Here is a 144,179-nt window from a genome sequence, read left to right as displayed (position 1 = left end):
AAAACTTGGAATTATGTGAATTTTCCGATTGACTTTTGATAATCTGACGCAAAATTGACGTAACTCATATATGGCGATTTTGATGATTTTCGAAGCCCAGCTGCATGTGTTTCCGGTCAAGAGGGGGTTGATTTTATTATTTTAAATTAAAGATAAAGTCACACAAATTGTAAGCAAAGTTTAATGAATTTCAACAAAAACTTGGAATTATGTGAATTTTCCGATTGACCTTTGATAATCTGACGCAAAATTGACGAAACTCATATAAAGCGATTTTGGTGATTTTCGAAGCCCAGCAGCATGTGTTTCCGGTCAGGAGGGGGTTGATTTTATTATTTTAAATTAAAGATATAGTCATACAAAATGTGAGCAAAGTTTGATGAATTTCAACAAAAACTTGGAATTGTGTGAATTTTCCGATTGAATTTTGATAATCTGACGCAAAATTGACATGACTCATATATGGCGATTTTGGTGATTTTCGAAGCCCAGCAGCATGTGTTTCCGGTCAAGAGGGGGTTGATTTTATTATTTTAAATTAAAGATAAAGTCATACAAATTGTAAGCAAAGTTTAATGAATTTCAACAAAAACTTGGAATTATGTGAATTTTCCGATTGACTTTTGATAATCTGACGCAAAATTGACGTAACTCATATATGGCGATTTTGGTGATTTTCGAAGCCCAGCAGCATGTGTTTCCGGTCAAGAGGGGGTTGATTTTACTATTTTAAATTAAAGATAAAGTCATACAAATTGTAAGCAAAGTTTAATGAATTTCAACGAAAACTTGGAATTATGTGAATTTTCCGATTGACCTTTGATAATCTGACGCAAAATTGACGAAACTCATATAAAGCGATTTTGGTGATTTTCGAAGCCCAGCAGCATGTGTTTCCGGTCAAGAGGGGGTTGATTTTATTATTTTAAATTAAAGATATAGTCATACAAATTGTAAGCAAAGTTTAATGAATTTCAACAAAAACTTGGAATTATGTGAATTTTCCGATTGACTTTTGATAATCTGACGCAAAATTGACGTATTGACGTAACTCATATATGGCAATTTTGGTGATTTTCAAAACCCAGCAGCATGTGTTTCCGGTCAAGAGGGGGTTGATTTTATTATTTTAAATTAAAGATATATTTATAAAGATTATAAGCAAAGTTTAATGAATTTCAACAAAGACTTATAAATTTTTGAATTTTGACAATCTGCAGTAAAATTGACGTAACTCATATATGCCAATTTTGGTGATTTCCAAAGCCCAAGAGCATGTGTTTCCGGTCAAGAAGGGGTTGATTTTATTATTTTAAATTAAAGATATAGTCATACAAATTGTAAGCAAAGTTTAATGAATTTCAACAAAAACTTGGAATTATGTGAATTTTCCGATTGACTTTTGATAATCTGACGCAAAATTGACGTAACTCATATATGGCGATTTTGGTGATTTTCGAAGCCCAGCAGCATGTGTTTCCGGTCAAGAGGGGGTTGATTTTATTATTTTAAATTAAAGATAAAGTCATACAAATTGTAAGCAAAGTTTAATGAATTTCAACAAAAACTTGGAATTATGTGAATTTTCCGATTGACTTTTGATAATCTGACGCAAAATTGACGTAACTCATATATGGCGATTTTGGTGATTTTCGAAGCCCAGCAGCATGTGTTTCCGGTCAAGAGGGGGTTGATTTTATTGTTTTAAATTAAAGATAAAGTCATACAAATTGTAAGCAAAGTTTAATGAATTTCAACAAAAACTTGGAATTATGTGAATTTTCCGATTGACTTTTGATAATCTGACGCAAAATTGACGTAACTCATATATGGCGATTTTGATGATTTTCGAAGCCCAGCTGCATGTGTTTCCGGTCAAGAGGGGGTTGATTTTATTATTTTAAATTAAAGATAAAGTCATACAAATTGTAAGCAAAGTTTAATGAATTTCAACAAAAACTTGGAATTATGTGAATTTTCCGATTGACTTTTGATAATCTGACGCAAAATTGACGTAACTCATATATGGCGATTTTGGTGATTTTCGAAGCCCAGCAGCATGTGTTTCCGGTCAAGAGGGGGTTGATTTTATTGTTTTAAATTAAAGATAAAGTCATACAAATTGTAAGCAAAGTTTAATGAATTTCAACAAAAACTTGGAATTATGTGAATTTTCCGATTGACTTTTGATAATCTGACGCAAAATTGACGTAACTCATATATGGCGATTTTGGTGATTTTCGAAGCCCAGCAGCATGTGTTTCCGGTCAAGAGGGGGTTGATTTTACTATTTTAAATTAAAGATAAAGTCATACAAATTGTAAGCAAAGTTTAATGAATTTCAACAAAAACTTGGAATTATGTGAATTTTCCGATTGACCTTTGATAATCTGACGCAAAATTGACGAAACTCATATAAAGCGATTTTGGTGATTTTCGAAGCCCAGCAGCATGTGTTTCCGGTCAAGAGGGGGTTGATTTTATTATTTTAAATTAAAGATATAGTCATACAAATTGTAAGCAAAGTTTAATGAATTTCAACAAAAACTTGGAATTATGTGAATTTTCCGATTGAATTTTGATAATCTGACGCAAAATTGACGTAACTCATATATGGCGATTTTGATGATTTTCGAAGCCCAGCTGCATGTGTTTCCGGTCAAGAGGGGGTTGATTTTATTATTTTAAATTAAAGATAAAGTCACACAAATTGTAAGCAAAGTTTAATGAATTTCAACAAAAACTTGGAATTATGTGAATTTTCCGATTGACCTTTGATAATCTGACGCAAAATTGACGAAACTCATATAAAGCGATTTTGGTGATTTTCGAAGCCCAGCAGCATGTGTTTCCGGTCAGGAGGGGGTTGATTTTATTATTTTAAATTAAAGATATAGTCATACAAATTGTGAGCAAAGTTTGATGAATTTCAACAAAAACTTGGAATTGTGTGAATTTTCCGATTGAATTTTGATAATCTGACGCAAAATTGACATGACTCATATATGGCGATTTTGGTGATTTTCGAAGCCCAGCAGCATGTGTTTCCGGTCAAGAGGGGGTTGATTTTATTATTTTAAATTAAAGATAAAGTCATACAAATTGTAAGCAAAGTTTAATGAATTTCAACAAAAACTTGAATTATGTGAATTTTCCGATTGACTTTTGATAATCTGACGCAAAATTGACGTAACTCATATATGGCGATTTTGTTGATTTTCGAAGCCCAGCTGCATGTGTTTCCGGTCAAGAGGGGGTCGATTTTATTATTTTAAATTAAAGATAAAGTCATACAAATTGTAAGCAAAGTTTAATGAATTTCAACAAAAACTTGGAATTATGTGAATTTTCCGATTGACTTTTGATAATCTGACGCAAAATTGACGTAACTCATATATGGCGATTTTGGTGATTTTCGAAGCCCAGCAGCATGTGTTTCCGGTCAAGAGGGGGTTGATTTTATTGTTTTAAATTAAAGATAAAGTCATACAAATTGTAAGCAAAGTTTAATGAATTTCAACAAAAACTTGGAATTATGTGAATTTTCCGATTGACTTTTGATAATCTGACGCAAAATTGACGTAACTCATATATGGCGATTTTGGTGATTTTCGAAGCCCAGCAGCATGTGTTTCCGGTCAAGAGGGGGTTGATTTTACTATTTTAAATTAAAGATAAAGTCATACAAATTGTAAGCAAAGTTTAATGAATTTCAACAAAAACTTGGAATTATGTGAATTTTCCGATTGACCTTTGATAATCTGACGCAAAATTGACGAAACTCATATAAAGCGATTTTGGTGATTTTCGAAGCCCAGCAGCATGTGTTTCCGGTCAAGAGGGGGTTGATTTTATTATTTTAAATTAAAGATATAGTCATACAAATTGTAAGCAAAGTTTAATGAATTTCAACAAAAACTTGGAATTATGTGAATTTTCCGATTGACTTTTGATAATCTGACGCAAAATTGACGTAACTCATATATGGCAATTTTGGTGATTTTCAAAACCCAGCAGCATGTGTTTCCGGTCAAGAGGGGGTTGATTTTATTATTTTAAATTAATGATATATTTATAAAGATTATAAGGAAAGTTTAATGAATTTCAACAAAGACTTATAAATTTTTGAATTTTGACAATCTGCAGTAAAATTGACGTAACTCATATATGCCAATTTTAGTGATTTTCAAAGCCCAAGAGCATGTGTTTCCGGTCAAGAAGGGGTTGATTTTATTATTTTAAATTAAAGATATAGTCATACAAATTGTAAGCAAAGTTTAATGAATTTCAACAAAAACTTGGAATTATGTGAATTTTCCGATTGACTTTTGATAATCTGACGCAAAATTGACGTAACTCATATATGGCGATTTTGATGATTTTCGAAGCCCAGCTGCATGTGTTTCCGGTCAAGAGGGGGTTGATTTTATTATTTTAAATTAAAGATAAAGTCATACAAATTGTAAGCAAAGTTTAATGAATTTCAACAAAAACTTGGAATTATGTGAATTTTCCGATTGACTTTTGATAATCTGACGCAAAATTGACGTAACTCATATATGGCGATTTTGGTGATTTTCGAAGCCCAGCAGCATGTGTTTCCGGTCAAGAGGGGGTTGATTTTATTGTTTTAAATTAAAGATAAAGTCATAGAAATTGTAAGCAAAGTTTAATGAATTTCAACAAAAACTCGGAATTATGTGAATTTTCAGATTGACTTTTGATAATCTGACGCAAAATTGACGTAACTTATATATGGCGATTTTGGTGATTTTCAAAACCCAGCAGCATGTGTTTCCGGTCAAGAGGGGGTTGATTTTATTATTTTAAATTAAAGATGTATTTATAAAGAATATAAGCAAAGTTTAATGAATTTCAACAAAAACTTATAACTTTTAGAATTTTCCGATTGAATTTTGATTATCTGACGCAAAATTGACGTAACTCGTATATGGCGATTTTCGGTCAAATCAATGATGTTCATTCTAATTTCAATGTCGAATATACATCCCAAACTCTCCTCCCCACGACGTCCATTCAATTGACTACTAATCATCCGTTAAGAGCCAAAACTTTCGCTTTAGAACACTTTTTCATATTCATTTTTCCTAGACACTTGAACCCTCTAAAAATATTTTTTTACTTTACTATTGCAAAAGTTTTGATGATTATTTTTAAGTGATTTGAAGAGTTGGCACTTACAAACTCATTTCCTTTTTTTTAAATATCTATTTTCTGAAAAAAAAAATACATACCGCTTACAGGTAATGATAGTCTATCATGACTTTTCTGGGACTAATTTTTGAATATTGCAATTACCGTATTTATTCGCGTATACCGCGCATAATTATGCAAAAAAAACAAGGATGTGCCATGTGCGTAATACATGCGTAATATACAGGGTGTTAAATAAGTTACGCAAAATTAAGGTAAAATTTCTCGCCATGACAGCATCAAAAAAGTAACTGTTAAAAAGCGTCAGTTCCTAAATGTTCAGATGGCATTCCACCGTAATTCAAACCTGTTATAAGATGTCAGTGTTAAATGTTTCAAGTAGCATTTCAACCTCTTTTTATTTGAGTTACTTTTTAGTACATCGTATATTAAGTAAAGTAGAAAAATATTTATACCAATTTTTAATCAAAATTAATACACCGTGTTTAGGGAGTGCACGTTATATTTGAATAAATTTGGTAAGCTAAAACTCCCGGGAAGGCATGATGACAACTAGTGATTCACATCTAATTTCTGAAAACTGTGTACGGCTGTGAACGAAAGAAGTCCTTGGACCGCAGGACAAATCACTTCGCCTACGTCATAATTGAGGTATTGTTCAGAAAATCGATTCTCGGGGCAACATTTTCCACGCTTGCGTTGCTCGGTTCGCTGTAACTGCTGCGTCATAATCAACGGCGTGGTTCAAACATACTTCTTAAACTGTAGCAGAAAAAATATCGATCGCATTTCTTTTCGACATCTGAAGGTCGCTTTGATTTGCACGCATTGGTGTTAAGTGTTCGTTTTTTTGATCGAGTTTATTACGTCCAATTCTCTTCCTAAGAAGTGAGAAAGGTTTCCTAAAGCTTTCATATTTTTCCGACATTTGAAAGTCGTTTTGATTTGCACGCGTTGGTGTTACGTGTTCGTTTTTTTGATCGAGTTTGTTACGTCCAATTCTCTTCTTATAAGTGAGGAAGGTTTCCTAAAACTTTCATATCTTTCCGACATTTGAAAGTCGTTTTGATTTGCACGCATTGGTGTCAAGTGTTCGTTTTTTTGATTGAGTTTATTACGTCCAATTCTCTTCCTAAGAAGTGAGGAAGGTTTCCTAGAGCTTTCATATCTTTCCGACATTTGAAAGTCGTTTTGATTTGCACGCATTGGTGTCAAGTGTTCGTTTATTTAATCGAGTTTATTACGTCCAATTCTCTTCCTAAGAAGTGAGGGAAGGTTTCCTAAGCGTTTGATATCAAATAGTATGCATTTTTCTTTGGAAAATTCGAAAAAACTACTGGAATCTGAAGGGGAAAAACGTGGCGAAACGACAGAAGTTATGAATTCTAATTTTAAAACTAATAGCGAAAAAACTATCAAATGTTCAGGGAATTCTAAATGGATAAAAAAGATATGTACGGCTATTGCCAAATATTTAATACAAAATAATCTTAAAGATTTTGCGGATTTTGACCATCAAGCCAGCTTTCTTCGTATGAATAAATTTTGGGAAAAGAGATCTAACAAGACAAGACAGTTGCTTTTAATTAATTTTTTCAAGGAACATGGAAACGAAATACGCAATGCATGCTTGCCCATTCACTCTCAAAAGATCATGCCCTGCCATGATTCATTGAAGCGCTCAGACAAGAGAGCAGTAGCGCTGCAAGAAATTTCTTCAAAGCACCTTGATCGGAGTGAAAAAAATGTTCTCAGAATTATTCGCGACATTGATTCGATGGAACCAGTGGATTGCGCTCCATTTGTCCCTCCCGCTGAGGCCATTGAAAATAGTAACATTCTTGAGATACCGCCTCAAACTACAGGTGATATATTTAACGTATCCGATTATGAAGGCCAAGTTTTTTGTGATTGCGAGAGTGAGTGGAAAGGAGATGAAATAATGGTAGAATGCGACCAATGTAAAAGGTGGTTTCACCCTGCATGCGTCATCCAAAGTGAGTATTTGAAATATGTGAATGATAAAGAATGGGAAAAGATTTTACTCGTATGCTCGAATACGAAAGTTGCTTTTCATAGTCCAAATTCAAGCGGGTACATTTTTGTACACGACAAAAGTGTGTTACCAATACCTCAACATTCTACACATAGTGACAACAAAAAAACTCAAACTCCGTACCACTCTAAACAAGACACTCAAACTGAACAAAAAATGGATTGCAGCGAGACAGATTTTTTTCCTGCTGATCATGTGACTGAAAATTCGGATGAATTACCTTATTCCAACAAAATTTGCAATCTTTCAGATTTGGATATTCGCAAAGAAGTACAGAGCAATGTTGCTGAAACACATGATACATGTGAAGAAACACAGATCTATAGCACATGTGTGCAAGTAGATCTGTGTAGCGTATTTTTAATATCTCCAACGATCTGGAATCATATCATGTGTGATCGTACGGAGCATAGACTTAGCTCTGATGGTATCTATGTGGCTAAGAATTTTGTTATTGCGGAAGTGCAAAAATTGTATAAATGTTGTGTACCAACTTTGCGATATCACTATTTATATGCCCCAGAAAGTGTCGCTGAACCTTTGACTGAAATCTTGAAACCAATAGGGTACCTAAAGCTGCAGTGTGCTCATCAAAAATGCTGCAAATGCTCCGTTGATATTGCTATTATGTTCTACAAAACAATTGGTAGGTTGGAGGGTCGCATAAAAATCACCGGCTTTCGCAAACATAATATTGGCTGCAAGCGAAGCATTTATGTACGGGGTGAGGTTAGGAAAAAACTAAGAGATGAAATGAAATTTATTCCACCTTCTGTTCATTATAATATTGCTTACGATAAACTGACACAGGAAGAGAGGGAATTTGGTTCGCACTCGTACGCCCCTTCAAGTGACGTGTTGCGGAAAATAAAAAATGAGAAAAAAGACTTTAGGCAGACAAAATTTTCTATCGTGAATCTGAAAAATATGATGGAAAAATATGAGGGAGATAATTACATAAGATTCATTGGTGCAGAGCCACCCAGCATAATAATTATGAGCAAAACACAGTTGAAATATTACTCCGCCCGCTCTCAGGAGGACATTATTTATTTGGATGCTACTGGAGGTATCATTAGGCGCAATCCTTCCAGTAGTGATTTTCAAATTTACACTTTGCTTGCGAGAAACCCCCATCGGGGATACCTCTCACTACCAGTTGCGTCTTTTGTGACATCGAGACATAGGGCGCTTGACATTAGTGCGTTTCTTGATCAAGTCCAAGCCTTTCAAGTCGCAGAATTGGGCCATTGTAGAAAGCCATTAAGAATTATGATTGATGGGTCCATGGCTATTTGGAATGGTGTCCTAAAATCGTTTTGCGGGGAGACTCGAGTTGAATATTACAACAGATGTTTTCGAATCATTATTGGCAAACCAAAACATTCAGACTTGGATCATTCAATTGTTCAAAATTGTTATAGCCATGCTATGCGAGCCGCTCTTATCATGTGCTCTAAACATTTCACTCATGTCACAGATAGTATGGTGTGGATGTCCAAATTTTTCAATTGCACAATGCTCGATGAGCTTGATGATTTAGTTGCAAATTTCTTTGTAGTGACGAACTGTCGTAAAAATTCAACATATGTAAAAAATGCGCTCTTAAATTTAGTTTTAGGAAAAGGTTCTAATATCAATTTGAGTGAAATTTCATCACACGGGGTTGAAAAATCCAGTGATGAATTTCTCATTGCAAACGAAAAAATGGACTTGAAACAAGAAATAGAATCTCCCTTTTATGCCAGATATGCTACAATGTTGAACGAATTTTTTGAGTCTCCAACCTATTTAACACACAAGTTCATTGGTACTGCTGATGAAATAAACCCTTTTTATAATGAAAACTTTTGCCAGGTGGTTGTCAAGTACGTACTGAGCAGGGTTGTTGCCACTTCTGCTCTTATGATTGGCGACCTTTCTCGACATCAAACAGAATCCTCTAATGCTAAACAGAAAGAATTGTTTGCTAATTTCAGCAAGATGTATTCCAATTTGTCTAAGTGCCCTGTTCAAAATATCGCTTCGGATAACAGAACACAGGGTGCTATTGAACAGCATTTTGGATACATGAAGCGAACCTTTTTCAATAACACCCGTGCTTCTGGACTTGATGATTTCACTTATCGATATATAGAACAACTGAAAATTATTGAAAAACAATTTGGTGACTTGGTCAAACATCGTGGTTATCTTTTGAGAAAACGTAAAAATATACTTAAAGACACTATCAAAAAGAGCCCAATGGTTGAATCCAAGTTCAAAAAAAGAGGAAAATGTCGTGGGAAGGGCGCCTACAATGAGCATCTTTTAGCGAAATTTGTTAAAAAGTACAACAATATACCACAGCAAAAAACATCTGACAAAATTGATACTGCGTATAATAACTGCAATATATCTAAATTAACTTGGTGCGCTCCCTACGTTTGGAATCTTGACAATACCGAAATGCAAAAAATAATGTCGTTTTCAGAAAATATCTGGACAAACAAATTAGAGACCCTATCACACATTGCATTCAAGATAAAATATGGCCCTATTTTTTGGATGGATGTATGCTCTGTATGCCCAATTGAGAACGAAGTAGTTGTTTCAGCTTTAAAAAAACATGCCAATGAAATCGATTATGAACCTGGCCAGCTAACCGAGAATGCTGTTAGCGCTTACATCTATTGCACTGTTACCCGCCATAACGCTTCATTGAATAGGGTCATTTTTGCATGTACCGATACCATATTTGTTAGACAGGTACTAAATGGTTATCAATTTAAAAATCCTAAAAATACTCTGCAACGAATATTGCATTATGAAAAAAACATGTCTTCTATTGAATATGTTTTATTTCCTGTGCTTTATAATTCACATTTTGTTCTAATGGCTTTATCAATCAAAACCCATAATATTACCGTTATCGATTCATTGGGAGAAGTGAACAAAATACTCAAAGAAAGGATAGAGAAACACTTCATTCCGTTTTTAGAAAAAAACATCACAGCTGAAAAAAAAATCAAATACAATGAAAGGTGTTTGATTCGTCAAAATGACAATAGCAGTTGTGGGTTGTACATGCATTGCTACTGATGTTTGGTGCTCGTTGAGTGAACCACCTGCTTTTAATTCAGAATTGATATTCAAATACCGTCACTTCATAACTTATGAACTGCTCAATTTGGGCGAATTTGGAGATGGCGATAAAACAGATCCAGAAGTTGTTATTAAAAGTTACGCCATGCATACAAAAATGATCAATAATTGGAATAATTGTTGGTTCAATTCCGCCCTCCAGTCTTTTGCTTCTATTCTATCAAAATTACATGTAGAAGTAGAAGGTTGTTCCGCTAAAAACTGGTTGAATGAGAGTATATGTGGTATTTTGAAAATTTTAAAAGACGGGAATAATCTAGAAAAGGATAAATTGCATTCGGTTCTAATGGGGGTATGTGAGGAGTTTAGATGGAATCTTGGCGAGCATCATGATGTTGTCGAATTTGCAATACTTTTAATACAAAGAGGTGTATTGGAGTATATTGGAATAACCACGAATTGCATATTTTCTTGGACCAATGTGTGTGATTCATGTGGTCACAATACTTCGCAAACAATGACTGATGTTAACTATTTTCAAATTTCACTTAATAATGATTTCAATGTTTCACCCCAAGTCTGTATAGATCGTCAACTAAGCTGTGATAAAGTCTGTAACAATTGTGGTCAACGAGCTCAATGTAATAGCAAACTTATATTGACTCCTCTATTGTTGACTTTTGCTGTAGCCAGATGTGCAGAGGACGGAAAAGTAACGCAACCGGTTGAGTTACAAGATAAAATCACGATGTATGATGATTCTGCCTCTTCATATAACGAATATGAATTACACAGCTGTGTTATCCATTTGGGTTCAAGAGTAGACCGTGGTCATTTTGTTACGTACTCTTTTATACCACAAAGTTCTCAAGTTGCTGTATTTGATGATATCAATATTTCTATCATGCCTTACGTGGACTGTATTGAATTGATAAAACAGAATTGTGTTCTCCTATTTTATGTCAAAGTTGGTCATAAAAAAATAGATCAGATAGATCATTCCCCAGTTCACGACACTATCAAGACTGTCAAACGAAAATGGTACAGGGTTCCCCCATCTTTGTCGCAAAACAACCGTGTTTCTGTGGTAAAACATAAAATACAAAAGATTGATCCAATTTATGAGTCTGATGAAAGTTGGTCTTCTATCAAAAATTCTACTTTAGATTTGATTTGCTCAGAGCTCGAAAAAACTGTGAATCTTCCATTCGAAAGAGCCAGAATTGAGTACTCCGGGTTTCGACATTCAATGTTTTTACAGGGTTATAATAGACTATTAGCATCAATCAACAGAAAATTAGATATGGTTTTTGGTGAGGGTATCTTTCTCATAAATATGGAAAAATACTTACATTCTAAGTACTGTGAAATTGCAATTAATACAAATTATAGTCTGGGATTTAGAAAAATACCCACTCCCCCAAAAATGTTAGTTTACAAATCTAATTGTTTTAAAAGAGGAAGTGATTTAGTGTCACTTTTTGAATCAGGTAAACAGCATATAAAAAATTACATAAAGCAGGTTCTGGTTCATGAGGCACTGATTTATTATCGCATGTCTAAAACCAATGACACATATCACGATGTGGGTCAAAACTTGGGTGTTTGTGATACTTTCGACAATTTTTTTAAAAATTATAAACAATGACATTATTTGTTCTCTTTTCGCTATGTTCCTCTTCTCAATTGACATTATTATGCACGGTAATCACTTGCGATTTACGAAGTTTTGCATCTGTTCTGGTGTCCGGTATGTTGGTATAGTTTGAATTTTTAAGATTTGAGACATTACAATCTTATATGCCATTGCCACCACGATTTAACCGCTATGCCTACGACCATTTCGATAAAAAAAATTGTGGCTTAAAACTCGTGAAGGGGGATACTTGTGAGATAGGAAAAGTGCCGTCCGTGTGAAAAATTTTGTCCTCATTAAGGATTTGAAATTCACTGTACAATTCAAACTACGGTTCTAGTTGCTATTATTCCTGTTTTTGCCTGATACAGGGTGCAAGTCATCATAATTAATCATGTATTTTATTATCTATTATTACTCAGAAGCGAAAGTTTCAAATTTCAATCATGTCACACTTGACATGTGTTTTATTTATAATTGTTTTACTACGTATTTCTATTTTGTTAGATTTTGATAAAATTAAAAATATAGAAATTGTCTAATACATCGGTTATGGTCCTCACTGATTCAAGTGACACATATATTATTATCGATTATCTTGTAATTTTCATGTCTTGCTATCGCTGATAGACACAGCAACACTGAATATTCAAACAGATTTGTCATTTCTGATTTCTTACTGATTTATAATTTATACTGCTACCTGTCAGTATATTTTGGGAAATTGGCTGTGGAGTTTCGAGTTTAGCTTGTTTTTGTTGATGTGAGATAGTTTGAGCACGAGTAATGTTTTCAAACTCTCGAGTGTCTCGACGTTGTAATTTCAAAAAGTCAATGGCGAGCTTGAAACGCATACCCAATAGACAAACAAGGCCTGCATACACATTAGTATTTTTTTTTTTTTGAATACGAGTCAAACTGAAGCTGGTATTAGTGAGTCCAGTACAAAAGAGAGCCCATCCTTAATATATTGTAAATTCGTTATTTGTCATTTATCAAAATGTGTTAGGATGCGCCAAGGTATACGCAACTTTTCTGCACATCCGACTATAAATGTTATTATAATTTCGTTCAATGAATTCATTTTTAGTAATTTTACCAAAGCTCAATTTTTTTCTAACTGTTATAGGCCAACTCGATTACAAACTTGATCGCTACGAACTGTACTTAGTGTGTATTTTGCAATGTAATCGTCTTGTATTTTCTTATTATTCGTCTTATATGTTTTACTTATTATTTTTCAAACGATAAAATTAAAAAATTTCACTAAAAAAAGTAAAAAATTGAAAACCATAAAAAAAATTTGTGTTGTTTCTTTGTAAATATTTTTATTGATTCATTTTTGGTTTTAAAAAATCTCAAGTTTGATTTGTTTCATGTAGAATTTGATACAGAATCAATTTCAAGTATTCAATGGAACAATAACCAGTTAATTCATTCAGTGATTCGATTTCGTATTATTACAGCTTTCAAAATAATACTTTCCAATCCAATTTGATCGTTTCACAGCTCAAACATCAGAGCCAATTTTCAATTTAGTTCACTACGACCTACGTATCTAATCCGATATTTTTTTTTTTTTTTTTGCTTAAATTCCTTCGTAAGATGTGATTGCCATTTTTTTTCAATATTTCATATCCATCCTATTTTTTACCATGAGGAGAATTTTAGGAAACCCGCTGAAATTCATTCGATTGGCTTATAGATTTAAAGATAATATTTTCAATTCAAAATAATACTAAAAATTACAACATTTTGATAACATTAATTCTTCTTCGCTTACAATCTTTAACAACATATACGTATTTTGAATAAACTCAGCCCCCTCTTGATTGGACAACATGCTGCTGGTGAAAATGATAAAAATCGTCATTTGTGAGTTACTTCAATTTTGCGTCAAATTATCAAAATTCAATCGAAATTCAAATCAAAATTCAATTCAAAATAATAATCAAAATTACAACATTTTGATAACATTAATTCTTCTTCGCTTACAATCTTTAACAACATATACGTATTTTGAATAAACTCAGCCCCCTCTTGATTGGACAACATGCTGCTGGTGAAAATGACAAAAATCGTCATTTGTGAGTTACTTCAATTTTGCGCCAAATTATCAAAATTCAATCGAAATTCAAAATTCAAATCAAAATTCAATTCAAAATAATAATCAAAATTACAACATTTTGATAACATTAATTCTTCTTCGCTTACAATCTTTAACAACATATACGTATTTTGAATAAACTCAGCCCCCTCTTGATTGGACAACATGCTGCTGGTGAAAATGACAAAAATCGTCATTTGTGAGTTACTTCAATTTTGCGTCAAATTATCCAAATTCAATCGAAAAGTTTTAAAATTATATGAAGTTTTGTTGAAATTCATTAAACTTTGCTTACTATTTGTATGACTATATCTCTAATTTAAAATATCAAAATCAACCCCCTCTTGACCGGAAACACATGCTGCTGGGTTTTGAAAATCACCAAAATCGCCATATATGAGTTATGTAAATTTTGCGTCAGATTATCAAAAGTCAATCAAAAAATTCACATAATTCCAAGTTTTTGTTGAAATTCATTAAACTTTGCTTACAATTTGTATGAATTTATCTTTAATTTAAAATAATAAAATCAACCCCCTCTTGACCGGAAACACATGCTGCTGGGTTTTGAAAATCACCAAAATCGCCATATATGAGTTACGTCAATTTTACGTCAGATTTTCAAAAGTCAATCGGAAAATTCACATAATTCAAAGTTTTTGTTGAAATTCATTAAACTTTGCTTACAATTTGTATGACTATATCTTTAAGTTAAAATAATAAAATCAACCCCCTCTTGACCGGAACCACATGCTGCTGGGTTTTGAAAATCACCAAAATCGCCATATATGAGTTATGTAAATTTTGCGTCAGATTATCAAAAGTCAATCGAAATATTCACATAATTCCAATTTTTTGTTGAAATTCATTACACTTTGCTTACAATTTGTATGACTATATCTTTAAGTTAAAATAATAAAATCAACCCCCTCTTGACCGGAACCACATGCTGCTGGGTTTTGAAAATCACCAAAATCGCCATATATGAGTTATGTAAATTTTGCGTCAGATTATTAAAAGTCAATCGAAAAATTCACATAATTCCAAGTTTTTGTTGAAATTCATTAAACTTTGCTTACAATTTGTATGACTTTATCTTTAATTTAAAATAATAAAATCAACCCCCTCTTGACCGGAAACACATGCTGCTGGGTTTTGAAAATCGCCATATATGAGTTATGTAAATTTTGCGTCAGATTATCAAAAGTCAATCGAAATATTCACATAATTCCAATTTTTTGTTGAAATTCATTACACTTTGCTTACAATTTGTATGACTATATCTTTAAGTTAAAATAATAAAATCAACTCCCTCTTGACCGGAACCACATGCTGCTGGGTTTTGAAAATCGCCATATATGAGTTATGTAAATTTTGCGTCAGATTATTAAAAGTCAATCGAAAAATTCACATAATTCCAAGTTTTTGTTGAAATTCATTAAACTTTGCTTATAATCTATATGACTATATCTTTAATTTAAAATAATAAAATCAACCCCCTCTTGACCGGAAACACATGCTGCTGGGCTTTAAAAATCACCAAAATCGCCATATATGAGTTACGTCAATTTTGCGTCAGATTATCAAAAGTCAATCGAAAAATTCACATAATTCCAAGTTTTTGTTGAAATTCATTAAACTTTGCTTATAATCTATATGACTATATCTTTAATTTAAAATAATAAAATCAACCCCCTCTTGACCGGAAACAAATGCTGCTGGGTTTTAAATATCACCAAAATCGCCTTATATGAGTTACGTCAATTTTGCGTCAGATTATCAAAATGCAATCGAAAAATTCACATAATTCCAAGTTTTTGTTGAAATTCATTAAACTTTGCTTACAATTTGTATGAATTTATCTTTAATTTAAAATAATAAAATCAACCCCCTCTTGACCGGAAACACATGCTGCTGGGTTTTGAAAATCGCCATATATGAGTTACGTCAATTTTGCGTCAGATTATCAAAAGTCAATCGAAATATTCACATAATTCCAATTTTTTGTTGAAATTCATTACACTTTGCTTACAATTTGTATGACTATATCTTTAAGTTAAAATAATAAAATCAACCCCCTCTTGACCGGAACCACATGCTGCTGGGTTTTGAAAATCACCAAAATCGCCATATATGAGTTATGTAAATTTTGCGTCAGATTATCAAAAGTCAATCGAAATATTCACATAATTCCAATTTTTTGTTGAAATTCATTACACTTTGCTTACAATTTGTATGACTATATCTTTAAGTTAAAATAATAAAATCAACCCCCTCTTGACCGGAACCACATGCTGCTGGGTTTTGAAAATCACCAAAATCGCCATATATGAGTTATGTAAATTTTGCGTCAGATTATTAAAAGTCAATCGAAAAATTCACATAATTCCAAGTTTTTGTTGAAATTCATTAAACTTTGCTTATCATCTATATGACTATATCTTTAATTTAAAATAATAAAATCAACCCCCTCTTGACCGGAAACACATGCTGCTGGGCTTTAAAAATCACCAAAATCGCCATATATGAGTTACGTCAATTTTGCGTCAGATTATCAAAAGTCAATCGAAAAATTCACATAATTCCAAGTTTTTGTTGAAATTCATTAAACTTTGCTTTTAATCTATATGACTATATCTTTAATTTAAAATAATAAAATCAACCCCCTCTTGACCGGAAACAAATGCTGCTGGGTTTTAAATATCACCAAAATCGCCTTATATGAGTTACGTCAATTTTGCGTCAGATTATCAAAATGCAATCGAAAAATTCACATAATTCCAAGTTTTTGTTGAAATTCATTAAACTTTGCTTACAATTTGTATGACTTTATCTTTAATTTAAAATAATAAAATCAACCCCCTCTTGACCGGAAACACATGCTGCTGGGTTTTGAAAATCACCAAAATCGCCATATATGAGTTACGTCAGATTTTCAAAAGTCAATCGGAAAATTCACATAATTCAAAGTTTTTGTTGAAATTCATTAAACTTTGCTTACAATTTGTATGACTATATCTTTAAGTTAAAATAATAAAATCAATCCCCTCTTGACCGGAACCACGTGCTGCTGGGTTTTGAAAATCACCAAAATCGCCATATATGAGTTATGTAAATTTTGCGTCAGATTATCAAAAGTCAATCGGAATATTCACATAATTCCAATTTTTTGTTGAAATTCATTACACTTTGCTTACAATTTGTATGACTATATCTTTAAGTTAAAATAATAAAATCAACCCCCTCTTGACCGGAACCACATGCTGCTGGGTTTTGAAAATCACCAAAATCGCCATATATGAGTTATGTAAATTTTGCGTCAGATTATCAAAAGTCAATCGGAAAATTCACATAATTCCAAGTTTTTGTTGAAATTCATTAAACTTTGCTTACAATTTGTATGACTTTATCTTTAATTTAAAATAATAAAATCAACCCCCTCTTGACCGGAAACACATGCTGCTGGGTTTTGAAAATCACCAAAATCGCCATATATGAGTTACGTCAATTTTACGTCAGATTATCAAAAGTCAATCGGAAAATTCACATAATTCAAAGTTTTTGTTGAAATTCATTAAACTTTGCTTACAATCTGTATGCCTATATCTTTAAGTTAAAATAATAAAATCAACCCCCTCTTGACCGGAACCACATGCTGCTGGGTTTTGAAAATCGCCATATATGAGTTATGTAAATTTTGCGTCAGATTATCAAAAGTCAATCGAAAAATTCACATAATTCCAAGTTTTTGTTGAAATTCATTAAACTTTGCTTACAATTTGTATGACTTTATCTTTAATTTAAAATAATAAAATCAACCCCCTCTTGACCGGAAACACGTGCTGCTGGGTTTTGAAAATCACTAAAATCGCCATATATGAGTTATGTAAATTTTGCGTCAGATTATCAAAAGTCAATCGGAAAATTCACATAATTCCAAGTTTTTGTTGAAATTCATTAAACTTTGCTTACAATTTGTTTGACTATATCTTTAATTCAAAATAAGAAAATCAACCCCCTCTTGACCGGAAACACATGCTGCTGGGCTTTGAAAATCACTAAAATCGCCATATATGAGTTATGTCAATTTTGCGGCAGATTATCAAAAGTCAATCGGAAAATTCACATAATTCCAAGTTTTTGTTGGAATTCATTAAACTTTGCTTACAATTTGTATGACTTTATCTTTAATTTAAAATAATAAAATCAATCCCCTCTTGACCGGAAACACATGCTGCTGGGCTTTGAAAATCACCAAAATCGCCATATATGAGTTACGTCAATTTTGCGTCAGATTATCGAAATTCAATCGAAAAATTCAAAAATTTATAAGTTTTTGTTAAAATTCATTAAACTTTGCTTATAATCTATATGACTATATCTTTAATTTAAAATAATAAAATCAACCCCCTCTTGACCGGAACCACATGCTGCTGGGCTTTGAAAAACACCAAAATCGCCATAAATATTGACATAATTTTGAGTTTCTGATAGAAATTCATTTGCTTCTGCTTACAATTTTTATGATTATATTTTTCATTCGAAATTTTAAAACCGTCCCTCCTCCGTTTTCTTTGCTTTCTTCAATCCGGCATTTCCTTTTTCATGCTTGTTTACCATATTTTAACAAGACAAATCATTGGGAACATTAAATTTTACGCGTGGGTATTTTCTGCGATTCTGTCAGTCTTAATTTCGTTTTTTGCTGCTAGCTTCCCAGAGGTGCCAGAAACCTTGAGCATGCGTTTCTAGGTTTTTCGTTGTGACTAAATTCTGAAATTCATTCTGCCTTTTTCTGTTTTTATACTTTACTGTGTGTAGTTGCGGTGTTAGGTTATTGGATTATGTTTTTTAACTTTTTGCATAAGGCTGTAACTGTAAGGAGTGGCGCGACCTATTTTTATTTTTTATGTACTGGTACCCGTACCCGGTACCGGGGAAAAGGAAAGTGATAATACGGCTTAACCATATGGCGAACCACAGCCTCTGGTCCGGTTACCGTTTTATGTCGGGTATGGAATTAGTTAGTTACCGTATCTCTTGCACATAACTATCCCTGCATGGGATTTGAACCTGCGAACCCACGCAGAGTGATAATAGGTGCGGTGACACATAGCACGATGAGCCACACTGCCAGTCTGCCCATGTGCGGTACCGTAACTGATAACGAAATTAGGGATTATGCTCTGCTGTTAGAATGAGTCTGTACTGTAAGGTACTAGCGGTAGCTCGTTTCATAGGGAAGCTGGCTAATGAGAGATATTGCAACTACTAAAAGGTTTTAATGTGAAGTTTGGTTCTGTGGTAGGCAGTTGTGGAGTAGATCTATTAATTATTGGGGTCTCGTGTAGTTTCGTACCTAACGAACTTCTAGTAGGCGTAGCATAAAAATTTTTTGACATACTAATCCTAACCCTCACCTGACTACGCCATCACAATCACGTCATAGAGCTTGCCAAATACTCATACGATCGCCCGAAATGGCATCGGCTGACTAACGTCGGCGATCTTTGCAACGAGAGAAATGGCTGTTCGATTTCTCGTCTGCGCGTTTTGGATGACAGTTCGCATAATTTGAAGGGCTCTATTATGTCACTGTTACGTCGTAGTGACGTAATTTTCGGATGGTGTGATCAGGTGGGGGTTAGCATTGACACGTGAAAAAATTGTTATGCTACGCTTACTACAGTACTAGAAGTACGTTAGGTACGAAACTACACGAGACCCAATTATTGTTTCATTTTTCCAGGTCTCTTTGGCGATTTTTCTGTGTTAAATATCAATCAATGGATTATACAAGAGACCCATGTCCATGGCGCATCTTGGATGATTGCGGAGGTGCCTTCTCACTCGGATTCGTTGGCGGAGGATTATTTTCTATGGTTGGGGGCGCTCGAAATGCACCACAGGGATTTACAAACAGACTTATCGGTGCAATGACAAATGCCCGAATTAAAGCACCACGAACTGCAGGAGGGTTTGCAGTTTGGGGACTCACATTTTCACTATGTGACTGTTCATTAGTTGCTCTTCGTAAAAAGGAAGATCCTTGGAACTCTATCATAAGTGGTGCTGGGACTGGTTTTATATTAGCCATCAGGCAGGGTATGGGACCGGCAGTTGGATCCGCAGCTATCGGTGGTGTCTTACTTGCACTTATTGAAGGTGTAGGAATCGCTCTCAACAGATTTCAAGCCGACATGTACAAACCTACTGCTCCACAATTAGAAGATCCTGCCGCATTACCAGATCTACAGTATAGCTCCTGACAGCAAATGACAAATTAGGATCAATCCAATTTTTATTCTTGACCATACCATTGTTTTTTTTCTGAGTCCTTATTTATAAATATTTCAAGATGTCGCCTTTACTTGGGTGAATACTTAGTAAAGTTATTTTAAATTCCATGCTGTTGAAAACGTGTTTGTATTAAAAGCAAATTCATTATTCCAATCTGGCTCTTCTATGTTACATCCACTGCAGTTCAAGGTGTAAGTGTCACTATGCTATTGTGACAACTTTTTTCATTTGATTCAAACCCATAAAAATAAAGCAATGCTCAATCCTGCTTCCCGGCGATAACATTACCAGGGCTTTTCCTATTAATTCTCTATGGTGATTCTAGTTCCACAGAGTTCATCCAAGCCTGATGTGATAGCTGTTATTGAATATCATATCAAAGTTGATCACGATAACTTTTTATATCAGCATTAGGCAGTTAGGGTTCTCTTAACCGAAAATCATATAACACATCACATAACAATTGAGGCTTTTTCAGCATGTAGTGTAAAACAGCTGGAAACTTTGTCTGGTAACCTTGAAGCAGGAGAAGATCATTTAGTCTTCTCATAATTACCTACACTTGTCAGAGGTGCTTTGTTTGGAGAAGTGTATGTACCACTATGGAGGTAACTAACATTGTTTGCCTACTTCACATCAAGTAGTATAAAGGGACTGAAACCTATGGGCCTAACCGGGTACATATACTACGGGAGTACCCTATGTTTAGTCACATAATCTAAAGATAGTAGGTACTGGGTAGGATGTTCAAAAAGAATCAAGTATCAAGAAGAGTTTCTTTTGAAAAAATTGTGGCGTTTGAAACTCCATGCCAGACAAAAAGGCTTTCTCGATCTTTGGATAAACCTGTTTATCTCGCTATTCCACACCGCTGAAGCCAATTTCCATAATTTACCCAGACTATAATTTTGATATGACTCAATTAAGAATATATTTCTTTATTTTATCTTATATTTTAATCAACTTTAGCTATCTCTGATAATAAGACCCACCTAACAAACATCAAATGTGAGAAAATATTTGCATTGGGTGTTTTTAGGGGCATGGTGATACTGATAAAATAGGCTTCTGTAACAAATTGATTCAAATTCCATAAACAAATCTGTAAATCTGTCATTGAATCTTCATAGGAGTTAAATGGGGATAACATTAATGGCTCGCCATATTGCACAATTGGTATTGTATGCCAAGCAATTACTATATGGTTTTGGTCATCTGCATAATCACTTGCAAAAATGCTCAATTCTGGAAACTCCTAGTTATATGCGACGCCAGTAATTTAATTTTCAGTGAATTCATGGAATTTTGGGAGTAGCAACAGAGAACCACAACCATGTTCAACTGTAGCATTAATGTCATATTATTTATTTTTCAACCTTTTGTGAATGAAACAATAAATTGGGACAAAATTGCAAATTATGGTCAAAAAGAGCCGACTGTATTTAAATGATTTTCTTTAAAAAACGTATGTCGATTTCGCTTCTTACTATCATTTGAAAAGAATGATGTTATGGCAGGTGTGTTTGATTTCTTGTCACCCTCCTCTTCTTCTTCATCTGGCCATTCCACAGCTACTGCCTCGTCTTCGAGTATGTTTTTAGCAGTTGACCAGCTGAATCTAACAAAATCAGGAAATCCAAACACCGGATCAATGCTTTGTCTCAACCAAGCTTTTGTGCTGGGATCAGATGGGTAACCAGAGCCATAATTTTCTGCAACTTGAATCTTATCCGAAAACTTCCAATTTTTCACAGTTTTATCGCGACACACTTTTGCACAAATACTAGCAGCACTAACGATAGGGTAGGTTGCATCAGCTTTCGACTCTACAGTTATGTCGATGGAAGGGAATCTCTCTTTCAGCTTTGCCGTATATGTGACAGGAGAGCCAACTGTATCAACATAAACTTCTTTAAGCTCTATCCCGAGGTTTTGTACAGACTTTATTAAATCGATTGCAGTATCATGAGAAATTGAATTGAGGTTGTACTTGGTTCGACTCAGCATAGAAGTTGAAATATAGTTTGGAGATAAAATATTCATGATCCAGCCTACGAAGTCATCTGTGCAATTGTCCAGTTTCTGGAATAATTCATCTCGTTGCTCTTCTTTCAATGCTTTTGAATCGTCACATCCAAGGTTGGCAAGTTTTTCTTTGCAAGATAGCGGACAAAAGCATGTGGCATAAACCATAGGTCCCAATACTGGACCACGTCCAGCTTCATCAATTCCCAGGAAACATGGTTCACCTTTCAGCATTTCAGGAATTTTAGAAAATAATTTGCAGTTTTTGGTTTGATCAGCAGCATATTCTGATACATCCATCTTGCCTAAGATGTTTTAATTCCTTCTTGTGTGTGTTTTTGTAGTTAAGTGAGAGTAGGATGATATCTACAGTTTCATTATAAAATATAGTTATAGTTATGAAAGTAGAACTTTCAGTGACAAATTCAGCATTCAAACAATGAATTTTAGACAAAAAAATATATGACTTTTGGTGGTTTTAATACATAATACATTTTATAGAAATTAGATGAAATTGCAAAAGCATTTGAGTAAAAATTAATAACAGCTGGGCCATAATAAGTGTCACCAGTTGAGTTGATGCATTTCAAATCCCTTCTTGTATATCGAGAAGTTCTTTGCAAAAGTAGAGCGTTCCCTCACAATTTTGGGGAAAAAATTTCACCTGAATTTTCTCTTTGTCTGTTGACAAAGGATTGAGTTGAGGATTGATTGAACAGAGAGGTGGGCCCGATGACATCATGGTTACCTCTTTATCACTCAAGTGTAGTTGAATGAGGTAGGCAGTGCCACAATGAAAAGATATGATAGGATTTACATATTTATCCCGGGGGAGAGGAAAGGCGATAAGAAGTCATATATTAATCATATGGTGAGCTACTGCCTCTCGTCCGGTTACTGGTCCAGGTCGAACCTGCGATCCCACGAAGGGCCAGAGATGCGCCACACCGCCGAGCCCTCCCCGAAATAGTGGCTTTTTAGATATTCGTAGCTGCTTGTACAGGGCCTTGTTCAAAGCAAAATGTAGAAACAAGCACGGTATAAAAAACCCTATCATAACACAGGAATAATCAAATTGTAAATTATTATGCCCTTGTACTGAGATTACTGCCAACAGTCACGCTCCCATGATGCCTCTTTGCTATATGAATTTGTATGGGACCTAGTCTGACCATACCTACCCCAGATATTAGTTCATATTTTCGTCATAAAACTATATTGGGTTCAGAGACATATCTTTGTGCGAAGACTTATATTCTATTATCTATGATGATTACCATATTATAACTGCATAGCCCTTATTTTAGTCTTTACTATTTCATAACAATTTATTTTTGAAAACTGGTGTTAAAAATGTTTTTGCTTTAAATAATAACTGAATAGTATTTAGTAGTAATAATACTCATTCAGATTGGCAGTGTTTTGTATAAAGTGGAGTAAAACCATGGCAATTCTTGACCTTCTTTGAGGCACAAATACCAGAATATTATGTTTTTTCCAAGCTTCATACAGTCATAGCTAATATAAATTTTTATATGTAGACTTTATAGGTTTTATTTCTTGTTTATCCAATATAGCTGTTTGTTAGCCATGTGAATTTTTGTTCATACAGATAACTGGATAACAAAATTTATTCTATATAGACTAGGCAAGACAAGTTTTTATGGTTTCAAGGATTGAAGGGTGCAACAGTTGTGCCGATATACGGACTTATAACTTTGCTGCGTCACTGGTGACAAGGTTTTTAATTATTTTTTTCTCAAAATTCGTTTGAATTAAGGGAGCAGTATTATCTTACTACCCTCAGAAAAATTGTTCCAGTTATCATACTAACGATTACACATCTCTTTATAACGCTAGCTGTATGATAGAGTAGACTACAGCACAAAGGATCACCAAATCATTAATGTTTAAACGAACCATGGCTTTCAGGCGTATAACTTTCAGACTTTGCTATATTGAAAAAGGACGTACCAGGTACACAAAAACATACTCATGTGGCCAAGTGAACGACTCTGCAAGTCACGGGTTTTCAAACACGCAATTCTCTGCACAAATCGTCCAAGCAATATAAGCAAAAACATCCAGTAAAAATCAATCCGCCATAAGAAAATCCGTCGCAGAAAAGTTGAGGCAAGCAAGAAGCAACCACTAAGCAGCAGAGATGAGCGGAGTCAGAATTTTCAGACTCCGACTCCGTCCTGATCCGAAATCAAAATTCGAACTCGGAGTCCGACTCCGAACAAAGAAAACTATGACTCCTGTTTCGCTCCTGTTGACAAATCTAATATTGACCAAATTTAGTGTTCACTACAGCAGCAACATCAAAAACTGGCTGCGCTGATGTATTTTATGATGTTTTTCCATCCTGACATCTGAAACATTTGAGAATATCTGAAAATATTCATTATTATGTTTCCCAAACTCACATTTAAACATTGCTAAAACTAAAACCACTGACTATGGGGGGGGACTATGGGGGATCAACTGGGGGGACTGACTATAGATAGATAGATAGTTAGATAGATAGTTTATTTCGAAAACTCCATAACAAACCTGAATTTAAAATGGAGAATTCTGGAGGGCAAGCAAAACCTACAAAAAAGTTTAAAACATGAAGTATCTCATGTGCCTGCCCACCAGCACGCACACAAAAACACAAGCCCAATTAAATGAGGCTTGGGCCAAACTTAAAAAACAAAATACACGATAGTAATAAACTTTCGGGCTGTTGTACTCTCTTTCAACAATTACGTTGACAATGACCAATACCTACAACCTCATGCAAAGATAATGTGGGGAGTGGAATGTAATAAATTTGCGACGATAGTCATACTCATGAAGCCATGAAAGCTTTAAGAGAAACCAAGCCATGAAAAACTACACTGATTGCTAAATTGGGCATTGCGGAAAAGGTGATAAGTGTTTAATATACAAACAAACGCAAAACCATGGCGGCAAATTCGGTGTGCGGACACTCATAAAAGCAATTATTAGGATTATAGTGTTCACTACAGCAGCATCTAAACATTGCAAAGTCACACTAGCGCACACTCATTACTATGTTCAATGACATAACAAAATTCAGGGATCGTATAAAAAATTAGTTATAGTCATAGAATAATATTTTGCTTGAGGCTTGCTCACCCCATTAATTCAGTGTTCACTACAATCACATTTAAATATTGCAAAGTCTGCATAGAACTGATGCTTCATAGCCACAATTACATTCAAGTATTCAACATTATTCTTCGCCAAGAGCATGTTCCATCTGTTGATTATACAGTGAGTGTTCTACATAACAGTGAACAGTATAGGATGCATTTCCTTGGTAATGCACACCAAATTCACGACACATACCGGTACAGGCATGTCTGCATGTGAGTTCCGGTACCGGTATTCGCTACAACCCGACAACCGCATCCAAACACAGAACACCAGAACTCTGTTTAAAATTATAAAACACCCAGTTCAGGCTTGTACCGATACAGAAGTGGTAAACACAGATTCATAAATGGTACCGTAAAAGCGCCTAACTTCGGACAAAATTACTATACTTTCGTCAATAACTCGGCCATTTATTGTCCAAACGGTGCCAAAATTGCTCGGTAAAACATTCGTGCGGTAATTTACATTCCCTGCAAATTTCGGTTCAATTGGACTATTTTTACTATTGAAATAATCGATATTTCTTGCCATCTGACCGTTATCCTTCACTGCCCTAACTTCGGACAGTCATTTTCTTCACTGCGTAACCGCGACGCACAGAGAGAAAGAGGCTTCCGATGCGGATGACGTAATCACGTCGTTGCGTGAAGATAAGACGCTCGATCGTCGTCGTAACGTAACATTGACGTCACGACGAAAATGCATTATTTGAAACTTCCGTCGTCCTATGTTTACATCTTTCGTTCGTTATTTTCGATACTTCCGATGAGTATAATAACACGTTAGTCATTTTAATCAGGAAATGCATACGTAAATATATCTGATGCGGCCCGTTTCAATCCACAATTAAGTATTTTAACGGGCTTCTATGGAAGTCTTTGAAGTATTAAATATTCTCGACAGATAGCTTTTTTTATTCTGCGCGGTTATCTTTATAAATGATAATTTATATCAAACACAAGGTAAATCCGATTGTAAAGTTTAATTTAAAATTCAACTTAATCTTGTGAACATGTAGGTCCCGTTTATTTGTTGGAGATTTAATTTCGAGTGAATAAAATTCACCCAGGCCGTATTCAATGACTGTCATTTCGACTACTAATCATAAAATAATGGCTAAGTCAGTGCACTGTGCCATATGGACGTTGGAATTATCATAGTTTTATATATTCGATTTTTAACGTCATCGATTAAGTGTGACATTTATTTTCATTAATGTAATTTTGGCATATATTCATACATGACCGAACAAAATACAAAAATATTACGTTGGAACGCCGTCTTTATCTTAACGGAAATTGTCATATTGGCTCCGTTGTGTCTGGCGTCAAAATTCATTTCCGCGACGCAGTGTGACGTCGTTTCGGAAGTGAGCGAAAAATAATCTACGTGAGGTTGACGTAATTTTTGACGCTGCGTGAAATCTTAATATTCTTACGGAATTTATAATTTAGAATTTTAGGTTTTATTTAAATCTCGTACGACATCTTGCGATCACTCAAATAAATTATATACATTGTTGTCGCCCTCTACCGAATGATGGTATTTTGACGACGATAGCTTCAGTAGGAGCGACGCTCTGCGCCGTTGAATGCCGGGCAGTCAATTTTAGGCAAAATTTACGTTTTTTTACCAAAAAAATAATTATGCAACATTAAAAAAGATGAGAATAGATGTAGATATAACAGCGCAACCTATAATACAGTAATAATTGAAATTAGCAATATACGGCGCGTTTTAGCCAAGATATGGCCGTTCAAAAATTTTGTCCGAAGTTAGGGACTGTCCGAAGTTAGGCGCTTTTACGGTACCGGTAGCATCCTGAAGAAGCACGAATATGTATTAATATTTATGTACGGTACGGTACCGGTACAGATAATTCAAGTCCGTTCAAATTATGCCTGCACCGGTACGTACAGACGTACGGTACTTCTATCGGTCACGGTATATTATAGATTTAGTTGGGACTCCTGATTGACTCCGGGCAACCAAGAATGTTCCCACTCCTGATCCGATCCTGTTTGTTGAAAACCGTGCCGGAGTCCTGTTTTTCGGAGTCCTGAATCCTGTTTGTGCTCAACACTACTAAGCAGTCAAATCATCAAAAACTATTGGCGGGCAAATTCGTCATGCGTAACGGGGAAAGTTCTCATTTAGAAAAACTTTGTGCTTTCAGGTGTCCGGATTTCAGACGTTGCGGTAGTTATGCTTTTGCTGTGTCGCCTGTGCTTCGGTCATTCTGTCCTAGTAGACTGCTATACCTGTATCTTTTCATAGCAAATACGTTACTGTGATATTTATGTAATTGCAGCCAAGCGTGTCCAAGCTAAAGAAAGGCTTACTATATTTGAATATATCAGTTTGCTGGTTTGTGATACACACTACAGCACTACGGTACACGTCCAGACAACTAGACGTCGTTTGACAAAGATGGTGCCCGGTACGGTACAATACATTTCGTAATCATAGGACCTACGGGTATTGCATACGGTAACCTAACTTGCTTTTTTTCTGTTCCCTTCTTTCTGCTTCTGAATCCATGATACGTTCAGACTGTCAGGTGTTGCTTTACACTCTTCAGCACTTACTAACTTGAGCAAAACAAAAAAGTTGGACTTTAGATTTACTTTTTGCTGCATTAAGGGCTTTACTACTGTACTACAATTTTCTATAATTGTACATCACAGTAAAAGACTATATACAGATATATTGTCCTTTTATGTATACAATCTGACAATTCATGGAAAAGTAAGGAAAGAATGTATTTTGAAATTCTGATATGTGAAAAATGCCTAGTGACGGGTGTTAAATAAAATTCTTTCCCTAATGCTGTAATGAGTCTTATGAGTGTAATTCAGCAATTTCTGCAACCTTTACTAATCACAGCTGAGTGATGGTTCTTTTTCACTGTATTTTTTTATCATGGTATATTTCTGTTTAATCAAGTTGCAATCATTGTTTCCTCATAAGATAATTAGAGGAACCTAAACGTAAATATGGTGTTATCAGAAGATCTTCAGAAAAAGTATGGCTTCTTGCTACAGCCAATAAAGGATATTACTAAGAATTGGGAAATAGATTTAACACATGTTTTGGAAGAATATATGGAAGAATTAGAAAAAATGACTTTTGAATTTGACAATGGAAAAACTGTGCTTAATTTTGCGGAAGCATCCTTGCTCATTCAAGGTACAGCCTGTGTATGGAGTAAAAAAGTTGAATACTTATATGTTCTTGTAAAACAGACGCTAGAAATGATCACAAACAGACAGAAAGAGGTTCCCGATGAAAATCCCAACAATTCTTCTAGTGATAAAACTATTGATCCCAATTTTGACGATGATGAAGAAAAATTGCTAAATCTGAATGATGTTGCAATAACTTCGAAAAGAGAATTCACTTCGAATTATGACCCAATTACACCTATTCCTATAACCCCTACAGCAATGCTTGAAAATGATAATGATGAAAGAGGAAGATTGATATTGTCTGAAAACAAGAATGACTCCGTTTGTTACACAAATGATTTTTGGGAGAATCGATTTATCCCATTTGAAAAAAGAATGAGTGTTCTTGATAGAGATTCAGGTGGGTTTTTGGATGAAATTATTGTTCCATCATTAGAAGAATTAGAAATTGCTCCGATGAACATTTTTTCTCGGTCTGAAGAACCTGTGGAGACAAATTCTGTCCGAGAAGAAATGGATAATTTTGGTGGAATGGACGAGTCCATGGATGCAGGAGCTGCTGCTGATGACATGGATGATGCTCCTCCATTCGTTGAAAATTTAGAACAAGAAAAAACTGTTATAGAAAGAATGCAGTTAAGAGAAAGGTTTCTTGCCAAGCCTGTACCCATACATGAAACCCCAGTTTTTCCCACCATCCTTGATCCACATGAGCATTGTAGAATACCTTGCTTTGCGGTCAAAAAATATGAAAAAATCAGGTCCCATTGTATTCCAGCTTCTATTCGCCAATCTAAAACCACTAGAAAAAGAAAGATTAACAGCCCGACTGTGGATAAAGTTGAAGAAATATCACTTTTCATAATGAACAAAGGTTACAAGAAAAGGAGAGACATTAAGTATCATGACAAATGTCTTGAGAAATTCATAGCTGCAGAAACTAAAGAAAGAGCTTTACTTTGGAAAAATATAAAACTATTAGCTATGACAAGTGATGTTGACCATTCACTTGGAATGCCTGGAAAAGATGTAGGCCCTGATGCGGTGTTTGGCGAAGAAGAACAACTTGAACCAATGAATCATGACTCGACAATACATTCGGATCATTTTTCACCTGACCTAGATGACCTTATTGGTGATGTGGTAGATAATCAAGGCAAGGGGAATCATACTGCACATGAAACTGTAAGCAGTCCCACTTCTTATGAAGACCTCGTTCGCCACCATGTTGAAATGTTCTATTCTGCTGCTAGGCGTTTCAAAGAAGAAACTGCGTTGTCACAAAGAGTAAAGTTATGGGATGAATCTATTACTCCACGTCTTGCAGAACAAAATTCAAGACCGGAATTTGACATCCATAAGTATGGAGGAATGATGCTGAAAAAATTTGAAAAGCCACAAGATACTAAATTATTTGAAGATGCTATTGAATCGCCAAATTCATGGTACATTTGTAGACTATTTGCAGCTACATTGCAGCTTGTTAATGACAACAATTTTCTTATAAGTAAAGATTCTGATTTCCAAAAGTCTGTTAACACAATGAAATTAACGCTGTTGAGTCATCATAGACTCTGTGAACGTTTTGATGATTATTCTTCGAAATCCTAAATTTTGATGAAAAACGTCTAGTCGTCTTATATTTTCGGTTTTAAAAAGTTTTATTAGGTAAATCACGCCCTAAAAAGTTTATTGTTTATGATCATTGCTATTCTGTTTTTTCTTTATTTCAGCCTCACAAATTAGGCATTTTTGTTGATATTGGGAGTTATCTCAACTTTTGTGTTATTTCCAAGGGGTGGTTATCATTTTCACATTCACATATTTATTTTACTTCTTTTTTTTCACTTTTTATGGGCCATATCGAATCCAAGCCTCTTTTGATAGTCTCTTTGTATTTTTGCATTCAAACACATGTTGGGAAACATTGACACAAATTTGATTTGGTGCTTTGATTTAAGAAATTTTGTTAGTTAGTAAATTGTTGTAAAATAATATGCATCTGTTATATAGAATTTCTTTCTTCGATAAGGACGATAACCCACTAACACTTTCTCATTAAAAGCATTTCTCAAATAGATGGTCATTAGTCATTATCAATAGCTGACTCCGCCATAGTATAAAATCAATATAATAGAGAGAGAGAGAGAGTTTATTTGTTAGTTACACGCACAGAGGATGGAAATCCAAATGAGGTGAACCACCACAGGTGATTCAAGAAGTCTTAAATGAAATGTCATCTTGCACGTTCTTAGCCAACGCTTAATAATTTCATGGTTTATTTAGCAATGCAAGACAAGGGACAATGATGATGTTAATTTGGGTCATTGGGTATGCAGTACAATTTTACAAATAGCAACATCGTCATTATTTAACAAGCAGCATTGAGCGTAGTGTGAATGTTTCCCTGGTTGCAATGGGATACATTTAAAATCCGAAAAGAGCATGTATGTATGTATGTTTATTCGTCTCGTAAAAGCAATATAAAAGAGTAAGTAATTATAAATACTGAAGACCGGATGTATGCACAAGACCATATTGGCCTAAAACACAAATGTGCGGCATACACCCCTTTTGATATATATAAATTATAATAGGGTAAATCAAATATGTACAATATGGTCCTTTATACAGGCAGTTGTGCAAGGAGGGTGGGTGGGTGTGGAGTGTACAAAACTGTTTGTACAAAGGAGTTTGTTAGACAAAACAACATCTATAAATAGAGACACAACACAACATGAAACACACTGCATATGAATATAGTAATAAAAAAAAATTAAGAATTTGGATGAATGTACAACACCATTGAGTTATGATACCACATACTATAAAACGCGGGAATGGTCAAGTTTAAAGGGTGTGTACATATATGGTATGCACCACATTTTACCATGTCATGGATTTTCCAATGTAAATTAAAATAATAAAATTATATGGTATCCTGGGATGAGCAGAAGACCGGATTATATTTGCAGTAAAAAGAAACTAGGTAGATCACTGAAGATTTTGGACTCCTTAAGCGCCAAAGTATATCATGCAAAAACTATGGAAATAGATTAATATAGAACATTACCGTACTAATTTCTCGTTCATTGATTACAAGTAACGCAATGAAATTCGCAAGAAAGATTTAATTTCGCAAATAATGTCAATTATTGCACTATTGAATCGAGACTTCGATCTTTCCATGTTAAATTTGCTTTGCGAGCAGTACCTACAAATGACCTATTATTTAGGATAAATAAGACATCAAGTCCGAAATGTACATTTTGTGAAAGGAGTGTTGAAACCGTGTTACATTTATTTTATTTCTGTGAATTTGTGCAACAATTATGGGAAATAGTTAATGCATGGCTAACTGTTGAATATGGTTTAAATCCTAATCTGACATATAGAGAAATTTTAATGGGGGTAGAGCAAAACCAAGGTATAAACTGTGTTTTATTGAGTGCAAGATATTATATCTATAAATGTAAACTACGTAATGAGAGGCCTCAATTTGATCAATTTTTACTGTGAAAAAATGATTGCAACTAGAAAATGTAAACTGTCGAACCACATTAGGAAGTGGAAAGTTATCATGAACTCATTTTTTTAAAGAGCAATTGTGTTTATGTGTTATATCGTGTGGATAAAAAGTGATGTTTTTATTAATAAAAAAAAAAAAAAAAATAATGTCGACGCTATAAAACATTGAAGTTTTGAGGGTCAGTAAACAAGACCGGTTCGGTCACCGAGGCTCCTGACCAATGCTGTGTATAAGAAATCTGTCAGATAAAGCAATAAAACTAAACAAAACGTTTTTCAAGTGAGGTCGTACAAAGCTCTCAAAGTGCTCCGTACGAAGCCCCAGGGCTCCGTGAGAGAAACCTAATGCTCCGCGGGCTACTGTCCAAAGACGCAATAACGGCATTAATAAAATGTGACAACAGTAGCGTCGAAATATCGCAAAGCGGTAATTCAAATATGACATTATCTACAAGCAGGAGCGAGCCAGGATTTTAAAAGAGAGGTGGTGGGTGTTCAAAATTGGAATCGGAAATTCTCGCGCAACATTCTTCGCGATTAGGCCACTCGTTAAAAAAGACTTTTTCAGCAGATAACGAGTTTTCTGTTGCGTAAAATATTCAATCTATAGCCGACGCGAGCACGATAATTTAATTGTGTTCATCGCTACTCGTTTTTACGTCTATATTACGATTACTAATAAAATGAAAGATTACTATTCTAAAATAACATAAAAAACGTTCTCAACTGCCAAGTACCAATTATAAATAGATGGAAATCGTATTTTTACGATCTTGGGATTCGTCAAATTGGATTTGATCTTTCAGCACTGAAGATTATTTTTAAGCAAGATAAAATCTCAAGGTCGGCGTTAAAACCTCCATGAGTACAACTCACAATTGCGCAATCCCTGACCGATGGGGGCATGTTTAAAATGCCGTGTTTTTTGGCTTAATTGTGTTCAATGTAACCTGCGATTGCGTCGACTTACGACAACATAAAATCATCACTGCTCAGAATCACCGCGGCATCCGCGGACATGGAATGAGAATCAAAGTTGCCGCATAACCTGGATGACGCTGTTGTCGTAAGATATTAGAAGTAATGTAAAGCATAATCATGACTGATTGTATGGCAGATTACAGCAATTTAGCGAACTCGACAAATTTGAGTCGTTCCTATAACGCTGACTCCCTATCGCATGTCTGTCACTCAGATTCTTTCAAAGATATATATCACCGTTTGAAAAATCACAAAATACGGATGATTAAAATTTATTTTATTGCAATAAAAAATTGATTGAAATACTTTACATTAATTATCTTATATATCGTCACATATCGAGAAAAAGTCGCATGCGGCTAAGTCGGTGCCCAATTAACTATGTTTCGATTTCTGTTAATACCGTATAATTTCCAAAGAAAACCTAAAATAACACCAAATTTTGTTATTAACATTGTCTTAAAAAGCTTTTTCAATAGACCTTTCCCCGAGCATCGACTTCCTTGTTTACTTCGTGACATTGGCCAATCTGGAAGATGCAAAAAGTGACGTAACAATGCTCCCTTTTCGCATCCGCTCAGACACATTTCTCACTCTGACAGATTTTCAAGCGTGGTCGTAAACATTACCTCGTTTTCGCGTTCTTGAACTCTATTCGTTAGTTTTCAGTTGTGTTTCGGAAGCTCAAATATAAATCAGGTAATTCAATCTGTCTTCTTAGGGGTTTTACTTTAATTGCAGTAATAAAAAATTAGGGTTCCATTACATTTGAACCCACGTACATTTGAACCCATGACAATTGCACCTGTATGCTATTGCACCAATGAAATTTTTTTTGTTTCACGAATAGTTAAACCCATACTACCCTAACCCATGGGTTTTAGCACCGGCATATAGGTTGAACCCGTGGATATACGCATGGGTTCAAATGTACGTGGGTTCAAATGTACGGTCACCAAAAATTAGTGTAGAAATGGTTCCATTGCATTTGAACCCACGTACATTTGAACCCATGACAATTGCACCTGTATGCTATTGCACCTATGAAATTTTTTTTGTTTTTCGGATAGTTGAACCCATACTAACCCTAACCCATGGGTTTTAGCACCCACATATAGATTAAACCCGTGGATATACACATGGGTTCAAATGTACGTGGGTTCAAATGTATGGTCGGTCACCTGTAGAAATAGCTATGATAGACTAGGCTAAAAAAATTTACCGGTACTTTTAAAAAAACAGATTGTTGTATGCGATGAATCATAATGATAATTTGAAACACATACCTCATTTTACAGTCGCCAACTCGCAAAAGCACTCTTAAGTTAGCCCCGAAAATTCTGCAATGGTAAAGTATAGGAAGAATTTTTCCGGTGTCAAAGGTCGGAAAAATGTCCATTTGTCACGAGTCCGCTAAAACAAAACTTATGGTGTTATCTGTTTTAAGTTTTAGTTTTAATATTTTATAATGCCGCTTTTCATTCAAGAAATTTGGGTTGCGTATACACCCCTTTATTAATTATTCTTAGCATATCGTCGCCGATGATATATAATATACTAACTTGTTTTTCACACTGAACCAACGACTAGATACCGCACTGAACTCATAATTCCACACCAGAACAAAAAGCAATTATCGTCTTCCTCGTGGAACAATTTATGCATATGCCGATGAAAATTTGTGATTGAAGGAGAATAAACACCGACGTGCAAATGTTTACGGACTAAAAAACATATCAAACCGACGAAAATAATCGGCGATTTTATCAAGATGCAATCGCGCACGTTATTAGCGATTTTTCAGTCTTCAAAAATATCAGAAGGGAGGTTCGACCCCGAATTTATTAATATGTTTGTTCAGTGTCAAATTTACAGCCTTAATATATATAATTTATCTGTGAAATTTAGATTTATTCATGGCTGGTATTAACCCTATTAAAAGGTTAGTCATTGAAATTGAGTAAAATAATTTTAACCAACTAAGGAATATTAATTGCCTAATTGGTAAGTAACAATTTTAAAATTTATTGTGGGGCTCCGTGAATAATAGTCATCCTCTTCAGGGGCTCCGTAACACCAAAAGTTTGAGAACCCCTGGTCTAACAATGTATGTAATATGAAAAATCACGCGGCATGCAACTACAGAGAGCTTTTGCTCATTAAACGATCCACTTTGCATAAAATGAGTCCGCGCATTTGTAAACAACTGGTCAACGTTGACTGGTAACCGGGCGAGAGACCGTGGTACGCCTTATGATTAAGCCAGAGCCATTACATAATGTCCCTGATTAAGCCGTCTCGCGGGATATCCTTCTCCGCCAGGATAAAATAATGATCCCTATTCAAAAGATAAACACTAAACACACTAAAATTTAGCTGGTGGGTGAGTGGGCGTGTGTCGCTCCTAAACTTAACACTGTAATAACCTATTTTGTATATAAATTACTCGGTATGTTAGTCGTTGATATTACTATAACATTATGTGCTCTGTATATGGACGTTTTGCTCGCTCACCCAAACTAGCCAATTTCTATGTGTGCCTATTCATTGCGCGATGTGGGAGATGTAGCTGCTTTCAGACTCCTGCCACTGCCTGGGTAATCGTCGCCGTTCATCTACGCTTGTGACCTGTTAAGTGCAAGCAGCTGACTTGACGATATTTTCTATTTGACTTGTGAAGGTATTTCGGAATTTGTTTTATTATGATTTTTAAGTTAGGTTGTTGTGGTACCGGTATTGGTAACAAGAGTATGCAGTACGGTTGTACGACAGGCCAGAAGCAGTCTGATGGGGACGATTTTAAGTTGGCTTTTAATAAATGATTTCTGTTGTTTATTTTCAATGCTGAGTATTTTTATTTACACAACGTAAAATGTTCATATGCTTATTTCAATTTCTCGACACTAAATACAGAAGTATGAATGTTAATATCAATCAATCTTATTTTGGTCACTCTGAAAGAAACAAAACTACAACAAACGGACAAACAAAATGCAGAGGACCTGGAGGACGGGTATAACTTAATAAAAAAGTTAAAAGCGTACAAGTAGTCTACGTGCCCGTCCACCAAAAACAGTCAAAAGAACACAATAAAATAAAGACACATGCAAAATCGGGCAATACGGTACCTTTTGAATCAATTTTAAAATGTGAGACACTGATCAAAAGAAGATCATGGAAACACTTTATACAAACTAGAATTAAAAAATTAACAAAAAAAATTGTGGCTGCGGTTCTTATGTGGTGATTACAGAAGATATTGATTGTTCAGTGAAATTTTATCACATAACAAATGTAAATCACGAGAAAATGAACTATGTACAGATGTATGTGAGAAAGTGGCATGCATAGACTTGAGGGCTTGCTGATTGCATTCTTGTATGGCTGTTTTTGATGAAAATGATATATGAAATGATAACCTCCAGTCAAACGCTATGCTGTAAAGTGTAACTAAATAAAATACGATTAAAAGGACGTTTCTAGAATTGATAGGATGGAATGCATGACTGTGGTATGTGTATCATAACAGTGCTTTTCTTACAAAAATATGAAATAAAAAACACCATCAGCTAACTTAAGAGCGAATAGGTGAAAGCATCAAACAGTCTGAACGATTTTTACTCTTAATTTATCATATTTTTATATTAATTACCGTAATATAGCCTAGTAGTCTACATATCATAATGTTGACGAGATCTCTCACTGACGCATTTATACTCATGCGCAATAATGCGCTACAAAATCGTCATATGTTTTGGCAACGACAAGATGTTGAGTACGATGCAGATGAAAATGACGAAGTCTCTTTGATATCTAATCGAAAAGGACAAAATTCAATGCAGTTGAAAAGTCTTCCACCAAGATGGTTATCGACAGTCGAAGAAATCAAAGAAGGAATCAGCCAAATCAAATTAAAAATGGAAGAATTATCAGCTCACCATCACAAACATCTTAATCGTCCAACGTTAGATGATGATGTTGAAGAAGAACAAACTATTGAAATCTTGACTCAAGAAATAACACATTTATTTTACAGCTGCAATCAGAGCGTTAAAATTCTGTCTAACCTTTCAAAAAAAGCTTCCAAGCATGAGAAATTGATGTCAAAAAATGTTGTTTCGGCTATGGCTTCTTCATTACAAAATGTATCAAATGATTTTCGACACAGTCAATCTTCTTATTTGAAAAAGTTGAAAGCAAGAGAAGATAGGTCGAGACATTTTTTTGACTCTGATAATGCGATTATGGTCGAACACAGTGAAATGGATATCGATGATGAAACATTTGAACGAGGGTTTTCTACAACGCAATCTGCTCTTGTTGAAACGAATAGTCGTATCATTGAAGAACGTGAAGAAGAAATTCAAAAGGTCGTTCAAAGTATCTCAGATTTGGCGGAAATATTTAGAGATTTGAGTAACATTGTAGTGGAGCAAGGAACTGTTCTTGACAGAATTGATTATAATGTTGAAAACTCTGTTATGAAAACGGACGAAGGAGTAAAACAATTACAAAAAGCGGAGAAATACCAAAAGAAAAACAAAAAACTTTATGTTATCTTTGTACTATCAATTATAACGGCAATAATGCTAATTATCTTAATTATAAAAAAGGGTTGATTTTTTATTCATATCTATTTTAAATATGTGATGTATTCTACTATTTAGTTAACTAGTTGTGTGATGTAAGCAAATGTGCAATGACTTTGATAGATGTGTGTGTGTGTGAGTTATTCTAACTCTGCACTTGATGTATCATAAGGTAGTACTTATCATACCATATTAAATGCTGGTATTATTCATCCATGGTGTTGGTCTTTTATCACTCATTTTCATCAAATTTCATTTGCCCACTGATCCTAAAATCTGAATACTATTTTGTAATTATAAAATGATTTAACTCGGCTTCACTTCACCCTGGTTGAAATAAATCGGGTAAGCATTACTGAAGTGTAAATCAGCCTCTGCTTATGTGGAGCCTTGTTTGGAGCGGAATTCTTAAAAATCACATAAAAATGTGATGTCCTTTTCATTTTTTCAAATGACTCTACAGATTCAGATTGTAGCGTGTCTCCCATATTGTTTGTATTTGCACATGCTTATTTGGTCTGTATCACTACTGGCTGATAGCATGTCAGCTGCTGTGCTTTTAAAACATAGTAAAAAGTGAATTTCAGGGCCAGGAAATTCTTCAAATCGTGCATTGCTCTGAACCTAAATAATCATGAACAAGTGGTAACATAATATCAAGAATAAACATGAAACTGCCACCATGGGTTATGTACTGATGTTATGATTTTCTGTACGGAAATAGAGCTGTTTATAATGATTATACAGACTTTCTATGGTTTTATATTCACTTATGCAGATCCACCTAGAGACAAGGGTCTATCGCGTTTGTATGTACTAAAATCATTCCAGTTTGGCATATTCTATACATTTTATTCGGTGGATATGGATCATTGGATCAGAAAGCAGAAACCTAAAATGGCAAGAAATCTTATTTACCATGATAATACGCGGAATTTCATCAACCGATCAAACGTCTGGCTAAATAACACTGTATGACCTGACTATAGTTTTTTGTTTTATATTAACATTGTTAATGCACTGCTAGTTTTTTTTATGTGCCAGGAATTCCAGTAAAATTTACAACTTAGTTCTAAATATTATTGTACATTTATTTTTTAAATAACTATATTTCTTGCTAATTTTACCCACTTTATCAGTTGTGTTATATTAATTTAAAGTTGTAGAGCCGTGATGTCTTGAGGAGGTCTATTTAACTTCATTATGACTTCACCTCAACCTAACCCTAGAATAGAAAATTTGAAAACAGCAGAATTTGTACTTTTACTTCAGGTTGAGAAAATTCTGGTCAGTCCTGCTTCAATGATTCCCACTGGGAACAGAGTCAGAATTGCACTGAAGTTTTGATTTATTTGTGTCATTAGTATAATGCTTATTAGTTCACTCATCTTTGGTGGGCAAAATGGGCTTTAGTTTAAAATTATTTTTGCTTCAAGGTTACTAATTTATTGTTTAACTCTGACCTGCTAGTCAATAGGTATAATTTACATTGCTTTAGTTCTACTTCATGTTTGTGTCGTGTCTTATTTTTATACTTGAAAAATTAAATTTTTAATGGTTCCTAAGTAATTCAAGAGCTTTGCTGGTCGCTGCACACTAACATACAGTAAATATATTTTTTGTAACGTTTTGTCGGACCAAGGTCAGACATAATTCAACTACAACAAAATGAGAAATTGCATACTCGTCCAAACAATGAGTGTTATGCCATGTGTTATATATTTGAAGCCATTGAATATGGGTATTGGTAAATACCAAAAGAGATGAATAGAACATGAAAATTACAAGGTGGAATAGTACTATAGTAGCTTGGATTCTGAAAACTGACTGAAGTCCCAAGTCCCATTTGTATGCATAGAAAATGTATAAGATCTGTCGAAAAATGAGTCTTGATATTTGTCTTTTTTTCTTTTTGCCAACTTGAAAAATTGGGTATGAGGATATTTTCCATCGTGTAATTCTTATTTTCTGTCCTTCGTTTTCCCATATTTTGGGCACAAAGTTATTTTATATGTGTATTTTCATCATTTAGACTCATTGTCAGTGGTTTTAGTAAATATAATGACATGAATCTGTAGGATTGGGATTATAAAATAACGGGCAGCAATATGTGTGGAAGACACCTGTAGCAGTGGCGAATGGCAAGTCGTGGTGGGATTTATTCTGATAAGAGAAAGAAGGAGGTGATACCACAATATTTTGTGAAAGAAGCTCGACATCATCCAGACGGTTTCACAGTTTATAAAGTCATTCGTAGGGTAAGATTTCAATGAACAAAAATAGCATAAAGCCTGTTCAAGAATTGTAGGCGATGAGTATTCACTATTTGGTAAATTATGTTCGAAAATATATGGTTTATTGATCGTAAACGCATAAATTGGCCCCCAAAACAACAATACTTCTGTCATTTGGGACATATTCTAGAGACAACATAACTCTTGTGCAAAGTGTCCTGGATTATTGAAACTCTTCAGCACAGACATAAATAAACAGGAGTTTCAAGGTTCTGTTTTTGGGTACCTGTACTTGATTTTTTCTGATAAAGATCATGCTATATTTGTTTACTTCAATACTAACTCGTTGAACAAAAACCTTGTGACTCTGTCATATATGCACACGATAGAAATAGCAAAAACACAAATTGCATATAGCGAGAAGATCATTGCAAATTCTCTTACAACAATCTAATCTCAATCTTACTTAGAACAGTTTCAAAAATTTTGATCACAAAAGTTTTTGAATGCTTTGTGTATAGGCATTACATCGCCTTCATGTTATACTTTTCCCATTTACCAATAGGAAACCAATGTTTGAATTAATTTTGTTGAACTGGTGACCCATCGCAAATCCTTTATCAAACTTCATGTTTATGTGAGCTTTGTATTGTCACTGAATAGAAAACTGGTGTAATTGTTAAACTATAGTATCCTGTGACTGACCTATCTTTTTATGTCAAATTGTAAACAGCGACAATGTCCTGTGCTTCAGAGATTTATATAGATTTAATTTTGCAGGTGCCTGATCCTACTTCGTTCGACTGTTTTAAAGAGGTGTGTATGTTTTCTTTATGCATTTTTTCCATCGTTATGTTGTGCTATCTGGGCACCAGGTGTGAGTTTTAGTGTTGGACTGCAAAGTGTTGAAAGCAATTCGTGATGAGAAATTCTTCTATAGAAATAGTTTTAACTTAAAGGTGCTCTAACTATGGTTTTGCTATCAAAAGTGGAGATGTCAGAATTAGGTTGAATACATTTAATCGTTTTTTAAAAAAACAGCTTTTAGACTTGGGATTTTTACACGACATATTCATATGCCCTTCAGTCCAAATAAGTCCCTTTAAAAGAAGCTACTTCTGTTAGGAAGAACCAGAATGATTCGGGGGTTGGCATTTTCTACCCAATTTGTTACACCCTGGGTGAGGTGATGGGCATGGAATTTGAACTCGAGTAAAATGGTAAAGTAAAGTAAACACTTCAACACAAATAATTTGAGGATCTTTTTGCATAGATGTTTGCAAATGCATTGTTTCTTTATAATAGTAAGTCAAGTTTCTATTAGCAAATATATTTTGAGCAAATTGCCCCCTTTTCATAGTTTGTCATATAATGAAATTTCATTGGTGATGTAAATTGAAATAATTGTTTCTAATTTTCAGAGTTTTGTTTGGAAACGATACAGCGACTTCAAAGATCTGTATAAATGTCTCGTTTTATTGCACAAAAAACTTTTTCTTAATGGAAAACCACCAGAGTTTGCAAAACCGAAGTTGTTTGGTGAGTTTAGCATTCATTTATAAATATAGTTCATTTGAGAGACGATTTTTTTCAAAATCCAATCCTCTTTGCCTATTTTGGGTCTCTTTAGTTCTCCCTCACTATGGGTCTTTCCTCATTTGTTTGTTTTTTGAAGGTGTTACTCGCAGCTCCCACTCCGGCTTGACATAGTTTAAAAAAGTATACAAAATGCTGAATAAGCAGTTGTTGGTAAAATCACAAAACAAAAGAATTATCGGTACTCATTGATTGGGAAACACTAGGTTAAACTGTACTGTAGCACTGTAACTGTACCACTTGCACTCATCCCTGAGATTCTTATAATTATTATACTAATTGTAATTGTTGCAATCCAGATTTTAAGTTTGTACACATTTGAACTACAGGTCGCTTTGAAGAGAGTGTTGTCCGAGAAAGACAGAAAAGTGCAGAGGATGTGTTGAATTTTGCAACCCAGCATCCACCTTTATGCAGATCAGTTGCTTTTAAAGAGTTTTTCCAGGTATCTATGCACTAAGTTAGAATCAATTGATGATGAAGTGCGAGCGGATTGCTGGACTCTTTATTGTTGTAGGGTGGTTCATATAACCAGTGGGTGGCTATTGCCTTCTCCATCATCAGGTTCATGCATCTAAATCAACTGGTTGATGATTGTCATACTTGACATGGACTGGTAACCAGACGAGTGGTTCGCCATATGAATAAGATGCCTTATTGGATTCCCTCTCCCCTGGGATAAATAAAAAAATCCTATCAAATTGTGTATTCAAAAATGAAACACAATACCATTTTTTTTGTAGTACCTTCAGCCCATCGACTCAACTTCTGAAATTCGTTATCTCAAACAATCTCCATTGAAACCAAGTAAAGAAAAGAAAGAAGTGGATGACAGTGACAGTATGATGACAATTTTATTGCTTTATGCTTTTCCTATTGTTGTCTATTTTATATTAAAAGCCTCGCCATCCTGAAGATGCATAATATGTGCCTAAAGGTATCTTACTGTGGAGGTACTATCAGTCTATTGACTTATGTTAAGTAATTGCAAGGTTGGTGATTACATTGTTGAAGTATGTGCTCGGTATTTTGTGATGGCCAATTATTCATAACTAACAATTTTTTATATGAAGTTTTCTATGCCGTTTGCTCTGAATGAGGCACTAATATCTAGTAATATGTGCGGAGTCCAGTAGCTTTCCAATTCAGCATTGCCAACCATATTGGATGAGCTGGGGGACACGGGATTTGAACCCAAGTGTAACATTCTAATGCTAAGTCTTATGCTTCAAGTATAGGTTATTTTGATATTTTCCTTAGGCTGGAAACTTTTAAATCGTATCAGACAATAGGTATTGTCCAATATTATTCTATTATGCCTTTAATATGTACAATTATTTGGAATCACTGCATATGGCCACTTATACATTAGATATAATGTGCCATTATAATATATATAATATATCACATAATATTATTATAATATAAAAGTTGATACTGATATCACTTTATATGTGAATTGCGGTAGATGATAATATCTAACAAATATAATTCACAGCTTTTTTTTAACAATTTTTTGTTATAATTTAGCCATCTTTGGTCATCTAACTAGAGTAATGTTATTTTAAATGGAACAAAAAATTTTCTTCACTTAACTTGTGTTTTCAAAACTGTATATACATATTTTCAATGAATGTTTTACTTTAATTAAGTATTCGATATTTTAAATTATGGAAAGTATTATATACATGGTGAGGGTGACCCACAAAAATAAAATTCTGGTCATTTGGAACTACCAGAGAACATAACTTTTGTGCAAACCTTTTAGATTACTGAGACGTTCGGATACAATCATACACTATCAGAAGTGAAGTGAAATTTCTAAGATATGTTTATTTGCATGCATGTATAAATAATCCCTTGTTATATTTCTCCTATTATTCCATACTATTGATTTTTCAATATTAGAAATCAGCAGAATCGGTTGCTTTTAATCCCTCTATTTTGATCAACTGGTGAGGCCATACTAATTCAATAACCATTTTAGATTTGCTGCAGTCAGATCAGACAACAAAATCACAATTGTCTCATAGAGATTTGGAATTATTTGATCCATTTCTTACAACCAAAGGTAGGTTTCTATTCCTCATATATATTTGTAACAAATCAATAAAGTCAAAGTTTGCATTTTATTATTTTTTGTCTTTATTATTATTTATATGTTTCCAGTTCTATAAAAAATGCCATTGCTTTGTATCACATGCTCACAGCACAAGTTTTAATACATTTTGAGTAATTTCTATTCTAATATCTTTCACTAATATAAAAACCTTATTTTCTTCGTCATTTTGTCCGTATTTTTGTCGCATAGCCTACTTCTGCATGATTGTTTAGAAGGGATCTGACCTGACAGATATAAGGTCGGATAGCATTTTTGTTGTGTATAATATCATTAAATTTCTATATCAAAAATCAGTGACCTGACGCTTAGTACTTGATATGAACTAAACACAGTTTGAGTACTTTCAATAGTCTTCACACCAGCTCTTGTATGAGTGCTAATATCTGAAGAGGTACATTTGTTTCATTCCTATTATAAAAGATCAATGATGATTTATAGATAGAAGTGCTTTGTGGTGTGTCCCATTTTAGTGATGAGTAAGTAGCAGTGGAAATTTAGACTGGTTTGTTGTTAGCACAGAGGACAGAAATCAATATCAGACATTGTTTGTTGTCGTAGTTGTTGCATGGGTTAGAAATAGTCGAATAGCTAATTTGAGAATACCGTGTATGCTAAGTTTGTGATTGAGGAAATTTGGTAATTTTGAAATGATAGTGTTTCAGATATTAAACTTTATATTGTAGTATTAGAACTCTCATTCATGTTAAAATAATATCAGAATAATTATTGTGTATTTGTATACAGAGCATATCATGTCAAAAAATTTCATTTGAAACAAAATTTGTTAAGTATTGGTTTGAAACAGTATTACATGCCTCATGAGTTTGTATTATAATACAAACTATCATTTTTATTTTGGAACTTTTGCTATGCAAATGAGTTTACGTTTAATTAATGTTAATGACCAACATTTGGTAAAATTATTATTTCCATATTCCGAATGTTAGAAAACTGTATATTTTGCAAGCAAATGGAGACTCTATTCTATAAAGTTAAATGGCATTTGTATGTTATTCAATATTTAATGAAATATCCCATTTTTCATGGAAATATTCAGTCATATTCTTGAAATAATAAGTTTGTTAATACTAAAATATTGAAAAAAATAAAAAAATATGTTTAAATTTTGAAAATTCAACTCTATGAAATTTACATCAGATGTTCAGACCAATAACACTTATTTCACTTCTGAATTCTGATTACTGTAGAAAACCAGTTGGAACAGTTTAAATTTTACTGCATTATAAAAATCAATCTCGATTTGTAATAATTTCCCCATTGAAAATTATCCCATTAGAATATATTCGATATTTCAATTTTCATATTAAAAATTTTTATTTAGAAATGGTTTAGTGGGATTTTGCCATCATTTTGCTATACATTCCAAAATGCTCTGAATTCCTATGGGTGTAATAACGATTGTACACTGACAATTATGAAATAATGTTAATTAGTAAACAACACAGTCATTTCCATACTCAAGTGCTTTATTAAGTAATCACATCTACTTAACTAATTGTGATTTTCTGCTTGGCTGACAATCATATTACGGTATTTAGTGTCTCATCAGCCTTTATGTAACTACAGGGTGCCATAAAAAGAAAGAACTCATAAATTCCCTAGTTACTACTGCGAAAATGAGGAAAATTTATTTAACTATTCAACTTGTGTATGATTGTACCAAAAAGTTTCAGTAATCTGACGCTCTGCACAATAGTTATTTTCTCTCTAGAATATGTTCCAAAATACCTGGTTTCTATTTTTTGCAGTCTCCCTGTATATTGATAACTGATCAGGGATGGCCAAAACCAAATTCTAAATGCTATTATAAGTCTGTTCTGAAATTATTATTATTATGAATTATTTTTAGAATATGAAATATTAATTATATTCTAAATAGGGTTTTATTGGACAGGGAAATTTGCAAAAATAATTATAAATTTATTAAAATTTAATTTGCCAATGCAGTATAATTATCAGTAGGTAAACATTGTTTTGATTGGTTTTCTATTTTTTACAGTATCAGAAATAAAAATGAAGTCGATGTTTAAATATTTATCATGATTACCTAATTTTCAAATAAAAAATAGTCCTAATTCTTTTTAAAAACATATATTTGTCATGTTGAATATCATTAAATATTGGATTTGTCTTGGACATCCTTAACCTGGTCCTCAGATATTTCTTTAATTTCTATATCTAATTTATAAGCAGATTTCAATCAACTTGCTAGAAAAACAGCTGCGCTTCTCTCATTTCAAATATTATACAGTCTCGTTTATATTCTCAATATCCATTGTGTATTGATGTCCCACCAGTCACTAAAATGCTTGAAAAATTAGTTAGCTTGTGTAGTATTATTATGTTTCTACAGATAATTTCATAAATAAAAGGAGTTGTTGTTATAACAAAGTTATTGGAACGTTGAAGATCACAATCAGCAAATTTTTATACTTAGATTTGCTAGATAAAATTCAATCGAGACTATTTTTTGTTTTTCTTGCTCTTGGCTCTTACGCTAACTATTCTAGATGAATATTTTCAAACAATTTTGAAATGTCAAATGTCAGTTTAAGGCAATATTTTTATGAAGTCTAATTAAATATATGCTTCATGTAGGATATGTAGGTATACACGAATGATTTATGGAGCTTTCTTGCTTCAGGGCAGAATATATTAGGAAGGTATTTGATGGGGATGGTCTTCTATTTAGATAATAGCTTGATATATTTTGGTGTGCTTTATTAATTCATTGAAAAAATTGTGTCAAAATGCTAGAATGAAGTGAATTTTTTATGTAAAATTCCTAAGGGCTCATTTAACCTCTTCAAAAGGCAAAATAAATTTTGAGACATTTAAAAGTGACGTCTTGTGGATTTGAAAATTTTGTAATGAAAGAAGTTTTCTGCCTTTGTCAGTTGGAGATGTAAAGTAATTTGGTCGAAACATATGAACCCATTTTTCATCATTTTACTGCAAAAAAAAACAGTAAGATTATATAAAATTTCAGAATGATGAACCATTTGAATCTGTACATTCCCACTCGTAAATATGCAAGGGAAATGAATGGAGTTATTGTGAATGCATGGAAGTGGTTTGACAATGCATACTTTTTGAAATGACCATTCTTTCTGTACTTGTTTTGATGATCTTCAAATTATTTTAGAGTTTATTGAATGTACTTCAACTGATCAAGACCAGAATTGGATAGAACAAATAAAGAAGGCTTTCCCATCATCAAGTAATACAAATCCTGATTCGCCTGATCTTTCATACAAACGTAGGGAGCTGGATCCAGAAGACGAATCTGAATTACTTGAAGCTCTTAAAGTTTCTGTTTCTCAGGGTGAATTGGAGAATTATCATCACCAAAGGTAATGTGGTTGTAAGAACTTACTAAACTTAGGCCATTTCATTTAAAGTTGAATGTATCTACCGTAACTTTTTTATCGGTGCTTATTTCATGTCTTTCGCACCTAACAACTAGCCCCTGTTCCCTGTTCGTATAACAATTTTTGGCGTTGTCCTTTTTTTGTTTTAACATATTTTACTCTTATTTTAGCCAAAATACTCACGATAAAAAGTTGACTTGTAATGATCAACTTGGACCGCATTCATCATCAATGCAACCAAAGATGGATTTGGAAGGTTTATATCCAAATACGAATTCTCGTGAACAGCACAGGTATATTTTGATTCTATACAAGTTCATTGCTAAATGTTGGTTTGTCTATCAATTGCTGCATAGCCCCGTAATTCCTTCTCCCCTGCAATTACTATATTTTGTTACTGAAAAAATTGTTTTGAACAGGACCTTGTTTGGAGCGCGAAGATTGTTAGCCAAAAAAACTTGACCTTCATTAATTTTAGTTGTGGGATGATAGTAATTTGTTATTGTTGTAGGTTTCAGTGATGTTACTTTAGCAAATGCAACATGCTCAATGCTTTTCTTTGAACTTGTTATTTTAATAATAAAAGTAGAAATTCCGTAACTTTTTAAATTTTGGATGCATTTACTTTCTCTAATGCAAACTAGTAAGTGACAAAAAGAAATATAAATATCAAATCGTAATAAGGAAAATATTTGTAATATTTGCACATTTAATCATCAGTATATGTGTGTTCGTTTTTGTTCGCATGTACTATCATAAAACAGCTGAATAGCCAGTTGCACTTCTTTTTCACTGCTAATTTTAACTGATAAAATTATCCTATGTACATTTCAAAACGTAGTCAGATAAGAAGTAATTTTGAGTGGAGGATTCACATTCACTTCTTCGTGAATCTAGTATATTTGCAATGTTGCCAAAAGTTACTTAGCGCAAATATTTTATTTGTTGGACAAGAGTTTCACATTCAGAGTCTAGAAACTGATATTATTTATCAGATAGATATACTTTGGCTCCTTTGACCTTTGAACTAATATTTTGACAGGAAGTCATCGAAAGCAAGTGCGTATTTAGAAGCTGTCATTAGAAGAAACAGACTTGCGTCAGAGTCTGAAAGCGGTATTGCTCAGAGCACTGGAAATCAGAATGTTACAGAAAACAGAAACAGTAGCTCTGCTTTAAATCAACCAGCTAGAAATGGACTTACCGGTAGTCCTATTGATAAATCAGCCTTTGGATTACCAACAAGAAATAGTTTGCTCGATCTTCCAAAAATGTTTAAAGAAGAAGGCAGTGATGATGAAAGCAGGTGACATTGATATAATATTATTGCAACATAGTATAAAGGACCCTGGGATGACCATGATCGAATATTCCAGTATTCAAAGTATTCCAAATACATTCTAGAAATTTTTTTAAAACTGGAATTCCAAATATATTTTAGAAATTTGAGAAAGCATGACTATTATTCATGTATTAAAATCCAAGTTGAATCACCATTTCAATTTAACTGGTGTTAAACTAATTAGTCCTGTTACAATCAAAATTTTGTCATGAAGTTGGTTCTCAATATATCTTAATAAATAGGTAAGCCTTATTTTAATAAGTTTTTTTACTTGGTTTAATTCGCCCTATTTACCCACCATTAATTCACAAACCAATTGCAATTTGCTACGGGACTTTATGAACGTTAATATATTTTGATACATGAATGGTAATTTTATATTAGTATTGGTAAAATAATTTCATATTCATAGAGGAGCTTATCTTCAACAAGCCGCTCAACAAATCTCATTTGCTCGTGCTGCTGAGGTTAAATTAAATTACGAAGAATCATTCGGACATTATAAAGCTGCAATTAATACATTGTTACAAGGAGTACAAGGTGAATAATTATTTATATGTAATATGTCATTCTCTTCGTAATTAACGAACAAATCGATTCCAGATTTTCAGATGATAAATTTTCAAAGATAGTAACAGTTTTCATAAGGTTATTGATGACTTTATTTTTGATTATTAAATAAATATTCCCATTTTACTTTAGGATTGCTGTTTATTTTTTTTATCTTTATTATGAGAACCAATTCTCACCCTAGGTTTGCTGTATTTATGACATACGGTTCAATTCTTTAATGTCTGACTGAAATGTTTCTTACATTGCAATCGTCATAATTAGTCCTTAATCTTTGTGTCCACATATTTAAGCTTGGGTGTCTTTTTTTTATTACTTATCGATTTTAATCGGTAAGTATGTTGATAGGTATTTGTCTGTCTGTCTGTTAGATGCACGCGATATCTCACGAAAGCGAGATTGAATCTGCTCCAGATTATTCATGTGCTTTCATCATATGTCGGACCAGAAGCCTATTGATTTTGGATGAATTATGTCGTATAATTAGCGAGTTATTAATTAATTAGTGATGGGACACAAGCAGTGGCGCAACCAGTGGGGGGGGGGGGGGGGTACGGGAGTCGTGTCCCCCCGTTTGAAATTTGTTTTTTTTATTATTGTTCTACGTTCAAACAACGACGTTCTACGATCATAACAATCCGGTGAAAACTACTTTTTTCCGGTGATTTATCACCTCGACGTAATTTAACACCGCCCGTCTTCAATCATACCTTTTTGCTGTTAGTTACGTAATAATCGCTATTCCCGCGTATATGTTTGTATTCGAAAATGAGATATGTTATCTCAAAAAAATAGAAATCGCATAATGCTATCTCTCTCTCTCTTGTGACGAATACTCTCGTGCTTCATCATCTTGACGCAATGTAACGCCGCCCGTCTTCGTGTTATAATAATGCAGTAGAAACTCTGAAAATCTGGATACGAAAATTATTTTTGGAAAAATATTGCTTCAATTACCCTAAGATTCTCTACATATGAAAGGCCAAAAACCGAAAACGCCATAAACATCCTATCGCCCCCGTCCACGTTCTGATTTAAAAACATGTCACAATTATTTCATTTTTTATAGCAATCGAAAGCAGCCATGTGTGGCACGGCAATAACTAACAGTCGTCATGAAAGGGATTCAATAAACTCTGACTTGAAGTGCTTATAAGACGTCGAGGACGTTTTTGGTTGAAAATTTTTTACATTTGTTATCGTATATTTCGATTTTGTCAAGATATGTTGTGCGCCTCGGCAATAAACTTAAAAGCAAATCCTGTCCTAAGTAATTGTTTTCATCCTCAGTTTCGATAGTTATCGAACTTAACGGGAAATTTTTTAATTTTTTGCAATCTATAAAATAGCTTCTAAATATTATTTGGTTTCTATCGGAGATTTTATCGTTATCCCGACTAGGGCCCGACCGATACTGCCTTTTTGAACCCATACCGATACTGCTAGTTTTCCAAAACTAGGCCGATAAGCCGATAACGATGTTTCTTCACATATATTTGTGGCAGCATTTCTGTTCTGAAATACTTCTCAGTCTTTAGGGCGTAGCGAGGTTCAATGGTTTCTATTAGCCTGCGGAATCCATCATCTTGCACTATTGCAAATGGCCTGTTGTCAGTGGCTATCATCTCCATTATTATTTTATCAAGTGATTTCGTTCTTGCGTCATTTCCATGCCATTTATTAAATTTATCCATTATGTGTTCCCATGAACGTTGCCGATTAAACTGGGAAGCTTCAGCTGGCCTTTTTCGCGTTAACTGCGTCTGCGAAATCTCATCATACTTGCTCTTGTGTTTCGATCTGAGATGACTCCACAAATTACTGGTGTTTTTCTTTTTGGAATCGGCGGAACCTTGACTTAACAATGATGAGCATATTTTACAAAGTACACCATCACTGTGGCATACAAAGTATTCCCATACTTTGCTCTTACCGCTAGAACCAGCCATCTATAACATACCAATACAAGAAGTTAAATAATACCTTCAACGACTAAAGCGCAAGGGAAATCAAGCGCCGTGTAAACTACGCGAAAATTCTCTATCTAGCGTATATTATTTGACACAAATAAGCCGTTCACGTGTTCTATTGCTTCGATTTGTAAGCCACCACGCTGCAAACTTGCTTGCAAAGTGTGAAATCCCGTGTCGCAATCGTCCGTGAAACCGCTTTTGATAAGAGAGAAATAGAAATAGTGAAGAAAAAGAGTTTCACGCAGAACCGCTCTCGAATTAAACAAGCGATAAAACTGCTTTCCCGGCGCAATTTTGACACTTTGGCAGTCACGTGATTAGCCGATAACTATCGGTAAAATTAGCCGATACCGATAGTTCAAAATTTGTGAAAAACAAGGCCGATATATCGGTCGGGCCCTAATCCCGACGTCGTTGATAACAATATCGTTCATTTTAGGTTGGAGGTATTGGTTTATAATCAAAAAATTATAACACATAACATGAAAAATTGAAATCAACGCTGACTCAAAAGGTAAAACACGTTTTTCCATCTTTATTCTCCATTATTGGCGGACGGAAATTTGGGAATCGGGTTTAACTAATTTGATTATGATGACGATGGTAAACAAAAGTACACAAACATGCCATACCGTTCTTAGTTTTTAGTCGTTATTTCTCTGTCCTTTCTTCTTTCTATGTGCATATTAAGACCATAAAACGTGTCTTATTATTGAACTCTGCGCTGATTTGAATATTTCATGTCGACTGTTATGTATTTTTGTTTGTAAATGAATACCGCTAACTTTAACTGAACGATGTTGTCATCAACACCGGATGCCGACGAAATCCGCGATAGATATTAAATACTATTTAAGAGCTATTTTATACCCGCTTTTAAGTTACAAGAAATGAAAAAATTTTCTGTTATGTTCGGTCACTATCGAAACTGAGGATGAAGACAATTAATTAAGACACAATTTGCCGAGAACGCCTAAACCATCTCAACTACAGGAAGTTAAAATACACGATAAGAAAATATTTTCAATCAAAAACGTCCTCGAAGTCTTATAAGTTCTTCAAGTCGGCGTTTATCGAAATTCTTTCATGTCCGCTCTAATATATATCGCCGAACCACACATGTACGACGACGCTAGGATATGTGCGCCATATTCGGGATTATTATAAACACGAAAAAACAGTATTTAAAGTTTGCGATTTTTGAATTTAAATTCGATTTGGACATCCCTGCATTAAATTAGTCAGTTTTTAGTTGTGTTTCCAAAAATTAGTTGTAAATCAATTAGGCTATTTTAATTGTCATTATGTCTTCCGGTGGGCTTAACAGCTTTAATTAACAGCTTTTCGTTAGCAATTCGCTGGATTGTAATGAACAGCGTTTTGCTACCCACGAGGTGCAAGACATAACGAAGCGCCGTTAATGAACGAGTGCAAGGTAAGCGAAAGGCTGGGATTTAATCGATGGCGTTTCCCTTTTAACCACGAGCAATTTATCGTGGTCAGCGGGGCGACACCTACTGGCGTTGCGACTTACGGCGTGGTTGCACTGTGTACATTCCGGTCGGACCCCCCCCCCCCCCCCATTGAAAACGGCCTGGTTGCGCCACTGGACACAAGGGGTGTCACTATAGAGTGGAAGCGCTGTTTTAGGGGATTCCCTAACTTTCGATCGATAAGTCTCTGACCGATATTCTTGTTAAGTTATTGGTTAAATTTATTTTATATTTTTAGGCTATATATAGTCTAGGATTTTCTAAAAGATAGAATGCCTATATTAGAACATTAGAAACTGAGAAAAGAAAAGATAACTCAAAATTTTCAATGCAAAGTGGAACATTAATGAGATCAAAATATTTAAAAGACATGCTTGTACTGGGCGTTGTAAGGAGCAAAAGTCGTGGATAATTATCATAAACAAAAGACAAACATTTTTTTATGCTTTCAGGTGATACCAATGAATCTCGAATTCAAGCAGTTCGTAGAAAAACTGCAAATTATCTCAAACGTGCTGAAGATATACATTCAAACTATCTTAAAACAACCATTGATAATAATGATCTATGGAAGGTAAGTACTGTGATATTATGAGAAATACAGGGTAACAGGCTAACAGCCCCAAAAATAGAACCCCAATCATTTGGAACATATTTTACAGAGAACCTAACTTTTGTGCGAAGCGTCCTAGATTACTTGGGTATAATCAAGTTGATTGGATTTTTTTCATTCCTGTAGAAATAATTGAGAAATTTATGGACTCAGGTTTTTGGGGTCACCCTTCACTCTCTATATCAACATTGTTTTTATGTGTTCAATTTAGGGTGTTCCACCTTTCAAGTACCGTTACCTGTGGATTTTTTTTTTTTTTTATAAATTTGTGCATTTCTTACGTAAGTTGGGTGCCCCCATTTCTGTTCAAGAAGAATTGAAAATTCTAATCGATTTGGTATTAGTTATATCTGACAATCTTTATTCTTGATTTAATAAGAATTATTTAGAATAGTTTTATTTGAAATGTAACTTTGTCATGACAGTCTTATGGTTTTTAAAGGATATAAAAATGAGGAAGCAATCAAATCATTGTTTGTGTCAACATTTTGCTTTTCCATATCTAAAATCATTGACTATTCACTCACTTCTATTGGGTTCCTTTTTAAAATGGCCGAATAAAGAATATATTCCAAAATCCAAATCCAAAAATATATTTTGAATAGTAGATTGCTTGGTTTCCCTGGGTGCATCCATGTTAGATATTCATGGTGTTCATGAAGTCCTGTATCTGTTACAATCAAAATTTTGTTAAGAAGATGGTTCTTAATATATCTTAACCAGGTTTATTTTATTTGAATCTGTGTTTATTTAAGTGTTTTTTTACTTCATTTAATACACTTTCCATGTCCACCATCAGTTACACGAGAAACATCAAATTTCTTATACCTAATTTAATACAGGACTTTATGAACACTCTATATATCCTGCTTTTCCTTTCAAAGTAATTTAACTTTACAGCCTGATGCGACTGATCCAAACTCATCATCACCTCGTCCTGGTATCATATATCCCATCGATGTACAAAGAACGAGAAGAGATACATCGTCACCTGTGCCGTCCATACCTAGTCCGAGACATAATTCAAAAGATTTGTCATGTTATAAAGTTCTAGGAACTGTTGGGAAAGTATTGCTCGTGTTGGATACAAGAAACAATGAATCTTATGCTATGAAAGTGGGTTGAGATATTCATTTTTCAACCAAACTCTATGAAAAGTAGACTTTGTTGTGGATATTGTCTTGAATAAATTACCTTATTTTACGGACCATAGGCACACTTTACATTTTTTTCTCAAAAATCGATCGTGCGCCTTATAACCCAATGCGGCTAATGTATGGTCAGATAGTGGTTTATGCTTCATTGCCTACACTCAAAACCAGTACCGATATTGCTTTCAAAAACCATTGCATCTTATAGCCAGATGTATGAATAAAAATCCATTTCATGCAATTTATTGACAGTACTTTCTTATGGTCCATAACATACGATATTCACTGTAACATTTGCAAAACCAGTTTACTGCTTATCCATCTCAAAGCCTACTGATCTATTGCCATGTTTTGGAAGATGGTTGGAAAAGTGGCTCAATTTGAAAATCTTTTGTGATAAAAATACTGGACTCTCGTTGTTCTGAATCATTGGAGAGAACATCAGGCTATTTTTTAGCCATATGTATTTCATTGCAGATTCTTACAAAATCTTGTCAAAATCGATTACGAAAAGGCGTGATTCCAACAAATGTACCATTCATGGTCAGATTGCATCGATATTACAGCACAGAACATGCGGTTTGCTTGGTGATAGAGCATGCTTCAGGTATCAGAATCTAATCGATAATTTTTATCACACTTTCACTCGGAATAAGACTCAGTAGCCATTGATATGTAAAGACCTATTTTTGAAAGGCATTTTTTTGGTTCAGCATTGACTAATTACAACACAGCGCACAGGTATGGTGCTTGAATCTTCGATGCCAACATCCTATTGTTCTAGGCATCAAATAATTTATTTTGCAAATGTCTTCATTAACATGTTAAGTGTATGCCTACTTTAACATCTTCTTCTTTTCAGGTGGTCGACTTTGGGATCAACTTGCCCCTTATTTTGAACTTGCAAGAACGAAGAACGGAATACAAAAAGCAGAAAATTCGCAAACAAAAGTTAAACAACTAAAGGATTTTAAAAGGTAACAATTCCCCGAAATTCGTATGGAAAGTTTTTATAGGGCTCTTGCTCTTTTGCTTTGAACAATGTTGCAACAGCCACTAAACTGTATGGTGGTACTTGTTGGAAAGTGTCGGTATCTTTGTTATTTGGGCTTTGGGTTACGTTGTCTGCCATCGGAAGATTCACACTGACAAAAAATAATCAGCAATTATAACAAAATCAACAGAAAAAAACTGAATTGTTACCGAAACTTATCTTTCAGAAGGCAGTAAATGGATGTAAATAATATTCTTTTATTTTTATACTCACTCACATTGTCGCAAAAACTGCGGGATGAGCTACATATCATTCAAATAATATCATTTTAAAATAATCTTCCATTTTATTGCATTGTCATTCAAATTTATCATGTCTCCAGGGAACTTTCATCCACACCTAAAAAGGTTGGCAGTTACAAAGATTCAGAACCAAAATCTTCCATCAAAAAGCAAATTGACAATCAGGATTCAGATAAAGGTGAAAGCGAGGAAGAGCAATGCTCATCATCGTTCCTAGATCTATGTATGGAATATCAGACTGAAGATCCCAGTAAGATAACGGTTTCTCAACAGAATATGGAAGCAAAAAGAAAACAGGAAAATGAAATTACTAATGAATCTCATCCAAGCAGTATATCAGATGCTATTGAATCTCCCGATGCTGATTCATGTAAGTCCAGTTATTTTATTTTTATTCTTTGGGATAAATTTAGAAACTGGCAAATATTTATGATATTTATAATACTGGTCGTTCATGGAGTTTGAAAAATTTTAAATTGCAAAGGAAATTTATCGATACCATATAATTAGGGCTGGGCAAAATATTCGAATAACGAATAGCGAATCGAATATTAAATTATTCGAATGGCATTTTACTATTCGAATATCGGGTACCACGTGATTGATCTGCTTCGCCTCGCTTAGACACAGAACGTCTATGAAACGATTGTGGATTGCGCGAGAATTCACCTACAACGCTCGCTAACAGACAAAAGAGACAAATTTGAAAAATCGTCTTTGCGTTGTGGTGTTATTTGTTTTCTTTGCGTTTCAATCGTTCATTTCAATTCCCTATTTTGCAAAACACGGTACTGACACCGTTCCCTAAATTTAGAAACGTCAAATCAGATGAGGTATTTAAAATAAATATCCCAGAATTTAAACTCCGTATGATTGGCGGCACGTGATCAGCCGTTTCATGCATGAACCAAACATAAATTTGTTTAACGAAAATTAAAAGTTGAAATAACTTTCGCATGAAACCATACATAGTATAACACGCTATGACAAGCTATAACCAGTAAAGAAATGGCAGGACATAATTCTTTTACTGTACTTTAAATTAATTCTTTAGTGATCCCTTTCATTCTTGACCAAGTAATGTTTTGGAAATGTAAACATTTCACTCGGATGGCGGGTGGAGTGTAGAAATCATAACGTAAAATTAATCGTGAATTTCGATGTAACAACGCGCACTGTCTCGTTTACGAATTGTTGTATCATCAAAAATGATCGCATTCGTTATATTCTGAGCATTTTTGCACTGATGAATAGGGTGTGACCTTATCAAAATCGTCAAGAGAAGTAAAAGTGAATTTGCAAATTCCGCAAATTTGCACGGTGACAAAAACAATCAGCGATTATGACGAAATTAACCAGTAAAAAAGGCTTTGTAGCCGATTTTTCAATGTCTTTATTAATTTCCAAAGGGAGTATCGACCGACGTTCTGGACCTCTCGTTGTGTATGAAAAATATCCGTTATTCGACTATTCGGTATTCGTTAAAAATATTCGAATTATTCGATTCGAAAAAAATATTCGATTTTGCCCACCCCTACATATAATATGGTTTGTTGATTGCTTCAGTAGAAAAATTAAACTAATTGAACACTTTTTAATATAAAACAAACCTGGTTAATATATATTGAAAACTGACTTCGTAACAAAACTGAAGTTATAATGGGACTTTATGAACACCCTGTATTACTGGGTTGCAGTGATGTACAAAACAATTATTCTATTTCCTCTACTATATGCATGCATCTGGAAGGCTTAACAGGTTACTAACCAACTGGTCTAAATAAATAGATTTCTCAGATATATTCTTATACTTTATTCTCCCTGGTGTAAATGTAGAATACTACCTTCTATTGTCGTCTTCTTTGTTTTGAATATTTAATACTTCATCAGCATTGACATAGAAGCTAAAAGGCTAAGGCTAAGAAGGTTCAGAACCAATTTAGTTAAGCATAACCTGTTTCGTAATAAAGTTTAGGTGAGGTGTTGGCCATGTACATTCGAGTATTGAACAGTCAATTTTAAAATCTAAGAATCCTATATACTGCATAGACAGGTCAATATATGTGTTACAACCATTGAGTTTCTCACATTTCGAGTCGGTGTTTCATTGTTCACTTCACGAGTTTTTTCTTATTGCTCGAACTATTTTATAGACGAGCTTTCTTTAAAGTATGTCTCCTTTAGTTGCAGACAGACTACCCCTCTCGACTCAGAGCACTAGTTCATCTGAGCCAATACCTGTTCAAAGAACGTGGTCGTATTTAAGTTGGGACGAGGGCTCAACTGCGCCCCCTAACGATGAAAATGAACCACCAGCAGTGTTTGAAAACTCGTCGCAAGAAAATTTTGGAGAAACAGAATTACGATTCGATAGGTAAATATTTTTATCAGGCATTTCTCACAGACACGCAGCCACAAAATACTATATCATGAGTAAAATGGTGGGCATGGAATCTGCAATATTCGAACCAACAAACATAGTTGGTTCAATACTCTTACTACTGGGCAGGCCATTATTTGGAATATCCTGCATTTGAAGAGTGTCAGAAATCTTAAATATTATATTTAGGAATGTTCCGAAATTGTTGTAAAATATTGCAGACTTTAATATAATATAGTTAGTGGAAGTGTTCAGAATATCTTCATCTTTTTTTTTTCAATATAAACCGTAGTATGGCTTTTGCATGTCTCCACCATAAACAATGTTCCACTGATTATGTCAAGAGCTGGTATTATTGGAAGGACTGGTATCTTTCCAGTACGATATTATCTACCCTATTTATTACACCTTATGTGAAATGGTGGCCGTGGATTTAAACCTGATATTTTTAACCTACCGGTAACTCTCTGACTCATAGACTATCACACCACAATGAAGTATAGTGCTAACTTATGTGAATTTCACTAAATTCTGTCAAGTTTATACAATTGTCGCTTGGCATCGCCTATCCAATTTTATGACACCCTGTGTGGGATGGTGACCATGGGATTTGAATTTCTATATCATGTGATGCTGACATAGCCCAACTCTCTATTCACTAGAGCTAAGTCATCGTATCCCACTAATATAATTATAAGTTATATGACTTCCCCCCTTATTTGCTTGTCAGATCTACATATTTGATTGTTAATTTGTATCATCTACTCAATTTTGTCACACCCTGAGCAAAAGGATGGTTGGATTTGAATTCTAGGTTTATAACTCCCAATCGTAACATAGTTAGGTTCGACTATCTATCTACTGAGTCATATTAAAGTACGGTCGATAGTAAAAAATTATATGGTTCATTGTCAATTTTCTTATTTTGCCACAGAGGAACGAATTTCAAGAAGATTTCTTCTCAAGGGGATATAAAACTGTTCACAATAGATCAGGATGAATATGACGGTATTGAAGCACCTGATGTTCTGGAAGATGATATCTACGATTCACGTTCTAACGACGGATCTGATTCTGCAGAAGAATTGGATGACAAAAATAATTTTCTTCATGAGTTATTGAGTGAACAAGATCTGTCAGCTGTGTCTTTGCTTGGGTTTGTGATATTATAATAAATATCTTTATATTTGACTTCAAAATGACCATAATTTAAGCTAGGTAAATAAAATTCACATACAAATATTTTCTAGTTTTGTGTATTGACTTGATATATAGACTATCTTATTTAATACCACCCTTTTGTATTTTTTTTTATATTAATAAAACCAGTTATTAGAGATAATATCAGTGAGTGTTCTAGTGAATTCTAGTCATTCTGCTAATGCAAATGTAGCCTACTTCTGTACCGTTTTTGTCTGGTATTCGCCAGATGTTATAAAATACTTTTTTAGGGTTATTTGCTCAAAGCAAGATCATGTGCAGTATCTCATATATTTGATCTATACCAAGAGCTACTGAGACTATGATGCAGTGATTCGTTCCCAACTTTTTTCATTAAATCCACTCCCCTCGCCTATTTTGAAACCTATTATTCCTGTGTTACTATGCTTAAAACATTTCATTTATTCAATCGTTAATGATTCCTAGCTAGTGTTATTTGCAAGTCACGCTCCCGCTTTTGTAGAGTTTAAGTAGTTTATAATTTGTGCATAAATAAGCGTTATCGTAATAATACAGGACTAAAGAATATAGTAATACTACAGGACTAAAGAATATAGTAATACTACAGCGAATGCACATAATAATTATATCATAGAATTGTAGGTACTCTTATAGTGTGTGTAGTGTGTACCAGGTTAGGGTTGGGCCATAATTTTATTCCAATTTTCCCCTATTTTACTTCTATTGCGAGGTCTGGGATTGTCTTTGTTAGCCAAGTGAATATATCTCATGCCCATAGGTTTCAGTCCTCTTACAACTTGATGTAGGCAAACAAAATTAATGACTGTGGTAGGAAATACTGTTTGATGTGAGACCTAAAACAGTTTATATCAATACAATCAGGGTAACAGCTATGAAGTAGTGACTTAGGGTAATGGATGTGGAATTCTCTGCCACCTCATAGCTGTTTTCCTGTATGAAAGTGCCAATGACTTGAATAGATTATTTGTTGATTTGTAAGTTTTTAAACAGGTATCATTTCACATCAATTAAGAATTGCTTTATTTTTTTTTTAGTGACAAAACGCTTCCCTCAAATCTCAGTGACGACCAGGATACTGAAGCTAGACGTTCGAGCTTAACATTGTCCAGAGTGTTGGATATTTCAAAAAATTCACCATTTCTTTCTATGAACAGTAGTTTCGAAGAAGACAGAAGAAAAAGCGAAGAAGAAAAAGATTCACAAAACCAAGGTTCTGTTTTAACTAGGGTTATAGATGAAAATGGTGTATCTTCGATAGATGCTAAAACCTTGTTCCGGACGCATTCTCGAACGAGATCCACAGCGTCAGCGAATGAAAGTAAATTAGTAGAAAATAAGGAAGATAATAAACAAGGTGTTGTTTTGGAAGAGGATGAACGTGATATAATTGATGATGATGATGATGATATCAATAAAATACATTCAATATTTGTAGAGATGGATATAGCAAAGAAACAAAGCATGTCATACAGGTGATTTTCACTCATGTCTTTACTGTACTAATTTCTGAGCTTCTGACATTTCAATGTTTGAGTCAAACCCGTGAATTACTTGAGAGCTTAAGCGGAAATTGAATTTATCCGAAACGTAAGCCAAAATTTCACTCCTCTGCCATTATAATCATCAACTGAAACAGACTGACATTCTGTTATTACAGAGCTGGAGCTGAAAGCTACAAAAAGAGTTAAATTTGCTATTAGCCTAGGGTTAGAAATCAAAGTTTTCATATGGTAACTCTTTGGTTATTTGAATGGCCTGGATTTGGATGAACCGTGAACAATCTGCAGTAATAGCACCCATTTAACTGAAAAATCTCCTAAATATCCAAATGATTTAGCTATGGTTTTTGAGTCTTACTTGATTTGAGCAGGACTGGCGAAGCTGCTTTTAAAATCACAATTGCCCCTGCTACACAGCCATTGGAGTATTTTGATTATAACCGCCACCATGTAACATCAGCCCAAATGCGAGTTTTTCAGCCAATGCCTTGATCCAGATTGAAATTGTTTTGATCTCTCAAAAATTTTGAGATAATTATTATTTTCTTTAGGATCCCAGAATCAACAGTCTGCAGGTGGAGTGCGGAAATAATAATTGCTGTTGGTACATTGCATTCTATTGCTATTTTATGTCGAGATTTAAATCCCAACAATATATTGCTCACTGCTGATGGTAAATATTAAATTTAATATTTATTTGTATTCAACACTTTGTTTTCGAGTTCAAAGCGTGTAGCAAATTGTTTTTGAGCAGGATATTCTGAAAAAAGGAAAGTCAGTTTTTTTTTATATGAATTATATCTTGTTTTGTCTGAGAAGTGAGACTAATCTAATGGAACCAACGAATATCTTTTCTATTTCTTGGAAAAAAGTTGTCTTATCCTTGTTTTTAATGATATTGCGCTCTCTTTACATCATGTTGACAATTGTCCACTGTTTCAAATCATGGTAAATGTTGATAAACATGATAATCAGAGATCAAAATAGTTTCATCATTAAATGTATTAATACTTTGTATCAGAAATTTAAATTTTTACGAGGGTCTTTTTAACTTTAAAGATAATCTAAGAAATTCCAAGTCTTAGTGTGTTGACAATCTGTTCACTTTAACAATGCTTAACAAATGCTTTAAAACTATTTTACCTGGTGTTCAAAATCCACCTCAAAAATGTTTTTTTTTCAAATGTTTTTTTACTCAAAGTTGAATATTTCAGGTCGCATCAGACTCTCATATTTTGGAAAATGGAGACAAGTAGAACGAAAACCATGTGATAAACTCGCTGTCAAACAAATGTACGTAGCTCCTGAAATGAGTAGAGTGGGAGAGAGAAAAACAGAAGCCTGTGATTGGTGGAGTGTCGGTGCAATTATATATGAACTTTTAACTGGAACTGTGAGTATTTTAACAGTTATTATAATTCTGAAAGATTATATTTTTCATCTGTTATATTTTTCACGAACAAGATCTTATATAAGCAGTCAGTGATATCTTATGATTCGTGAGGAACTCCTTCAATTTGATTCATAATGGTTGGAGTGGAGGACATGGGATTTGAACCCGAGAGGTGTTACTAGGTCTAAGGCTTTAACCGTTAACTTGGATATGAAAATTTGCGATTTGCAAGCTTCCTTTAATTGTTTGTTGAGATTGTCAAATGAGGTCAATCCTAATTGAGTTTCTGTCTGAAATTTTGACTTCGGTTAACGCTATAAAAAGTCTGAAATTCCAACGCTGGAGAATTTCCAGTCTTCACTCCATATAGTTTGAAAATGTGAATCTGGCTTCAGGATCTGAATCTAGACTCCGGCCCTGAACTCAATGCATCATCTTAGAAGTCAAATGAACAATATTATTGTGATGTACTCAAAACTATAAATCTTTTTATTTTTCAGCCTTTGTATATTGCTCATCCGTCTGGAATCAACAGTCATACAGTACTGTCATTACCTGATCATTTATCACCAGAAGCAAAATCATTACTGAATGGATTGCTTGAATATTATCCAACTCAAAGACTTGGTTATGGTATAAAGGGACTTGATGATCTCATGGATCACCCATTTTTTAAAGACATAGAATGGGATTTTTTAATTGAAGATTTTACTTCTGGTAGTTGACATGAATGTAATTTTTAAATCATTCAATTTTTGTTTTCATGCTTACTAATTAATATTTTAGCTGACAAAACCGATATTACCATAATGTTGGTGTTTTTCATATATTACTGTATTTTACAGGCCATACCGATATGGACCATAAATGCTTGGATTGGGTTTTTATTCATACATAGGGGTGAATCGAACTATAAGGTGTGGCGGTTTTTAAAGCAATACTGTGCAACCATACAGCTTTTGAGTGTAGGCCAGTGGTTCTCGGTCTTTTTTACTGTCAGAGCCAAATTTCAAACCGTAAAGTTGTAAGGAGCCGCATAAAAACAAATTAAAATAGCAGCAAAACAAAACTCAAGTATGTATTTTAAAATAACAACAACAAAACTCAAGGTAAAAACCAATTTAATGCTAAACGTAACATCGGCTTTTAATTTTGAACTCTGAAAAAGCGAGGTGCAATCGTGATGGATGCATTCTCTAGCAATGTATATATAAAACAAAACCTAGCTTCATATTTTCATAATTCTATATATTTCAATTTGAAAATACTTCTCTTTTCAATCAAATTGAAACGCCTGATTATTTTTATAAAAAGTGCGAGATTTTTTGACCATTTGGCTGACATTTTGTCTTGACAAACAAACAGATGAATAATTTGTTCAAAAATACCTGAAACGTAGGCTAAACCTAGTGGGAAAAAACACTATGACATCATAATGATAATTTGCACTCAAATCGGGAACAGCTACAATGACATCAATTCAACTACCGCACTTCAGTCTTCCAATTTCAAGTCATTGATTAATTTTCACTGAAAATTATTCATTTTTCAAAAGATATTGAGGGCCGCAGGAAGAATAGTTGAGAACCATTGGTGTAGGCAATAAATAGGCAAATCCATACATCAGGCGTATTGGCTTATAAGGCGCAGAATCGATTTTCGAAAAAAAAAGGTTTGCAAGTGCACATAATGATCTGTAAAATACCGTACAAAACATTCATTTACTTCTTCCTTAAAGGCAAACAATCAAATCTTTTATTAATAATCTGATTCATTCTTAATAATTTGTCTTAGTCATCAGGTACACACGTTTGTTTACCACGTGAGGCTTATGGAGGGAGTATCATCTAGATTTATTCAAACACCATTATATTTTTAAGGATGACTACTTCTGTAGGATTTTGATAAAACTTGTTATAAGCCATGACTACTTCTGTAGGATTTTGATAAAACTTGTTATAAGCCTGTTATTGGTAGAACCTATTGTACTTGATGCACTTCTTTATTTTATCATTTCTTGTTATTGAACTATTTATTGCATTTGTATCCAAGGGTATCACTGGTATAGGGTATGGAGTATCCCCATCAGAAAATGTTACTACGGGGATATTGCATATGCCTTCAATTACATGTAGAAATAGGTAGGTAATACAAGTAAGAAAAGTAAATTTGAATAGCTAATCTCGACAAATTAATGTGTTTATTGAATGGAGACTTCGTATACAATAATGACCAATTGTAGACATTAATTTTTTTTACCTTTATCTTCCATGCTAGTGCTATGCTTAATAACAACATTTTTGCTGAATATAAACTATATTCAAATTTTTCAATTTTGTTGAAACCGATTTTAAAAAAATGATTACGTACATGTTATGGGTGATCAAATCTATGTTATATTGTAACTTATATAGCAAATAATTTCAATAGCAAGGTAATTTTATGGGATTCAGATATATACTTTTAAATTACAACAATTAATTTGCCCTAATTATTGCGTGTTTTTGACTTTAGTAATGTGCGAACAAAATCATATTTGTTAGAAACGGGTTAATCACTGTCTAACAGCAGTGCAAATGTGTACCGACGATTTCAGGCAATGCTTCATAGCTTACTGCTAGAAATAGTTCGTGAAAATTTTCGTGTTTCAAAAGGGTTTAACAAATTTTGTATCTTTTCTGTTACCATAGGCATGTGCTATCGAAGAATTTTAATCCTTGGCTTGAATCGTGAACTACATCAATTTTTACTCTAATAAATTCTATTGTCTAAGCTTAATTCTTGTTTTGGGAATTAGAATTGGCCGTTTACAAGATAGATATCTGTTCAAGTAAATTGAGAATTAGAACAGGATTTGAAATATGAACAATATTTGGCGCTCCCGAAGTATGGCGCACAACCTGAACCCTAACCTGGTACAATCACTATGTTCGGGTTGTGCGCCATCTTGGTGCACATACTTCTGGAGGTCCCAATAGTTTATGTAGGGACTCTGGTTAAATACTTAGTCCAACAGAAAAGGTAAATAAGCTTGCAATCATTTGCAGCGATCCCTTCCGGGAAAGCGATATTTTGAAACTTTCCAAAAAAGGTCATCCTTGATATTGAGATTAAATAGCAGAACTGAAGTTTTCGAAATGACCAAACTGGTTATCGATGCAGACTCTAAACTAGGATGACCATACGTCCTCCTTTTTCGTTAAAAATTTTACGTCCTCCGAGGACGCTTTAAAAAATCAAAATGTCCCCTTTTTTCACGGGATTGAATATTTAAAATTTATTTTTGCGTGCGCAACACCTTTACTCTTATTTACTAATAATTGTAGCTCAGTTTTCCGAACAAGTCGAATGTAGGAAGTAAGTGTATATAAATTAATAAAAATTAAGACGTGTTTAATTTCACTAAGCGATACATTTGTGGCAAAGAATATTTCACTGTAGAGCTTTGCTAAATTACCATCCGTTTTGGACGACCTCAAAATTAAGATTAAGTCATAAGGTAAGATAAGTCTATTTCGGCAAAAATCCGTGAACAAACGCTTTTATCTGCATTTGAATGCAGTTTGATGTTTGGGAAACGAATGACTTGAGCTACCAACATTTTTGAGGTATCATATCATCTTCCGGATCTCTACTATGAAATTTTTATACATCAAAAAACGATTGCTCCGGGTACCATCGTGACACTACAATGAATATTCCCATACACAGGGTATTGGTATCTAAGGTTACACCACAATGATCATTTCCTACAACCTTGTACAAAATTAGCTTCCCCTTTGTAAAGTTCTGGTTGCGCTCCTAGATTCAATACGATGGGGTTCTACATACTCGTTTATGACGTAACATCGTATTGTTCTGCAATTACGTTTTACGTCATTTTATCTCGTATTTTGCAATTTAGTAAAGTTTCGATTTTGGCGGAAAATTACGTCCGTATACCCAGTCAAATATTTCGAAAAAAACAAGAACCACTTTTACCCAGGAACTGAAGCAAAAGTATTAGAAAAGGTCGAACTGATAGCGAGCGGAGTGCATTTCTTGCAGCTTCGGTACGTACGTTTCTGTAGCAAATGAGGGCAAGCTTAGATCTCAGTTGCATGTTGACAAGACAAAAAGGAATTATATTATTGTCTTCACTTAGTCCATTGCACTTCTATATTTAATCTTATAGAATTTAGTATATATATATATATATAATGTATATCTCAAGCACAGGTGGTTCTACCAAAAGATGTGTCCTCCATTTGGGGGTTTGGGAGTATGGTCATTCTACTCTAAACGCCTATTTGCACAATATTATGCTAATAAAGTTAGTAGATGTATGATATTTAGAACTACCTTCATATGATAAGCTGATCGATAGATGTCAGTGTTCACGCAAGAATTCCTACACAAGTCGGGCCGCCGTGTCCTGCCGCCTGATAATTTCAATCAAAACCATTCCGACGACTTCCCTATACTGCACTGATGGAGAAAAGTTTGTTTTACGAACACATACCGGTACTTACTTGGCACGCTCAGGCCCCGATTAGGGTGAAACGAGGCATTACGCCACATCAGTAAAGTTTAAAATAGGAACAAACACACGAAGAAATACCGAAATCAAACAGAACCTGCCACGCTGTTTAACACGGATTATGCGTAATTTTTGTTATTATTAATTAATAGTAATAATAATAAATAGTGCTTGTAAATTTCCTAACTTCCTTTGACATGGGAATGCGAAAATCAAGCGGCGAATCGTGACCTATCCAGATAGAAACAACAGGCGACCTTATCTTTTCCGATACATCGCTTGGGATGGTGTGGGAAGCCTACGATAGCGAACACCATTTACAGAATCCGAAGTTGGGGGTGAGGGGGCGGGGGTGTACACCCCATAAAAGGTAAAGCACTTTTTATTGAATGTGTGAACATGAATGTGGAAGTGTTTCGTGGCGACAAACCAGGCCAATATTCGGAACTCCTGAAGTATGCGCGCCAAGATGGCGCACAACCTGAACTCGGGTTGTGTATCAGGTTGAGGTTCAGGTTGTGCGACATCTTGGCCCGCATATTTCAGGAGGACCCAATATTCTCATTGTTGAATAAGTACGTGTTTTTATATATTTTGATCGCCGAAGGTGTTGAATAATCTAGGCTCCTGAACGTTCATTTTGTCCATTCATCATTGTTTAACCGAATATTTTTTTGTTACACTCTCTCATGAAACCTCGTTGTTTGACGTCACCATATGGCGCGAAAAAACACGTGGTGTCTCGATACCAGGGGAATCCCGAAGGAGCGTTGTTATTATTATGATAGAATTGCCTTTTTCTTGATTCTTGGAATTCCGACTGACAAAATTTAGATTACGGTCAGTTTCCCGACTGACCAACGACGGCGTGTGGCTGCGTCAGTTTGGCAAAACTTTGTTTATAATAACATTGTGGAATAACAGTTAATTTAGTTCAAGTTAACTTGAATGTTGGTTCAACTGCGTTCCTCTCAGCATTCAATAAAGTAGTCAACTCCATAATTCACTAATTATAAAAATGACAGAAGGCGATGAAACACAATCACAGGATTCACAGGGATCGTTTCTGGGCAATCTTCAACAGGTGGTGCAAGAAATTTGTGATGCCAATGGTTTGCAAACTTTGGATAGCAGTGTTCTAGATATGAGTCTGCTTGAGAATTTTCCCATTAGGGAGGAAAACGTGGATAGTCAACCAACATCTCCCGATAGTGGCTACACTCAGCCACCATCTTATGGGTCGTCAGTGATGACCACCAGTAGTGATATAACTGCTGGAACTATCGTGCCTCCATCTATTGCACAGCACTGCCCAGATATGTATGAAATTGAGCCTCAGCGACTTGTTTTCAATCCGCCTATGGCAAATGCCCTTGGTAAACATGAATTCCAGATACATTTTGACATCACCGAACATTTTGCCAAAGGTGCTAACTACACACATTCACATCTGCTTGATAAATTGTTTGTTAAAATGAATGTGCCCTGTCCAGTAAAATTCCGATGCACGCATCCTCCACCAGAAGGTTCATGTATACATGCAATGCTTGTATTTACAAATGAAGAACAAACATGTATTCCTGTTTGTCGTTGTGCCAATCATATCGGAATGGATAAGAATCATCATGCAGAGCATGTACTACAAACTGCCATACTAGGTAATTCATCTCATAACTCTTACTACAATCTTAAGAATGGAAGATACAGTGTTTCTGTGCCATTTCGAGAACTTGCTGTTGGCGAGCAATATTATGTTATACTCTACAAGTTCACGTGTCTTTTGAGTTGTGTTGGAGGAATGAACAGACGTCCAGTGATGGCCATTTTTACTTTAGAAGACAGGGATGGAAACACATTGGGGAGATCTTGTGTGAAAGTAAAAATTTGTTCGTGTCCAGGCAGAGATCGGAGAAGGGAAGAAGAACGTCATAAAAGAGAAGAAGAGTGTCATAAAAGATCTACTGCATCTTCAATTGTGTCATTGCCAAAGAAAAGGCCACGTGTGTCAACAGATACTGAAAATGAAAGCAGTAGCTTTCGTTTTCTTAAAGTAAGGAATGAAAATTTTGCTATACTCTCTCATATCAATGATGCCCTTAATCTTTCTGCCATGGCCACTGAGGAGCAAAGGGAGAGGTGCCGACAAGAAGAACGTAATGATGAGATTGCACAAATACTAGCAAAATTTTGTAAAGAAAACCTTTGAAACTAAGTATATCTCACACATTGAACACAAGCCTTTATGTACAATATTCTTTATTTCTTTGAAAATATTTTGTTCTATAAAAAATTGTAAATTTCGTTTTTTTCCGTGTTATTTCTGTTTTATACTATTTTAGTGAGTCATTGCTGGCATTGACTTTTGGTCGTTTTAAAATCAACCATAGTGCCTAAATTCGTGTTTAAAAATGAGACCACATTTTGCATTATTATAATTGGAACACCATTATTTCACCACTTTGCGTGAAATCCAATTCTTATGTGTAAATAAACGGTGATATCTTTCTAGGTTAAATGTATGTGTAATATTAGTCAAATAGTTACGGCAAATAGGGTATTGTGTAAAATTTATAATTGATGCATGAACCTAAATCTCGTTTTTGTTATTGATATGCAAATTTTGGATGCTGTTCTTTTGCTGGTTCCTAGCCGTCCCTCTAGCCTAAAATTCATAGTATGAAAAAATGATGCGTCCTTATTTATCATGATCATGTATTAAATTACTGAGGATCTAATATTCCAGTATCATAATCGATTTCATTCATTACATTTTAGTAATGGTGTGAGAGAACTTAAATCTGGTTTTGATCTGGCTTACCAACACACTTATTTTGTGATGGTAATTTTCTTTATCTATTTTCATTGATTAGACAATTTATGCTGCTGCAAAATTGAATATCTTACATAATCAAATTTTCTGATTGAGTATGCTTTCATCATCAATAAAATTTCAATCAAGTTTCAAAATATTTTCTATTTCGTTAATCATTGTATTATTTGTTATTTTCGTTAATTATTTGCTTGTTTACCCAAAAAGTTTCCACCATTACTTTCTTACAGTGTATTTTTTATTTGTTATTTCGTACTTGATCACAAGTGTGTAACTGAATTTCTTTTTTGTTTAATATTGTGATTGTAAATAAATTTCTACAGTGATTTGTGTAAGATGAATTTTTCTGAGTCAAAGAAAAACAAGTTTAGTGATATATTGCTGTTCCCATCCAACTGTAATGAAACACATTATCATGGATTTATTGAAGCTAACGGTGTTGAATATTACATTGAACTTATGTTTACAAAGCCATTTCAGAACGCGAGGTAATAATTTTATTTCAATGCAGTACTGAATAGCATAAAAAGTAGCAGATATGAGTGGTATATTATAACGAGTACAGCTTACTATTGATTGATTTTATAACCTTATTTATGTATCACAATGATACCACTAAAGGCCAAGATGTACAAAACAAATTTGATTATGTAGTTGTTTTAAATTTTTGACTTTGAAATAATTTTGTATAGTTTCACAAGAAAAATCAGCAATTGAAGACTCCTAGTGCTGTAGTATGACCAAAAGGGCCTTCATTTGATTTCCATAAACCGAAAAATAAACCAATAAAATCAGTGCTTATTTTACCTATTCTTAATTTCGAAGTTCAAACTCAATGAATGTACATTGATTGCTATGTGCTTTTTGTTGTACATGAGCCGATTCAGAATATATTCAAAGAATATAATGTAGATTATTCAGTTTTAGCCACCACAATTCCTGTTTGTTGCAATCAAACTTGTCGAATATCACTGGTCACCGTTATTACAGACTTCATTATTTAAAGGGGAGAGCATGGGAAGCATAGAGACAGTGGCAAGCATGATTAGATACTCTTTGATATTCTTTTGGTTTGTGGCTTGGGTCAATTTCAAATTCTACGAAGCGCTTCCCAATATGAGTTGTATCTATATTATTTGTCTTCATAATTTAGGGTCAAATGTGAATACAAGTTGCAACAAAGACTGAAAGATTATTCTGATGATATCAAGAATAGTTTGAAGAAATCTAAAACCCCTCAGGTATGCACCAATAGTTCAAACTAATTAACAAAATTTCATATCTGTTCAACCAACATGATGACATGGACCAGCTAAAATTGCAATCTTTATTTTTAGGAATTTGCAAAGCTGTTACAAAATCTTCTCTGTAGAGTGACAGAACCATTAAAAGAAGTTCTGTCAGTTGAATACACTACCACACTCGTCAAACATATTGAGGTATATACCATATTTACTGTAGGTGTGTTTATCTGAGCTTTTGAAAAACATCTTAAGAATACCATTGAAATTCTATTCAAACTTTTTCAGTTTAAGGTTGTTACAAATTTGCATTTGGCCAATAGTTTGGTTTTTGTGTCAAAGAAAGTTCTGCTAAAAAAACAGTGATTTTGTAATAAGCGCAATTTCATTTTTATTCATCTTCAAATGTGTTGTAATGCATCCAACATTAGCAGTTTTCCTGCACTGCTATGCTACCCTGCTTAGCCTTGAAGCAAGAATGGTAGATTATTTGCTTATAAGTAATTTAATAGGTGTTCATTAAAAATTACATCCTAAAGCTTGCCAAATGTTCAGTTTAACAACAATACTTAGAAAACATTGGTTTGTGGAAAATTTCAATACTATTATAAATATAAATTTTGTAACACTATTTCTTTCAGGATGTTGGTTGGTCAGCTATAAAAGATGTAAATAATGATTTTACTCGTATCACACTCTCAGCTAGAGATGTAGCTGGCAGAGAGCATGAACTGGTATTACATCCTTCTGATTTTCCAAAACAATGTCCTGAAGTAACATCTGACCTACCATACCCTTTCCGACCTCAATGGGGTGGAATATTCTCCAGTTTAAAGTCAATTTATCAACAATTTATTGAAGTATTGCCGATTTATCAACGATTCTGGGACGAAGTTGAGGAATTACAACAAAAATGTTGGATTCTTGAGCCAGACAAACCAAGCTATAGAGTGAAAGATTATAGAATATATTTTGGTAAGTTGTGAATGTGTATAAAAAGAATGAAGTTTCTGACCATTCTTCTTATTAATGACAGATACGATTTACAACAGGTGAATTTTTTTCCTTCCCAATCAGATGTCACCTATTTCCGTTAAAGACTTGATAACAATGAGTCAATTCCAAAAAATCATTGTGTCTTCCATTGCAGTGAGACCTCATTTTAATAGTTGACTGAAAATCGAAATTTTAAAAGGAATATGCTAGTTGTTGTTAATGCCTTTTTTGGCTTTTCATTTGATTTATTAATTTTCTTTTGTTGTGGATGTTTTGAACAAAATATGTTTTTTGAGATTGATCATAAATACTTTATTTACTCGTAGGTGCTAGCAGTTCCATATTAATCACCATTGATCCAGTTCATCCAGAAAATATTCCAGAATGCCGATTCATGGGAGCAGAAGCTTCTCTTATGCCAATTAGACAAAAATTTATGAAAAATATACAAGATTGGAATGGAACATTGTCAATACTCCAAGTCAGTGCTTATGCATTTTTATTATCTCATGTGCACTATGCACTACAGGCTGTAGTAGACATATTGCTAAATAGATAATGACATCTGTAACTTGTATATCATAAAATAACAAGTTAATAATAAATTAAGAAATTATGACATCTTATTAATATACTTGTTAAAGTTTTAATAATTGGTTCAGAATTATCTACATAACATGTCATTTCATAGAATTTGAAAAATATTCTTCAAATTGATTTCCCACGAAAGAGCAAAAATCAAGCATTTGATGTCACTCTTCAGTGTGGAATTTGTTACGAGTATAAACTGGTGAACAATATTCCTGATCAGGTGAGTTTTTCATTTAAAATATTCCACGTGAACTGTAAATGTTTAGTCCAATTGGTTGAAAAGTATTTAAAAAAGTCATACTGTCACCATTATATCTAAAAATCAATATATTGTCAATGGATTTTACCTGATCAGGTGAGTTTTTCATTTAAAATATGCCATGTGAACTGTAAATGTTTAGTCCAATTGGTTGAAAAGTATTTAAAAAAGTCATACTGTCACCATTATATCTAAAAATCAATATATTGTCAATGGATTTTACCTGATCAGGTGAGTTTTTCATTTAAAATATGCCATGTGAACTGTAAATGTTTAGTCCAATTGGTTGAAAAGTATTTAAAAAAGTCATACTGTCACCATTAGGTCTAAAAATTAATATATTGTCAATGGATTTTACCTTGACTGCTGATCAAAAAATAGGCAGACTTGCCGACTTGGGCTTGGTTGAGTGGGGCACCACGATAATAATATGCTCGCCGATGCCACCGCACCGCAGGTTCGAATACTGTTGGTAATGATATGTACGAGTGGATTGCTGTATTACGACAGTGGTTCATGTAACTGCTGGTCAGCTTACGACCATGCATCTGAGGTAAACACCTGGCCAACTGATCCCATACCCTATATGGACCGGTAACCAGATGAGAAGCTGTGGTTCAACATATGATTGAGCCTTCTTATCGACTTTCCTCTCCTCTCCCCTGGGATAAATATATAAAATCTTATCCTATTGATGTTTTTTTAAATTTTAGGCGTGTAATGAACCAAGATGTGGACAGCTCTTTCACAAAGTTTGTCTCGTTGAGTGGATACAAAGTGTTCCTGGAGCAAAGCAAAGTTTTCAAACACTGTTTGGCGAATGCCCTTATTGCAATAATTCCATCACAGTTAAACTTTGATAGTAGAGAAAATGATATCTTGAATGGTTGTGAATTTTTTATTTATCAAAGTTCCAATAACATAGGATGCTTATCAGCTTGATTTTTGAAGGGTTTTGAATCAATCAGGTTAAAAATGTGAAATCCACCAGTGAGGAGCCTAAGATAACCTGGTTAAGAATAGCGATTTGGAAATTAGACATAAAATTGGTGAAGGAGAAGGGAGTATTCCCTAATTTAGAGGTTATCAAACTTTCATGATTCATGGCTTCGTCCCTAAGTCTTTTAACCCACGCAGCCTGCTGGGGTCACAACTATATAATAAAGTAAACCTTTAGCGGGTTCGAAAAATCCTAGAATAAGCACAAAGAGGAGGTTAAAGATGAGGTGCGCGTGCGGTCAAATAAAAGGAGAACAAGATTATATATCGAAACCGTTTGAAGGAGGATAATTAGCGGCGCCTACGATGATTGAACATATGTCAGGAATAAAGTGGTACGAGATAATTACCGCCTTTCCAATGTGTAAGTAATGTGAACAGCATAGTGTACAAACTTGGAAAAATAAAATTCAGGCTAGAAAATGTTTAAAACAATTGCCTTTTTAAATCCAGTAAAGTTAATCATGCGATTGGATAGAGAAAAATAAGTTCAAATCCGGGAAGTTGGGGTCCCTAAAGTTTAATATTGTATTCGACTACAATTTTTAAATAGATTAATCTTAAGCATGAATGTTTCACTTATGTATTAAACGTAACAGAATGTGCCACACAGGTCGAAATTTGGACTTGATAGGTGTTTCGAAAAACGGTAGGGAGGCACAGCTTTCACTTTTATAATCAATGTGGTAAAGCTGTCTTATCGGCTATTCATGTCTGGACAATTTTTACCTCGGTGTCAGCACGATCTTCGGCAACAAGCAATAAATTTTTGATATTTTACACACAGCTGGTATCTACACGATGAAACGTTTTTCATCGAATTTAGCATTACCCAACTATTGATTTTACCATGATATGTTCGTACAAACACCAAACTTTTGTGGGTTGTGGTTCCTTTGATGATGAGAAAAATGACTAAAGAAAATGAAAAGCTTAAAATCGTCAAATCATTGCTTACGCGACTTTTTCTTCAAGAAATAAACATAGAAGACAATTCGGGTCGTTCAAAATGATGTATGAGCAGTTTGCTTGTGCTCCCGCTGGTTTAAAGACGATCTAGAATTCAGTTCGTTTGCAAAGTATACATACATCATCATTGCAGAAGATAAAAAGTCACACTGAGTTGGATATTGTTGGGCTTTCATCGATTAGAATTTGATGGTCTAAAATAGGCCGTTAATGACAATTTACAAGGCGTTATCTCGAAAGATCTATTATTGCAGTGCGCGCCGTAATAGACTTAGATCAGGAGTTCCCAAGTAATTTTTGTTTGATTACAAGATAGAGTAGGGATTTCGGGACTGAATTTCATATTTTCGGGCTTTGGCTAAGAGCAGTGTTCGGCAAAGTTTTTAAAGTGAGGCGCAAATGGAAAAAGTTATTCCACCAGGTTAAAAATTACATTGGTGAATCGTGACACATAATTGGCTGTTCACATTGTGCGTTCTTGCTTTTTGTTTTGGATACGCAGTTGTCTTCAAGTTTTGTGAGATTGGGCTAAAGATGACACGTCCGCTGTGCCATGGATTGAAAACCCACGTTTAACCTGTTTGTGGGAACTTTTCTAGCCGACTTCGGTGACAATGTGCAACACGGCGATGCTGGAATGCTCGCTTTGGTAGGTGAGTCCCATAGGCAGGCTTGTCCGTGGGAATAGGATTCCCATGGGACGTTACAGCACACATTTGTATTTTCCATGGGACACAAAAAACCTTGTGATTTTCGTGGAAATGTTGGTAAAACATTCCTTTATGGATTTCGTGTCCATATATTTGAGCATAGCTTTCTTGTTAGTTATAAAGAGCAAAATATATTCAGCAATAACAATATACTTTGTGAAGCGGCTAATGGACTAATGTGGGTTGGCGACAGTTTGGAAACCACTGCTAGTATAGAACATAGATCGTTTACAAAGCAAGCCCTCGAAGAGCAGCAATTAACGACGCTTCAGCGAAGTTGTTATCAGCGCCTGGCACGGACTATTCCAGGAGTGGGAAACCCCGGGCACGCGTGCCAAATTTGGCACGCGAGCCCATTTATTCGGCACGCGAGCGAGGCCTTGGAAACGAGATCATTCTCCTTCAGATAAATAAGTTTCAAGACTCTGAACTATCTGATGAAACTAGGTGTTCGCTAACTCATTATTGTTTGTTAACAATCCATTATTTACTTAAACTCTTTTTGTCCTTTCATGTCATATGGCTACAAAGAATTATATTTTGACGTAACAAATGAGTGAGCTCTGGCGAAATTTTGTCGGAAGAGCGCAGCATTCATTTGGCTACATCTTACGCAATATAGTTCGTCTGTGTCACCCTTTTTCGTCATTTCTGCTTGATTTATAAAGTTGCACAGCTCATGTTGGCTATAGTTACTTGCTAACTCACTGTTATAAATTGATTACGAAATAAATATAAGCGATTAGGGGAGGGAATACAAGAGAGGAGTGCAGAAAACGAACTGTTGCGTGTGATTGTTATGCCTCACCGTGATTTTTTGTGGCTTAAAAACTTTCCCTGTTTTCATCTACATATGCTTGTGAATCTCTTTTCTCAGTTATGAACTTTATTAAGTCTCTTAACAGGAGTAGCATGAACGATGAAACCAGTAGTTCGTATATTTCGGTAAAAGTTACAAAATACAAACCCAATGTAAAACCTCTATCAGCGGTAATGCAGCAGCAGAAGTCTCACTAATATAGAATTAGAAAAGTAACCTTTGTCGGACCGATATTTTCCCGAATAGTGAATCTGTCTGTACATGTTTAAAAGGTTTATTATTGTGTATTTTTTCTTTGAAATTAACAAAGCATTGTTATTAATTTTGGTCGGCACGCGGAAGAATTTTATCGTTAAATTTAGCCGATTTTGGCACGCGAGCCGAAAAAGGTTGCCCACCCCTGGTCTAGTCGGTTATTTACCCTCTTTCCTTCGATTTCTCCCTTGTCAGTGCAATGCTCCTAAAATATCCGAATTTAGTATTTAGATTCTAGAGGCATGCCCTTTTCAGTGCGTCAGTCATTCCGTAACTCTCGTCTATAAAACAAATCAAGCTTGTTTTTTTAGTAACAATTTTTTGTCACTGTGCTGTTTTTGCAATGAAATTGAACTAGTCCTTCAGCGTCACCGTTTTGCGTCGGGGAGATTTTTTTTTGTTCCATGTTTTTGTAGGAAAAGCACTATTGTGTTACACATACACGTCCCACATTTTAATTTAAAAGGTAGAAGTTTATTGCATTCAATTATTCACTTCAATTCGCTGTTTATGTTAAATTGCTTTCAAAGTACTGCCCGATTGTAGATCGCGTTTTATCTGTGTTTGTTTTATTCTTTTTTGGTGGGCGGGCACGTACATTGTACGCTTTTTAACTTTTTTCAAGTTATGCCCGTCTCCCAGGTATCTCTGCATTTTGTTTTGTCTGTTTACTTTATTTATTGTTTATGTCAGAGAACCAAAATATAGGATTGATTGAAGAGCAGCAATTAACGCCGCGTCAGCAAAGTGATTCGTTCGCAACGCCTGGCTTGAACTAATCAGTTCATTCCTTCGATTCCGCACTTGACAAGGAAATATCCATACACCTCAGTGGAAATATCTGAATATAGTTTTTGCGCCATAGTCTTTTCAGTGCGCCAACGCTACATGTGCATACCGTGCCACGCGATTAGCAGTTTTCTGTTTGGAATTACGGTACCGCGCCAACTCACTCTTAGTTTCTTGTGGGTTTGTAGTTGTGAAATTATGTTAAATAATAAATGCGGGAATTTCAAAAGTTAAAAAATAGTTGCCAAAACTTGAAATGGTTTTACACATAAAAGTAAATACCGTAAAATAGGACACCGTATCTCACCCCGTTACGTAGGCTACCACAGAATACGATATTCGACAAGTCAAAGACACTGAAAGGTGCTCTTCAGTCCGACTTCAAGCAAGTCTGTGACACTAGGGATGTGGGCATGTGCAGTAAGTACACAAGATATATAGTATGTCAGGGTGGTATGATTATATATAACTGAATAAACCTCATTTGGATTTTTAGCAATTTTACCGAAGACCAAGTCTGCAAGTGGAGTAAGGAGTTCAAGTTGGGTTATTACTGTATTGAATTGACTGGTACTTGACTTTGCTCTTATTTTTTGTGTTGTTTTATATTACCCACATTGATCTATAAAGAAATAGACCCATTACTGTATTACAAATACAATTGCTGTTAGTGGCTTAGTCATCTTTATTTATTATGATTTTTACTCTACCACTTACAGACTTGTAGGAATCATTGTCGCAGGATCAATCTTAATAACCCCATGTGAATATACTAGTGCTGGTATTATTGGGCCACCTTCGATCGCCGTGTAGTATAGCCTCATCCCGTAAATTATTATCACCATATTAAATCCGCTTCCATCCGCACCCTAAATCAGACACTAGCTCTTGGTTCTCACATTTGGTTGAGGTAAAATGCCAGAGGGGTATATGGAAAAGTTGACCCAGTAATCATATCCAAATACTGAACTAACTTCATGAACTCAGTTTTTATTTTTATGCAAACTTGCATATTCAATAACTGTAAAATTGTATTATTGCCTAATGATTTTGAATCTAAATCCTGAAATCCAATTTTTAATCATATTTTCCTTTTGTACAGTTGTACAAGTCATCATCAAGAATGATAATTTCTGTATGAATATAAATTTTCATTTACCAATTTTTATTTTATAATTGATTGCAGTAACTAAGAAAGTTATTTAACAATTCATTAAATAATAATTATACTATGGGGTATTTGGACTTGCAATATTTAGTTGACAAAATCCTTTATAGATTGAAGTTACTGAATTCAGAAATTTTTATACAGTGTGACCCAAAATACTGAAATAAAACAGGACCCATTTATTACGGCCTGCAGGTTGGATCTGGCCCCCCAAAGTGTTTCATCTGGCCCACCTGTGTCAGCTGAAATTATGACTATATTTTATGCATATAAATTTGCATTGGAAATATTGATGAAAATGATGCCATAATGTCCCCGATTATTATTGTATAAACGTTGTTGGACTAGCTCTTGTGAATAGACTGTATTTTATTCATAATTTTTCATATTAAGGTTCAAGCCTCCGGCCCATTAACCAAGTCTATTATCTGTAACTGGCCCGCACTGACACAGAAAAGTAATTGCCCATCCCTGGGTTAAAGTTAGCAAACTAAGGGTAACAATCTTAAAAGCACCACATATTCAAACTCAAAGAAATCATAATATAGTCTTTTTTTATTTTTAATATTTTTCAAATATGTTATACAGTAATTTACCCATATCTGAATTGATCTTATCATCCCAAGTTAACTATCACCTGATATGCTCAGTTCGCTGTGGTGTTAGTGCTTGATGAATTGTGAGTATTTAGATATATTTTCTGGGCCTAATATTCTTGTTTTTTGTCTTTTGTTCTCTATGGTAATTATATTATTCATGGTGCATGCACTTCATTAGTATTACAATTGGAGACTGTAAAATGACTATTGAATGCTGAGTGAATCATCTCAACATAGCAGACAAATAGGTTTTTCTGCTTTTTTTTCACGTATGTATTTAATTTTTTTCCTGTCTAAACCACAAACTTGACAATATATTATTTTTATATTTTGGTAAAAAAAACTTTGATTACTGATTTATTTATAAGTTCTCAATAATAGATAGATAGTTAACAAACAATCTTCTACACTTATCAAAAGTTATCTTTTCACATAGACTTGTGTCAAAATAACATGCTTCAAAATAAAGTCGTGCTAAATTCCTTCTAAAGTCGAGCAATTCCAATATTTGAATAACTAAATTTTGTATGTGTCAAGAAATTTAATTCATTGTGAACATTCTGGATCAGGACCCAAAAACTGTCAGATTACTAATAAATCGAAGAATTTGTATTTATAAAAAAAAAACGTAATAGGCTTAAATTTATAAAATCCACACATTTCCAGCTTGACATTGGTTGTGTGGCTTGGTATTTGAAAATGGAGATATAACTTAAAGCATTTCGTAATAGATAATTCAGTAATTTTGTTTCAATCTAGTCTTTTGTATCCTGAACTTTGCTTTACCAGGGTTTTAGGAACAAAAGACCCAATTTCTGAAAGATATACAAACAAATAAAGATGAGTAGAAATGTAAAATCAAGCAAAATATTTTTGACTGATTCCAGAATATCTGAAGGTGAGTTCTCGCTTTGGAAATTTTTGTTAATTAATGTTAAGTGCAAAAATCATATGTGTAAAGAAGTTACTCAGGCAAGATTGATTTAGGACATACAGTATTAAATAAGTTCTGGAATCGCTTTTATTGTCAGTAATGTTGTGAATATCTATATTCGATTATCAATAAAAAACTATTCGGAAATTATAAATTTTGAGCCGGGATAAGTCCTTAATTAGATTTGGTCGCTGATGAGTGGTGCATATCAATCCTTTTCTGAATACTACTAGACTAGAGCGGGGAGTTATACTAGCAATGTCCACATGCACAGAGGAAATACAAATTGTTATTTTCTGAAACAGATGGGAGTCTTCTCATTTGCGGACAATATTCGAAGGATGAAGATGAAATCAATAACCTAATGGAAAGCATAAAATCTGAAACTGCCTCATTCAAGCCCATCACCAATGCAGAGCTTGGTAAGAATTTTATAAATCATAAAAAATCATAAACAAATAATGAATATGAAAACTGATTGTATGCATTTGTAACTTTGCTATATATACTGGACTCAGGGGTCATTCATTATTTGTTCAAGGATGCAAGACATCTAATTCAGTGGTTCCCAACCTTTTTTATATCGCGGCACACTATTTAGCTCTTTAAATATTCGCGGCACACCTATCACAAAACACGAACATTTTTTACTCATAAAGAGTCCGATAGTCGAACACGAAAAAATGCTTAATAGCTACCAATATTACAACTGCTTTCTTATATTAAAGTAAACGAGAGCGTCTTCGGGGCCAGGGTGATACGTGGTCTTCAAACGCACTGCCAATTACGGGCTTCCACATTACGCTCTTATTATTATCACATGTATTCTGACTTTTTCACAACCTAATTCATTTTTGTTATAATTTAATATGTTCCTCCCATTGCCAAAATCATTCAATAGTGTTATTGTCGGCACTTGTGAGAGAAGTGGAAGTGACGAACAAACTGTATTTCATTACAACAATTAATTATTATCGCTTAAAACACTAAATAGGTTTAAAGTTGTTATAAACAATTTTCATCGCTGGAAGTATCTTTTCACGTTATGATTTTCATGCAAGGCCCGAGCATAATTTGATGGCAAAGATCATAGCATTTACTAAGTCGAAACACTTATTTGACTTTTCAGGCCGCCAAAACTACCCGAAAAAGATAACCGTTTTTGTGTTCGAGATAAGAAATAATAATCAATTCCACAACGCTTTCATGAAGTAGTGCAATTTACTAAACTTATGAAGGTTTTATGTTTCATTGCATCAGTGTTTGGACTACCACACGATTCGCCAGATTACTGCCGTGATTACAGATCGCAAAAGGAAAAAAATAGTATATTTTCATCGAATCGAATAATTTTGACGAATTGTCGAATATCGGGTTGAATTCGGGATTTCATTCCGATTTTTAACCGCTCTGATCTTTCTTGTCACTTGTTGTAAATTACCTGTCCCAATTTTAAGCTAAAAATATTATAATTTCTGACGCCGGAATGCGGATATTTATGAAGACGATATTATTTTCGACGATTTTATTTTCGTATTAAATAGTGAATAAAAACCCTGCAAAATCATTGCGTAAATCCTGAATTCTATTTTAAGTTCAAAATATGATTAAATAAGTTGGCAATAATGGTAATTCTACTAGTCAAATAATAATTTCCTGGTACAATTTGAGAAAAATTTCGCACAATAATTCCACTTAATCTGACTGACTCGAACTGTAAGCGTGGATGGCTTTTTTCAAAATAAGTATTGAATAAAATGATATAACCTATCATTTATGAGAATACTTATGGGCTATTCCAAGTGACACTACAGGACAATTCCAGAAATTTTGCATGTTGTTGGATGCAATATATTTTCACATTTTCAGCTACATGTTTTGTTTCATTGTCCAATCAGTTGCTTTATTGAATATGTAAAAAATTGCACAAAAGTTACACCCAAGACTTACTTAGTAGATAAAAAAATATAGTAAAATATAGACTTACTTAGTAGATAAAAAAAATATAGTAAAATATAGTAAAATTGAGTTTCGAAAGCAACATTTTTTTTTTCGTTTAGGTGTGCCGTGAGATTTTCTCTGATAATTTGGTGCCTCACAAACAAAGTTTGGGAACTGCTGTCCTAATCAATTTAATAGAGATGTTTCATGATTGAAAATTTTCACTACTTTTCATTTGAAACTTGCTGCTACTGACAAAGAAACAGCATTATTTATTATATGCATATTTACCATTATATTTGTTTAGGAAACCCATGTTTAGCTTTGTTTGCTGAGGATGGACAATTGTATCGAGGAAAATTAATTTCTAAGGCCAGCGACTCATATTTAGTGGAATTCATTGATTACGGAAACATTCAAAGAACAAAGATCGAAGACCTATGGCAACTACCTGAACACTTTCAAAAAATAGATCGGAAGTCTTGTGTATTCAAGCTTTGTATCGCTGGAACACCCGTTAAATCTGCTGCATTGTGGACACCGATTATCCCATCTGTCATTCAGGAAGAATATCTTTATTCAGAAATTGAAATTGAAGAAAGTGTCGACATCGATGGTTCAATATTATGCCAGTCTATTGATGCATTTCTGAGAAATAAAAAGCTTATTGATGATGAACAGCAGTATCCATTTAATTTATGCTCTGTCGGAAGTAAATTTGATGCTTATGTAGTTCACTCCTCTGCAGAAGGACACATACAAATTCAGCTAAAAGCAACTGAAAAAGCATTGAATGCATTGATGGACGATATTGCCACGTTTTATACATCTGCAACACTCACTGACTTGGTACTACAGCCAGAATCAATTTCTATTGGGTCTTTAGTTTGTGCTGTATATAGTGTTGATGGAGGGTTCTATAGGGGTCAGGTTAGAAAGATTGATCGAGACAAATGCTTTATTTATTTTATAGACTATGGTGGCGTAGAAGAAAAATCCATCAATAATTTGTTTAAATTACCTGACAACCTATGCAGTTTACCTTATCAGGCAATAGACTGCAGATTAGATGGAATTGTCTTCTCAACATCTATTGCAATGGATAAAATCTGTGAAACGATCACCACTTTTGCTGAGGATAAGATCTTTTCTGTGACAGTGAAACAATGTTTGACTGCTCACACCTTGCTCGTGGACATGCATGACCATGCCACTGGAAAAGACTTTGCGGAACATTTGATAGAAAATGGTCTCTCATCATCAAAAATTGTAAATCAAAATGTACCTAATCATAAAACTTATCATGTTGGGGAAAAAGCCAATATGCTTATGACTTGGTTGGAAACAGATGGTACATTTTTCTGCTATAATGTTTTAAGTGATGATCTTCTGAGTGAGCAGCTGAATTCTCTGTACAAAGAATGTTCGAGTGGAACAGTTCCAGTCTTGAAATGCCCTTCTATAGGAAATTTGTGCTGTGCGCCATACTCAGAAGATGGAAATTGGTACAGAGCATGCGTACTGAAGTTGTCTGATAACATTGCAACTGTGCGCTTCGTCGACTATGGCAACACACAAACTTGTGACGTTACTTCGATTTTGGAACTTAGCGATCAATTCCGTAAAATGCCAATACAAGGGATTCATTGTTTGTTGTCATCAAATCTTGACAATAATGATTTGATTCATGCACTGTCTGTACTCAGAGATCAGGAAGTTGTTGTTGAGTTTGTCAATGTAGATATCGAGCCTTATGCAGTCTGCCTTTATCACAACGGTAGCATTGTTGGCCTAAGAACTACATCTCCAGATCTTGAAAGATCCACGCAATTATATCCAATGACAATATTGCCGAAGGATGCAAACATTTACAAACATCATACTCTAACAATAGGTGCAAAAAAGGATATCATTCTCAGAGAGACAAACAATCTCAAATCGCTTTGGTGTGTTTTAACAGAAAGTCATGCAGATTTACAAAATTTAACAAATGAAATAAACGAAATGTACAATAGTGTGATAGAAGGAACGTACGACTTGAACCCTGCACAATCAGATTATGGTGGTCCGTGTGTAACTCAAGATCCAAAGGATGGTATGTGGTATCGGTCTAAACTACTATCTATCACTGGTCCAAACGAATGCAAAGTACTTTATGTTGATTGTGGAAGAACAGAAATTGTTTTGAAAAACAGTGTCAAAATCATTAGTGAGGGTCTACTGAAATTGCCTGTTTTTGCACTCAGATTTACACTCACTTCTATACTATCAATGCGCGGAGTCCCATTACCTGTAGATCAATGGCGGATGTTATTGCAGCAAGGTAAAAATAAATCATTTGCTGGTGTTTTCTCTGATTATGATGTTGAAAAAGATTTGTACTTTGTTGCTCTTCATGATATAGCTGGCCATTTCAAAGCAAAAGCAACTGGTTCAGATGTCAAAGTTCAACTCCTGAATGTGCCCCTCAATGTCGAAGTTCCCATTCGGATAACTTCTGTGGAAAACCCTGGGTGCATATGGGTTCAGCTTTTGGATTACCAGGCTAATTTGATTGTTCTAACTGGAAGGCTTAATGCTTATTACAATGAGCTGCCTAATCACGCTCTAATTCTTGAGAATATATATCCAGGACAGATATGTTGCATGAAATCGTCCAAGACAAAGAATTGGTGCAGAGGGGAAATAGCATTCATGTATGATGATGTGATAGAAGTGAAGTTTTTTGATTTTGGATATGTGGAATCTGCTCATTTATCGGATGCAAAGACCTTAATGCCTGACTTTTTATCTCTACCTTGTCAAGCAGTTTGTTGTTGCATCCATAATCTTAGACCAAACAGTCAAAAGTGGTGTAATGGAAGTGTGAGATACCTAAAAGAGTTTGTGGCAAAAACAGGGGTCAGTGCAAAATTTGTAGACCTGAAAATGAATGTGTATGCAGCTTCAATTCTTGTTTCAACCAAAGATGAGAATATTCTTCTTGGCAGCAGATTAGTATCTAAAGGACTGGCAGCATGGGCTGATTCAAATGCGGAATTGGAAGGTGAGACACCATTGAGAATTCCATCACCCCAAGTCCTACCTCAATCTGCACATGTATTCTTCGGCCATCCAGGCATTTCTCTCATTGGCGCTCAGTTCCCCGTCATTGTATGTGAACCAGCAGTGCCAAATGATTTCTTTGTTTTACCAGCTAATTCAGAAGTCAAAGTAACATATGCTAAACTCAGAAGAGAATTGAGACCTTATGCTCAATTAGACTCACCTACTCAACCCAACATGTACGTGGGAATGCCTTGTGTATGCGTTTTGAGATCTGATTGCTTCAGGGCTGCTGTGGTGTCAAATGATGATCCACAAAATCCAGTCGTATTTTTGGTTGACTATGGTGAGAAAAAACAAGTTCCGATTGATTGCCTCAAGTCCATATCACCTATACACATAACATGTATACCACCTGTTGCAATACGTTGCACATTACATGGAATATTAGAACCTGAAAATGAGTTTTGGTCGAGTAAAGCTCTTTTGCTATTTTCCAAGTTTTGCAAGGAAAACAAGAGAGATCTTGTTTGTACTATATATGGTTGTGTAACGGACGGCGTTTCTCAGTTTTTCATGGTTAAATTCCAAACACCTTTTCAAGATATTGCGTCCGATCTTGTAAAATCTGCGAACTGTACAATGTTAGATCCAATAGGAAACATGTCTCCTCCCTTTGCATTGAAGTCATTTGTTTATTCAAGTCTCGGAGCAGGAATAGGAAAAGAAGATCAATTCTATGTCACGCATGTTGAAAGATCTGACCTATTTTATTGCCAACTCTCGAGTAAATTTGAGGAAATAGATGGCTTTATGGATAGAGTTCAAAATTACTGTTCGAAGTATAAACAGAAAAAGATTGTTACTGTCAAGGATTTGGAGTTTTCTCCTCTTTGTTTGGTTCTTTACGAAGATGGCAAATGGTACAGAGCTCATTATAATTCAAATTCAATACATTCGCCCAAAGACACTGTAGCTGAGGTTATATTTGTTGACTATGGTAACATATTTGTGACTCCTTTGTCAAATATTATCTTATGTGAGAAAGATTCTGGTCTCTCTGATGTATCGATATTTGCCTTAGCATGCTGCTTATCTGAGATAATCACTTCAAACTCTGATTTGGCAATATCTAATGATATATTCATCAGAATGAAGGAAAAATTGGAAAGGAGGCAGCTTTCCGGGATTGTTACCGGAAGTACAAATGGTAGATTACATCTGGACTTTTTTGTGAATCAACAGAGACTCAATGAAATGATTATAACTGGGAATGTGAGTCCGATTACTTTACCAGCAAAAGATGAGAAATTCAGAAGAGAACCATCTCTGAAAGGAAAATTCAAAGATATACCTGCAATCGAACCTAAAACTGTTCATTCAGTATATATATCACAGGTGAAAAATCCCAACTATTTCCATGTTCGACTTGCTGAATATGAGGAGCAGTTTAAAGAATGTATGTCGGAAGTTGATGGCTTTTATACTGCAGTGCGAAGACAAGATTATTCTGTGCAGCATATTCAAAATGGAAATGTAATTTGTGCAAAACATCCTTTGACTTTGCGATGGTGTAGGGGTATTGTTATTGACTGTGTTTCAAAGGAACCTGATGAAGCTCTTGTGGAGTTTGTTGACATCGGAGAGCAGGAATTTGTATCGATAGAAGACAACATCAAGAGACTTGTCCCTGGTATGCTGCATTGGCCCAGATTGACTATAAAATGTCAACTTGCCAATGTGCTACCAGTAGGAAAGTCCTGGGACCCTGAAAGTACAGAGTTCTTTTTGCGTACAGTTCAATATGTTAATTGCCGAATTCGCTTCAATACTTATGATGTTACTGATCGAACCTGGGCTATTGATATAAAGATTGAAGGCCAGAATGTGGCCCATATGCTTGTTGAGAACAATTTCGCCAAATGTGTTAAAGTCCCATCAAGCCAAGCAAGTGGATGTTCAGAATATGTCAAAACGAAGAAAATTAATTCATGGCCACAGGGTACTGCTCGCAAAGTTTATATAAGTCATGTAGAATCAATAAATCAAGTATATCTTCAGCCTGTTGAATCTGAAGCTGCTCTGAATACCTTGATGAATAAACTGAATGATTCATCTCTGGTGATGAAAAATGTGGCAAACAGGCAACTGCGCCTTGATATTAGCTATGCAGCAAAATTCAATGAGGATAAACAATACTATCGTGCAAATCTTTTATCCCTTCCTGATCTTAAAAAACCTGATTCAATTCATGTGATTTACACTGATTATGGAAATGAAGGATTTGTGAAAATAGAGGACCTTCGTCATTTACCAAAAGAGTTTACAATTCTTCCAGAGCAAGCAATTAAATGCAATGTCAAACATTCAGTTGGCATCGACAAGGAGGTGCTGACAGCAAAACTTGAAAGTTTGGCTGGCGATGAAAATTCTTTCATTTCTGCTGAGTGTGTCAAGATAGAATCATTGACTTTTCTTGTTGATCTCACTATAGTTGATACAAATCAAAAGAGGACTAAGTTTTTGGAATTTTTTGCTAGAACTGAACCATCTGCTGAAGCATCACTGCAGTATACGAAAATTGATGTAAAAACCAACATACAGACAAAGGTTTATGTTGCTCAGATAGATAACCCACAGCGGATATGGATTCAACTCTCATCTAATGCTCCGGATTTAGATAAAATTATGAGTGAAATTGACGTTTTCTGTAATACTAATTCAACCAAACTAACAGAATTTCAAACTAGTACTCCATGCTTAGCTAAGTACTCTGCTGACGATGGCTGGTACCGAGGAATGATTCAAGATTACAATAAAACTCTGGGATCTGCAACTATACATTTTGTTGATTATGGCAACACTGAAGCAGTAAAATTGGACAACTTGAAGCCTATGAATATACAATTCATAAAGCTTCCTGTGCAAGCAATCCTTTGTAAACTTCACAACATGATTGGACTCGAACATTGGACAACAAATGACACTGATGATTTTGTTGATCGTGTCAGTGATGTTCAGCTAACGGCATTATTTCATCTTGCAACTGGAAAAACCGGTGGAAAATTTGTGTCAAATGTTCACGATGTGGACCTGATATATCCATGTGGAAAATCACTAAATACAGAATGGAATGAAACTTTGAAAGATCGTACTATTAATCTTACAACTGATGCTTCGAGGATGTCGGAAGGTGCAGGTGATAGCTTAATTAATACAAAAAACACGATTAGTTTACATGATTCGGAAAACCATATTGTCACTGATAGGGGTGATCATGTCATTGTGGAAAATCTTGTTCCTCAAACTGCAAGCATCGACTTTGATACATCAACTTATCTTAAAACACCAAATATGGTCTCTGATTTAGAGTCTTTGTTTATGGAATCCGGAGCTATTGAAAATGGATTTATCAGTCATTGTAATGATCCTGGCCATTTTTATGTACAATTAGCCAAAAACGTTTCAGATCTTGATAAAATTTATATGAATACCGCGCAGAATACTTCACAAGAATCTGTAGAAGTTGGAATTGGAAGATATTGTATTGCTAAAAGTCCTGATGATGATGAGTGGTATCGTGCTAAATGTGTGGATATCCGTGATGAAAAGTTTATTGTCCAATTCATTGATTATGGAAATACTGCTACTATTGATTCAAATAACCTAAAACCAATGTCTGACGTATTAAAATGTTTTCCTATACAAGCAATAGAATGCAAATTGCATGGTGTAATACCAGTACAAACTGGATGGGACTCTGTAACAGATTCTTTTTTGGATTTAACTTTGGACAAGGACTTAAAGATTGAGTTCATCAAGCAAACTCAAACTGGAATATGGTTTGTGAAATTGAAATTTGAAGGACTTGATATCGGTGAAAAACTTTTGAAGGAAAACGATGGCAAATTGGTTTCAAGCTGTAGTGCAGAGACTAGTTTGGAAGGTAATTCTCAAACTTACCAGCTTCAAGTTGGATGTATTTTGTGTGCTAAGGTGGTTGACATTGACATCTCTGGAAATTTCACAGGATTTCTGCTGAATATTTCTACCCATAAACTGGTTACGGAATTGAAAAATTTTGTGAAAACAATTACAGATGATGGTGGATATGTATCTATTCGATTTGAAGATCTTCACCCAGGGACAGTATGCATGTACAAAACATTTGCAGGTTGTGACTGGCAATGTGTTAGAATCATCAGGGTAGGATGTGATGGTAAAGTTAAGGCTTTCGATATATCAAACAAGAGAAATGTTGAATTAGACAGTGGTGAAAACATGTTTATTGATGTAACACCAGAAATAAGAAAAGACATTGATAAACTGTTTGTAAATTGTGTAACTAAATCTTCTATGGCTGTTAAGTTACATCTGGAAAATGATTTGGGAAAAATTATTGCAATTCATCTTTTATCTCTGGATGAAGCTTCATGTCGATGGATTGTTAAAACTTCATTTCTTAAGGACAATGTAGAAGAATCTACAGATGAGAACACTCTTCAGGTTGATCCAATTTTACAAAACGGAACACCGAGTATTCTTATAACAAATACTGAACGAAAGTCATCTGCTGAAACAAGAAGCAAAACAGGCAATAAAAGCGATATTGGGAACTGGATAAACGAACACTTTTCAAAATTGGTCAACTTTTTCAGTTTGGGAGAAGAATTATTCCTAGACTGTCCAAGTGCACTCGCTCCTTTACATGTTGCCATGTTTAGATCAAAATATGCCATCGCTTTGCATTTGACAGAGGAAGAAAAAGCCAGATTTGATATCAAACCCCAGGACGAAAGTCCAATCAATGACAGACTGAAAAGGATCAGTGGAGAATTAATGCAAATTAATGAGAATGATTCTTTGCCTGCAAAGAAATTAAAACTCGATATGAACAAGAATAATCCTGGATTTGGGGGAACAGAAACGGGAATGTTTTCAGTTGGGAATAAGTTTGAAGCGATTATTTCAAGTGTCGTGCATCCTGGTCAATTCTATGTTCGACCATTTTTAGTCATGTCAGAACCTGTTACATTAGAGCCAACCAGTAAATTCAAGGATGTTAAAAATCGATTGAAAAAATTACTGCCAGATATGCTTTGCATTGCCAAATGTTCAGATTCCTCATTTCCTGTACATCACTGGGTTCGCGCTATCGTTGAAGATTGTGATGGTGAAAACATATCAGTGAAAGACATTGACACTGGTATAAGGTTTGTCGCTTTAGCTGAAAACGTTTTTCCAATTGGAGAGAAAGTGGAATCATGGCCTTCGTTCTGTATGCATTGCTCTCTTGCGGGAATTCAACCTTGTAATTCAAGCGGTGAAGGATGGTCTGACACTGCTATCAAGAAACTTGACAGTTTGTTGGGAAGCTTAAGCATGTCTGATTGCATAGAAGTACATATTGTATCGATTGTTTTTAATCCTGATTTGTGCCAAGATATTTATGAAGTCGATGTATTTTTGAATGAAAAATCAGTTGCTGAAACTCTCATCACTCTTCAAGTTGCGGAAAAAATACATTCAAAATTAGGAGTAGATAAAGAAAACCAAGTTTGCAGGCTGAAAAAATCTGATGATCTAGACAGAGGAGAGACCAGAAGACCATTTACAATCCTTATGCCTAAGGGTATAAAAAGGCAACCATCTGCCATTCTGCGAACTCCGAATTCATCCGACTCTGTGGGTCACTCTATGCCAAATTTCGATCTTCTCGCAGTACCATGGAGAGTTATAAGAACGTCTATTGAAAGGTATTCTTCTGAGAGTCTCTCAGACAGTGTATTTGTTTCTGATGTAGAAGATTCCTTTATTGGATCTGCAGGTGATTTAAAACATTTGTTTTAACACTAGAGTTATGAGGTGCACAAATTGATTTATATTAAGGGTAAAAATTTGCTTCGACTACCTTACTCTGGAATGGAACAGTAATAGTTTGAAAATTGCGTTCACTATAATGAATTAATTTGTCATTCAATTTTACTGAAAGCAAGGTTGTGAATCTCAAAACTTAAAATGAGAATAGAATGAAGTGAACACTTCTAAGGTAACAGCCGGTAGAAAGGACTGGGCAATCCAAAAAAATACCTGAAAAAAATTTATAGCATTCAAATTCTATCAATATCAGAAATTCTATAATAATATAACTCTATATTAATGATGATTAATATTCTTACCAGTATCTAGTGCACAATTATTTGGGCTGCATAAATGCATGCAAGTTTGAAACTCCTTCAGTGTTTAAAATGCCTTGAGTAAATCAACTTTTCCAATCCTATTGGCAATAGAATATGAAATTTAATTTTGGTATCAAATTTGTTCTAGTCAACTTTCATAGATGAAATTTAAACTGATTATTTTATATACAGAACATCCACCTATTGTTAAACAACAAACTCATTTGACATCTTTCAAAATTTACTGCAGTACTATATCATCTGAAAGTGCAGAGTAAGTGTTTTTCTAATCATGATCATCAAAATTTTGCCGTTGTACTGATTTGAAAATGTTTCAAAGATATTATTTTCTGTTTTACTTTTTTAGTGACTTCCCATACTATTCATGTATAGCATATTTCATTCACAATGTTTTAAAAAGATATTTATTCAGACATAGATATTTTGATACGCCGTGTTCCAGAATTCCTTTTTGAATTTATGTTTAAATAAACAAAATTATACTGTAATATCAAGGTTCTTGATACAATTTATTGAAGGTTTGTACCACAATAAATCTATATATTTTCCTTAGTTCCCTAGCATTTAAGATGAGTCTATTGTATTGTGAGTGAGTGCAGTTTTTATGATGAGTAAAACTCTCTTAAAAAATTTTGATATAATAAATTACATCATTTTTATCAATAACAGCGAAGAAGAGACAACTTTGGCTGCAGATTCGATAGAAAATATCTTGATTTCCAACATAAGAACAGAAATATCTGAAGCTAGTGTTTCGTCGTCACTATTGAACCTTCTCACTCCAGCGACTGCTACATCTTCGGAACAAAATGATATTAAAATAACAGGTTATTTCAGTTTTCTTTTAGTAGCCTCTGAGTGCTTGGATTAGTTGTTTCAAACTTTTTTCAAGCGATCCAAATTTTGTAAAATCTCGCGGCCCAAAGGTATGCTCAAATACTAAACTGCTGTAATGGTTCTATGGCCGCAAAATAAAATTACTAATAACAAAAAACGCTCATTTTTCCAAAAACGATCATTTTTATTCCTTTTTTCAACCTTATTATTTGTATGTATTAGTGATTATTTGAAATCTTGGCATGGTGTTACTTGAACAAAATGAATGACTGCATACTATTTCCTATGCTGTCATACTTCTCACGTATACAATTACCATTGTGCTACACTTCAATACCAAATACAAAATAAACAATAAAACTTAAATCACTAACTTTTAGCATTATGTTGAAAAAACTAAGCGACCTAAAAGAATCCAAAGGTTGGGAAGCACTGCTTTGAATGATATTATTGACTTTATTCCAAGTTAATTGTGCACTGGAATGAATGAATAATTGTTCTGGTAGTCTCTTGTATGAAAATATAAGGAAAACATTTTCTGGGAAACACACATGGAGATTTTAGCTCGCTGCTTTCACAATATAACTATATGAAAAATTATTATTGCTTTTTCATGATTTTCACTCTGAACAAAGCCTCGCACAAGCCATTGATGTAAGCAACTAATATTTTAAAGGATTGCAATCTTCCTAGTTGGGTATTGCTCACTCAATTAATTTATTACTCTAATTATTACATATGGGATGGTGAACATGGGGTTGAATTTTAACATCTGTAACTTGTGATGACAACATAGTTAAATGAAACGCTTTTTTATTGATAAGTATGTTATATACACCCAGTGGCGCAGCCAGGGTCGAAACCCCCCCCCCCCTTTTGAATTTTCTGAAAAGTGAAAAAGTTGCCGATAACATGTGCAATTGCCTTCTGCTAAAATCGCCGTTCGTTTTCATCAACGCGGCATGTTATTTATGCCGTGAACGCCCTTTACATTGGTGTTATTATTTTATTTTTGTACCCGCACGGAAATGTGAAAACTGAAAAAGCGTGCAATTGCTAAAATCGGTTTTTATTCTTTCTAAATCATAAATTTGTGCCACGATAAACATGATAATTATTTTATTTTTGTACTTTGCACGGAATTGTGAATTCGGAAGTTATTATACGTTCATCGGTGGCAAGGTTCTAAAGACAAAAGAAGGAGTAAAACCGCGATCTAAATTTGATTGAAAAGCGGCATTATAAAATACTGAAAATAAAACCGTAAACAATATAAGTTTTGTTGAGTCCCGCGACAGTCTAAAAACGCTTTTCTAGTCTAAAAATCGCAAAATTTTGTGTGCCTACGGCGCACATTATGCTTGGTCGCCGTTTAGGAACATACCGTCACTAAAATCGAAACACGGTTAATTGTGGGTGGGATTTGCCTTTTATCCATTACTTTAAAATTGTTGTAGAAAACGCGATTTTTTCCCGGTTTGTGATGATATATAAGATAATTAATCCGAAGTATATCCATCAATTTTTATTGTACTGAAACAAATTTTACTCCATGAGAATTTACAGCAGATTTACGGATTTTTCAGGAGGTTTTATCTTTAAAAATAATCGGAGTGTCAGCATTGCGATTGAATGGAGTCAATGTTACAAGCACATCTCAAATTTGTCGAATTTGCAAAATAGAAAAAATACGGATCAAAACAATATATGATAGGCGACGGGCAGTTAACACATTTTTATTTTTATGTCGGCAAATGGCCGAGGTATTTTAAAATTGTGAATTGTAAAAAATTGTTTTGTTTTGTCGACGCAAACGCTGGTTAAATTGAAGACAATTAAATTAATAAAGCAAGACATTTTAAATATGCCCTTATCGGTCACAAATTGATTACTTTGCACAACAGAAAAATCATTTTTCGTTGTAAACGTCGCTTACGTCGGCTCTTTTAACAAGTGGCGTAATCGCGGCGATGAATATGTATTTTTGATTTAACGATATACTCCATATGCATTTTCATTGTACGAAATAAAATTGTACTTTTCGGGATTTTATATCAGTTATTGAGATTTTTCTAACGGCGATAACGAGTTGGCAAGATTCCAGAAATAGGTATTTCAAATTAAATACACCATTTATCTCATATTTTTATGTCCACCGATCGCTGTGGCATTGCAGAGAACTAATGTTTCAATTTTGACGTAAGAAGAAGCAACCGCGAGTTACGTTGGACACAATTAAACTAATATATAAAAGACTATTACAGACCGCAATGGGAATTTATGATTATGAAACCCCCCTTTTGAAAATTCTGGCTGCGTGCCTGTATACACCCATCTATCACCTATTTGCAAATGTCTTAAAAATATTATTTCACCACGAGTTATCATAAATATTTTAAAGTTTTTGTATTCAAGACTGTTCTAATTTCAGGTCAAAATATTGAATCTCAAGATGCTTTTGAAATGAAGTTAAAAGAGGTGGCTCGTCAAGTTGTTGAAGAAGTTTTTCAGACAATTGAAACAGAAGATGATATCGGAAATACCATATCGGGAATATTAGATCCGGAAGAACTTACTAAAATGCAGAAAGAGAATCTTCGTAACCCTAGCCCATACCATGTTCAAGAGCTGGCTGAAGCCAAACAAGAAGAAGAAATCATACATGCAATGGAAAGTCTTGTTCTTACTGAAATGCCGTCACAATCTATAGACGTTGTAGACAGTTTTACACATCAAAATAATCAACCAGAAAGCAATTTTGATTCAGAGACTGGTAATAAAGAGCAGAATGTGTCAGTTTCTTTAAAGCCTGAAATAAAAGACCAAGAAATTAAAGAAGTACAGGAATGTATTTCAATTGACATAAACAACATTATTGACGAAAACCTAGAATTGGTTAGAGATGATACTGACAATGCTGTTATTGGTGATGTTGATCTTTGTGAGATTCCTAATCCAAATGAAGGCGTGGCTGAAAGGAATTCTCAAGAACCCGGTCAACAGCTTTATCCAGTCGAGGAGCTGGATGCCGATAAAATTGAATTGCCAAGTTCTGGTGAAAATAAAATCAATGAAGTTGATGTAGTTAATGACGAGGATTTTGCACATAAGAGAGAAGAAGTAGATGACCTATCATGTGAGATGCCGAACCCAAATCAAATTGAATCAAAGACTCCTCAACAAGGTAAGCTGCCCACTTTATTAGATGTTATAATCGTTCATTATTGTAACATTATTAAAAGTGGAAGATAAATTCATGATACTACGAAAGTGATGACACTTAAAAGACAAAAAGGGCGTTTCTTAATTAACTATGAGAGAGGAAATACAATGGGGCAGATTCACCATGTAAAATAGAGGCCGTTACTTAGTTTATAATCATGATCGGGAGTTGGACAGTTAATTGTTCCACTTGGCATGGGCGTTGGTGGCAAATAAAGCTAGGATTATAGGTTATGTGAACTGCCCTGCAGTGGAAAGAGAAGTGCTGCAATCCTGCATATAATTAGCATCTATGTGAGTCGACCTATGGGCTCATAATCCTATGACTGCCATAGGGTAATCAGCGATGCAGTGGCAGGGATTTGTCAACGGCTCAGCGCGGTGTGCTAACTCAGGAATACAACCACTCACTAATCAAATCGACTTGAGTTTTTCTTTGCTGAATGTATTAAAATTTCCTCATGCTCAATATCTCAATTTTTGCAGATATGATGCAAAATGCCACTGACAAAACTGGTTTCATGCCTGAAAATGGCTCCTATGTTCTGTCAATGGTAGAACATTTTGAAAAGCAACAAGAACAAACCGCTAACCAAGAAGAATGTTATTCTGATTTAACAAAATCTGATGTGGAAGACCCTATCAATCCTGATTTCAAGTCGAATATAGAAGATCATGATTTCTTGAAAGGTAAATGGATGAGATTTTGCTCATCATTTAACTAAATTTTAGGATAGGATTTACATATTTATCCCGGGGGAAAGGAAACAGATATGACGGCTCAATTATATGGCGAACCACGGCCTATCATCCGGATACCAGGGTGGGTGTGGGATTAGTTAGCCAGTTATTGGTTTTCGGGAGCAACCGCCCTACGGTGGCGAGGAGTCCAGCAATCCTCTTGCACATGATCATCCCCGCATGGGATGCGAACCTACATAGGGTAATCTAGAGTTGCGGTGGCGACCGTATTCCTAACGTTTAGCACGATGCGCCACACCGCCAAGCCTATTATATCCTATTTTTTTTATGAAATTTGCTTAAAACAATGTCCCAACCCCAAAGCCTTAAATCAGAGTTCAACAAAATCGTTAGTAGAGTTACAAGAAACATAATATGATGCATTGAGAACTATGTATACGTTTATTCCTAATGCATGGATATTGTTTGATACAAGATGCCCTTGGCATGAAAATTTGGACCTGTCAAGAAAATGCTGTCAAAAATACAGCAAAGTGAAAGTGATTATAACAAGCAAAATATATAAATATTGGAACTCAACAGTGAATGCTACCCGTCATTTGATTATTTTTATATTAAGATTTTTTTACTGCGTCATATCACTTATTACTTATCGATTTTATCGGTAAGTATGTTGATAGGTATTTGTATGTCTGTCTGTCTGTTAGATGCACGCGAGATTGAATCTGCTCCAGATTTCGCATGTGCATTCATCATATCTCGGACCAGAAGCCTATTGATTTTGGGCGAATTATGTCGTATAATTAGTGAGTTATTAATTAATTAGTGATGGGACACAAGGTGTCACTATGGAGTAAGAGCGCTGTTTTGATAAGTTTCGATCGATAAGTCTTTGGTCTCTGACCGATATTATCGTTTATTGGTTATACATAACATGCTTGTATAACCTGTGTAAGATTTGACTGTTATTAAATAATGTTAAAATCTATAAATCGTTCTTCCAAAATTGAAGTTATAAATACCTGAACATTTTCTGCCTTACATTCTGATCTTAGTCCAGAAATTTAATATGTAAAATATGTCAAATTAAAGATTTCCAATAAAATATATTAGATAGCAAACTAAAAACATCAACTGACTCAAATTTATATGTAGTTGTGAGAAATTTTCAAACAACCTGTCTCACAAAATGCTCTGCTTGCTGAGGCGAATGTGGCCTGTGAGCTTAACCCTGCTAAAACGCTTAAAGCCCATCCTTGTTTTAGTCTATCCACCATTAGGCTTTGTTTTTGTATAGTATTCAGGCAACAAGAATATAAAAATTTGATAATCATAGCTAATTTGTATTTTCATAGAGGACATCGACAAAAATGAGAAATCAACAGCAGAAAAGGATAATATTTTGGATGAGATTAAGGATGAAGAAGATGTAGAAAATGATATTAAAGCATCAGTTGACCAATGCTCGTATCCTCATGCAAATCAAAGATTTTACATCTGTTGTTTACCTAAAATGCAACTAGAAGTTGGTAAGTTGATTTTCTTCCGGTAAAAAAAAAGAAAATTTTTGGCTCCACAAATAGGGAATTATATCAAGTGGCCTGTGGTACTATTTCCTACTAGGTGATAGTAATGAATTATACTTGAAGAACTCCTTCGTCATTAGGTATTCTGATCTTGTATATGGTTATGTACAAGCAGACCTGGGGTACATACAGGTGTACAGTCGTACTCACTGTGACAGACAGTCACACTACTAGCGACGTTTTCGGTCTTCTGAAAATTTCATAAGGCTGGTCTTGTTCTGCGCCTCCTGTCTGCGCCACTGCATATATTTGTGCAATCCACTGATATGAGGCATAATTCTCATCGCTCATAATCGAATAAAAACTTTGTATGATTTGAGGGTTCGTTTTGGGTTAGGATAGCAAATAAATGATGGTTCGCAAAATATGTTTTCTTGCTAAAATTACGACTTGCATATGACTAATATTTTAGACGGTCAGACACCATAAAATATTCAAATTTTTGCAGGTGATCCCTATCCAGTCACTTACTTGAGTTCTAAAGATCCTCACAACATACAACTCCAATTTGATATGGGTACAGATTCAGACGAATGGAGAAGCACATTGTGCAAAATAAATGATGCTAAACATGTGAATGAATTAGTTAAACTTGATTCATGGGAAACAGACATGGTATGTTAATAATTTGAAAATAAGGCATCTTTGCCTGTCAGGAATATCATTGTGGATTGGAAAATCGGCTTATTGATATTAGAGTCAAAGCCGTGTTTTTAAACCAAATTGTAATAAATCTTCAAATGTCAGAAGTTCAGTTATCTTATTTTGATATTTGAAGCAAAATTTAGTTCAATTGGGAGCCACGGTTGGTGATGAAATTTTTTTTAACCAGGCATCTGAACAGGAGTAGTTTTTGAATTGCTCACAAGTTGGGAGTTTGATGATGTTAATTTTTTGATTCCTGACCAAGAATAAATTCTGGCATAAAAGTTAATTAAAGTCGCATCAGTAGTTGTTGGCTATATTCAGAAATTGTTCTAAAGAATCTAAAGCGTTTATTACAAGATAAAGGATACTGGAATATTTGTAATTTTGAATTGAGTTAAACCCCAACCCCCCTAGAGTCACGAAACAATCAACGCGAACCCCCAGTAATCAGACACCAAACTAAATTGTGATATATTGACTAACAATTTGCTGCAACGACTGCCAAGCCATGCATTTCACATTGTTGCGTCATAATTGCAACAACATAAGATTAGGGAAAATGTACGCTGAGTTTCAATTGATACCGTACTTATTTTCCTCTTGTAGTTACTGTCTTTGTTAAAGAATATTAAAAAAAAGCAACACACGAAAACTTGACTGTCATCCAAGTACCCCTGAAAATCTTCTCGTGAATCCCTTGGGGTTCGCGAACCCCAGGTCGAGAACCCCTGTTTCAGAGCAATCGTTTGAGAAACCTAGACACAGGGATGTTCAAAACGAATATTCAATATTTTAATTCTCGATTTAGGAAGAATGTAGAATAGTTTCATTTAATAAAAATATCATTTGGACCAATTAAAGGTTTATTATAGTATTATCAAAAAGTCCCTACAGTCCCTGAAAACTGTGAAAATATAAAACCAATCAAGTCACTGATTGTCTTAACTGTCATGCACTTCCAAAATCAACTCACTGAATAACGTGTTTTCAGTTGAACCTAACCTCATTTAGAACACAGCCTAATTGGAAAAATATTTTTTCAGAATGTATTTGGAATAATAAAATGTTCAGTTTTGTACATCCCTGCCTAGATCATTTGCTAATAATGACTTAGTATATGGCATATCAATGCGATTCTGTTGCGTTGTTTTCGGGTTATTGTTTTGCTTTTATCTCAGATGTGTCTTGTACAATGTCCTTCCGATGGATCGTGGGATCGAGGTCGAATTGTATCAACAGAAAATGATGAGAAGTATATTGTTGAATTGGTTGATTATGCCGATGTAATGACGGCAACAATTGATCAACTTCGAGAAATACCGGAAAGTTTGTGTCTTTATCCAAGACAAACTGTTCAATGTAGTCTGGGAGGAATCACTATGGTGTGTGCAGATTTTTTGATTCTCTGCTTTTTTTGCTTGTTTGAAAGTCATTTAGTGATGGCTCTGGGAGTACCATGAACTCGATTTCGTTGGGAATACGCTTTTCTTTGCACCTTGTACGATAGGCCTTGGTTTACCATATGGTTAAGCCGTCTTATCTAGCTTTCCCCTCCCCCTGGATAATTATGGGGATCTCATGAACTATCTAGATTGGGGATATTGGGATATTTGCCCATTAGTTTGAGATGCATGGGATTAGATGCTGCAGAATTATATAACAGACTAGCGGTTATGTGAACTTTCAAGCAATACAGTGAGATTAAACACTTTTAATTGCGAACCATAAGATTTGTGATGGCTAGAGGTTGAGTCATCTTGTTAGAATATTCAGAACAATTTTCAATACGGTGCTATTAAATTTGATGATATAATCATATCCTAAACAATGTGTGTCATTTTTGATCAACAGAGAGAAGAAAAATCTGAAGTTGGATCTTGGAGTTCAGATGTTAATCAATATTTGAATGATCTTTTATTTTGCAATACTTTAAAAGGTAATTTGAGTGGTATAAAATTTCATACTTTTTATTTGGGCCAACATCTTGTCTCTCGTTCTTTATCCAATGGATATTTTCTTTTTCAAGTGTCTCATGAGTTGTGATTATAGGCTATTGTATTATATTTTACCCCAAATTTTGCTCTCTCTCTCTCTCATGTTTATACATTGGGACACTTTTATATACCCCATGCATATATCTGAGCATTGCTTTCATTTTATTTTATAAAACAACACCACTGGGCATATTAACTGCCGCGGCACTACGGAGGATTCAATTTTGAATTATTGAATCTCCAATTGTACAAAGATTAATCATCCTTATACCTATGTTTGATTATTAGTCACACAACCTTTATATTTTACATCTTTTACACATTGAATATCAGAGCAGTCAATAGTTACATACCATGTCCGTTATGTCTTCAAGCAGCAAAATCATTATTTACACTGCGTCTTTGTCGTATTTTAGGATTTTGCTGAAAATGAAGCATATTAATTACAAATACAGAAGACATAATTGAGACTTGATAGAAAATTTACTTTTTCTAGCTGAGGTATTACAAGTAAACGAAAGCACGACAGAAGAATGTTATACAATTCAACTCTTTGTCTTGGATGATAATAGTGTGGAAATCGATGTTGCTAAAGCTTTGATCGATGCAAACTTGGCTCAAATGTTGCAGAAAGATGAAGAAAAGAAAGGTGATGATGGTATGTATCCGCTTTTTTGTCATGAGATTCATTTATTGTGTGTGATGACGTTATCAAAAAATGTGCACACCTTGTGTCAGTTCCGCTCTCTCTGCATTGATCATGAAGACTGCCGAACCGGTAGTCTACTGTGACAGATTGCATACCTGTTCGCTGTTTCGTTGCTTAATTGCTATCTGCTCAGAATAGAAACTCGTATACAGCTGAACTACATTTATTGAGAACAGTGGCACAACTTAAATAATACAACTTAAACAGCGGTCATAAACAACGTCTACAAGTTAACACAACTATATGTCGACTGGTGAGCCAGACGAATAGATGAGATGCATTGCACCGCAACAATTAAGAGTTGTCGCGCTACTCATCATTTGAGTAATCACATTACGTCACATCTTCCCGTCAAACAAGAAATAGCATATTAATACAAATAGCATTAATAAATGTACAATAAAATAAAACATCATTAATCAATACCCATATCTATCAGGTATTTTAACAGTGCGTGTAGATCTGCGAAGAGGGGGGCTTGATCTACTTTCTTTTTGATCAGATATACTCGGATTAACTAAAACACTGCTATCGGGAATATTATCATTAATAATTGGGTCATGTGTTTTTATACCACCATTGTTATAGGAAGATGTGTATGGATCAGAAATACTACAATCGTAATCATAATTCTTTGTAAAGGGTTGGAACTCATCAGGTTCTCTTGTATGCCTCAAATGTCTTCGATTTCTTCGATAAAGACCACCATCTTCAGTTCGGATCATATACGATCTGATGTCAACTTGTCGTTCAATTCTACCTTTGCGCCATCTTTTCCCACGGTCCGGCTTCATTCTGACCAACTGACCTGGGTACAATTTCATCAGCTCTCTCGTTCCCCTGTTGTAATATTTAGCTTGGATTTCTTTACGCTTCTTTAAATGTGGTTCGATATTCGTAACAATTTTCGGGCGGAGAAGAGATTTTGATATTGGAAGCAGAGTTCTTGTGCGTCTTCCAAATAACCTTTGTGCTGGTGATCCTGGGATTCCTTCACTCAGAGTGTTACGCCAATCGAGCAATGCAAGAAATACATCACTCTTACTCTCAATAGCTTTTATCATTATGCTCTTCATTTGTTTAACGGCGGACTCTGCTTTACCATTGCTTTGGCTATATGTAGGAGAGCTTGTAACATGCTGAAATTCATAATCTTCAGCAAATTTTTTAAATTCTTCGCTACTATATTGAGGAGCGTTGTCAGAAATCAGTTTTTCTGGTAAGCCGTGTCTAGCCATGTGTTGTTTTAATGCTTTGATAACTTCTGCAGATGTGGTCGTATGAAGTCTGTCAACTTCGCAAAAATTGGAGTAAAAATCTACTGTTACCAGATAGTTTCTGCCCTGCAATTCAAATAAATCGGACGCAATAATTTGCCATGGTCGAGAAGGAATCTCATGGTGAATTATCGGCTCTTTTTGTTGATTAGGTTGAAACACTCGACAAGTAGTGCATGACGAGACATAATCATGTATGTCACTGGCCATTTTTGGCCAGAAAAGAACCTCTCTTGCTCTACGAATGCAAGCCTGTATCCCAATGTGACTTGCGTGTATGCGCTGCAGAACATATTGTTTGGCAGATTCTGGTACCACAATACGACATCCTTTCAAAATAAGCCCATTTTGAACAGTGAGGTCTTCTCTAAAATTGAAATATTCTTGCATGGACCGTGGAAGCTGTTTCTTGGTAATCGGCCATCCATCTTCAATGATGGCTTTAAGAGTTTGCATTGTCGAATCTTTCTCTGTAGATTTTTGTAAAACATGCATTGTTTTGTCCAACACTGGAATATCTTTCAACATATCAATTTCCTCAATTTCATTAGCCAGTGACAGATGAAATATAACACCTTTACCAATCGTGTCGGTACTCGGTACTTTTATCAATATATGCTCGGCTCAGGGTATCGGCAATGAACATATTTGCACCTTTTTTATAATTAACCACAAAGTCATATTTCTGTAATTGAAGAAGCATTCTTTGTAGTCGTTTTGGTGCATCTACTAATGGCTTTTTAGTAATAGTTTCGAGTGGTTTGTGATCAGAGTCAACTCGTACAGTCCTTCCATACACATAGTGTTCAAATTTTTCCATGCCAAACAAAATCGCCAAAAGTTCTTTTTCTATTTGGGCATAATTGCACTCAGTAGATGTCAGAGCACGTGAAGCATAAGCAACAGGGTGGTCATTTTGCATCAAGCAAGCTCCCAAGCCCTTTGAAGAAGCATCACATTGTAGGACGATGGGGGCTTTCTCACCATAATATTGCAAAATAGGAGATTTCATCAGAGTCTCTTTCATTGTATTGAAACATGTACCGTGTACTTTTTTGTCCCATACAAACTCATTATCTTTTCTAAGAAGTTCTCTGATTGGTGCACTAATTTCAGATAATTTTTGAGCAAATCGCTGTAGAAAATTTGTAGTAGCCAAAATTCTTTGCACCCCTTGTTTATCAGTCGGATGAGGCATATCTCTGATACCTTCCAATTTTGCCAAATCTGGTTTTAAACCCTCTTTGCTGATAACGTGACCCAAGTAAGCAACTTCTGTTTTCATATATTGTAATTTTTAACATCGGCAATGGTGAATACTTTTGCCTTGTGCAAGTGAGGCAATACATCGTCAATAGTAGGCATTGGATGATTGTTTCGTTTAAGAGCCTTATTCAAAGGCTTTGGGTCAAGGCATAAACGAATACTTCCTGATTTCTTTGATACTACAATCAAATTTGAAATCCATGGCGTATGACAATCTACAGGGGCTATAATACCCTCATTCACCAATCTGTCCAGTTCATTCTTAACCTTGCTTTGAAGTGATAATGGTACTTTTCGCACTGGCATTTGAACTGGAGTAACAGTATTATCAACTTCCAGTTTCAATTTTCCTTCAAGTTTGCCCGTGCCAGTAAATATATCAGCAAACTCGGCAAAAATTTGGCTGAGCGACATCTTGGAAAATTTTTCAAAATTACATGATTTAGAAATGGTACAAAAGATATTTTCATAATTGACAGTAACTAAATTCAGTTCTTGAATCGCCCCAAAACCCAATAATGGTACTAATGGTTGTTTTATAACCATAAAATCTAGAAAATAAGATATACCATTTTTCGGGTTATAAACCGGTAAAGAAATCTTCCCCAACGGCAAGATTAACGTCTTGTTATACATTGATAATTTAGCAGATGTAGGTACTAGTTTAATTAATTTATAGTCGTTGCTGGCCTTAATATAATGGCTCTTCGAAATAACATTAACAGTTGCCCCACAATCAATTTGAAAATTGATCCTAAAATTATTCAACAATAATTGAGTAAACAACTTCTTATGAGATAAATTGGTACTGCTATTGGTATAAATATTTTCACACATAACAATGTCATTTTTATGATAAGTATCAACACATTCAGCATTTGGGCCATCGTTCCCATGGTTATATTTAGTTCTCAGTCGACATTTCACTGCAAAGTGATTTTTCATATTACATCTGTTGCAAACTTTACCCCACGCTGGACAATAATTTCTACCAAAAATGTGCTTTCTACCACAAAATTTACACTCACGAATATTGAGTTTGCTCTCATTAGCACTTTCAGTCACAGGCTTCAGTTGGGTCTTCTTTGTTTGATTGCTTTCAGTTGCGTTGACAGTCTCCATCGATGACTTCATTGTTTCCAGGCGAATCATTGTCGACTCATGCGCTCGACAGCGATCAATACACTTTGCCAGAGTTAAATCTCGTTCTTGTAACAATCTTCGTCTAAGGTCATTATCGGGTACTCCATCAATTATTCGGTCTCGTATCAGACTATCTTCCAACGCTCCGAAATTACAGGTTTTTGCCAAAGATCTCAGACTTGACAAAAATGTGTCAAAATGTTCACCAGGCAATTGCCCTCTATGATTAAACACATATCTTTCATAGCTTTCATTTATTCTGGTCTCCGAACGGAGGCGTGGGTTCGAATCCCACTTCTGACACCATGTTTCGTTGCTTAATTGCTATCTGCTCAGAATAGAAACTCGTATACAGCTGAACTACATTTATTGAGAACAGCGGCACAACTTAAATAATACAACTTAAACAGCGGTCATAAACAACGTCTACAAGTTAACACAACTATATGTCGACTGGTGAGCCAGACGAATAGATGAGATGCATTGCACCGCAACAATTAAGAGTTGTCGCGCTACTCATCATTTGAGTAATCACATTACGTCACATTCGCCTTGCTACTATACTTTGTTCTGGCCTTTGTATCCATATATTTGTGCATCACTCTCTTGTTTTGACATATAATTGGTATAATTTCTATTTTTTAGAATGGTCCACGATGACCGATTCAGCTTGGGAAACCCTTTTGAATCCGGATTTCAGTAGCACTGACCAGTTACATAGCAGTAACGTTGATCTATCAAGCATGGATGATCCTTATCCTGATCAAAATGAAGCTGGAGATTCCTTGGAAATTACTCCTGAAAAAACTGAAGAAGGAAAATCTCCCACAGATGAAGAAGTTCATAAAGTTGCTCACGATATAAAAACGAAAGTTCTTGCTGGAGCTCTTATCATAGCTCAAATAGAAGATAATAATTCTCTTGGTGATAAATTTTCTGGTGGAAAGAAAAGAAGAAAATCGAAAGATATTTACATTGATTTGGAAAAAATTCCACAAATTTTGGTTGAAGCATATGAATCTACTGAAATTGACTAAAAACATTTAACTGTTTTCGTTTCATTTACACTGTACGATGTACAGAAACATTGTATAATTTGTCCCCATCATGACAATGCAACTCGAAAACCTAAAGGTATAACTGGACACAACCTACCTCTAAAAATTTTTGTACCACCAAATGATGCCGTATTCTACAATCGTAAAAAAAAACGGTTCAATATTCAACACTTGTTACCTTAAGAATCGTGCTAAATGTGAGCATGTCTCCCAAATAATTGTGATTCATCATGTGCCTATTAAACTCACCATGACAATTGTTCCATTGTTTGTATATAAAGTTTTGAGTTATTCTTTTTCATTGTAAACGCATGTTCTTGCCTATTTACTTTCCTACTGTTTCCTTGATCATGAGTTATTGTATGTGACTTGCTCAAACTTTGTTCCAAATATGCTGAATCATTGGCTCATTCAAGCATCCATAGGCAAAGTGTTCTTCAAGTGCTGAACCATGAATTCATTTGCAGCTTACCTGTTGCATCGTCAAGTTCCTCATTATAACAACCAATGGATTTGGCTGGAAGCCGATTCTGATTCATTTCAAAATTTTCACCCATTTTTGTTTAAAGTACATCACTGTTTTTCGTGGATTGGTTTTGGATATTTATTTCTTTAATTGGACAAACTCTTGTACATAAGAATCCTGAATTGTCAATTTACTGGATTGTTTTTCGTTTCTTTGTTATCACCAAATATAAAAATTTCTCTGCACAATACCATGAGTAAATGAGAATTTGAGAAGAGGAGTGGGTTGAGAATTTCTGCTGCCCTGTATGATGAAGTTCTTGGTTTCGCCTGGTTGTTAGCGCGCATTAAGGTTACTTTTAAAAAGTAGAACAGCCAGAGATCTAGAATTGCCCCATTTGCTGCGATCGTCCTAAATTCTTTTAAGACCCCTGAACCCCACCAATGTATATAGAGCAACCATATGTACCGTAAATCATACCCTGTGGTGTAGCAGATAGCTCTTGTTGATCTCTGTCGCTTTGATGATGATGGTACTTCGTATGATCTAGTTCGAAGAGGCCGCCTTCCGCAGCGTGTTGGCGTGCCGAAACCTAGGACTGTCAATTACACTCAAACATTGTGACCGCTGATCAAGCAAAATTGACCAATTTATTCCAGCTGCTGCAAATTCGAGGTGTACGGCACCATTTCCCGAAAATGATGATGCGGTCGAATTCTTTTAGCCTAATGCGCACTCGCTAGCAGTCCTTGAATTAGTAGGATTATATATGGCTCTGGTGGGAGACTGACTCTGAATTTATACTACCATTTACATAATCAACAGGCAATTTTTCGAGTTATTTATTACATTTCAACCAATTACCGCCGCCAGTCAGTGCGCATACCAAAAGAAGACGCGGAAGACGGTCAAATTTTATTTCCTTCGCATATATAGACAAAATAAATACATAATTGGAATAAAAATAATATATAACAAAGCTCCAACAAATGAATACAACGTACAATAAGGGAATTATTCTATTTATCATTTATCGTTTCAAATACCGAAGCATGTTCGATGAAATTGCGTAAATGACATATAAAAAGGTTAATAATGTTCGCAACAAGGATAGAATAGGATTTATATATTTACCCCGGGGGAGAGAAAAGCCGATAAGACGGCTTATCCATATGGCGAACCACGGCCTCTCGTCCGATTACCATTCCATGTCGGGTATGGGATTAGTTAGTTACTTGTTTAAAAAATCTCTGTTGAATGACTCTACAACATGTATCTACGAATGTATCCAGTCTATTAGGGAAAGAGGCTGTGGTTATTGAACTCATGATTACGCATCAGATACCCCACAATGCATTATAATTTTTAAATTTTGGGGCAACATAGAATTTTGTTTTCCATAAACACAGTTCTTGAGCAATCAATGAAAACAATTCAAGAAAGTTCGTAACAACGAATTAGCCTACCAATCATGTGTCACAATGTAGACTTATTGTACACTTTAATGAAAAAAAACTTAATGAAACAGACCGGTTTGTCGCGAAATAGACAATCGTGAATTTAAATTTACACTTATTCAATTTACATCTGGTTTACTAGTTTTCGATGAATCTTAAACAAGAAGTCTATATTATTTCCTCATTTTTGGCAATGTTTAGAGCGTGTCATTTAAAATTATACAACCTATATATAATTGACGAACTTTATAAAAAATCAAACGAAGACGAATATATATATACAGTATTTACTATTTATATAATATTAATGAATAAGGTTGAAGTGAGATAAATAAATTTGGATTCAAACTTAGATAAATTTAAAACATGTTATTTCAACTAGGTTCCAAAATTCTGTAATTATATAGTACATGTAATATTCTATAAACAATAAAATTTGATGGCCATATATATATATATGTATACTATGGGAAAATTTCAATAATTTTATATTTGATATGAGTAATAATTATAATACAACACGGCGTGATATTTCACGTCATTGCTAATTGATTGTTACGTTATTCTTTGTCGTCATATGGGAATTCATGTTGAAATGGAATTTCATGCTATTTCGGGATCATGTCACCATCAAATCGCATAAAACAACGAGCTTTGAAAAAAGATCTGCAACAAGACACTTTCGAATCCAAGACACGCATATTCTGCGATTATATTGCTATACTACCTTGAATGTTGTTTGGTCCTAACCACTTTGTAGGGTTGCCACCAGTGGTGGGATTCAGCCGTTTCGCACCGGTTCTATAGAACCCTCTCACGGAATTGTAAGAGATCAGCGAACCGGGTAGCAATACTGGTCACTGTCAATGACTTTTTGTAAAAGAACCGGGTGAAAAATATGTCTTTTGTGATGGAACCGGCTGACAAAAAAATTGAACGCCACCACTGGTTACCACCATATCCAATTTCCTTCCGTCAGGTTTCCCTGGAGTAAGGTATCAAACTAGGCCATTTCTATGGATGAATTGGCGTAGTGACACACGTGAACAACATCCATATTCTCACGAACTCAATAGATTTTATTTTAATTGCAATTATATTTTGAAAATACATCCTTTATTCTATAAATAATCTGTTAGTGCGATGTGCTTGTGCTCGGAGCAGCTGTTTCCACCTCATTGACTCCTTCCACAATTGCTTTTTCCACGACAGACGCAGCCGCTGTTTCCAGGACTTTCTTGGGTGCTTCCTTGTCTCCTTTTTTCACGCTATATCCCACTGTACCTTTTCTTTCAGATATCGTTAGCTTCTTTTTCGACCCCAACTTATCGTTACCGACTAACCGTTTTTCGTCGCCTTTACTGCGACTCTTTTCCAAATCTTCATATCCAGCCAATCGCTCGTCATTCGCACGTATTACACAATTGACTGATATGATTAGAAAGAGCATCAGAGCTAGTTGGCACAATAGCGCCAACCAAGATATCCAATAAGCGTATCCATATATAAATTCATTCGTACCAGTCGGCAGTGTTTGAAAAAATTTCGATGGGCTTTTCAGCCAGAAATGAGTGAATGTGGCTACTCCGATGAGGTACAAAATTGCTAGAATTCGAAACAAAAAAGAGTTTAGTAAGTAAAATAAATAAAGTAAACAAAAATCAGAATGAGTGATTTACAAAAAACGCGCCGTATTTCAGAATGTAAGAACAAATGTTGTAAAAATTTTAATATTAGTCTGTCTAGAGTCGAACGCTCAAAGCGAAAAAGTGCGGAGAAGCTTTAAAACTTGGTGTTATAATTCACTAGTCATATGCGCCTTCATTTAGCAAGCCATTGTCAAAGCCCATTAATGTTTTATCATCAAATTTAACTTTAAAACTTGTTAGGAAATTTTAACAAAGGTAAACAATGTTTTATTTGGTGTTACGAGAGAGATACGATACCTCGCAATAAACCTATATATCATCACGTGATCACGTATCATAAGCAAAAAAGTATTAGGCCTACTTAGCGGATATATGAAATGCAACGGAAGCACATTGGAGATCGATTGTAGGCCAAATTTTCATACTGAGTCAGGAAATGATGCTATGTCACTATGTGCTTACCTGAAAGGGAAATGAATACTTGTGCGAGAATAATGAAAAACTTGGTAGTTCTGCCACAAATATTTCTTTGAGTTGCGCCCAAAACGGTGGTAATTATTCCAAATAATCCAGCTGATATGGAGAAGATAGCCATTGCTTGCATGACAACAACGGGAGTGGATTGAACAACTGAAAATAATTAAATATAGTTTAAAAAGGTATCACGGGCCAAGAAATCGAGTAAAAAGTGTGAATATTTGAGACAAGATAGAAATGATGTAATTTATTACCCAAAAGATATTGCACTCATACCCACAATTACCGTGGCTATTGTGAATAAGACAACGCGAAACCGCAAGGGAAGCGAAGGAATTAACAACCAATAATACGCAAAAGGTACAGTCGTGACTATATTGCAATGTATATATTTTATGCTGACAACAAGAAATCGAAAAAATGACAGTATACAATGACAAACTATGTCTTCATTTTATTAATTCCAAGCGTTGGCAAAAATTATATTGTTTGCATGTGAATGTGAGTAGTTTTGACTGTAAGCATTTATTTCTGACTTACGCTTTATTGTTACTAAGCCAATGTGATCTTCAAGTCGATATAATCCAAATGAGAACGACGTTCGTCGATTTTTCAAGTGCACCCATGCTGTTGTAGACGCCGAAACAATTTGCAAAGCAAGTATAAGTATTCCTACAAGCGTGGTGATAATGCAAACAAGAGCCAAGGACAACTTGCAACAATTCATCATATGAACTTAGTCGAACCAGGGATTTAATTACGTCATACTTATGTTCCTAAAATACATTGAAGCGAAAATCATTTAAATATCATATTCCAAATTAGCTTGTGCTTATGAAAACCATGATCATAATCATATCAATCCAACATACGATGTTGCCCATCGATATATAGCTTATGGTGCAGAATATTTTCAGTGCTGTTAATCTTCAATACGAATATACAAGCACAAAATAGGACAACATTGCTATCAATAATAATTTCCTGTTCGTTGTCTTGAATCAAATACTCTATTAATATATTCGATTAAAGTCGGACCCAAATGTTATAGTCATAGTCAGTAAACCATTTGTATCTGAGGTTCTGTAAGAGGTTCGTTTACTCATTAAAATTTGTTCTGTTCATGTGAAATAAAGATCTCAATCGGTTTCTCTCTGAAAAGCATTGAGCGAGAACAAAAAATTCGACTTGTGCTGAAAATAAGTTCTTGTGAATGAATTTAACAACAGACATTTAGATCGTGAATAAATTTATCCGTTTGTTCATATCTTCTTGCATCATACCTCTTGAGTGCGGTCTGGGGGTCTATCACAACCCTCATATTTTGGCGCTCCCGAAGTATGTGCACCAAGATGGCGCACAACCTGAACATAGTATGTGTACCGGGTTATGATTCAGGTTGTGCGTCATATTGGTGCACATACTTCTGGAGGTCCCATATTTTTTCAAACTATATTTATATGAACCTGATGTGAGATATTTATTTAAAAAAGGCTTTTCATCAAATGTATTTGGCTACTTTTTCACCAATCTCTATTTAATCTTGAATTTTTGGATACCTTTCTAAAACTGCGTTGTCTTCCAGGGTATTAAATAGCTTGTTGATGAAATATTTGCTTATTCGAATACATCTTGTCTCAGCAGTAAAAAGATTTTGAGTAAAACTGAATCTGAAATACCAGACGTATCAAATTACTACTGTTATGTCAGACAGCCTTCCGCGTTCTAATCTGAGCGTGATTTCAGTCGACTGCACAATGCAAGCTCGCGCCTGCAAAACGGATGTTATAAATCCAACAGCTGGTGCATGTTGCTGAATTTAAATCATAATCGTTTTGAAATTTGGACTGTGCTGGTCATAGAAGGCGTTTATGCAGAAGATATATACACGTCAGAGGAAGTTGTCGTCGATAAAATATATTGACTAGCAATCGTAAATTGTGTAAATATATTGCAAAGTAAATCTCTTCATCGGCCTTAGATGTTATTGTTCCACACTGGTTTTTGTTTCAAACCTGCAATTCCCCGCTTCCTTCACTAAAGAGAGGCAGATCGATTAGTCAGCAGGTTATCAGGGACATTCAAAGAACAAATTTCGTGACTACAGCACAATGTACCAAATTAATTACAGCCATGGCGGTGGTGGGTATATGCAATGTGGAATTCAAATACCATTTCCAAAACTCCTATTATTAGATAATTGCCTTAAATGTTATTGTTTCCATAGATTTTTGTTTTAAAACTGGAATCCCCCACTTCCTTCACTAAAAATAGTCAGATCGATTAGTCAGTAGGTTATCAAGGACATCCAAAGAACAAAATTTCGTGTCTTCAGCACAATATACCAAATTAATTACAGCCCTGGCGGCGGTGGGTATCGTATATTCAAAGTGAAATTGAAAAGCCATTTCCAAAACTCGCATTATTAGATAAGGTAAAATTGAAATGACACTTTGTAATTTTGGGGGTTCATTACCAAATATATGGTTCTGGGCGACTCACATTTTTCAAGCCTTAGGCATTTGATTGCCCTTTCATAATCACTGTAATTTTCAATGAATAAAGATATATCTTGAAATTATAGTCCTGCGACAGCAACATTGGATCGATGTTCTCGTTGATAATTATCTACGAAAATAATTCGGCAGTAGTGTTCTAAGTTTTATAATTTCGTATGATTTTATTTAACTTCGATTCGTAAACTCAGTCAGTCAGTCAGTCAGTAATTTATTTATCACCAAGAAATACACACTGTACATACAGAACGAGATAAGAAAACAGAGGAAAATAATGCATTTCAGGGTGAAAGGGGACGCGATAAACCAGCATTGGTTATCGAGCAACGACACCTATGAATAGTATAACATTGGGTTATGCAAGAACAAAAATCAAACTAAATACAGTACTAAAGTGAGGAGTCGGACGCCAAAATACTAACGTTGGCAGAAATATGTTTAAAAAGACCGGATATTTCCGGACTCACTAAGCAAACGACTCCGAACGCCGATTGGCAGATAACCATGACAACTACGGCACAAACACGGTAACGTGTAAGTGACTGGAGCACCATATTGCAAGCTGAGTTGGACGGTACCGGCACTGTGCTGATGCATGGTTCATAAAGGCTGGGGACGAATTTGTACACGAGGATAATATGAAGAGAGAAAAAAGAATAAAATGTATCTACAGGTTTGGGCAACGGATTAAGAGATCACTAAACCAGGTAATTGCATTGAGTCACATTACTTACAAATAGTCATTTTGTGTGGCATAAATATAACTAATTTCAGAATTTTAAATCACAACGGTTCTGAAGTGCGATCGAATAGGTCATGTAGAACATAGAAATCATTGAATTAAAAAAATGTATATACACAACTGTTCAACAGTTCAATAGGACGGTTCATGCAGAATTTATGTCAATAAATTACATAAATTTAAAGTCACAGCAGTACAATAGCCTACTATGATAAGGCAATTCATGCAGAATATATAAGTCACTCAATTATAAAAATGGAAAATTCACAGAATTACAAACATATAAAATAAATATACTAATAGTATGGGTCAGTCAGACAGCTGTAGTAGCTGATCAACATAATCCCATTTTGGCCTAGACTGTGCTGTCAAATCTACTGGAACCAGGATCCTGGCATATGCTGGCTCTAATTTTTGAGACATTTTGTTTTTTGAAAAAGCGTGAATGTACCTCCACATATATCTGTGAGGGCATAAGTGAGTCAGTATATTAACAATATATATCAATAAAAGTATTTTAAGTAGATATCCAAAAAATTTGCCAAATAAACATTGATAATTCCATTTATTAAGAATAGTAAAATGTTTATTACAGGTTACTTGGACTCGAGGACTGTGGATCAAGTCGAGTAAACTCATTGTATGATCAAGTAATCCTGGAGAATTCACTTTGCAAATTCAACTGGACCGGTAGGTGGAAATCATGAGTTTTTTATACTCTATTTTGAAAGTGGCATAAGAAGAATCACGTAGGGTTTGGGGTAGGTTATTCCAAATTCGCACACCTATGAATTTGAGGGACTTTTGGGATTTGGCAAGTGAGAAGCGAGGAACAAAGTAGTTTTGCCTTGTTGAAGAACGAGTGTTATGTTCATGCACTGAACTTAGCGAGACAAAATAATTGTCAAAAGCTGCTGGTAATTGATTGTTTTGAAATTGATGCATAATTTTTGAGATTTCTAGTTTATGGATGTCAGTCAATTTAAGCACTCTAGTTTTATGGTATGAATAATTTAAATTCGAACGATATGGTGCTCTAGCGAGGATTCTAACGGCTCTATTCTGTAAAACCTCTAATCTATGCATGTTGGACTGAGTTGTAGAGCCCCAAGCAGCTATGGCATATTGTATATGAGATTGAAAAAGTGCAAAGTAAACGGTTCTCAAGGTGGAATTTTGTAAATAATTTTTTAGCTTTCCTAAAATCCCTACGGATCTTGACAGTTTTCTATGGATTTCAGTGGTGTGTGTATTCCATTTTAACTGACTATCAATGTGGAGCCCAAGATATTTATAAGACGAGACTATTTCCAATTCGGAGCCTTTAATTTTTATTGAAAAATTCACATGTCTAATGCGAGAGTTTGGACTGAATAACATGACTTTAGATTTATCTATATTCACTGTAAGTTTATTGCATGACATCCAGTCATGTATTTTATTTATTTCAGTGTTCACCTTATTTTGTAATGTGGTCAAATCTGTCGCACTGGCAAGCAGACAAGCGTCATCAGCAAATAATTTGCTCAAAAGATTTGAGCTGTTAGATAAGTCATTTATGAAATTCAGAAACGCAAGAGGTCCTAGTACAGATCCTTGCACAATTCCACAATGAATGGGCATCATTGGAGATCTATTGGAACCCAATTCAACATATTGGAATCTATTGGCCAGGTAATCACATAGTAATTTGCCCGCGGTACCTCTGAAACCGTAATGTGCTAACTTATGAGTAAGGATACTGTGATTCACTGTATCGAAAGCTTTTTTAAGATCTAAAAAAGTGCAGCAGACGAACTCGCCTTTGTCTATTTTATCATAAATGTATGAAGTAACGTCAAGAATAGCATGACTTGTTGAGTGACTAGTCTGAAATCCAAATTGACTTTTGTCGATTAGGTTAAATTTGGTACAAAAACTGATCATTCTAGTATGCAATAATTTTTCCAAAATAATGCCAATAGAAGATAAAACAGAAATTGGTCTATAATTTGAGGGATTATTTTTGTTGCCATTTTTAAATATTGGTATAACTCTGGCTATCTTTAAAGACGAAGGAAATATTCCTAAACGAAAAGAATTATTGAAAAAAAGACTTAGTGCTGGTGAAATAATATCACCAACTATTTTCAGGAAGTAAGAGGAGATGCCATCGTGACCAACTGCTTTGCCCTTTTTCAGATTCTTAATGGTATGAAAAACTTCCGATGGTGTTGTTTGCTCGAGGAAAAAAGAATTCTTCAGAGGAGTACCCAAGAATTCCATAAAAGATTTTGAGCTATATGGGATTTTGTCTGCAAGCTTCTTTCCTATAGTCGAGAAGAATTTGTTGAATTCTGCAGCCACTAGAACTGGGTCTGTGACAGAGGTACCATTTTCAAGTAGCACTTCAGGGATGGTAGTTTCACCCCTGGACTTGACTCTGATAATGTCATTTATGGTTTTCCAAGTTCGTTTAACATCTCCTCTGTTGTTTTCAAAGATATTGTGATAATACATTTGTTTTGATTTTCGTTGTAAATGCGTCAAAATGTTTTTGTAATTTTTAAAGTACAGACGATTAGTAGTATTACCATTCAAGTACTTTTTTTTAAACATATTATTTTTGTTTTTAATGGACCTTCGGATTCCTCTGGTGATCCAAGGTTTAGAATATAATTTATTTTCTCGACGAGAGAAGGGTCTCAATGGTGCATGTTTGTTAATTAGCCACTTGAGATGGTTAAGAAAGAGATCAAATGAGCTATTGAAATTTTCCTCTCCTAAGATAGCACTGGTGTAATTGTCACACATCGACTCGACTTCAGATCTGAATGAATCTGCAGAAAAATTAGCCATGTCACGTTTCATGCGACTTTTTGTCTTAACATTGACATTAGTTGTTGGTAGAATACACATTATTGGGAAATGATCAGTAAGATCACTGAGAAGAATAAATGACGATGAACAAAATTTTGTGGTGTTGGTATAGATATGGTCTATCAATGTATGGGAGGATGAGGTGACTCTTGTGGGTTTTGTGATAATTGGAAACACGAACTTGGACATGAGCATGTCTAAATATTGAGAAGTCGAGTTGTCATGATTATCAAGAAGGTTTATATTAAAGTCTCCTAGGATTAAGAATTGCTTTTTGGTTAAAGCCAACTTGTCAAATAAACTAGCCATTGCCCCAGTGAAAGATGGAATGTTTCGCTTAGGGTGCTTATAAATCACACCAATAATGAGGCTTAGGATTTTTGAGTTTGGTTGGGAATACTTCATCTCGATCCACAGGTCCTCACAGTTTTGAAAAGATAGGTTGAATTCATGACTTATTTGATAATTCACGGTATTTTTAATGTAAAAAAAATGCCATCATCAGTAACGAGTAATCGCCAAGTTAATAAGTTTATACTTATCCCAGTGGCGAAGAAAGGGCTCATTCATATATAGCTTTTATATTGGCCTTCCTCGCCGTCGCCGATTCATGGAATAGTTGACTGCTCGTACCGTGGACCACCATGAAACAACGAGGAGCCTAGCCACCCTCTTGTATATAGCTAGCTATTCACCAAAGAAATTGTGCCTACCAAACCACGAGAGTAATCAGCGCAGTCGGGTGTGTTTCTTGCCTGTAGCACCATCTGCCAACCGTCATTCTGAAGATATTTATCGAAACCGGAAAAATTGTGGCAATAGACTTGCGACTGATTTTCGTCATGTGACTGACTCTCTTATTAATTACTTCCTACTGATATTCTTTATTAGAGCAGGATTGTCCAACCTTTATGGCCGAAGGGCCACATGTAGTTTACGAATGATTGCGTGGGCCACTTAACATGGTAGTTATGTTCTAGTTTTCACTACACCGACTACAGGTTATTGAAAACACAAACAGAACCCTCACATCAAAATTATAATAACAATGAAAATAGAAAGATACAGTAAAGTCGAAAGTTTTTTTTATCACACATATAAATTTTAATGGAAAGTATGGCACTGCTTTCATTCAACAAGTTTGTCAATATTTGGTGCGATGGACAATATAGCAATGCGAACCGAAAAATATTTCGTGGAAATGGCCCTGAAAACTCTTGGACATAAGCTAAAACAACGCTTTTTTTATTTCGTCAAAAAGCTTAACATGTCGCTATTAAGGACATAAGCTAAAACAACGCTTTTTTTATTTTGTCAAAAAGCCTAACATGTCGCTATTAAAAGGCAATGGTAACCTAAAATTTGCCGTTTATCTTGGTTACTTTAATTCTTTTCATACGTGCTTCCTCTTCTGCCCCTTTCTGTGTTTCTGTGTGCCACTGAGAGGTTTTGCTCTCGACATCATTCTGACAGCCTCGTAATTTTGCCGGTGCAATCAAACCACAAAACGCCGAAAATCGACTAATCCCTGGCATTGTTACGTAACAAAACGATTTGAGCAGAACTAACATCAACGTTATAAGATGTGCATTACTGGTTTTGCAATGCAGCTTTTCGTTTTGGGCTTAAATTTCTAAATTATAACGCTTGGCCCACCCGCCACCCCGGGGGTTGCACCCCGGGGGTGGATGCTACGCCACTGGTCTTGGACATTTCTTATAAAATCCCCACCTTTTTGCTGGTCTGCGGAAAAGCTGAGTGTGCTTCTGGTTCTAGTATAAGAGAATTTTTACGTTTTATGTAGTCGATCACGCGGTGAGGAGAGACATAACACCGAATCTTCATTTTTGACTCAATGTCGTTCGACGGGTTGGATTATCCAATGAGCATGTATATATGCTCATTGGATTATCCAAAGTGACTTAGTCACTTTGGGATTATTCGAATGACTGGTTATCCGGTAACCCATAGACATTTTGCTATTTGCTATCCGGATATTATTTTGAAGGTTAACCGGATAATAAAGTAGCATAAATATTGCATATGCTCATTACTGATTTTGATATGTTTTGTTAAGTAGCGGCTGACATCCTCCAGAGAAAATAATAACAACTTTTATTCACACTCTTTTGTCTATATTTAGTCATCCATAAAATGCTGGAGAGAACTACTACTACTACTCCAACTACTACAACTATCAAATCACGAAATACGCAAAATAAATGTGATTTTTATGTAATAAAAGAGCGCACTCGCTTTATAAAGTTAGGTTGGAAGTACAAGCAGGACGAGAAAATGAGGCAAAGGTGGATGAATGGACGTGTCTTGGCAGCTTGGTGGATGGCCTCAGTCCTATCCTACATTTCTGCATTTAGAATGTTCTTTGGTTTGGCGAAGATTCCGCTCTTCTGAAACCCTACCGGTATTCTGTGGCTTACCGGTACCGGTACCGTACCGGCGGTACATAGTTTTTATTTTCATAAAAGGGGTAGGTACCGTAATTGAGTTTATGGCAGTATGGTATGGTAATTCGATTTATAGGTAAGTTACCGGTAACGATATTGAAAAGTTTGGGAACCACTGAACCAACTTAGAGCCTATACCTTTGATACTTTCCTCCACCATCAAGTCCATGTACCGGTATCTCAGTATCTGGAATAATGAATAAATGACTAGCTAACTAACCCCATACCGTACGGTACTCGACATAAACTGGCAACCTGACGACTAGACGAGAGGCCATAGTTTGCCCTATGTTTAAGCTGTCTTATCAGCTTTCCTCTTATCTTACTGTAAGGTTCCTTCGTCTTTGTACCCTTGTGCATTTGCATTCCTGAACTGCACCCATTGACATCCACACTCGACTCGCGGATGTTTTGGCCATGCTGCCATGCAAAAATGCACCACCAACAATTGATTTGAACCACATCAATTTGCCCCGGCGACAAATTTCCAGTTCCTAGATTTCGATTTGCATATAGCTAGAACTGTGGCATAGGCTGCTATAACCCGACCTCCTTATTTCGGCAGACAGTTCAGGGGTTATATAATTACTCAGTGATATATCCCACCAGTGCCAGTGCAAGACTAGAATAAAAATGGATAAGTTTGACTGTGTAGTCACTGAATTAAAAGTATGGGATATCCGATTTCCCACTTCAATGGGACATCATGGATCAGATGCTATGGTGAGTTTTAACTCCTGATTCAGTGATTGACTCAGGTCAGTAACGTAGAAAAAGCAAAGTAGCCCTGTTTGAAAAGTAATACTGCAATATAACAGATATACGTTACCTAATTAATGCAGAAATATTCTCAACTTTCTATTACTTTATTATGATATTTCAACTATATTTAACAGCATGGGGAAGTGGACTATTCTGCTGCATATGTTACTTTGAAGACTGATTCATCAGATGGCATTATTGGGCATGGCCTAACTTTTACACTTGGAAAAGGAACTGACATTGGTAATATTGGTTCTTGATACTGAATGTGGTAGTTTCAAGGAATACTAATGACTATTTGACTCTCAGACTTTCTGTATTGCACATGATGCTCTGGAAAGAGACTTTGACAACTTTATGAAGTCAAAATGCTGCAGGATATCTACATTCAATTATTCAACTCTGGAGCTTGTTTTTATGTTATTACAGTATTAATAAAGAATCGAAACCCAACTGAGTATCTGACATAGTCCCGATATACTGATATATCTGTACTTTTCTTTCAACCTTTATTTTAACAGACAATGAACATCATTTAAGTCAAGTTCTAAACATGGGTATATGAGAAAAGATCTTTTAGTTTTAGTAAATGGATTGATAATTCATGACGCACATTTTGGGAATTACTAGTCTTATTATTTCCATTTATTCAAACAACCTGTCGTGGTGCAATCTTTCAAGGCTTCAATTCAACGCTAAAAGTCTGCTGGTATTGTCCGGAATTCAAATTTTTTGATGAAGAGTTAAAATTGCGCTATGTATCGTGTTATGAACCCATATTCAAAACTTATTTCATATTACTTATGGTATAAATGTAATTTTTGCATTGAAACTTAATAATGACATTATTTTTAGTTGTGAAGGCAATTGAAGTCATAAGACCCAGAATCCTTGGCAGAAATATAAAAGATGTATTTCAGGGTTTTGGAAAATTTTGGCAAGAAATCGTTCGTGATGGACAGCTTAGATGGGTGAGAAATACATGTTCTGTCGTACTAACAGGCATGAGTTTGTTTACGATCAATGAATATTATTGTTGACATTGCTCAACTAATTTATACCCTGTTTCAGAAACTTTTTGCCAGTCATCGTTTTGTAGGACATGCTGAGTCAACAGTTTGACCACTGTCTACTTTTTGACCTGTGTTTTGTTGGCTATAGAATTCAGATTGTGGTGGCCTAGTGATTGCATCATAGGTTCAAATCCCATTCCCACCACCCCACCCAGGGTGTAATAAATTGCGTAGGAAAGGTTGAACAACAAATATTTTGATCTTTCAATTTGATGTAGCTTCTTGCCTAGCAGTAGTTGCTTTGCGGGGCCTTGTTCAGAGATAAAGGCATATGAATAAGTCAGATAAATAAATAATTGCGTTATTGAGAATACAAATGTCTTCAATGCTGCCAGTTATAATTTAATTAATTTGTTATTTGCAAAACAATTTAGCTCGGACCAGAGAAAGGTGTTGTTCACATTGCAGCTTCAGCAGTTTTCAATGCATTATGGGATCTGTGGGCAAAGAAAGAAAATAAGGTAATTTTATTTATTTTATCTTGTGTAGAAAGTGGCATTCAAACATTTACATAATTTGTTGACTTAAAAGAACGGCGACTGGATCTAAGCCAACTCTGCACATTGTTTGTCAAGCGTTAGCATTAACGCTGCTGATTACCAGAACAAGATTGTCTAGAGGTTTTGCAAGTTCCCTTTTAAATCTGAGAGTCTAAACATTATATTGTTTGGATATATCAAATACCAAATGAGGTTTACAACTAATATTAAACTTGCTAGTTGCTACACTTACAAGATCATTTTGTTTCAACACTATTGGGTTTGATTTACTGTATATATAGGTATATACAGTGGTGGGATTCAAATTTTTTGTCAGCCGGTTCCATTACAAAAGTCATATTTTTCAGTTGGTTCTGTTACAAAAAGTCAATGACAGTAACCAGTAATTCCAACCAGTTCGCTGATCTCATAAAATTCGGCGAGACGGTTCTATATAACCGGTGCGAACAGGCTAGATCCCACCACTGGGTATATATTATTAAGACAAACTATTACACAGGGGTTTCTCGATCTTTTGGAATGTTTTATTGGGTTTCCCATTCCACCAAAAAGGTTGGAAATTACTGGCCTATGTGGCTGATTAATAAAAGCCTTTCTCAGAAGCAAGAGGTTATACAGGGTGTTCATGTAGTCATGTACTAAATTAGGTAAAAAAAAATTGAAGTGCTTCATGCAACTAATGGTGACATATAAATGTGTATCAAATGATGTAAGAAAACTATGAATTTGTAAAAAATTTTAAAATTGAAATAACACAAACCTGGTTAAGATGTAATGAGAACTGACTCTGGGCAAAAGATGAAATTCTAATAGTCATATTTATTCTTGTTTTTATTATTGTGACAATCCAATATTTTTATAAGAAATTGCATGAATCAGTAACACACAATTTGAACGCAGATGCGTAATTGATATTTTGCATATCTGTAATGCTTAGACTTCTCTGTGTACCCAATGTGAATAGAAATTTAACTTATTTGCGTTATTTTTTAGCCAGTCTGGAAACTTCTTGCTGACATGTCCCCAGAACAGATTATATCATTGGTAGATTTCAGTTACATGTAAGTTACATTCTCTACAATGATAACAATTTCCCATTTTCATTGTGCAATTTTTTAACATATTTTGTTTTAATCAACTCAGAACTGATGCTATTTCTAAGGAAGAAGCATTGGAAATGTTAAAGAAAAATGAAGCAACCAAGCAAGATAGAGGTATGTAGAGATAGTTGATCATTTGATTTTTTTTCTAAGAAAATTTGCTCAAAACACGCCCTCATACAGAAGTAATAAAGACTTATCTGTGGTAAAGTACCACAAGGCCACTAAAAGGTAAAAAAAACATCGAAATTATGCGAGACTACAAGCAGTCAATACTAACAAGAATACAACTACGAAATGATGAGTTCTACATGTCTGTAATTCATGGAAAAAGAATTTATAATCACTTTATATCCTTGCATATAAGCCGAGTTCATTTCAAAATTTTCTGAACTAAGGGTCTTATACGCGCATAACTCTGATCACACTCAAACTAAATGTCATTATGCTAACTTAATTTCAACAGCTACAACTCAGACCATGCTAAGTTCCCACGATAAGAACGTACAATTCATAGGGTAGGTTTATATGCTAATTTTTATAAATTCACCGTTATAGGACCGTATTTAGGGAGTCTGCTTATATGTGGAAATAATCGTGTGATTATTATCATGCTCTTTTTTGCTTCACAGAAAAGATTCTGCTAGAGAAAGGCTATCCCGCGTACACAACTTCAGCGGCTTGGCTGGGGTATTCTGATGAATATTTAACAAAGGTGAATATTGTGGATTAGAAAAATTAAGTCTCGTTATCTTCAATTACAGTTGATGTACTAACCAGTTTTGTTCAGTTCCATGTGGAATATCATTTCCTCTTGGCATAGTTTCCTGTAAAAATTTATTTAGCATAATATGTGTTTTTTCTTTCAGCTTTGCAAAGAGGCATTGGAAGAGGGTTGGACCAAGTAAGTGAGAATCTAAGTAGTAATTTCTCTTAAATGAATTTTCAATGTGAGAGGGATATTGGCCTGTCTGAAGTATGATTGGATCACCAAATTCCACCAAACTTTTCCACAGATATGTAATACTGCTTAGCTTAAGACTGAAAATGTTTGGCTCTTGGCAGAAATATTTTAATAATCGTTATTAAGCATTAAGTGGCTATTCTTTGAAATATGAACTGGTAAAGGACACTTGATTTTTTATTTTTATTGGTTGTATAGAATATAGATTATGCTAGGTATTCCATCTTGTCTGTCTTAAGCTCACATTGCATAGCATTTGCCTTTATTTGTGGATTGCATACTTGAGTATGTTTTTCAGTAGGTCTATGGACGAAGACAAATACAATTCAGTTAATTGTTTTGATAGATTCAAAGTCAAAGTTGGTGCTAATTTAGAAGATGATATAAGACGATGCCGCATCATTCGAGAAAAAATTGGACCAGATATGGAAATGGTGAAATAATAGATTTGCAGTTTGATATGCATGAATTGTCTATCAATTTAATCAAATAATTTATCTGACATACCCCCATTATTAAGTGCTTGACCCAAACAAATTCATTCAAGGTATACTGGACTATATGTAATGATTATCCAAATTCCAATGTTCTGAGAATTTTATGATAGGATTTTTGTATTCATCGTCAGGGAGAAAGGAGTCGACAGGACGGCTCAATCATAATGTGACGAACCACGACCTCCTAACACTTTATAAGTCCATGTCAAATATGAGAATATGTGAGTTATTTGTTTCAGATGCATGGACTTGATAGCAGAGGAAGTTGCTGAGAGTCCAGCAATCCTTTTGCACATAATCTTCAGGAGATAAGAACCTGCAACCCCGGGTGGGGTAATCAGAGGTGCGATGACAAATGTATTCCCAGTGCTTAGCGTGATGTGTGAAACACAGAGTCTAGTCTGTTTGTCGCTACATCATAGCTAAGTTGAATTATGAAATAAATTTTTAATACATTCCATTTTGCTCTAATAAAAGATCAATATGAATGGCCACTTGAATGTAAGAGGCTACTGAATTTGGGATCACAGTTATCTTCCAGTTTGTTATGTTCAGTTCAATTACCCATTTTGCCAACCCTGGGTAGTTTTGTTTATTCAATTTCTTAATTTCATGAATTCGAAATTTAGATATGCTAAATCGCTATTAAAAGTTAGAATTAGTTATACTGGTATTTCACCGTTAGTTTCTTAACATTATACAATCTTGTAGATGGTTGATGCCAACCAGAGATGGGATGTCAAAGATGCAATTGAATGGATGAAAAACTTGACTCAGTTTAAACTTAAGTGGATTGAAGAACCAACAAGTCCTGATGATGTTCAAGGACACAGAGTTATTGCAGAGGTAAGGGTTACTTGTTGGTGATTTCTCAGAGGTTAATTAGAGTTTAAACATCAATTGCAGTTTCAGTTAAGTAGGGTTGCGGGCATTTGGTTAATTTATGCTAGTCAATTTTTTGTTCGTGGTAAATCTCCACAGTCATGTCTAAAATTGTCATTTTTAATAATTTCATAATTTAAAAGTATAAGATTTAAATATTCATCTTGAGGAAGGAAAACCTCATTGGCTTATTAATATTGCAAACCTCTGCCTCGTTCCCACCACGATAATTAGTCCAGATTAATTTCCAGGGAACGGAAATAGTGTGATATGGTGGTGGATGAATTCCTAATTTGTCCGTATGGTGATTAAATGAACCACCCTGCAACAGTGAGGGGTCCAGCCGCACTCGTGCAGATACCGTAATTATCCCTGCAAGATTTGACCTGTGAACCCTATAGCAGGGTAATGGGTGGTGCGATGGCATGTGTGTTTATACGCTTTGCACGATGAGGCAGTCGCCAAATTCTACTTTAATTAACAGTAGCAATAATGAAACTTTGTAAAAACACTAATGTATCATAATTTCATAACATAACTCTCTTGCCATATCTTGTCAGATTATTTGCTATTGCGGAATTTTTTACAGGCAATGGAACCATACGGCATAGGTGTAGCAACCGGGGAATGCTGTCAAAATCGTGTCATGTTTAAACAATTCATCAGAGATGGAAAGATTAAATATTGTCAGATCGATAGTTGCAGACTTGGATCTATAAATGAAAACATTGCTGTATTGCTAATGGCTAAAAAATATGGAGGTTAGTCTCTCAGTGCTTGGTATAGGTATAAGTTTATTTCGACTCCATAATCAGCATAACAATACATTTGACAGATAAGAACAAATAAATAAAAACTGATTATGAAATCAGGGGAGCAAACGAAACCTTAGATAAGGTTTGTAATGTACAAAATATAAGATGGAAGGTTTTGCCAAGAGGAAGTGGTACGTGTTTACTCACCTAAAATTATAAAGTTATTTCACACACGCTCACATGCACCCACCAGCCACACACACACAACCACTGAGAAATTATTTAAGTAAAAATAAAACGCGATAAATTTAGGGTATACTATACAGTAAACAAAAAATAAAAATAAATACTAGAAAAAGAAAAAAATTATTTGCCATACCATATTGATAATTTTGTAATGGTTGCCATTGCCAAATTGATCGGTCTTCTAACCGTTAATTAAAATATAAAGGGAAGATTCTATTGAAAACATATTGCCAATGTTAGTAGTAAGTAAATGTTTTATGATGTGAGGACAATAATTGTGTTGTTGTTACTCAAGTTATTATACAAGAATGTGGTGGGCACAGGGTTTGAACCAGTTATATCTTTAACCTTATGTGAGTGCTGGTCAGTTGTGGCCTAATTGAAATGATCAATTCATCACTCTAGGATTAAAATGTAAAATTTTATATCGATCGAGACTTCTGATGTATATATTCGGCAGCTACCAGGTTTGTGGAGTTGAGTTTGGCATGTTTTTACTTAAGTCGGGAGCCGGCATTCCGAATTTCCCACAGTTCGAATTTCAGACATTCAATAGTGATAGAAGAATCTTCTACAGAATCTTAAAAAGCATTAACTTTACTAAACATTTTAAACAGTTTATCGAGGAAAGCTTGCATTTGCATACATACACCAAAGTTTTTATCATCTTAACATGATTTTCTCGGAATTTGAACCTGGGTGTCTGAATTAAATTTTTTACAAACCAAAGGGGTCGGGGGTCAAAGTCGGGGCAAGGTCATTCTTACCCAGTGTAGGAGCCAAAATTTGTTTCAACTCCGACTCCACAGCCTTGTTAGCTAGTAAATTCATTGTCAGACAAGTTACAACTCTAACATTCAAATCACTGAAAAATATTTTCATAAAAATGGTCTTTTATTTAACTATGTTCAGAATTCAGATTGTACACTATTCATTGTCTGACAAATTTTTCCATATTTTTTTTCAGTTGCAGTTTGTCCACATGCAGGAGGAGTTGGTTTGTGTGAATTAGTTCAACATATAATTATGTTTGACTATCTTTGTGTTTCTGGCACAACAGAGGACAGGTATTGTTTTTTTTTCTTATGTAACTCAGATTAATGTATTTTAATCACTCACTCAGTGTATGCGATGAAGGGTTAATATGCAACATATTATTTTACAGGGTATGTGAATATGTTGATCATCTTCATGAACATTTTGTTGATCCTGTTGTAATAAAGAATGCTGCGTATACTGCACCCAAGGTAACTGTCATTAGCTGTGATTATGTGCATAATAAATTATGTCTATGTCAAGGTTGTTAGGATAGGATAGGATTTACATGTTTATACCGGGGGAGAGAAAAGACGATAAGACGGCTTAATCATATGGCGAAACACGGCCTCTCGTCCGGTCACCAGTCCAGGTCAGGTATGGGATTAGTTAGCCAGTTATTTGTTTTCGGAAGCATGGACTTGATGGTGGAGGAAGCCGTAACCGACCAGCGGTTACGTGAACCACCCTACGGCGGCGAGGAGTCCAGCAATCCTCTCGCACATGATCATCCCTGCATGGGAGACGAACCTGCGATCCCACGAGGGGTAATCAGAGATGCGGTGGCGAGCGTATTCCTAACGATTAGCACGATGCGCCACACCGCCGCCAATTATTTAAATCGCCGGATAGGATGTGTATTTATCTGTGGGGAGATGGAAGTATGCTTAATTAATAAACCCTTACTAGCGTGATAAATATCCTGACCATGGCGTCCTGTCTGATTACTAGAAGTTGGTTAATTGTTCCATATGCAAAAACTGTAATGAAGGATGACAATATACTAACCAGCGATAATGTCAGCCAATCAATGGCAAAGATTGCCGCGTCTCTGATCTTAGGCAAAGTTACCTTATTTTAATCAAGATAATACAGTGTAAAGCAGGGGTCGGCAACCTTTTGCCGCCCGCAGGCCAAAATTAAAGGTTGCAAGTCATTGGTGGGCCGCACATATTTTTAGAAAGTTAAAAATCTAATGGATGACCGATGAATCACATTTTATCACACAGATCAGAAGTTAAATTTTAAGCAGCGCGCGAAGACTGACCATTTGAATATTTTTTGCTCCAATAAACCATTTGCACTTTGCATCAACTTTTCTGTGTTTTGTTGCCATTTGTCTAAATTATAATTAAATTATAGGCTCATTAAACGAGTAATTGTGAATTGTATACTTGTTACGTTATAATATAATTTAGTCTACACGTAAATTCTTTTGCGTGAAGAATATAATCGACAAAATCAGTGAAGCGCAACGGATGTGGGCCGGACACGGCCCGCGGGCCGTAGGTTGCCGACCCCTGGTGTAAAGTAACGGTCAAATAATTTGACTTCCCTTTTTCTAGGACCCAGGATTCAGCTCTGAAATGAAAACAGAATCAATCTCAGATTATGAATATCCAACTGGTGCAGTTTGGCAAAAGCTTTTAAAAGAAGGAAAGTTTACATTGTGAGCAATTAATTGCCCATGAATAAATCGTAATTACATAGCATATATTAATCATAAAATGCCCTAATATTGTACATGTGATTTCTGTTTTACTACAATTAAATCATTTAATAACTGTTACCTGTCTGTGCAACTTTATTGCATATAACCAATTGATTATCCATGCTATATTTACATAATTATGTACAACTGTAAGCCACGATATATTACAACTACATTATGCCAAATTTACCATTAGTTCAGTTCAGACTTTTTTGCTAGAAGTTTTATGGCAGTTCAAAAAATAGCATTTTTTTACTGTTCATAATCTTTATCTGTATACAACCTATGGGGAAGGTGCTTTATAATTTATGCAACATTATGTTACTATTACATCAACTATTTTGCCTTTACAGAGTCATTGTAAGTGTTGTTTTCATAACTTTTTCCACCATTTCACTGGGAAGTTGATCACTACTATTGCTTTACTGTGAAACAATAGGATTGATGTGATCACTTCTGTGGAATTGTATACATGTTATTTATGACTATCATAAACAACAATTTGGAGAAAGCAAGCCTACATTTATAAGTTTCTAGTCCACTTCATGGTTTGAACTCTGAATCCCAAGAAGCCACTAAACTAAGACTCCGCAGCCCTGGTTGTGATTTAGTGTTACTATTTTCTCAATTCAACTTTTACTTACTAATATATGTGCAATATACATCCATATCTTGTCAAAGTTCATGTTGTTGTACAAGACTTGTGACCAGTTAGATGGAGATCAACATCACTGTGTAGGAGATGGATCAGAAAACATTGAGCGGAACAGGCGCAGGTGGCTAAGCCTTAGCAATTAATCCCTGGGCCGGCTATAAAGTGCTCATTTGTATGATTTAGACCAGTGGTCGGCAACCACCGGGCCGCGGCCCATCGCCGGTCCGCGGAAAGATTACTGCCGGTCCGCAGAGAGGGGACACAAAAATGGACAAGGCCGTAATAAAACCCCTACAATATAACCACTAACCTTACGACGAAAAACAGCACCCAACAGCAAACCAAAACTAGACAGGCACAACACTTTTGAGCAGCATGTCTGACTTTGCCATGTCATGCTAGGTCAATTGTTTCCTCTACGCCCGTATAAGAATGTCTCTCATCAATCCGAATACGGCATCTCCAACAAAAGATTTTCGCTGAGAACGTGACTAGAACGGCGATGCCGATATTGCCGGATGATTCTCGCTGAGAACGTGACTAGAGATGCATCAATACCACTGTTGTCACTGATACCGATCCGATATTAGCTTAAAACGGTGATGCCGATATTGCCGGCCGATATTCGGATACTATAATTATTACCTCCAATGTGCAGGACAGACGGGTTAAAACAATAGTCTTTGAGAAATGTTGATAGCGCACAATATTTCAGATTGAAAACGAGATATATCACATAATAAGAAATTGATTTTTTGGATCAAAAGTGTTAATTGGTTCAGATGCGTTGAGTACTAACGCTAGTAATCTCAATGTTCAATTCAATTGTTCAATGTCAATATAACGTCGTATTTTGTATATTACACATCGGAACATTCACTAATATTTGATCGATATATTTCTTCATAATTACCATGTAATATTGAAAATTTAGCAGCTAAAATAGCCAAATTAGTTGAGCCAGTTTGGCTGATAAATAGCTAAAAACAGGTGAATCCTATTCCCGACATGTGAATGGCTCATAGTTCACGATCAATCCAAGCATAAAATAATTTCAAGATTCTATCTTATTTTTTAAAATATTTTGGATCATATTAAAAAGCAAAATATATCGGTATACACTCAGCCGATACAGAAAAATTGACCGATATTGCCGATACATCTCTAAACGTGACTACACCACTACTGGCTCGTAGCTAACCGGTCATACCTAGTCAGTGCTAATTCTATACTTCAGAATCAAGATAATCATAAAGTTGGCACATCGAGTAAAATAATTAGTTTTGGCAAAACATCACATCAATACCCAGACTAAGGTCAGAAAGGTTAACAGGCATTGATTGTTACCCTCCCATAAATCTTATTAATGTAAGGCCTGGTTTTCCATATTGATAACTACAAAAACGAAACGTAGTAGGCTGGATTCAAGAAACACGTAACGTGTGTCAATGTCGACCATATCTCCAATGTGGGAACAGTTAATGGCCAACAAACAAATTGAAATATCGCCTAAAATAGCATCACCGTCGTTTCTAGTATATTGACAACAGTAATTTCCTAATGTGTATAATTTATTGCACCGTCACTTGAAAAAGGTTGCCGACCACTGATTTAGACTAAATATCTTTTGTTGCCGCGACCTATCTCACAATCCACAGGAACCTACATATGTTTGAGCAATAGCAGCATAATATATCCCGGACTCCTCAAAGGGGGTTGGGCAGGAATGTGTAAAAATTTTGAAATGACCAAGTTTGTTTGTTTATATCATAATACATAAATAGGAGAAAGGCTGTGGCGTAGTCAGATTTGGATAATGACCAAACAAAGCTGTTTGTTATCACTGCATTGTAAGGCAGGTGAGGAATTCGAAACAATGTTAGATGGCTGACAACCTAGAAAAATATTTGTGAAAATCTGTTATAGTAAAACATCATCACTCATTGAAGTTTTTACTCGCTTTCATTAATTCATTACGAAAAACAGCAACAAGACTGCACAATGAACTAAAACAATAACATGCAAATTAATTATAAAGTTTTATATATGAAATCTAGTTCTAAATGAGTCTATTATAAAAATATATTTTGATAACTTGTTCTCACAGTCGAGTGTAAAAAGTACAAATTCAAATTATAAAAATAACTTTCAATATATTGGGGAAAATGATAAAACTGATCTCTGACATTGAAAGATCTAAATATATATTTTTATACTATTACATACACCCAAATCATGATCTCTAAATTCACCTCTTAGTGTTTCCAATATACAAAATTTACCTACTTGCGTGGAAATTTGAATTTAATATGTACATATCAGTGATAGATGAGAAATAACTATCATTCACTTATTTTTTGAATCACTCCCTTGCAGCCCTCTATAAAGAATGTGATGCGCTTGTTAAAATCTAATATTGGTCGAAATAGATATTACCGTTGATGACTAATGGGAAAACGTGCTGAATGATTCGGTTATGAATTCATATGCAGTTAAACTCAGCACAATGTGAAAATTTGTTTAAGCTGCAATATGTGATTCTATTTAGGTGTCTACGATTAATATTATTCGAATCTAGATAGCACAGATTAATAACTATGCAATAGTACCGGTAGGCCATAAAATTTTAAAAAGCAGACAGACCTCCTGGAGTATGCGCACCAAGATGACGCACAACCTGCAGGTTAGGATTTAGGTTATGCTACATCTTAGTGCGCATACTTCAGGAGTACCAAGCAGACTGTATTAGATATGCTGTCAATGTGGTGATTATGAGCAAGATTTAAGTGCATATGCACTTCAAAAATCAAGAAACTGAATTAATATGTCAGTGTCATTAAAACTTGACTCGTTATTGTCACTAAACAAGCAGTCTGGGACTGGAATATCTAGGTTAAACATTTGAAAGTTATCGAAAAATTTGCAATTGCGAAAGTGCCTCTCCTCTGATACAGGGAACTAATAATTTTAGAAATAATTAGACATTGCAGAAATTTGGGGACTTCAAGACAAAACTACAAAAGTTTACTAAAACAAATAAAAAAACACAAAAGGACAACTCTATGTTGTATATACATATAGGAAAGCAAGCATACAGTGACTAAGTCCACTGTAACCTTGGTGCATGATTATAATATAGAGGTAATTATTAGAAATCGTCTAGATCACTGTCTGCCAGACCGTCCTCTTGTCGAGTCACTGCTGTAATGTTTTCTACAGATCCATTTTCATTCGTGACAGCATTGTCTTCTGTAACTATTTTCTTATTTTTTTCGGCATCTACGGAATATACGGATTCTGCAATATGTGAACCGCTGGTACTAACAATAGAGCTTCGCTTTGCAGGTACTGGACGGGATGCTTCACTTGTCCCAATATCACTGTGTATTGATTTATCATGATTATCACTTGGTTTGTCTGGATTTTCTTCGAGACTTGTACTCGGAAGACGCTCGACACTGACCTTCTTCTTCACTCTTTTATCATCCTCGTCACCAGATGAAAAAGCCGTCGATTTTGCTTCCAAATCAGATCCAGATGACGTTCCTGGTGTTTTCAAAATTCCTTTCTGTCGTTTAACGCTACTGCGGATAGATGGTGATCCTGACGATGCACTGACAGGTGGCTTTGAAGATTGTTTTGTCTCAGAGAAACTCAGCCTACCAGAACGAGATGACGCATCACTTTTCCAAGAAGCACTTCTCAAACTTCCTTGGTTTGCTTTGGATTCGGGACTAGGGGAACGATTGTCTAAACATAAAAATATTATCAGTATGAGGCGGGGGTGGTGGTTACTGCAGTGTCACACTTAACTATGATTGCATTTCAGATTATCAAATCTCGGGTTCAAATCCCATGCCCTGAGGATGGGATCACATTGGAAACCTGAAATTCTATCTAGGATTCTCAATCTAAGGACCATTGCAATTTGACCCTTCCAATTTGAGCCCAGGGTGCAATAAATTGGGTAGGCGATGACAAGCGCGAAAGATACCCTTCCTTTCAAACGACAGTAGCTCCTTACCTAGTAGCCATGTTTAGAGTGAATAAGTAATCTAGAAATATAGCAAAATCGAAGTTCCCATTGACCCAATTCTACATGCTGTATGTATTTAAGCATGACACTGATCAATACAAGAAAGCCATGAGTTTCTCACTAGATATGAGTGGCTTGAATGGACCGATTAGTTTAGATAAATATTGACACATATAAACTAATACCAATTACATGAACTACAATTCTCGAAATATAAACACAAGTATTAATCAAAATAACTTTAAGATCACTATATTGTGCAACTTACAAGATGACCCTTCATAACCCGAAGAGTATGCTGATGTGCTGCGAAATCCACGAGATGATATATCAGCGGAAACTCCTAAATCTTCTTGTAATTTCATCAACATATGTCTCATTCTTGATTCATTTAATCTGCTACGATTTTGGTCAAGGTGCCTCTGCATGACTTGCGTCAATACCCTTTGAAAGTAAATTTGTTTATGAGTGCTAATATTTTATGGTCAAGTTTTTGTATTCACCAAAGGTAAAGAATAAATATGAAACTTGAAGCAATTGATGCTTGATTGATTTATATTTCCAAAATTTTCGAACAGTGATACCCTTAGACGGTAAATTTATTTGTGAATGCTAATATTTTATGATCAAGTTTTTGCATTCACCAAATGTAAAGAATAAATATGAAACTTGAAGCAATTGATGCTTGATTGATTTATATTTCTAAAATTTTCGAACGGTGATACCACCAACGCTAATAAAATTTATCAGCATTTTCGTAACACTGGATTTTCAAGCAGTTGACTGTATTGGCATAGCAGGTTATGCATTTAGAGTTTGAATCTCATGCCTACCACCTCAATCAGGGTTTAACAAACTAGTTAGGCAATGCTGAATTAGAAAGCTTCCGTTTCCCCCCCCCCCCCCCCCCGAAATAGTAGCTATTAGCATATCACTATTCGCGGCTGCTTTTACAGAGAAAAAAACACTAGTTAAGTGTCATTTAAAAAAATTAAATTGACGGAACTAATAAACAATAACTCTGTGGCTGAATGGAAAATAGAGTGAAAGGTCAGCATGAGGCGATTGCTATTATGAATCAAACATAAAAAACCCAGCTAAGCTAGATCTGCTAAGTGATCGAGATTCTCCAGGACTTTTGCGCTGGCGGACCCGTATGCATAGAAAACAACTATGCCATCGAAAGAGTGAAGATTCAAAATTTTTCTGAACACTAACACAAATAAGCAACTGTGACATTTTTGATGAAAACCAGACCACAGCCTTAGGTTACAAATGTTGAACGATAAATAAAATGAGATTGTTCTTTGTTGACAATGAGAAATGTTACAAATATTATACAAGCTACAAGTGTTATTTTGCAAGCTTGGTCCTAGCAGATCTTACACACGCAGCATGCAGTATTCATCTTGAGCATCAATTCAAGAACCACTGTTTTCAAATATTTCTGTATCATACCTGTCTGAATAAATTCCTCTTGTCAGTATATCATTCGTCACTCCGTTGATAAATTCCAAATATTTCATTTCTTCTTCTTCAGCTTGAATTCGATTCTTTGTTTCATTCTTTGCAAACGTATCAGATCTAGGTAGGTGTGAGTAATACAAGTTAGAATGCATTGAGGGTAAAAAAAGTCCACTAAAATAAATGTTTCATGCTATTCAGGAAATTGAAAATGTACTATCTTAGAAGCAAGAGGCTGTGCAGTTGAGGGAAATTCACCATTGACTCGAATTTTGACTCCTACTCAGCGATAAAAGAAATTGACTCTAGCTCCGACAAAATCAAATTTTAATAGCAAAATCTGCAGCTTATGCAATCCTTTCCTGTTGGGAAACTCATTATTATTGATGCTTTTTGAGATTCTGTGGGAATTTCATTTTTTTATCACTACTGAAAGTTCACAAAGTTTTGAGATCAATTTCGAGAAATTCAGAATTTTGACTTCCAAATCCATGGAGTTCGAAAATAGGACTCCAGTGAAAACATGCCAAACTCAAAACTCCACAGCCTTGACTCGAAAGATTATCTAAATCACAATATTATTATGATTTATTCCAAACATGCATTTTAGCAAAAATTGCTTTGTACATTCAAATAAATATGTAAAAAAGAAGTATGTATGAAAGTAAAACTTATTACCGACATGCAAACTAAACAAAAATCATGCAACAACTGGAACCCTGTGTACATAATACATAAACAACTCATATTCGGCCGAAGTATTCAAACGACTAGACCAGTGTTTCCCAACCTGAGTCCGCGGTGCGTTTGAATGAGTCCGCAACGAGCCATAAATTCACTGCGAGCCGTAATTGTTTTTGCGAAACTTAACCATCAGCCACAATTTACCTTAGAATTTACATAAAACATGAAAAGCTTATGAAAAGTTTATCCATATAACATTAATCGAGTCAATAATTTCTGGATACTGAATGAGTAAGGCTTGGCATATATTCGAATATTCAATTATTAGAATAGCAATTTATTTTTCGAAAATTTGATAACAAGTGACGCGACATGTCACTTGCGCGTCGTTTAATCAAACGATTGGATTTAGTCGTTGTTGTACGAGGAATAATTTTTCTGGTAGGTGTCAATGGTGGCAACCTAAATTTTCTAAATAGAAAAGCGGCAATACAAAATACTGGAAATAAAACTGAAAACACCATAAGTTTTTTAAAAACGCTTTTTTAGACATGTTGCAAATTGCAAAATTTCGGGTGCTACCGTAGTATTCGTATCAGGGCATTTCCCTCAGAATTCTTTGCTTTACTGCAGGGTCCGCAACCTACGGCCAGCGGAGCAAAATAATCAGGCCCGCGACGATTCTCTTAATTATAGTGACAAAACAGCTGTTTTTACGATTACACCAATGACTTGCAACCTTTGATTTTGGCCTGCGAGCGACACTGTTGTACGAACAGCTCATATTTGTCCAATTCACAAAAATACGAATCGCAGAGTAAAATGATCACAATTAAATTAATATTAAAGCAAGGCTATGAATATTTTTTATTTTTATTCACTAATATACTAATTATATTTTTAATAAGTACTAAATCAAGTTGTACTTTCTAGAAATTTATAGCAGATAGTAGGATTTTTCTAACAGCGATAACAAATTCGCAAGATCGCAAATAATTTAAATCAAAACTAAATATAATCGGGCAGTATATTCTCACATTATTATGTTCGCAGATTGCCGTTGCATTTAAAAGAAGTAATGCTTTCATCTTGTCATAAATCAACGCAATCGCGAGTGACCATGAACACAATTAAACTAAAATAGGAAAACATTTTAAATTCTTGTCGTTGTCAAGGATTGAATATTGTGCGACAGAAAAGGCCATTTATACACTAAGAAGTCGGCCCTTTTAACAAAGGCGTAATTGCGTAGCATTTCCGATTTTGAAATTCGGAAAAATTCTGTTGTTTGGTTTTACTACTTCTTCACACAGAGTACGGTTGCAAAAAACTCACGTCGAGTCCGCAAAGGTTTTCGCCAGTGAAAAAATAGTCCGCGACCAAAAAAGGTTGGGAAACGCTGGACTAGACTCAAAGCGATAATTAAATAAAGTAATTATTTAAATACGGTAACTTGTGTGGTCAAATTTTATAAAAGTAATAATAATGATTGTGCTTTTGCTCCTCATGGAAATTAAGGTAATTCAATATAATATAACCAGAATGAATAAAGAATAACTACACTGCGAGATTCAGTTGCACAAATCATCATTGCATAATAAATTGCAAATAACCTTATAAAACTTCTTCCTAAACTGGATGTTCCAAGAAAATTCGTGCTTCCCGTTCCAGTTTGCCGAAAACCATAGTCATTCGTTGTACTAAACAATAACACAGAACAAATCTACACTACAGTGCGTACAATCTACATTACTGTGATACATACATTACAACAATTTGAAAATTAAGAGAGGTCAATTTTTTTTGTTGGCATAAAATATAAGAGATGTTAAATAGACTTTAAATTCAACTGAATTTAAATTTGATAAAATCAATTTTATTAAATTAGATTTGAGAAAGATTGACAAAAACATGCAGTCCTCAAGTTTGTTTTGGTTGCCAAAAAAGTAAAACAGGGACGTCAAGAAGGAATCGAATATTTGAATACATACAAAATGTTTTATTCGGTATATTAAATTTTTAATTTTAGAAATAATTTAGAATATTTTGATTAAAAAATATGTTGGTTGTTCCGAGCAAATTTAAATCTGACGATCGTAAGAAAAGTAGGCTTTGTGATAGCTGTACACAATACAACAATCTCCCAATTCATAGAATATATATGATATTTTATATTCAAAATTAAAACTTCATAAAATAGGCTAAATTCTTTTAATCCATTTTTGTCTTGATATTTTTGATTACATCAATGTCGAATTGAATTCAATTGCTCCTAACTCGATCTAATATGTAATGTTTCGTAATTGACCTGGACTCTCTGCTTTCTATTTGACAAATAGAATTTGCATATTCCTATGATATTTAGGCACAAGAATGTAAAACTAAATATAATGTATACCTGGCTTGACTGGGATATATATTATCATAAGTACGTTTTGATTCATCAAGAGTAAGTCTTTGCATAAGATCAGTCTGTTCTTCAATCCATCTTCTTTCGTGTTCCCTGAAAATATAATAGGTTATACTTTATACAGCGCCTTAATCAAAAATATATTCTACTACATTCAGAAGAATCAACACTTGGGGCTGTGTTACTCTTTTTATGAGGGGCTGTCATTGGGCTGCCATAAGGACAGCAGGTTTGATTGTAAAGGTATCTACATTTAAGATGTGTACTGCCAATTAAGTGCAATGCTTGTGTAAACCCTAGTGTTTCCACATGCTCAAATGTCTCTGGCTTGAATGAAAAAATGTGTCAATAACTGTGGAAAAATTCTGAGTGTGCCGTGGTAATAGTGCTAAAACTATACAAAATATACCATCGATTGGTTAATAAGCATAGGATTTAAACATTTGATTTTCAATTTATGATGCTGATAGATATAGTTACCGGTAAATACAACACACTAATAGAGACATGTGTTGTGTTATGCATAAGAGCGCCTTCAAATTTAAGTCTGCTCCAAAATCATTCACAGTAGGCCTACTTTTCTGAAACAAAAATTGGCAATTCAACTATAATATATTCATGAATTCCACAACTGAAAACTAATACATCCTTCAGTTATATTTTGATACTAATCAATACAAAAGTTTCTCAATAGTTTAGCAATATTCATTACCCTTCATGAGCATTATTTTCAACATCCATATCACAGCAGGTTGACTGCAGTTGCCCACTTTTTGTTCTACTTTCTTCCAGTTCTTCTAAGTTATTATTTCTATCAGCAAAACTAACTTTTCTGTCATGATTCAAAAAAGTTTCTAATATTTTATTTCTGTCCTCTTTCATTGCTTTATCGAATATAATACGTTCCTCTGCGACATCAAATTTTGAAACTAAATCTTTGTTGCATTCTTGACTAATCTTATCCAAAAGTCCAAGAACATCGTTTCTCACAACTTTTCTTTCTACTCCACGAAGAGAGGTGATTATTGTCGTGAGCTGTGTTACCGAGTATTTGATGATCGACTCACATTTTTCGATATCTTTGATGTACATTTTTCGCAGAAGAGTGAGTAGGCTTGCAGAGCACTGCTGAAGAGTAGTAAACCATTTATCCATATCTCTCTCATTTATGACGTTCTTGTAGCCAGGTGGTTTTACATCAATCCGCAAACCAGGTGGGACACTTTTATCTAAAATATGCATATCCACCAGACCCAAATACATAACAAGCTGCGATTTTCTTGTAAAAATTTTGCGCAAATAACGCAAATGGTTTCGGGCGAGGAGCTCCTGATTTTCTTGCTTTGGAAGCAAACATTGACCTGCCTTGACAATACACCTAGGTTTTTGTTCTTTGCTCATATTTTCCTCAACATCTGAACTCACATTCCAACTCAAGCAAAAGCTTTCACAACTGATTAATATTTAATTCTAGATCATTTCTGCACTAACTGTACCATATTGTGACATCACAATAATTAAAATACTACCTACACCTGAATCAATAACAATAACATTCAACAATGATAAGAAGGTCAAACAGGTGCATTATTGATCTGTTAATAACAAGTACTCACTTGTTATTATCATGCATTAGAGATGGATTGACACACACTAGCTGTGGAAGAAATAATACTTTTGTGCTTATGTTTTACCATATTAATTCAATAGTCATGCATTGAGCAGATGTTGTACAAACCTGCTGTCTATATGGCAGCCCAAAACACCATTCAAATGGCAACAATGATGATGACATCAAGGGTTATTTAAAATCTTGGGATAAAATCCGGCACCCACCCACTTCACTCAGGGTGTGATAAATGAGGAGGCAATGCCAAACTGAAAATGTTCCGGTATTTCCAAGCAATAGCCGCTCTTCAAAACTAGAAGTGGTCACTTTTTGCAGAGGCTTATTCAGAGCAAAAGACATAAAATTATGAATATATATAAAAAATTAAAAAATTCGCAAATTTTTATCTGATAAAAGAATTTCTCAAAGACATGATAGATATAGAACTCTTATACTGACCTGTTGGGTGTCTTATCCTGAGCTGATCTCAAATCTGAATAAGATGCTACTGGGGAGACATTATCTTCTTTAGATTCATGCGACTTAGTTGCAATTTTTCTTTTATTCTCTTTCTTTATGACAAGAGGTGGAGCATAATGCTTTGAATTTGACAGATATGATTTCCCCGATCGTTTTTTCAAACGTGGTGTAAAAGGAGTGTCTGTGTTTTTGAAACGTTCTTCGTGTCTGTCCAAGTAATCTCCGCTATATGTTTGATTTAAAATGTCCGATTTTTGTGACTTATTTCGAGGAGAATTTGGATTAGAAGTTGTTGATGAACGAGGACTGTAACCAGATTTCGATCGATGTTGAGAATGAAATGACGATGATGAACGTGGTCGCATTTCATCGTATCCCGTCTTAGTCACAGTTACTGAAAGTAAACGAGGTGATCCGTAGGCATCGGAGTCTCGCATCTGAAAGCAGCATAAAAATGAGCTGATATAAAATATAGATGTTGCCTCAAAACATATTTTTTCAAACAAATTCCACGGTTATCACCTGATTATCACCACAGCATGATGGCCTGGTGGGTAAAGCGTTAGACCTAACTATGATGACACCATATGTTAAAATGTAGGTTTTAAATCTCATGTCCCCCAACTCACCAAGGAGGTAAAATATTGGGTATGCAATGCCGAATATAAAAGATTATGGTCCTTTCAAACTATAGTAGCTCCTTGTCTAGCAGTGGCTACTTGTGCAGCGCCTTGTTTAGCGCAAAAGACATATCTAGAAGCGAAATTTATAAATTTATAATAATTTTTATAAGTGAGTCATATAATGATTTAAACGAATTGTAATCTACACAATTCAAAATCCTACACAATTTCATATTTACATTGTATATGACTTGTTGATATAAGAGACTAAGGATGTCTGTATCTAACTTGCACAAATATCCTTTGTATTAGAAAATTAAATAGTACAACTCAAATATAAAACCTGATTAGACAATGAACTGCTGTGTTTCATTTCTTTTTCAAAATCGAAGAGTTTCATTTGTTTTGCCATTGCTTCTCTTCTCATCTGATCTCGTTTCTTCACACTTGTAGTCATAGATTTAGGTGGTTTGTTGTCAATAGCAGCTAGAACATAATGCGAGAAATTTTTGAATTCTTGTTCTTCATCATCAGATGCATGAGTAAAAGCCTTGTTTAGAGCGAATAGCGTGAACAAGTAAAATATCCAAACATGCTTTGTTGATAATACCATTATCTGACATATGTCTATCCAATAATACCCTTATCTGGTCACCACCAAACTAAAACAAGATATCAACAAAATATTACTTTTAGCCTTCACGCATTTACTTGATTTCTTGATTGGTTCGATCATTAACTTGCCACTTTAATTATTTTGATTGTAAATCACAACTGTCCTAGATACAAGTTTCTGCAGTGATGTATAGATCACTTACCACATTGGCATCCATTGATAGAAAATCGTTTAAATACTTTCGCATAAATTGTATTGGTAAATAATTTTATTCCATTATTAGGTAACTGGTAGAGGAATATATTTTGCAACAATCAGTTCAGAACTACAGGGTTGCGCAACAAAACCCCATAAATTTCCTAATTAATTCTATGAAAATAAAGAATATTTTTCAACACTTGAACTTCTGTTTGTGCATGATTGTACCCAAAAGTTTCAGCTATCCAGGACACTCAATCCAGGGCACAGATTTTACATTTGCCCTAGAATATGATCCAAATGACGTGGGTTGTGTTTTTTCGGAGCACTCTGTAGTAAGGTAATAAGCAAATGAAAAAACTTACATTTTGCAGTTCCCAATTTTATGTAATGACTTGACATATGGTCTTGGATCATATACTGAGATGATAACTTGTTGATCGTTGGTTTGAATGCTGCAAAACATGAATTATATGTTATTCCATCCATGAAGCTTTCAAATAGAGTGACAAAATTATTAATGGATTATTAATAAGTTTTGTTCAAATAATAGTCAAAATAAAGTTGAATAATGATAATTTAAAGTTTGTTTGAAAATAATTAGAAGCAGCTCTTCCCAACCGGGAATGAATTCCTCTCCAAATGGGATTTGAATGGTTTGAGGGAGAAAATTTAATTTTGTATTAGCTTTGTTCCTTCACTTATTTAGTTATTTTTGTACACATTCATGAACTTTTCAAAATGTACAATCGCCAAGAGTGCGAGTTGCATGTATGACTAGCTAATTATCCATCAATAATTGAACACGGAAATAAGAGTTGTTATGCAAGTGAGGAGGAATGATGAGTGTATATAGAAAAAGGAGGGAATATATTTAAAAAGTTTGATAACCACTGATCTAGATAATAAAATTTTATTGTAATATGTCTTCTACTACCATCAGTGCTCATATGGTAATATACCAAAGTATGACATACATCAGGGCTACTCAACTATTTTCACAAGTAGTCCGTCCGTTTATAGAACTTCAAAATTACTGGGGTCCGGTCATTACAGAAATTTTATTTCATTAAATAGACGAAACTTCAAAAGCAATATTATATTAAATACAAGAGCAATGGCTCGCAAATATGGCCACAAATATCGCACATCGGTACCAGTAGGAAAAACTGTTAGGCTGTGTATTTATTTTGTACCAAAATCTTCTAAAACTATAAAACGATGCTTATGCTGACAAAATAAACGAACAGACGTGGTCTAAATTAAAGGGTCGAAAGGTCCGGATTAGGACCGCGGTCTGCCAGTTGAGTAGCCCTGACATACATGATAGCCTATAATCTTTTCAGATTGGAAACGAGATGAAAATAGATGCTTACGGCTACTATTGGGTGCCAGATGACCTTTCATAGGCCCCATCATCATGCCTTGGTTATTCATGACGGTCACCATCTCCGAGTAATATTGACTGTTTCAAAATATTTGACTGTATAGCCTATGTTGCTCCACATTGAATTGTTGTTATTTCTGTTCTTTAACCTGTAACTGTTAATAATATGAAGTACATAATTAGGAATATGGACTTGAGAATAACCCAATATTGTCTGAATATTTCGAAATTTCAATTTCTCAAATTAATTGTATTTCCAATATTCAAAATAATTCGATTTGGATCCTGAGATGTCATGAAATGATAAACGTGTGAAGTATGGCTGTTACTCAAATTATTTTCTAAATCTTAAGAAATGCAAGCGTGCATGCATGCATATTTGTCTCGAAATGTAATAGTATCTGCATAATAGTCTATATATATATACAATATAACAGAAATGGGATATATGTCTGTATGTACAAGGCGTTACTGGCCTAATACAAAATTGTTCGACATGCACCCTTCACAAATATAACAGCAGTATAAGACTGTTATGTTATAATGAGACAATAAGCACAATAAAGTAAATAGACAATTAAGGAAAGCACTACTGCAATGCACAATGTATGTACAATAGTCAGTTAATAATGACAAGTTCAACATGTCCCAGATGTAAGGTATAGCTGGATTGCCACAGAAAAATTACCATTTATGAAATAAAGTATGATATTAGTAATTTATTATAGAAAATATTGCTACAAAACGTGTACAAATATACTTCGATCTTTGATCATTCCAGTTCACGATTTGTTAGGTAATAAGTATTGTATCTTCTGCTTCTACATTCAGACATCTGTACATTCATAAGTTATACATTGACATAAATTAGATAAAAAAGAAAGTTTTATTGCATGGTTGATTACAGATTGAATTTTCCATACATCTGTATGAAAGGAAAATATATTAAACCAGTGTTGGAATTGAAATCCAGATTGTGAAATTGGAATAATAATAAAACATAACAGAGTTTTAAAATACGATAACTGGAGCTAAAGTCAGTAAGCAGTGGACTGGCAGATATTAAAGTTCATTCAACGTGCTAAATTCAGAAAACATTGCTAAACGCCGAAGTTAAGCAATTTACAAATCCGCAATTCCAAATATCGTCAGTTTTTCTTTAAACTTTACACGTGACGTTCACGGTTCATAAAATACTCTAATATTCTATAACGTTAAACAATTTATGGTGATCAAAGCTTACTCAAAACAGCAGATCTGTGCTAACGTAGGCCACTTACCGTACCTCGAGATAACCAAACAAAATAACTAGGCTACTACGCGTTATTTGTTTACTGGAATTCGTCAATCAAAACACGTTGGAGGTAGTTGGAGTCCACAATTTCACAGTAAATTTTGAAAGAAGCATATATATTAAAGTTCAACTTATATAAATAGGATAGGATAGGATTTACATATTTATCCCGGGGGAGAGGAAAGCCGATAAGACGGCTTATCCATATGGCGAACCACGGCCTCTCGTCCGGTTACCATTCCAAGTCGGGTATGGGATTAGTTATATTGTTTGTTTTCGGAAGCATTGACTTGGTGGTGGAGGAAGCCGTAACCGACCAGCGGTTACGTGAACCACCCAACGACGGCGAGGAGTCCAGCAATCCTCTCGCACATAACCATCCCTGCATGGGATTCGAACCTGCGAACCCACGCAGAGTCATTGGAGGTGCGGTGGCGAGCGTATTCCTAACGCTTAGCCCGTTGAGCCACACCCCCGCGCCAATGAAAAGTATATATAAGAAATCCTGAATATATACTACTACATATAATATGTACCGTAATATTGGAAAACATGCTCGGCGGAGTGGCGCATCGTGCTAAGCGTTAGGAGTCTGCTCGCCACCGCATCTCTGATTACTTTTCGTGGGATCGCAGGTTCGAATCCCACGCGGGGATGATCATGTGCGAAAGGATTGCTGGACTCCTCGCTACCGTAAGGTGGTTCGCGTAACCGCTGGTCGGTTTCGGCTTCCTCCACCATCAAGTCGATGCTTCCGAAAACAAATAACTGGCTAACTAATCCCATACCCGACCTGGACTGGTAATCGGTCTGGCCGTGGTTCGCCATATGATTAAGCAGATTTCCTCTCCCCCGGGATAAATATGTAAATCCTATCCTACATATTATTGCAAGAAAATATAATAAAAATGTTTAGATAAGGGGAAATAGCATAAAACTATAAAGGCTGGAGTGTAGCCTAAAAAAAGTATTCATGTTCAGCAAAAATTAAAACCACAAGTGCTTCGTAATGATCAATGACATTAAACAATGGACAAGTTTAATGTCATTGGTAATGATCTAATTCTAGCGTAATTTCGTAAAGGCGATCTATTAAATTGAACTACTGCTTATAACTAATTTTGCGTTCGCAAATGTTAGAGAAATCATATGTCCATGTTCCGCAGATTTGTATAAAGAGTGTTATTTTAATGCAGAAAAAAGAACTGAAGTTTTGATTCTCACCACTGGACATCTGTATAAGGTATCTACGGTGAAATCAAGCGGATCGACGAATAACAAACCTGTTGTAGACTGAGAATAGGATTTGCACATTTCTGTGGGCGATGAAAGCCTATAAGACGGCCTAATCATATAGCGAATCCCGGCATCTCGTCCGGTTACCA

At 34.9% G+C, this 144,179-nt stretch overlaps 11 protein-coding genes and 1 long non-coding RNA gene across 15 annotated transcripts; 9 read left to right on the top strand and 3 right to left on the bottom strand.

The window, feature by feature from the left end:
- Positions 1-19,787: 19,787 nt before the first annotated feature.
- Positions 19,788-20,509, top strand: LOC120335359 (mitochondrial import inner membrane translocase subunit Tim17-B-like). Its single transcript, XM_039402855.2, has one exon. The coding sequence runs from the start codon at positions 19,845-19,847 to the stop codon at positions 20,325-20,327; it is 483 nt and encodes a 160-aa protein (XP_039258789.2). The 5' UTR covers positions 19,788-19,844; the 3' UTR covers positions 20,328-20,509.
- Positions 20,510-21,291: 782 nt separating this feature from the next.
- On the bottom strand, positions 21,292-24,530 carry LOC120335358 (ribonuclease H2 subunit A-like). Its single transcript, XM_039402854.2, has 2 exons — positions 24,358-24,530; positions 21,292-22,749 (listed from the first exon to the last, which is right to left on the bottom strand). Exon 2 carries the CDS (start codon positions 22,681-22,683, stop codon positions 21,781-21,783), a length of 903 nt encoding a protein of 300 aa, XP_039258788.2. The 5' UTR covers positions 22,684-22,749; positions 24,358-24,530; the 3' UTR covers positions 21,292-21,780.
- Positions 24,531-27,908: 3,378 nt separating this feature from the next.
- Positions 27,909-30,351, top strand: LOC120335357 (condensin-2 complex subunit H2-like). The gene has a single exon (XM_039402851.2). It carries the CDS (start codon positions 28,548-28,550, stop codon positions 30,348-30,350), a length of 1,803 nt encoding a protein of 600 aa, XP_039258785.2. The 5' UTR covers positions 27,909-28,547; the 3' UTR covers position 30,351.
- Positions 30,352-36,861: 6,510 nt separating this feature from the next.
- Positions 36,862-39,870, top strand: LOC120335250 (syntaxin-16-like). Its single transcript, XM_039402731.2, has one exon. It carries the CDS (start codon positions 36,932-36,934, stop codon positions 37,865-37,867), a length of 936 nt encoding a protein of 311 aa, XP_039258665.1. The 5' UTR covers positions 36,862-36,931; the 3' UTR covers positions 37,868-39,870.
- On the top strand, positions 39,857-64,872 carry LOC120335240 (ribosomal protein S6 kinase delta-1-like). The gene is made up of 21 exons (XM_078109670.1): positions 39,857-40,095; positions 40,852-40,887; positions 41,493-41,610; positions 41,997-42,112; positions 42,411-42,507; positions 43,655-43,738; positions 46,956-47,163; positions 47,352-47,474; positions 48,224-48,487; positions 48,936-49,063; positions 53,012-53,133; positions 54,073-54,288; positions 54,801-54,930; positions 55,186-55,300; positions 55,700-55,989; positions 57,804-57,993; positions 58,934-59,155; positions 60,237-60,674; positions 61,253-61,374; positions 61,916-62,094; positions 62,595-64,872. The coding sequence occupies exons 1-21, from the start codon at positions 39,976-39,978 to the stop codon at positions 62,817-62,819; spliced, it is 3,543 nt and encodes a 1,180-aa protein (XP_077965796.1). The 5' UTR covers positions 39,857-39,975; the 3' UTR covers positions 62,820-64,872.
- A 2,355-nt stretch (positions 64,873-67,227) lies between these two features.
- LOC120335576 (tumor protein p73-like) lies at positions 67,228-69,766 on the top strand. Its single transcript, XM_039403109.2, has one exon. It carries the CDS (start codon positions 67,632-67,634, stop codon positions 68,817-68,819), a length of 1,188 nt encoding a protein of 395 aa, XP_039259043.2. The 5' UTR covers positions 67,228-67,631; the 3' UTR covers positions 68,820-69,766.
- LOC120335248 (E3 ubiquitin-protein ligase FANCL-like) lies at positions 69,689-73,472 on the top strand. The gene is made up of 7 exons (XM_039402728.2): positions 69,689-69,931; positions 70,597-70,684; positions 70,781-70,882; positions 71,326-71,659; positions 72,007-72,161; positions 72,372-72,491; positions 73,244-73,472. The coding sequence occupies exons 1-7, from the start codon at positions 69,780-69,782 to the stop codon at positions 73,388-73,390; spliced, it is 1,098 nt and encodes a 365-aa protein (XP_039258662.2). The 5' UTR covers positions 69,689-69,779; the 3' UTR covers positions 73,391-73,472.
- A 6,118-nt stretch (positions 73,473-79,590) lies between these two features.
- LOC120335414 (uncharacterized) lies at positions 79,591-106,115 on the top strand. Its single transcript, XM_078109669.1, has 13 exons — positions 79,591-79,737; positions 80,079-80,195; positions 82,022-90,586; positions 91,131-91,212; positions 91,629-91,786; positions 94,228-94,980; positions 95,505-95,708; positions 97,076-97,249; positions 97,755-97,921; positions 99,133-99,336; positions 99,806-99,890; positions 100,445-100,606; positions 104,989-106,115. Exons 1-13 carry the CDS (start codon positions 79,680-79,682, stop codon positions 105,378-105,380), a joined length of 11,121 nt encoding a protein of 3,706 aa, XP_077965795.1. The 5' UTR covers positions 79,591-79,679; the 3' UTR covers positions 105,381-106,115.
- Positions 106,116-106,767: 652 nt separating this feature from the next.
- On the bottom strand, positions 106,768-110,246 carry LOC120335251 (uncharacterized). Its single transcript, XM_039402732.2, has 3 exons — positions 109,991-110,246; positions 109,436-109,603; positions 106,768-108,929 (listed from the first exon to the last, which is right to left on the bottom strand). The coding sequence occupies exons 1-3, from the start codon at positions 110,178-110,180 to the stop codon at positions 108,460-108,462; spliced, it is 828 nt and encodes a 275-aa protein (XP_039258666.2). The 5' UTR covers positions 110,181-110,246; the 3' UTR covers positions 106,768-108,459.
- A 2,014-nt stretch (positions 110,247-112,260) lies between these two features.
- Positions 112,261-116,021, top strand: LOC120345906 (uncharacterized). Its single transcript, XR_013471551.1, has 4 exons — positions 112,261-112,673; positions 113,304-113,398; positions 114,160-114,382; positions 114,890-116,021. It is a non-coding gene; the product is annotated as an uncharacterized LOC120345906 (long non-coding RNA).
- A 2,333-nt stretch (positions 116,022-118,354) lies between these two features.
- On the top strand, positions 118,355-127,372 carry LOC120335246 (mitochondrial enolase superfamily member 1-like). The gene is made up of 14 exons (XM_039402725.2): positions 118,355-118,755; positions 118,929-119,037; positions 119,650-119,765; positions 120,242-120,328; positions 121,361-121,428; positions 121,511-121,581; positions 122,100-122,182; positions 122,337-122,371; positions 122,778-122,865; positions 123,640-123,774; positions 124,400-124,571; positions 125,779-125,878; positions 125,977-126,058; positions 127,193-127,372. The coding sequence occupies exons 1-14, from the start codon at positions 118,666-118,668 to the stop codon at positions 127,298-127,300; spliced, it is 1,344 nt and encodes a 447-aa protein (XP_039258659.2). The 5' UTR covers positions 118,355-118,665; the 3' UTR covers positions 127,301-127,372.
- Positions 127,373-129,936: 2,564 nt separating this feature from the next.
- On the bottom strand, positions 129,937-142,780 carry LOC120335413 (spermatogenesis-associated protein 7 homolog). 4 transcript variants are annotated; one of them, XM_078109677.1, is made up of 10 exons: positions 142,261-142,779; positions 141,490-141,655; positions 140,479-140,568; positions 139,643-139,785; positions 138,656-139,113; positions 136,576-136,680; positions 135,791-135,877; positions 133,488-133,613; positions 132,298-132,473; positions 129,937-131,743 (listed from the first exon to the last, which is right to left on the bottom strand). In XM_078109677.1, exons 2-10 carry the CDS (start codon positions 141,560-141,562, stop codon positions 131,142-131,144), a joined length of 1,860 nt encoding a protein of 619 aa, XP_077965803.1. In that variant the 5' UTR covers positions 141,563-141,655; positions 142,261-142,779; the 3' UTR covers positions 129,937-131,141. The 4 variants fall into 4 exon arrangements, with proteins under 4 accessions (XP_077965803.1, XP_077965805.1, XP_077965804.1 ...); XM_078109679.1 differs by lacking the exon at positions 135,791-135,877 and having other exon boundaries at positions 142,261-142,780; XM_078109678.1 differs by lacking the exons at positions 138,656-139,113; positions 139,643-139,785; positions 140,479-140,568; positions 141,490-141,655; positions 142,261-142,779 and adding an exon at positions 137,300-138,118.
- Between the last annotated feature and the right edge of the window lie 1,399 nt (positions 142,781-144,179).

Source organism: Styela clava, chromosome 2 (assembly GCF_964204865.1).
Source record: "Styela clava chromosome 2, kaStyClav1.hap1.2, whole genome shotgun sequence".
Taxonomy (NCBI): Eukaryota; Metazoa; Chordata; class Ascidiacea; order Stolidobranchia; family Styelidae; genus Styela; species Styela clava.
This window is presented reverse-complemented; position numbering and strand designations above follow the sequence as displayed.

Bases quoted from the DNA above. Each gene is read 5' to 3' on its own strand.
- LOC120335359 (XM_039402855.2), top strand. From the start codon at position 19,845: ATGGATTATACAAGAGACCCATGTCCATGGCGCATCTTGGATGATTGC.
- LOC120335358 (XM_039402854.2), bottom strand. From the start codon at position 22,683: ATGGATGTATCAGAATATGCTGCTGATCAAACCAAAAACTGCAAATTA.
- LOC120335357 (XM_039402851.2), top strand. From the start codon at position 28,548: ATGGTGTTATCAGAAGATCTTCAGAAAAAGTATGGCTTCTTGCTACAG.
- LOC120335250 (XM_039402731.2), top strand. From the start codon at position 36,932: ATGTTGACGAGATCTCTCACTGACGCATTTATACTCATGCGCAATAAT.
- LOC120335240 (XM_078109670.1), top strand. From the start codon at position 39,976: ATGGCAAGTCGTGGTGGGATTTATTCTGATAAGAGAAAGAAGGAGGTG. The intron at 40,096-40,851 runs GTAAGATTTCAA...TTAATTTTGCAG, and splicing joins TTTATAAAGTCATTCGTAGG to GTGCCTGATCCTACTTCGTT. The intron at 47,475-48,223 runs GTATATTTTGAT...ATATTTTGACAG, and splicing joins AATTCTCGTGAACAGCACAG to GAAGTCATCGAAAGCAAGTG.
- LOC120335576 (XM_039403109.2), top strand. From the start codon at position 67,632: ATGACAGAAGGCGATGAAACACAATCACAGGATTCACAGGGATCGTTT.
- LOC120335248 (XM_039402728.2), top strand. From the start codon at position 69,780: ATGAATTTTTCTGAGTCAAAGAAAAACAAGTTTAGTGATATATTGCTG. The intron at 70,685-70,780 runs GTATGCACCAAT...CTTTATTTTTAG, and splicing joins AGAAATCTAAAACCCCTCAG to GAATTTGCAAAGCTGTTACA. The intron at 70,883-71,325 runs GTATATACCATA...TATTTCTTTCAG, and splicing joins CACTCGTCAAACATATTGAG to GATGTTGGTTGGTCAGCTAT.
- LOC120335414 (XM_078109669.1), top strand. From the start codon at position 79,680: ATGAGTAGAAATGTAAAATCAAGCAAAATATTTTTGACTGATTCCAGA. The intron at 97,922-99,132 runs GTATGTTAATAA...CTTTTATCTCAG, and splicing joins ATTCATGGGAAACAGACATG to ATGTGTCTTGTACAATGTCC. The intron at 99,337-99,805 runs GTGTGTGCAGAT...TTTGATCAACAG, and splicing joins GTCTGGGAGGAATCACTATG to AGAGAAGAAAAATCTGAAGT.
- LOC120335251 (XM_039402732.2), bottom strand. From the start codon at position 110,180: ATGATGAATTGTTGCAAGTTGTCCTTGGCTCTTGTTTGCATTATCACC. The intron at 109,604-109,990 runs GTAAGTCAGAAA...AATTATTTTCAG, and splicing joins TGGCTTAGTAACAATAAAGC to TTGTTCAATCCACTCCCGTT. The intron at 108,930-109,435 runs GTAAGCACATAG...TTCGAATTCTAG, and splicing joins AGTATTCATTTCCCTTTCAG to CAATTTTGTACCTCATCGGA.
- LOC120335246 (XM_039402725.2), top strand. From the start codon at position 118,666: ATGGATAAGTTTGACTGTGTAGTCACTGAATTAAAAGTATGGGATATC. The intron at 119,038-119,649 runs GTAATATTGGTT...CATTATTTTTAG, and splicing joins TGGAAAAGGAACTGACATTG to TTGTGAAGGCAATTGAAGTC. The intron at 122,183-122,336 runs GTGAATATTGTG...TTTTTCTTTCAG, and splicing joins CTGATGAATATTTAACAAAG to CTTTGCAAAGAGGCATTGGA.
- LOC120335413 (XM_078109677.1), bottom strand. From the start codon at position 141,562: ATGGTGACCGTCATGAATAACCAAGGCATGATGATGGGGCCTATGAAA. The intron at 139,114-139,642 runs GTTTTATATTTG...TGCTGCTTTCAG, and splicing joins GCAGTTCATTGTCTAATCAG to ATGCGAGACTCCGATGCCTA. The intron at 136,681-138,655 runs GTCAGTATAAGA...TTATATTTTCAG, and splicing joins CAGGATAAGACACCCAACAG to GGAACACGAAAGAAGATGGA.